The sequence below is a fragment of the Pelecanus crispus genome, chromosome 1 (genome assembly GCF_030463565.1).
Source record: "Pelecanus crispus isolate bPelCri1 chromosome 1, bPelCri1.pri, whole genome shotgun sequence".
NCBI lineage: Eukaryota > Metazoa > Chordata > Aves > Pelecaniformes > Pelecanidae > Pelecanus > Pelecanus crispus.
This window is the reverse complement of record NC_134643.1, coordinates 57,750,382-57,872,277: the sequence shown is the minus strand read 5'-3', so window position 1 is coordinate 57,872,277 and position 121,896 is coordinate 57,750,382. Positions and strand designations below refer to the sequence as shown.

Below are 121,896 nucleotides of genomic sequence, written 5' to 3'. Positions count from 1 at the left end.
TTCCCCCTCAGCATTTGGCAGATCCTCCCACGCACCACATACTTTCCCCCTGAGAACCCACTTGCCTCCTGTGCCCACCTGGTCCCACCACAGGGCAGCTGCCCCGGGGGACCTGTGTAAGGCAACTGCTAATGCACTCACTGCTCCCTGTGAGCACCAGGGCTGCACCAGGAGAAGTAAGGGAGGGCTCAGAGGGGTGAGGGAGCGTCCACCAGAGCCTGTTATCCTAATTTTTAGGACGACACTGTAGCTTGGAAAACAGAAGGCAGGCGGGGGGGAAGGGGGTATCCTCTCACTCCAACCCGGACATTGAGGGAGGCAGATAAGAGGCTCTGACTTACAACGGGCGGGGGGAGAGGGGAGAGAAGGGGGCGGAAAGGAAGGAAGCTGCCAGCAGGCTCCCCCTGCAAGTGATTAGGAAAGTGGCTCCCATGCAGTCAACAAGCAAATAGGGCTCAGGAAAGCAGGAGTTTCTCCCAGCTGCAAAACAGGCATGACCCCAACTGGCTGCCAGTTTAGTGGCTGATGGAGAGCACGTTGGGCAGGTCTGGCCTTCACCTGCCCCGCCACAGAGCAGAGGTACCCGCATCCCTGCAGCAAGGCCTCCCCCTAAGAAGAGTGCCAGGTGCCAAAAGGGCAGGGGAGCAGCATGTGCCCACCCGCGCCTATCCCTCTGCAGCAGGCAGCACTGCAGCCTGGCATGGGGGAAGGTGGGGACAGCATCCTCAAGGAGATACTGAAAGGATGGTGCTTTATCCTTCCACTGCCCGAGCAGGGTCAGCACCTCACTCCGCATGATTTCAAAAGCCACTGCCTCAGCCCGAGCAGCCCGGACCCAGCTCGGGGCCAAAGCAGGGACAGCTGTGCGGCGAGGTGGCCACATGGGGCACAGCTAGGCCATGTCTCACCCAGTAAATACAGCGGTGAGTTATTACTAACAAACACGGGAATTTAAAAGTGACAGGACGCACGAGAGAGCGCCACAGGCCTGGGCTTCCAACGCAAAGCCCTGCACAAGGAATAGCATCGTCATGGCTCGGGGGGTTTGGGGTACTCGCGCCCCCCCCCCCTCATCAGTCAGCAGCTGCCCTGAGGCACCAGCCCGCGGCCCGACCTGGCAGGAGCTGGCCGGACCCAGGACAGCAGCTCACAGTAAGCAGCCATTTGCTTTTGCCTTTTACCCCGTGGGCCTGGAGGGAAAGAAGAGCAGAGGTCAGCTGCCCATTACTTGCTTTCAGGCTCCCACTTCTCCCCAGAAAGGGTTCCTTACAGTCACACTACTGAGCTCACTACACTATCTGTGTTGTGCCACACAATGCCCGGTTTGCAGTGCCACTTCCCTTTCCCTGCCTGTTGGGTTTGACATCCTCAGCTGCCTCTTCGCACTGGAGCACCTGCTACAGGGAGACAACAGCACAGCTGAAGGCAGGAGAGAGATTGCACATGGCCCCTAACGATACATTGCTCATTGCTAGCTGCGCCCCTCACACGCCCCCCCCAGGACACACAGGTGCTTTCTTGTCCCTAACCCCCACCACGGGCTGACTGCCTCGCTCACCTGGGGGTGTCACAAGTGCTGTGGAAGCTGGGGCAAAGGGGGGGGTGTGCCTGAAGGCTAGACTCCAGGCACAGCCAGAGGTCTGGGGCAGCGAAGGACATATTTTAACATATAAGGACCTGGATTTTAGCACCTTAAAAATCTGTTTTGCAGCCTAAAGCGAGTGAAGCAAGCAGGCAGGCCTCTGCCAAGCTCAGCAATATTTGGGAAACCAGCTTAGACATTACCAGGTTGGTGGGGAACCCTGGTTCCCTTTGGCTACACTTGAAAAGGTGCCCGTTCTGCCCAGCTCCTCACAGCCCTGCGGCAGACCAGACCCTCCCCTGACAGACGGCAGCCCTTCCAGGCCCCCGGCCAGCACTCCTGCCTTTGCATCCTGCTCCAGAGGTAGAATCCCCTTCCGCAACCATTCACCCGACCGTGCCGGGGCAGCACAGCCCCCTTTATTTGCCAGTCCCAGTAAGGCGCGAGGTGCTGCTTCTGGAAACGGTTCAGGCCCAGTCATGCTATGTCCTGCTGCGAGGCGTGAGGGAACTCATGCCTGGCAGCATCGTGCCCCATTGCGCTGCCATCGCTGCTCCTGCCCGGAGGAAGAGGGGCTGCTGGCTCCGTTCTCACCGAGCTGGGTCAGGCTGCACTCAGGGGGCAGGAGGCCACCAGCCCCAGAGCTCCTGTAGCCTCTTCTTCCCCCCCAAGCAGCCGTCCTCCCTGCCCTGGCCTGGCCCGCTGCCCAGGCAGCAGTGACTCAGGCAGCAGGTCTGCCTTCGCCACCACTGCTGGCTTCGTGCAGGAAGGACACTGGTGGGGGAGGAGTACAAATACTAAGAGCTCGGGGGTTTTTTTTGTTTTCTGGGTTTTTTTTTGTTTTTTTGGTTGACTGGCCTCTTCCCCCTGCATGCCCGTGCCCTCCCATTCCCTTCAGTCTCTGCTCACAGAGTTACAAGCAAGAATCCCAGTGCAGCTGCAGATCGTGTCCATCAAGGAAGTCTGTGGAAAAGAGGCTGGGAGCTGCAGTGCTAAGGGGAGCCAGGCTCATGACAGGCGCCCCCGGCAGCTCCAGCCAGTCCATGCTGTCCAAGTTAGCCTCAGCCAGATCCAGGGCTATGCCCCCAGACGGCTCGTGAGCAAAGTGCAATTCCGAGGTGTCCATAGGTGAAGGCGGGTGGTCCAGGATGGCCGAGCTGCTCAGCATCTCACTGTGGAGGTCATCAATCAGGGACAGGGGCTCCGGCCCATCGTGGCCTGCCGTCAGCAGCGGGAGGCCGGTGCTGCTCTCCAGGAAGTCCTCCAGCCGGCCCACGGGCACCGGCTGCCCCAAGGACACTGGCACCGCCAGCTCTGAAGAATGTTGGCTGCTGGGCGGTGAGGAGCAGGCTGGGGCCACGGGTGGTTCCTTCCCAGCTGGGGACGACCGATCCTTGAAGTCAGCAGAAATCTCTGTATAGGGAACAACCGGGCAAGGCCAGGGTGAGGAAAAGCTTGGTGGAACATCCACCAGGTCAACAGGGACCCCCCCCAGAACACCCACCAGGTCAACAGGGACCCCCCCAGACTGAGCCATCACTGACCACCGATTGGGAAAAGGAAGCTCATGCTGTGCCCACGCTCGGCTTGCTATGGGGAGTTTTCAGCGCACCTCTGGGGAATTCAAGCCCTGTCCAGTATCGCGGAAGAGATGTGCCCAGATCTGATGCAGCAGAGCCACCAAGAAGCTTTGTATCATACTAATACCTGACTAACATCTCCCTTACTGCCTTAATGACTACTGTCTACACTAAAGGCACTGGCAAGGATGCAGGAGCAAAGACCTAGGCCATGACAGACTCTCCTCTTAGTGCTCTATAATCCCCGGGCTCAAACCCAAAGACTATGGGAAACACTGGCTTTGTCTCCTTACCTCCACTTTCGATGAGAATGTCAAACAGGTCATCCATCTGCTGGCTGGAACAGCCGTTCTCCTGGGGAAAGCAAGCGCAGGATTAGCTTCCTATTTATCAGGGGAGCTTCCATGTCCAGCAACACCCCTGGCTGCTGGCTTTCCTCCTCGCCCCAGCAATGGGGCTGTTACCTAGCGAGAATGCGCACACAGTGGCATGGCACCCAGAATCCTCCGTAACCCCAGGCTGGTACTGGATGGGAAGGTACACTCAGCAACTGCTGTACTAATGGTCACCAGGCAGTGAGCGGTTTGGGATCTCTGCCTGTGGTTTAGGGTCTGCCCCAACCCCTCCAGAAGGAATTCAGCTAGGAAGGCACAGTTAGAAAGGGACATTGGGTCTCCATTCTCTGTTACTGGCCCAGATCAGGAATCTAAGCAGATTTACAGTGGCAACTTATCACCTGCTCTCCAAGGAAACCAGGGAGAAGAATTGCTCTCACCTGGGCCTTTGGCTGTCGCTTCATGGCCTCTTCATAGCCCGGTGGCTCTTTCATCGGGACTGAGGGAACAGGGAGAGGAGGTGGAGGAGTTCCAAAAAGCGACGTGTGCTGTTGCTGCTCCAGGTCCATCTGGGCTGGGGAAGGGGCAGCAGGAGAGCTGGGCTGCGATGAGGGCTGTTTAGAACAAAGGCAGGAGGAGCGATCAGGGGAAAGGCCACATTAACTCCTGTCTCACAGCGGCTTTGAGAGACCATCACCCCCTCTCTTGGCGAGTGCTGCACAGAGGTCTGCACTGCTCTGCTCCCAGCAGCCTGGCTTCTTCCATGTACTCTGTGCACTATGCCCTGGCTGCAGGGGAGGAAGACAGATTTTCCCTCCAACTCACAGCTGGAAATCTTCTGCTGATTTTTCTAACGCTAAAGCAACCATGCCACAAACCACCACCGGGCTGCTCCTGGATGGGGAGAGCCTCATCTGTCCAAGTGGGGGATTCCTTTAGCACTTGGGAGAGAGAGAGAGGGGGCACTTCCCTTGTGGTGTTCAGCCTACTCTGCGCAGTATAGCCAGGACCTATCTTTTACCCATCTCCCTCTGCAGTGCCTGCTTTGGGGACACAATCAAGCTTCACTAGCAGAAAGTTTCACAGCCTGATGGTGGGCAAAGAGCACCAGACCACTCAGCAGCACCAGAGACATCCAAAGGAAACCCCAAGTGTTGCAGGAAGTGGTGCTTGTGACTCAGCTTTACCAGATGAATCAGCACACAACTGCCCAGAAGAAAAGTTAAAACATGGATCAGGTCTTTCCCTCTACAGCAGTTATGCATGATCTGCGCTGAAGCTTGTTCCCCTGGAGCAGTGATCCCCGGGCAGTAGCTGAATGCCAGTTCCAACACTTGTACATTCTGATGCTCTTCCCCGTCCTGTTTTCCCTGGAAAGCTGTTCATCTGTTAATGTGACCTGCAGGCAGAGGAGCAACCCCAGACTCCGGCCAGCAGAGATGCTCTGGGGTCCGCTCTCTTCCTGAGAGGGCTGGAAGCTGGTGTTGTGGCACAGGCCACCGGGAGGTGCTGGGAGGGTACCTTTTTTGACACACTGGGTGGGCCGGCTTTGCCAGGAGCACCAATTTTCAGGGACCGTTTCTGGAAACCGTTGGGGAAGAAGGGCTGCAGGTTTGGAGGTGCTGAGAAAGACAATATGGTGTGGGGCAGCTGCCCCGTGACCACCTGCAGACCTGGCTTCTGACCCTACAGGGAGGCAAAAGGATGAGGAAAGTCACTACAGATGCCTCCACAGCACATGAGCTACGGGAGTCTGAGGGAAAAGGTGCCTTCATTTACCTTCTGCATTTCCTCAAAGGTCTCAAAGCAAATGAAGGCACTGACCCTTTGCAAAGTCGTATCTCACTCTGACTACACTAGAAATTACTCTTGTCTTTATATCCTTTCCAGCATCGGACTCAGAAGTGATCCTCCAAGCTCTAAAAACTCTTCATAAGCTTATCTTAATTATGTGTTAGAGAGAGTGCTAAGTCATCCCTGATGTGGGCTAGAAAGGAGAAGATGCACAGCAGAGCCTCTTTACAGCCGTCACCTGGAGAAGGGGTAAAGTCAGAGGTTCTCTCTTTCCTGAACCTGCACTGCACTTCACAAAGGGATGATTAACAGGTATGCTCAAGGCACAGGAACGGAAATCACACATGTTCATCAGTACCAGAGAGTAAAAGGTCACATCCTTTTGCCCCTCTCAGAGCTCATACACCACCTTCAGTAGCAGCCACACTGCCCACACCACCCTCTCTCCACACAGTAGCCACCTTTTTTTCAGTTCAGCAGCACTCCTTCAAGAATCAGGGACACCACTGTGCACCAAGGCTGCCCACTCTGGCCTCTCATCATTTTTAATTGATAGACAGCACTTGTTTAGAACACCAGCTAGTATTCTGCCCAGATGTGGAGCCAAAGGGCAGAAGCTAGTAAACTGTCAGGGTTTAGCCCAGAGCTCTTTGCCATAAAGTCTCCACATCACTTCCAAGTGTGCCCATAGGGGAAGACCTCATGGATACTTAGTGCTCCCGAAACTTCATGCCTGATGGGCTCTCCATCACAGCTAGTTCAGGAGGAGGCAGGGGAATGGAGAAGCTATGCCAGGCACCCCTTCTGCTGCCACATTCAAGCTGAAAACCAAACAGTCCGTGCAGCTGCAAGCTGTGGCAGAAGCTGCTGTGAGATCTCACTTGCTGTGATGATGGTCTCTGACCAGGATTGTGCGTGTGTGTCCCCTTCCCACTGCTGCCACAAACCCCGGCAATAGGCAAAGATAAAAAAGGAAGAAAAGTGAGCAGGCAGCGAGCTACCTTTCTGACAGATTGGTTTAGTCCTCTGGGCGGCTGCTGCTGCTTCTGCTGCTGCGCGGGCTGCTGCTTCTGCTGCTGCGTGGGCTGCTGAGGGGTGCTTGCAGGTAGCTGACATGGTGGTTGGCTGGAAGTTTTAGCGGGCGATGATTGTACTCTCTGGAAGGAAAAGGGTATCCATGAGAAGCTGTTCACCAGACACAACATGGAGCAAGGCTTGTGTTTCTTAAAGGATTTATGAAGTTTGCTTTTCCCCGCTCTTCATTCTTTAGGAAATTTGGTCAATTGTTCTGTTTCACCAAGCAGAAAAATAAGACTGGGGTGGGATTCGGAGTCCTAAAAGAGGAGGTAGCACCACTCTAAATCCCTGGGCTGTCCATGACATCCTTCAAGGGCTGGCAGACCTGACACAGGACCTGCGCCCTTCTGGAGCAGTGGCTGGAGTTCAGGTGAGATACCCTGGGGTATCAAGGGTGACACCAGACACTGATATTTAGGCAGCTGACTTGCATCTCACCTGCTACGCAGCAAATGCAGCCTCCTCAGTGCCTGCCCCTGATGGTAGACACTGCCACTTGCTCTGGAGGAGGTGCAAGAAATGTGGCAGCAGAAAATTAAAATCTTCTCTGATGCCACAGAAGATTCTGGGGTTTGACTTCTGCCATAAAACCTGGGCATATTTATCCCTTCCTGGAAGAAACACTTGGAACACTTCTGTTAAGTGCTGAGCTCATACCAACAGGGGAATAGTAGATCATCTCTGATCAAAGTCTCTGTTAATGCTGAAATACTGACACGCATTAAAACAAAGAGCAGTCAAAAAGCAAAAAGTCTGCTCCCAGGGTCTGATTTCAGCTCTCGGTAGACAAAGTGACCTATCTATCACTCTGACTACAATCTTTCTAATAAAGGACAAGAGGTGAAATACACCCTGCTTTTTTTAATACCACAGACATAGTAGTTGTTCTTCCAAAAAGCAGTGAAATGTGGCAGCAAACCCTTGTCCTCCAAGCCTGAGATCCTGCTTGACAAAAGGCAGAACCATGTGTTTGGAAGAAGGCTGAACAGCCTGTGATGCACATAGTCAATCGTGCATTGCTGTACGCAATTCATCATTGTCAAATTCCAGCCTTTTTGCTGAAGATCTGCTTACACTGCTCTGTTTTACAAAGCCATGAACTACCAGCCATCATAGCAAGCAACTCAGCCATTTTAGTATTTACTGCACTGAATTTCCACTGTGTTAAAATCATGCTAGGGTAACCTGAACCATAGGAGCGGGAAGAGGGAGACAGGAACCCAACTGCCTGCAGCAGGGATGCAATCTAACCCTTGCCTACCTGCAAGGCCGGGCAGCTACTCCCCACCTTCCCGTGGGGCGAGAGGCCCTGCCTCTCGGCGCTCTGCTTGGTCACGGTAAGGACGATGTGGGTCCCTGTGGAGTCGGTGATGAGGGTGGGGGGAGGGGTGCCCTTGATGAGGTCGCTCAGGGCGCTCCCTTGCTGGCCAAGGAAAAGCCGCGGGCTGTGGGACTGGCACGGCGGCTCTGCTTCCACGGCTGGCACCTCCTGCTTCACCATCACGGCTTTCTTTGGCACTGGGCTTGGATTCGAAGTGTCCATTTGGCTAGCGGTTGGTGCAGGGCTGAATTGGTCTGTTTGGCCACTGGATTGCTTTGCAGACTGGCAACTCAGGAAACCGTTTTCACTCTTGACCTGGGTGCCAAATGCTACTGGGTTGGAGGCAAGGGCTGTTCCTTCTCCCGCAGCCACTGGGGCCGGTAGTGACTGCTGAGAGCGCTTCTCCTGCTCTAGCTGTAGTCTAAGCATCTCAACCAGCTGCTGCTTCTGCTTCAGCATGCGGGTGAGTTCCTCGATCTGCTTGTCCTTCTCCTGCAGCATCTGGTCTTTGTCCCTAACTTCTGCATCTCTGCTGTTAGCAGTGCTGCACCGCTCCGACCTGGGTGCCGCATTTACGCTGCAGGAGGCAGACTTGGAGCTTTCTTCCTTCACCAAGAACTGCACTGGAGACGCCTGCAAGGTGAGCTGGGTGAGGGGTGAAGTCACCATCTCTCCAAAGGTGTCTCCGGTGGCCGAGTTCTCATCCCCTGTGCTCATTTGCGAGCGCTCAGAAGGAGTTGGAGAAACAGGGGGAGTCGAGCCTGTGCTGCCAAACTTCATCACACCACCACCAGTGACTGTGGCCACAACTACTTCTGCTGGTGCAATGCCAGTGGTGACCAGGGCTGGCCCTGTGCTCAGCCTGGCAGCTGGGAAGGCTACCACCACTTCGGCAGCTTTCGGGAGGATGGCTGCTGTGCTGGGCTTGGGAGTGGGGGTTGTTTGGCTGGCTGCACCGTTCTGTTCTTGGTAAGCTTTGAGACGCTCAATCAGGTCTGTCTTTGTGCCTGAGACAGGCAAGGCCCTCAACTTCAGCTCTTGCTTCAGCTCTGCTACCTGATGGGGGGGGGGGGTGGGGAAAGAGGGCAACATTAAGACAACACACACTCTAACCAGAACAACTATTAACAGCTACCAGAGCCATGGGGCAAAGGACTAAACCGACCCTCGGCCAAGAAACCTGCACCTCAGGTACAGACTGCAGGGTAGCAACGCCAGCTGCTATCACTAACTCCTGTCAGGCCACCTCAGCCCTGCTCTGGGGCAGCAACATCGTTCAATACTGCCCTCTCCACTGACAACGGCAAAGAAAAAAAAAAGGGCTGTGCAGGACATTTACCTTCATCTCATCCAGGTTGGCAGGGAGAGGGCCAGGCTTGCCCACTGCAGCATTACTATTTTGTCGCATCAGCCCACTGGAACCAGAGGATACTGAAGACGCGCTGCTGACTGTGGCAGAGAGATTGCGTACAGCAGGGGCACTGGCACCACTCTGCTGCTCTCCTGGAGGCCTGCAGGGAAAAAAAAAACATGGGTATAAAAACCAAGGTGGAAAGGCACCGGAGGCCCTCAGTGTCAACAACCATATGTCTTCAGAACCATCCGGGTCACTAATGCCACCCTAGAAATTACACCAGTGCCTTTGACTATATCCATGCCCCTTTACCCGGCCATCCAACTCACTTTAGCTGCTTTTGTCTGATTCATTTGACACTGGCCCTTCTTGCAGCCCGCTGCAACTTAATGAGATCACGTGCGTTACACTCAACCTCCACACCTCACACCCAGAACACAATGTCTCTGATTAACAGTACTGGGGAAGCAAGTGCTTCCTAAGAGAGAGCTGCCACTTAAGACCCATACTTTGGTGGAGCTGGCAGGATGGTCTGATAGTTGTAGTGCTGCTGCTGCTGCTGGTTGAGGATCTGAAGCTGGAGAAAGAGCTGCTGCTGCTGCAGTATTTTGGCATAGGATGAATCCATGGGAGGAGCGCCCTTGTCCTGCTTTTGGTCCGGGGGAATATACTGATGATACTTAAGCTTCTTGACTTTCGGCTTCAACTCCTTGGCTTTTTTACTGCGCTGAGACTTCTCACTAGCAGACTTGGGCTGGCTTTGCTATTTAGAAGACAAGGAGGAAGCAAATAAGAATGGAAACACTGAAATAACGTAACACCCCATGTAAACCAGAACGCAAGCTGGGATTTTCATTTCAAAATTCTCCAGATTTGACCTCAGGGTCTTTCCATGCTTCTCTAACTCAGGCAACAGTATAGTCACAGCACCCGCAGCAGCTTACACTGCACCATAACACAGGTCATCTTTCCCAGCACACCAGATCACTTGCTCATCCAGTGCAGACTCACTGACTCTAATTATGGATAATGCTGATTGTTTCAAAACTTTTTGCATTCAGGACCCATTTCACAGAAGGTGAATATGTTACAGAACAGAAAAACCTATTAAATATGTTACAAACAGTGTCAGAGGAAGACGCTAGTGAGAAATAAGCTTTCCTTCCTTTCCATCTGTTAACACAATACTTCCAACTCCAAACTTTCTTCAGAGCAACCATCTTATCTTCCCTGAGACTACAACAATGAAGGAATCAGTCAAAATAGTACCTTAATGAGTGTTGGTGGGGGCTTGGCAGCAGTAAGAGCCGCTCCATTGGTAAGACTAGGAGGCAGAAGAGGTGGAGGTGGCAGAGGCGGGGGTGGCTGTTCAGGTAGGAAAAGTGTTTCACTGGAGTCTGTGCTAATCTGCAATTGGGATGTACCCTGCAGGGACAGAAAAATGTATAATGAATACACATACGAGGAGGAAAACAGTTTAAGAGAGTGCAGGAAGCATCCACTTACAGGGAAGCGGCACAGGTTTCAAGTCATTAATTAGACTCTTTTAACCCACTACTTCAGTTGTCCCTGAGAAGCAGCACAACTTCTTAGGGCAGAAAAGGAACCAAAATCCCACACCTGTATCTCCCAGCTTTGTCTGCCAGAATCAGTCGCACACCAGCACAGGCTGTATCACCAACTAATGACTGCCCCCATTCCCCACATGGCACCACTACAGGGGCTTCTGAATAACCAGAGGACTTCACCAACACCACACAGAGCTAAGACCCCTTGTGAAATCTCACAGACTATACCTTTTAAGGATCCCTTGGTCTCACTTTTTAGGATCCTCTGCCACAAATCAGCAGTAGCTGTGAAGCTCCAGGGCACTGCAGGAGGTCACTGCATTCTCACCTGAGCTAGTGATGTGCCAGTGGTGCTAGGGAGAGGCTCACAAATCCGTGAGTCCATCGGCGATGGGACAGACCCCTGGGACTCATGGCTGGCTGGCTGTTCTGGGGAGAGGGCATCACTGCTGTCCTCATCAAAGGAGGAATTGTCTGCAACCTTTGGGTAGTTCACCTGTCCAACTAGAAACACAAACATCAACTGTGGTCTTTGAAGTGGAATAAGAAATTACTTCACTTGACACTAGATGTTTCACACAGATAATGAAGGCATGGAGAGAGCTGTGTCTGAGTTGTGCTTAAAGCACCAACTCAAAATGAGACAACAGAGCCCAAACTGGATCAGTTTTAAGTGTTTACATTCACCTCTGCTATCAGTAGAACAAAATGATGCAGACTGAGGTGAACCATTTCCCTCGCTTCTTAGCCAGACAAAGTCAGGAAGTATAACAAGAGCTACTTAACTCTGCCCAAACCCAGATCTGTGGCATGGCTTATTTGATTATAATTTGGCACCAAAGAATTAGAAGGTTAGACAGTGCAAGGTTGAGTCATTGTTTCTTTGGTGTTCATTCTATGCGGTGGAAGGTAGAATCCCTCTTCAAGACAGAATCACAAATCGTCCTCTAGTCTTATAAGCAACAAGGGCTATGGATTAAGTGGTGGCCCTGACTGCTATTAGCATTTCTGTCTATCTACATGTCCTGTAGATAAATTCACTTGAGTGTACATTTGTAATGCACTAATGTTTTTTAGATTACATTATCTCAAATTAATCCTGGTAAGCAGGAAAATACTATCATTTGCACCTAACATAAAAGCAACAGAAATCCAGAGAGATGTCAACGTCAGAAGGAAGCCACATCTCTAATGCTCCAGTTCACAAGTTCACTTCTTCTCTTCCTCAACCACTTCTTGTGCAATAGTGAAGGCAGGCTCTCCCACAGGCCCTCCCACAACCCTCCTTTCCTTGTTCATGAAAAGTATTCCATCTTGCTCACAGTTGTGTCCCATTTGTCTTTAAAGAAGCTGTGCATGTTTGAGGGGATGAATAACCAGAGACGCACACAGACTGCTCAGTCTGGGGAGATGGGAAAGAGCACTGCTGAGGCAGTGGGAAGGCTATTCCTCAGCATTCCTTTCGGCCCTTGGAATGGCACTGGCATGATTTACATCTGTTCTGGTTTATTTTTAAAGGGGTTGAATCCTCTGAAGTTTTTAAGTTCACAGACAGCTTTTGTTTCATCACACCTGTTTATATTCTGTCTCCTCTCCCTGATCCGAGTAAGTCAGTGGGTTCTCCCTGACCAACGCTGCTGATATGTTACAATGAGAGTGGGATTTTTAAGGAGAGAATCTAGGGAATGCCATCTTCAACAGTCCTTCAAGTCTTTAGGGCATGCAATTGCTTTCACGTTATTCTGGGATGTCCATAAAGTTGGTTTAGTGGTGGACTTGGTAGTGTTAGATTCATGGTTGGACTGGGTGACATTAAAGGTCTTTTCCAACCTGAACGATTCTATGATTCTATACTCCCTATAATTTAATGTCTCTGTAGCACTGTCTGGGCCAGAAGGAATTCTGCTTTTCAGAATCCTTGGGGCTGAAAGGCTGTGATTCTGAGACAGGAAAACAAGACCAACCATGGGATTGCACTCCCTTGGACAGGCAGGTGAATTGATAGGAAATCACAGCCGCCTATGGGAAAGGGCCTCAATACAGATCCTCCTCTGGCCTTACCTATAATGGCTTCCTTCAGGCTTGATTCCACAGGCAAGATGTTCTTCTCCACCAGCTCCATGGGACCTGGCCTCTGCGCTATCTTCTCATTGAGGTCATCTGCTAGTCTGGCTCTCTTTAGCTTCAGCTGCTTTGCCTGCAAGGAGGGTTCAGCTGAGGTCTCTGTTCAGGGGAAAGTAAATAAAATGGCATCAATCCAGCAATGGTCAACCTATGCACTTCAGCAGTATTTTACTTCTGTTCAGAAAGGTAACTGTAGATAACAGTAGATAACTGTACAGAAAAACAGTTGCAGATAACAATAGATAACTATGCACTATAAAGATATTACAGATATTATGTATATTTAAGTTATAAAGATAACTAAAGTAGCCCTTGTGATTCCAGAATAGGACAAATTCACTATTCTCAAACTGACATCACCAATTCTTATTCATTTTTTCCTTTTCAATTGTGTCCAAAGATGTGGTACTCAACAGCAGCATAGTACTCCCTCTCTGAAACTGAGACGCTTACTAATTAGATCAAATCTGCCTCACTCCCTCTTGGATATTTTACAGTGTCTTCCCTTAGCAGAAGAGCAATCCACAGTCATTGCATTTCATTGTTGCTCAGCTACACAAAACTGCACAATTTTGAGTTCACACAACAGATTCTTCTGCGAATCTCCATGCAAGCAGAGTTGAATCCCTCCCAAGAAATCATGCAACAAGCATGATCTTCTGCCTGTTCCCATCTGAAAGAAAGACTCGGGGGTCAGAGGCAAAATAGAAAGCTGTTAAATAAGTTATTACGATAAAGTTTATTGTTGATGTTTTCCTGTTTAGCATGTGCCATACCTTCCAGAATGTGCATCCTAACCAGCTCTGATCTCTCTGGCCGGGATCGGATTTTCCGTTTCAGATAGTCCTCTGTCTACAGCAAAAATAGACAAGCAAGAACCAATTTCAGTTGATCAGACACAGGCACGAGGTAATCTTGGACAGCACAAACAAGAGAAACAACCATCTTTAGTTGTTACTGAGATCTAAATAAACACAGAACAGAGAAGGGGCATATCTTCTGTCCCAGAGCACCCAGAGAATGAGCTTATTCTAAAGATGACCTTCTACCGTACATAGCCTCAGTGTAGGAGTGCACTGATGCCCGGAAGAACAGAAACTGGAAAGGACTTCCTCAAGAGCTGAAGCCCTCTTTTCCCCTTTTATGCAACACCACTAACTTGTGTCAGGGTGCAATTCAAGACATTTCTTTTTACATTAAAGACAGATGCACTGGTTCCATTATTCACAGCAAATACTTTCATATACTGCCGGCATTCGGGGCTGACTTGTGGTTTGAACACAATCTTTTATTTGTCTAAAGATACGTTATTTGTTAAGCTAAAGACCCCATGCACTCCCTTGGCAGGCAGAATCTAAATGCTATGACAAGACCATTTAATTTCTAGAACTGCTTTTAGCTCTGTCTTTGGAGAATGCACTACAGAGCAATGTACAGAGATGACCCTGTCCAGGCTGAGCACGTCACCCTTTACATAGCCAGACAGGAATCTGGGAGCAGTGGGTAACAGACTGGTAAGTACTGGCCATCAAAATGGGCCTTCAGAGAAAATAAATATTAAAAGTCAATCAGAAAACTGCACCATACTTGCTCAGTTGCCAACACCAAAATACTAACTTAATAAGAAGGTTTTAGGAAAGAAGATGAGGAAGAAGCAAAAGCCTTTGGGACACTGGTCTTAATGCAAAGTCCACTGTTCCAATCCTTCCAGAGAGTTTGAAGTGCTAAAACTGCCTTACAGGTTTTAATCATAGCTGTTATTTTTTCACTTATGTTGCTTTCACTTTTAAAACAAAACTTAGCCCAGCAGTCATAACAGGTTTTATTCCCCTCTAGGCTAATCAGAAAAAAACAACTATCCCCAGAGGCCTTTTGAGGAACAGAAATCAACAAGAAACCCCCCAGCTAGCAAAGGTGCAGCATGAAGTGTGACGCCTGGCTTCCTCTTTCTACAGAGCCATAAGTCTGTGTGATTTCAGAGTTACAAAATTCAGGGGGGGATCCTCTCTACTAAATTTTCAGTTTCTAATGTCCTAGATAAACAAGTGCACGTGCAGGTAACAGAGAAACCATACACCTTCCTCAAAGGTGGAATTGAGTTCCACATGATAGGAGCATTTAAGGGCAAAACAGACACCATAAAAATAAAAATGTAAAGTATATGGCAGCGGGGAAGAAGACTATCAGTGACTTCCAGAAAGAAGACTCCAGGGGAAATCCAGGCACCATATTCAATGGGTTTTAGGCACAACTAGTTCACTCAGGGTTAACCACCACCACACAGAAGCTAAAGCACACCCCCATCCAACACATCTCTGGCTGCACAGCACTGTAATGCATCCAGAATATGAACAATTTCCTTCTGCATCTCATTAACATCTACAGGATGCCCAGAACAGAAGACGTACTACTCCTGACTTCCCCAAAACATTAAAGAGTGTATTGCACCTTACCCTGGCCCGCTCCAAACTCCTTCTTTGTTCATGAAATGCAGCTGGACTTTTCAGAGCTGTTGAGAGAAAAACATGTAGAGAATGAATTAGAATGATGGAAGTTCTCTCACTGCATGTCCCTTCAGGCCAACTAAGTTAACAAATACACTGCAGCAACTGCCTCCTGCATTTTTCAACACACTGGAGCAGATCTCCAGCTGGTATAAAGCGATGCGAATTGACATACTCCATTTGACAGAAGAGGAGCTACAGGAGCTGACCTGGACTTTTTGTGGGCTACTGAGGAAAACACTATGGGCTACACTTCTAGTTGAACTAACCATTGCTCACAAAGTTGGGTCCAAGAGCATGAGTCAAAACCAGCACCCCCAACAAATGCCTTTTACAAGCTTCAACATGGAATAAAGTGTCCAGGACCCTGAAGTAGGGGAATGGCACTGAAACATTGAAGAGATACATGAAGTGGTTGGAAGGATGGGGGAGGATCCTAATGAACTGTAAATCCTCTTCACCACCTTTGAATGTCAAAGGAAGCTGCAAGTCTTTCCTTAATCTGCACCTGTGTTTTGTGTACATGCAAGGGCTGGTTACAACTTCTGCAGGTCCACAGGACGTATATATTGCTCCATGTAAGAGAAACTATCATGAAAACAGGAACACTTGGACAGGAAAGTACATCTGTCTGTTGACAGAAAACCAAGACTTGAGGAATTAACAGCACCTCTCCATATAACAGACCTCCTCGCCCCCTTGGGCCCAGTATAAAACCAGAGCCAAAATGGATCATGTTTTAAGAAACTGATCCTCTGCTGTCCAGGACCACACTAACCCTGGAGGAATCTCTCACTCTGCCTGGCTCCTCTGGAGCACACAAAGCTCACGTCCCACAGTAAAACCAGAGAAAGAGGGTGACATTAGTTCTAACTCAGCAACGGTAAGTGTCACTAGCTCCTCACGGTTTTCCTGAATCCGCAAGTAGCTTGTTCTTTAAAACAATCACATTGTGGCTTGTATTCAGAACTAGCTGAAGGGAACACAGTAATTTCTTTTCATATTTCTGAAATACTCATATTTAAAACTGCCTGAAGTTTCTAATTTACCATCAAGCTAAACAGCAAAGTTAAAAAACTTCAGCTTTAAAGATAAGTTGCAAGTCTTTTGAAGACAGAAATCTAAATTTGTACAGTTAATAACTCCAAAGTATTGCCTCTAGGTCCTATGAAATATAGTCTACTCGTATTATTTTTCACTTAAGACCAATGATTAAATATTTCTCAAATGTAACTTCATAATGAAATCACAAAAGACTATTAAAAAATAAAAGCCCTTGCGTAAAAGCAATGTAAGAAACTACTTCTAATGCATGTGTAGACTTCTAAACTCCTTCCTACAGAATAAAACAGGGTAGCCAAAGACAAAGTGTTCAGAAAGACACACGTTCCTCAAAATATAGACAGAGTCCCTCTAGGTTCACATCAATGGGGTAAAAACTAGAATTTAGTCCATATGCCAGGAATTCTGAACACACCAGGGCATCATAGATGGGATTCAGACTACAGAAGTGAATGAAGAATAATTTGGAGAATAAATTAACAATAATTGAGAACTAACCATAGCAAGTCAGTATACATACCCCTACAACGATGGGACAAATAGTTCCTGTTCAGATTAAAGACAGTTTGGTACAATCTGCTATGGAGAGAAATCACCAGAGAAAGTTATGCAAGCTGTGAAACGGGAGTGCACTGATTGCACTTTGGGATAAACCAAAGTAAGGGTAGAATATGGTTTTGCAATAACTGCAAAAATACTACAAAAAACTTCACTGGCTAGCTGAGACACCTTCTGGGCAGCCTGACCACCACACTTCAATGAAGAGTAAGCAACAGATAATATTGTGAAATACTCTTTTCAAGCTGCATGAACCGCTTGTGAATAATCACGTGCTTGAACTTAAACACACATTTCTTTCATTGTATGCATATCACAAAAAAGTGAAATAAAAGTTCAGGTACTCTTGGGCAAAGATACCATGCAATATATAAATTGGTTAAAAAATCTACCCTGGAGACAAGCGAAGCAGACCTCATCTTGAGTCTTCAAAAGCTCTCTACCACCAGAATGTGAAGGCACGGCAGTAATTCTTTACTCTCCCCTTCCTGCCTACCTCTGCCATTAGTAAGAGGCAGCACATGAACTTTAAGTGACATTTCCCTGACCATAGCAAATGGTCAGGAAAGTCAACTGCAGACGTTCAGCTGATTTCACAGGTAGTCCAAGAAAACTCTTGCATAGAGAAGAAAAAAGCAAGAAGAAAAGAATCCCCAAGTAAAAAAAAAAAGAACCCTCCCCCAATTCACATACACATTAAATAGTCAGTAATGCAAAACTGCTACAGGAAGAATCTTGTAAAGAACAATTTCAGTCTCTCATGACTAGTCCTCTGGAAACAAGCACCGGGTTGTAGCTCTCTGGGCTGGCAACATGACAGAGGACTTCGTATTCAACCTCTGAAAATGTCAAGAGGGCACCAATCCTTCACTGCTTCCCTCAGCAATCTAGGATGGGGCTGACATGTCAGAAGAGGGTGTCTATTGTAAAATTATACTCCATTCAAAGTCAACTAAGCACATTTTTCTGGCTTTGAAGTGACTACATATCCCAGAGCTGTGGAGCAACTCTGTTAACTTTACTATAGCAAATGGAAAAAAAGAAAAATCCTATGAAGAACTCTGAAGCAGTAAGGCTCTGCGTTAAGCTCTACTGGAGACCCACAATGAAGATATGTCCCTCTTCCAGTTCCCACCACTGCCCTTCCCAGCCACTTGGCACTGATCCCTACAAAACTATTCCTGTCCTCTGTACCCTGCTGGTTAGCTCACCCGAGTGCTGCTTTACCCATTCCACTCAAAATTACCCATATTCACAAAGCTCTACTGTTCTTAGCCATATCAGCTGTTCTGGCTCATTCTGATGGTGTACGCAAATGAGTGGCTTAGCTGGCAAAGCAGAAGCAGTGGTAACCAGGTAGGCATGGGCCAAGACTTCTATCACTGACTCAGGATTCATGTCCACAGCCCTTGGTACCTGAAGCAGTGGATATAACCACAGAAAATAAGGATGAGAAAACTCCCATCACCTAATCCTTTCTGACTGCTCAGGCTGGACAAAATACACTAAACTATTCCTTACAGTAGTTTGTCTAACCTGTTCTTGAAGACCTACCATGAAAAAATGCAATATTATTGCAGAGAAATGATCCCAGTGCATAGATCTCCTTACTATTTAAAAACCTTTCCAAATGTCTAATTCGTATTTCCCTTCCTACAATTCATACTCATTATTCCTTGCCTTACCTGCAATTGTTACAGAGAACAATTTATTATTTTCCACTTTGCATCTATCCCTATATATTTTAAAACTTTGGTTTTCCTACAGTCTTCTGCTATATAAAATGACCAAAGCCAGTTGTTTCAATCTTCCATTATAGATAACATTTCCCAGACCTTTGCTTTTCTACTCTCTTTTGGACTCCTTCCATTTGATCTGCATTTTTCTTGAAGTATAGTGTCCAAAATTGGGTACATATTCCAGCCTAGGCTTTATCAGCTTTTATAGAGCTAAATGATTATTAAATTACATTTCTCAGTTATATGTCCCAGCCAGTTTGCCTTTTTTGTGTACCTAAAATGCATAACATGTTCACTTGTGCTTGGCTCACAAACCATGAAAGGTCTCCAATCCTCTTCCGCAGAACTGCAATATAGCCAGCCATTCTCCATCCTCAATTCATGCCACTGAGTACACATACCAAAATGTAGAAACTGCATTTTTCTTTGGTTTTGTCCCTATTTCTCAGCTTCTCCAAATATTGTGAGTCCAAATCCTGTCCTCCTCCCAACCTACTAACCTGCAAGCTTATAAATATGCACACTATTCCCTTGTTTACATCAAATTACTGAAAATACCAAATAGTATCAGACATGGACCTCCTCCCTCCTCCCTCCAAAGCCCTGCTCACACATTCTCCCAGTCTGACACCAAGCCTTTATTCCAAAACTGCTCTCTCACCAGTTGCACACGCAGCTTTGAGTTGTCCCAGCTTGCTTATAAAAACGTCAGGCAAGCCTGTGTCAAGCACATTACTAGACCCAGAAACTGCAAAAAGACATTTAACATCCTGACTTCCCCAGGAGGCAGTTCAACAAATGCTTAGTCTGGTGGTAGGTCCAGCTTAAGTAATGACTTCTTCTTCCCCCTCCCCCATGCCCCACTCATTTCTGCCTCACCATCGACAGTCCAACTGTACTCATGCCGCGCAGGGAGCTGTGCTAGGGAACTGTCACCATAAAGTACCTCCAGCACTTCCCCATGGCACTTGTCCCTCCCCAAAAAGAGGTACTAGTTAACTCGGTTTAAATCCTTCATCTGTCTAACTGCATGGCCAGCGTCACTAGCTTTGCTAGCAAAACTTTGGGTGAGCCCCTGATGAGAATAGAGTGCTGCCAGAATAAAAAAAAACTTGCCAAAACTACAACAGTAGTAGCTGTGGAGAGTTTTTGTTTTCTACTGTATGCAGAAAAAAATTCCTTGACACTTCTCTGCTACTGGGATATCTGAGAATGCAGAAGTAACTTGTGCAATGCCCAATTTCAGTTAGGTATACCTTTTGCTTGCCCTTCTGATTTTGTTTCTACATGATAACGTGCGTGGTATTTTCATCCTCGATAAATTGCAGTTACACTTTCTGCCCTTGTTTGTGTACCTAGGCCTGGGACAAAGCATGTTAGTCCTCACTTATGCTGACAGAACCGTTTGTGGACTCAGATCATAGTTGTTTTGAAAGAGTTATTTTAACCTGGACTGGTATGCTGGTTTACAGCACAGCTCCACAAATAATAGCGTCAGCAAAACTGAGCAAACACTGCCCTGCCAGACAAAGTCAGAAACGAGAGGCTGGGTTTAAAGCCAGCTCTGCAGCAGGAGCCCCCCATGCTGCTGAACCACAGCCCCCATGTCTGCAGACTGCCCCATCCACCTTAGGAAAACAGCCTGATGTTAAAAAGTGGCACTAAAAATGGTTTAATGAAAGAATAGAAGGGACAATAGCATCACCAAGAGGGTTGGGGCCAGCACAGTCCAGCAGGTGCCCCTCACTGAGTTGCAAACACTTTTGTCCCACTCAGACAACCACCTGGCAATTTGCAACATCTACTGTTATAAGGACAAGCTTGATACCCCTCACCTTTAGATGACTGACAGCAGGACATGATTTTCCTACCACAGATGGGTTGGCTAGCAAGGATTTCATTAAATTCCTACCACATACATCCTAGTTTTTTAGTCTCTCTGCTACTTATTGTGGAGCATTTTGATGCTTCATCACTAGAATTCCTGAAGCATTAGTATCTTTTGCGGTCACACCCTTAGCTACCGTGAGAAATCTCCCTGGAGATCAATGATGCAACTGTTTTGTGCCTCCACCCTGCTTCAAAAATGTTTGCAGCTGTACATTGCAACTACGGTCCTTCCATCTGACCTCCCAGAGTTAAGCAGCAGCAGCACAGAGGACCATCTATGATGATCCACACCTTTCCACACAAAGCACAGGGATGGAAGTTGCTAATCTTCACTTCAAAGCAATGTACTAATTCCTATGAAACAGGGTCCAAAACTGCAATGCATGAATTCAGTGGTCCCTCAGTCCAAAACATGTTTTGAAGATGACAATGCATGAATTAAGGGAGATACTGCTGCAAAGCATCAAACTGGTGCTGCTATAAACAGACGGAATCAAGGCTCAGGAATCAAACCCAAATCTTGAATGTAACAGCAGAGACAAAAAGCCAGACAAAATGCTTCAAACGTTTTCTGTTCAGGGTTCACCCTGCAGCATACAAAGGCAAATTTTAGCCTTGCAAAGCTTTCAAAGAGCGTCATATGCAGATCTTCAAGTTCCTGTTACCTAGTGTGAGAAATAAGTGGAATCAGAACCAAATTCAGTCACTCTAAGAACGAAACATAGCAGGGGAAGGGGACTGACCCAACTGCTGAGAAAAAGAGGTCAAAGTATTTGTACACCCTGCCTTTGCAGCCGACAGAAGACACCAAGGTTTGCAAGGAACCAAATAAAGGGAAGAATGGCAGGCAAAAGGGTCTTTACAGGCCCTCATAGCTTAAGCGCCTAGGGGGGAGGAGAGGATGCAAAACCTTCCGCAGTTGGTAAGATCACTACTGGAGGCTATCAGATGTGTAGGCTGACAGCGAAGAGACAGCACAATATCTACCTCATCACAGACAACAAGGTGATATTTGAACTGCAAATCGGTTCGTCAGACAACATGCAATGCTTGTAGAAAGACTACTGATTCAAGTATTTTGCTCTTCAGTTAGATCAGTTCCTGAGGGAAAGGTAAACTCTTCTATGACAAAAAGAGAAGCTCGTGTCACATCCAAACTCAACTTCAGACATGCTGACTTAATTCAGAAAGGCAGAAGGCCTTCTCCTGCAGCTATTCACCTCTGCTCTGAACCAAATTCTAGTTTCTCTTGTTTACTATGCTTCTGTAAGATAAAGTTCTGCAAATAGGTTCGATGACTTCCTTTGTCGGTTCAGGGTGGGGCTCCCACTCCATAGCATTCAGTGCGTAGCATCTGGTAAACGACACAAAACTTGAACCACAGATCAAGGCAGTTGGCACTTTCTTTCTCCCTTCATCTTCACCCCACTTCCAAAAAGCATTTCTCATAGCATAGAAGAAAACAGTATTAAAAAACTGGGTCACATGCACAGAAGGAGCCGTCATCCTGCTAGTGGGGCAGTATCAAAGAGCAGCATGCTGTAGAAATATGAAAAGGGGGTGGGGAATACACAGGTGATAGAAAAGAGATCTCCATCAGCACCCATTTCTCCTTATGCAGCTCCAGGGAGTTTCACATTCGGTACACAGACCTGATCATACTTGAGAATTCTTGCTGATTTCATACCCCTGGCATTGGTAAAACCCCTTGGATTAAGGCTAAGATCTCAGTATCAAATTAAGGATAAGAAAAGAAGCCACAACTGGTAAATTGTGATTATTCAAACCCCAAAACAGATAAACTCAGAAAATTCAAAATTACCTAAAAAAAACAATCCAAATATTTTTATGAAGGTGAGAAACACATCTCTGGCACCCAAACAAATGCAGCTTTGCCCTTCAGTGACACCCTTCAAGCACAATGTCATTGTTATTAAAGAATTACGAGTGTTTCTAGACTCGAACTGAAGAAAGGCTGGAGAAAGGTTCTTCCCCACTTTATTACTGTTGCCAGCACTGCCAAAGCATGCCATTACCGTTACAGTGCTATGGCTTTACAGAGTCTTCCCTATTACTGAGCTATTCCAATCAATAGAGATAGGGCACAGAAGACAGCAGCCAAATAAAGGCCATGTTAGCTGGATTGTTTGGTGAGGCTCAGGCTGCTGTGGAAGCCAGAGCTGAAGAAGTCAAGGGCAACAAAGGCGGTAAAGGGTCTAGAGAACAAGTCTTACAAGGAGTGGCTGAGGGAACTGGGGTTGTTTAGTCTGGAGAAGAAGAGGCTGAGGGGAGACCTTATTGCTCTCTACAACTACCTGAAAGGAGGTTGGAGCGAGGTGGATGCTGGTCTCTTCTCCCAAGTAGTTCGCGATAGGACGAGAGGAAATGGCCTCAAGTTGCATCAGGGGAGGTTTAGATTGGATATTAGGAAAAATTTGTTCACAGAAAGAGTGGTCAAGCATTGGAACAGGCTGCCCAGAGAGGTGGTGGAGTCACTGTCCCTGGAGGTGTTCCAAAAACGTGTAGACGTGGCACTTTGGGACATGGTTTAGTAGGCATGGTGGTGTTGGGTTGACAGTTGGACTGATGATCTTAGAGGTCCTTTCCAACCTTAATGATTCCAGCCACCAAGCCAGGAAACATGAAATTAATTATTACTCTACCCTTAATTGGTTTAGCAGTGGACTTGGTAGTGTTAGGTTAATGGTTGGACTGGATGATCTTAAAGGTCTTTTCCAACCTAAATGATTCTATGATTCTAAGTCCTGCCTCCCTGACACCCTACCTCATAGAGCAACCCCTTCTCCTGCATCACCACTCATGAGCCTGCACAGCATACTTGCTCATGGAGCTGTTGCTCCCCAGAAAAGCCACTTTCAAGCTCCCTGAACTGGGCCTGCCCTGGTTGCATGAGCATCCATACAGGTGGGATGCCTCAGCTCAGCTCACCATGGAGCCGCGCACCAGCTGAGCTACTTACAACGCCTGAATCAGGCACCTCTCCAGAGCCCACGTCCACAACTCAGCAAAACTGTCCATAACTTTATTACAGCAGTACCTCCTTTACCATACAGCTGAAGTGTAAGATTCTCATCCATTTCAACTGTGTGAAAAGCCTGAAGTGTAGGTTTGTCACAGCAAACATGCAAAATTATTGACAGAAAGGGCTAAGATTTTTGAAGGCCCAATACTGACTTATTTTAAACTCTAACAGATATGTGTAATTTCTCAGAAAGTTCACCCTCTTTAGGAGCAAAATGGAAATTACCGCCCATGGTAACAGTTATCAGATCTATGGGTGACTATGGCTACAGCTTTGTTGTCAAAGAACATTTACAGCAAATACAGATAGTATAACCTGCCGCGTCCATCCCCATTAACTCTTGGCATTCAAAAGACATTACCTAAATCCTGAACTGAAAAATAAAAAATGTAAAACAAAGCTTCATTACAATTAGGATTATGCCACCTCCAAACTGAAAAGGGAGATAAGGAACTTCTAGTGAGAAACCCTTGATCCATGCATTCCTAGACCAGACTTCATGCCTGCTTCCTGGATAATCACCCTGCGCAAACTCTTCTGACAACTTTACGGAGTACCCGGACTCGGGGAGGTGTGGGGCCATGAGAAGAAAAAGGAGAGACCATTCCCAGCCAACGAGTAAAAAAGAACCCACGACAACTGTGGGAACATGAAGGGGAAAAAGCTGTTATTACATAGCAGATTTTACTCCCCTGAATTATTATGTTTCTCTTGCAACCGGCAGAGTTAAATCTTTTATCATTGCAGGGATCAAGGACTAAACGCAGCCTATCAAACCTTGAGAATGGACTTTTCTTTCTACAGCTTCAGAAGGGGCAGGCAGCACATTTCCATTACTAACAAAATGAACTTTCCTACTCCAACCATGTCTCATTAATCACAGAAAAGATAAACACATGGAAAACAAACACAGAAAGCTATCTAAAAATATAAACAAACCAGGTACAGTTATTAGGCCCCTGAAAATGAGACTCTAGCTTAAATGCACGGATTCCTTCCCCACACAAAGCCTCAAGGCTTTGAAATTGTGCTTCAAGAGAAGAGATCAAAGTCAAAGAACCAGCAAATAATTCCTGGGAGACAAGTTACAGGTAGATGATCAAATTAAAATAAAACCAGTAACAGATTTCTGTGCTACACGCCACAAACAAAATACAGCTGCAAGTGCCCTCTACAGCTTTTGTTTGTTTTACGATACCTGCTTAGTGTTCCAGCCTTACTCTCAGAGCATGACATCGAGTATATCAAAAGTCTTGCTGCAGCCTCTCTTTTTGAGGTCCCATTCTGTACACAGTGAACCAGGAAAGAGCAAGGTTTCAGAGGTTAAATGGAGTACTACAAAAAAGTTGTTACTATTTTTAGATCTTAAAGACTTGACAGGTTTGGACATTTTATTAAACAAGTCTGGGAGTAATGATATTTACAGTCCATATGTTTGTTTTAACTCCTTATCCTAAATGAAAGTACAGTATCAGCTTGTTTTGTGGAAAAAAGGTGTGAAAGCAAAGCAGTCACCAATGGGCAGAACAGTAGACACTAGATGGCAGGGAAGTAAAAATGTGTATTTCTGTTTTGTTACTATAAATATATTCAAAAAACTATAGGGACTGTCACTACAAAGACCTGATAGGTAAAGCAGTGAGAGAACGATGAGAACACGTTACGCAGCAGATAGGTAAAGCAGGAAGAGCTCTTTCAGGGTGTTAAAGCAAATGGTTTATCTGCAGTTCAAATATAACACACAACAATCTCGAAATGTCGACTGCGTAGCCACACTGCAACACTTCCGAATCAGTAATAGTCCACGTAGGCACAGCAGTTCATCTTCTATCCTAGCCTTTACGTAGAAGATAGAATACTGTTGAGACATTAAGAATTGCACCTGAAGTCATCAGCATGACTGTAGAACACTTCCCACCATGAAGAATACTGCATATGTAGATAACTGTGCATGTTCCAACAGCTTACTGCCTCTCCTTTCTTTGACATATATCAAAAGATGCTCCTATTTCACAGTTAACAGTTAAACAATTAAAAAAGCTATGTTTTTTGCTTTCTGACAACATTTAATATGTTCTGCTGTAGCTATTGTTTGTGACAGGAACCAAAAGTTGACTGTATCTTCAAAGGAGAGGTCTCCTTCAACTACCACCCCATATACTGTATTGACAAGTTTCAGGTTTAAAACTGGCAGCTTAGTAAGAAAATATGAATACAAATAAACTGTTAAATACAGAGCTATGCAATTAAGTTGCAGTGCATGATTTTCATCAACAAAATTACTTTAAAATTGAGAAGTGGTTAGACTATCAGGTAAAGGCTGAAGCAGCAATATCATTTTTAGCAACCTTATATAAACACAATTGTGGATGTATGGCCAAATTTGAGGGTTGAGGTGTTAAAGTCTAGAGACATGGTTTAACTTCAGAAACTCACAGGTGGCAAGCACTTAGCTTCCTGAAATCAATATCTCAAAGATCCTTGTTTTCTTGTGATGGTGGCTGTGCTGGATGCAGAGACCAGTTATAAGCTTGGCCTAGACGTGATCAACACTATATGCCAAACCGTAACCTGTGTTCTGTATCCTCAAATCACTAAGTGTCCCCAGTAAATGGCAATTCCTTTAGAATTAATTCTCAGCATTGTATCACAGCCCCCCAAAAAAACAAATACTGTATTTTAGTTTTATAACAAATATTCAATTTTCTCCACTAACATTATGGCTACAAAAAAATGCAACTAGTGATCATGAGTGGCCTAATGAGATTATAATCATTAGACTGCCTGCTGTATTACAATCATTCCTAATCACGTGACATGTTGCAATTGAACTACAGCATACTCCCCTCATGTAGTCCGGAGATAAAATACACTCCCTTCAGCAGAGTCTGAAACCCAGCGGTACAAGATTCACAAATCTTGTATTCCAAAAATACGCTCAAACAACTAAGAGGCTGCATGTCCAAGCAGAAAACTGCATCAGAGTGTTGGTAACGCACACCTATATCATGGAAACACCTCAGCGCCTGTAAAAACAGTCACATTGGAAAAACAGCACAAACTCCATCCTGTTTGGATTCTACATGCATTCATGCATTCTGCATATACAGCATCCTGGAACGCAAACATACAGTCAGAGTAGTTGGATGTGGGCACAAAAACTGGCAAACATCCAACACACTGAAGCGAAAAAGAAGCTCCTGGAAATACTCTGCCTCTACTGCAGCCACCATTCTTCCAGTTTTCAGTCCAGATGATGCCCTTTTCAAAGGCTGCCTGTGTCATCTTTCAGACATTCACAAAGCAGTGCTATAGAGCAACACAAGGCACATTCCCAGAAATTATCTACTTCTGCTTAGCCTGCTTAAGTGAATCTGATGGTCACAACACCACCTTTCCTGCGTGATTCTGCCACATTACAACCTTGCATGCTTGCCTGTATTTTGTGTTTGCAGCTAGAAGTCAAAGATCCCGATGCCGATGGATAAAACAATGGGCATGCATTTAAACCTTGCAAAACAGAAAAACCGCAACATATTTTGCAAAAAAGTTTATTGCTACATTTGCCAAATGTCTTTCCCCTACAATTTTTTGCTGGTTTAGTTGAAGATATTTTCCACATGTCCTTCTACTCAGGTGCATGTTAGCTAATGTTTTAAACATTGTTTTCAAGGGTGAAAAACTGGGTGTTTAATACTCCTCCCCAAAACCTTATAATAGCTGTTACCTTTAAATTCAACACTGTAAAAACTGACAAATCACAGGTATGTCAGATGCAGATGAAGATTTGCTTCCCACCTCTTTTCTATGGGCAATTGAGATTTTTAATCTTCAACTAATGAATCCTGCTACCAGTAAAAGGTTACACAAAGTGATAATAGAAAAGCAAGAAGAATTAATGAAGCACAAAACCCAATTATTTTGAATCCTGTCACTGCTTATAAATGCTTTATTTCTTACTACAGTACACTAAACTTTTAGTGAAGCATAGCCCTACTGTAGGTGTCTGGTGGATTGGAAAGGTTATTCAAGCGAGATTAAGTGTACTTGGTAAAAAAATGTTGAAACATTTGCCTTTCCTCTCTACCATATAAACAAAATTCCACATGGGAACAAAGCAAGCAATTCCCAGCTCTGTTCTGAACAAGCAAAGCAGGAGTGGTGTGACTCTCACTTTAATGGGACACCAACGTGTCTTCTCCCACTCCTCAGGTTTAGTGTCCAAAAACCTTGTGTTGATGGAAGCCTGAAATACAATTTCTTGTTTAGGGCACCAAGCTGAATCTAAACACCACGTAAGACATTGCAGTCAGGAGAATGAAAGGTACCGAAGTGAGTTTGCACACTAGATAGCTTTTAATGTGTAAAACAAAAACTTTTACTTCTCCCATACTTGTTTCACAGATTTTTGTATGCCTGTTTGGCTACAAGATCCAGGAACTGATCTGTATTAAAGGCTAATCTAAATGAGCGTGTAGGAGAGCACAGTAAGACCAAATCTGCACAGAATAACAGTTGATCCTGAGGAACTGACATCCACACTCTATACGTGAATGTGAAATGGGAGGTGTGCCAGACAAGCTGTGTGGTCCCATGGACTGAATGCATATTAGCTGTAGGTAGAACATTTTCCAGTTTACTTTCATCCCAATTTAATCCAACTCTCCAACTTCATTTCATGGTGCAAAGCAAGGTGCAGTAGGCAGATGCAATCAGGAGCTTCACTTCAAAAGTACCTTCCTGATGCAAGCTATAATGCTCATGTAGGTACAACCGCAATTACCACAGTTTTTCAAGAGCGTTAAGGCTCTCCAGATGGAAAATAAAGGCTAGAAGCCAACCAGCATTTCACATGGAAAGAGTGCTCCAGCTCACTTCATTCAGCACCAAACCATCCTCTGGATTCCCACTTTTGTATTTTTGTTAAATCATCGCAAAGGGCTTAGTGGGGCTTGCTTCCTGACTAACAAACTCAAGAGGGAGACATGGGGCCCAGTATAGCCACATTTAGCAGTAGATGACAGAGGAACAAGATTAAGTATCTAAATGTTTTCACAGACGGGGGTACAGGGCAGAGAGATGAAAGAACACAGGATACCTGCACATTCCTAAGAAAAATGTCTATTCTGAACTGCTGAAAGTAGAAGCAAAGCTGTCATGGCTCTGATATGCCTTCAGGAGGAACACGGCCCCTAGTCATCCTCTGTACTTCTCAGGTTAAAAATGGGACTTTTGCTTTAAGTATCACAATTTATCTCACATCTGATCTTCTCATTAAAAATGGCCCAGGCAAATAATCTTTTAAACATTTTCCTATGTGTGGTTATTTCCAGCTGGCAAGTATGGGTAAATGATATCATGACTCGGAGGGACCCAATTTCAAACCATGTTTACAACAGATCTGCTAAAGTGTTTTTCCGCCATTGCAGAAAGGACCTTTTCATGTGTCGCCAATATTTTCACAATGATATTTCATTGAGCATTCTTCTTTGGTCTGTCACAAAACTCACATGTAAGAGACATAAATGAAGCAACAAAGGGCACAAGTCTGCAAAGACTAGTTATTTAGGCTATATTTTAAACAAATTTAAGACTGACTAATTACTCTGGGTACCTTACTTGAATTACTTGCAAGGGCCTCCTTTTCAAAGGGCCCGTAAAACAGACCCCTCTCAAGAATCACAAGTTTAGCCAGCCACACTTTGAAGAATGCCAGTACTGAACATAACTTAATACAGTATTTGCATACATATCCACCTAAAACAGGAGACCACAAAGAAGTCAGGAACATTCTCTTCTGGGAAGCACTAGTAAAAGGGCACAGTGACTGGGACACTAGTCTTTCATCCAAAATTCAAATAAGTGTATTCTGTAGAAGCACATACACAAGTTCCCCAGGTAAAAATAAGAAGACAGGCGTGATGTACTATATCTAGACAGGACAATCTTTCCTTTTTGACCTGGTAATAGAATAGAGGTAGGGGTCCCAAAAACATCTTGAGCATGTCACTACCTTCCCGAGAGCCACTGCAGCTGACAGAGCACTGCTGACAGGTTCTCTTCATTCAGAGGGAGAGCTGACAGCCTAACCTTACGCCTTTAGCAAAGTCTAAGTCACATCACTGTATCATATTACAGTGTGCACCCCAGAAATAGAAGGAATGAGCAACTTCTCATTACTACACTGTCTTCAAGTAAGGTTTGTGAAATGGGGGAGGAGGAAAGTTTTTGAAAGAAGAAACATATACCTGATCCACTGCCTTTTACTAAAGCTGTTAAGTGAAACTGAGATGACCTCATAAAAATAAAACACTTGTTCTTTGGTTTTGCTTCAGGTTGTTACCTATAAGTCATCTAGTTCAGAGGTACCAAAGCATGATGAAACTATTTGTCACATCTTTTTGCATTTTGGGGGGAAGGAGGGGAACAAAACAAAAAAATATCTTCTCCAACACTAACCTCACAGTGAATTTATTAAAGCTTGGTATTAGGGTATATCCTATGTGTCCACCCAGACAAGTAAAAGTTCTCTGGCTCTGCAGATTTTGCCTTCCCCTGCAGGAAGGGGACTGGCCCATAGGACTCTTTCTAGCTATGTTTCGTAGCTACAAACATAAAACATGGACCCTTGTTGGTTAACATCTTGTATGCACTGCCCGTTTTCACTCAGTTTATAGAATCTGTATGAACGAAGTTACAAGTGCCTCAGAGGTCTGGGGAGCTGACAAACAAGAACAGAAACTGCAAAGGCAGGAAGCCTGTTATAAAAGTGATTACCAGCATGGGTGAAGCATATAATGCACTTCTAACATAGCATGTTCTCCAGAAGACTACTCTCCACTGTGATCAAATATAAACATTGTCTTGGAGTACAGTTACACTTGGAGCCATTACCCTCTTTCTCAGTATCAGACGTGGCCCCATTACCTAGAGTACCAACGCTTCAGAAGGACCAAGTTGGGTGAGACAGGGTGGGGCTCTTATATATGATGTTTTTCATCCACAACAGAGGATCTGAACTTTCAAATAGTATGTGAAACCATTCTCCACTCAAAAACATGCATAAAAACACCAAGACAAAGTTTAAGTAATACTTACGCGGCATGATCCCTTGGCTCACCAGCTCCTCCCGTGTGCGTCGCTGCTGGAGCTTCAACTGCAGCACTGCACGACAGCAGAGAGAGGGAAGAGAAGGAAACCCATCAGTGTGAGAAACAACTGAAGAGACATTTTCAAACGCATCTTGTTTTCTTCTTTGGATGCCAAGGCGCTAGTGAGCAGCAGAACAAAAAGACCTCCCTCCCACCCTGCTCCCCTGCACCACTGCAATTGCAGAAGTGGCCTTCAGCAGTCAGGTTTCCGTATTCTGCTGCGGGCAACAGGGAGAGGAAGTTGCGCAGGGTCTTGGCAGGGTGATAAAAATCCGCAAGGCCAGGCTTGTTTCTCAATTCTTTCTAGAGCACCAACTTCTTTCCAGACCATAATATTAAAAAACAAACAAAGAGAAACACCGGCTGACAGTCCTCCAATAAACACAAAGTGACACCCCAGCTGCTAATGACTCCTGAAAACTCTTAATTACCATGTGTAGATTCAATTGATATGACAGAATTATTGGTCATTACTGTAAATTACAAGGCTGATTTCCTTCCTCAACTCAGAAATTCACCTTCAGAAACATCTCATGAAAGTGAAATATCATGGATATATCTAGAAGTGTCCTTGTTCCACAGCTAAAGGAATCCCTTATCACTAGAATTTTTCCTGTTTGTTTTAGAGTAATAGAACATATGCATTACCTGTATGAAGTGGGTTTTTTTTCCTAATGCAAATCTCTGGAATAGTCATAATTTCAACATTCAGTTTATAACGGCAGTTTCCCTTTAAACTACACCATCAAAGCAATATTCTAGAGATTGTTCTTAAAAAGTCAAAGACAGCTTCTATACAAAAGGAACCTTACAAAACCAAAGAAAAAAAATCACATGCGCATGTGCACACACATGTCCATATGCACACACACATCAATTTAGGACAACCTGAGTGAACATCAATAGATACTGAATCCTGTCTGCAATTAAGCCCAAGCTCCTAAGTATACACTCAACACAAAATATTATAGAATTAATGGCATGGCATCTTCCCTGCTTTCATTTCATTTTCTCTGTTAAGCTTATGTCCATTGTACTGTCCACATACGAGAAGTCCACACAAACATACTGGAAGCATCAGACAGCAAAACTACTCTACAGTCCAACTATACTATCTCATTATAACCCTTACGCTTCCTTTCTCGAGGACTTTTCTTGTCCAATACATTAATTTCACACATTATATCCAAATTTATACTGTACACTCCCTAAAGTAGGGATCAAAAAATTTAAGGAAAAGATACTACTTCATCTACTTACACACATTATCACATTTTACCTGTTTGTTTCAACCTCCTATTTGCAGTTTGCATTTGACCAAGACACATCTTCCAATAAGGGTTCTGGCCTTCATATGAAGTTAACAAGAGATCCATCTCTTCCTTGTTTGTTTGCACAGCGGCTAATCACCCTCACTTAAATGCACACTTAAATTTTCACTTGGATTTGTCTAGCTTCCACTTCCCTTGGCTCTTGATGTACCTTTCTTTGAAAGGTTTATGACAGTGAGAATATATTTCCTACCTGTGGAGGTACTTCTGTACATAGTGTGCAACCAAGTTACTTCTCTGTCTTAAGCCAAACTAGCATTTCTTAATATATGCATCCTGGGCAGGAAACTACTTTTTTTTAGGACGGGGAAGGGAGAGAGGGAGGGAGGGTGTACAGAGCACCATGCTAATTCTGTGTGGGATCAGCCAAGAGCCAGAGCGAGGAGGAGGGAACACAGAGGGGAAGGAACAGGCCCTTTGGCCATGAAACTGCAAACAGAAGTGGTAGTCCCAGACGATTCCTCCCACCCAGCGTGCGATCTCACTCCTACTTCTGTGCTAGCATGAGGGCTAATACAGTCTCATGGCTGGCCTGTTCACAGAGCTCTTCATTTGCTGGATTCGTTTTGAGGTGATCAAAACCCAAAACAGGTGATGACACATCTACACGAGCACTTGATCTAACAGCTTGCTGCGATGGAGTCAAATCTCTCACTCCCCACATCATCTCTCATGTTCCCCTGACGTGGCTGGACTCACTGACATGACAGAGACCACAGCCCAACCAAAACGGGGAACAGTTTTCTGTCTCATTAGTGAGTTGAAGAGGACAACTGTATAGCCAGGTATTTGCTAACACTAACATAAGGAGTGAGACTTCATCCTTCCAGCAGCAGTATGCCACTAAGTGATTTCAGCCCAGTTAGGTAACGGCACATTAAATCTCTATGTGGCGTTATTTCCACTAGTGAGCCATTTCAGGGACTCACTTCCACACCCTAAATTAGCACATCTCACTAAATGTATACAGGCAAGGCACAGACCTATAGCATCAGGTCTATCTCCACAGCTTTTAGTGCAGATACTCATTATTACTCATGTCTTGCCACTTCCACAGCTAGCAATGTACGTTAGCTCGTTTTGCCCCTTGCTATTTACTTGCTAGGACCATCTACTTTCCCTTCCATTTACAACTATACCTACTATTTACCTTTCACCTCCCAGAGTTAGGGATTTTCAGCAAAAAACGCCCCCACACAGGTGTGGCTGGCATTTTTTGTTCCTTGGGTGCCTAACTCTGCCCTCACATGCATAAAATGTATTTATGCACATTTTGCCCAACTGTCTCAATTTGCCTAAATGATCTAAACCATTTTTTAACGTCATTATTTATGCCTCCACTCATCTTTGTTCCATCCACACCGTTACCATCTTACATTTGTTTCCAAACCACACCAGGCTGATCCCAACTAGAAATGCTTTTCTACTTACTTTGATTACAGTCAGTTCTTAATCAACTTAAGCAGTACTTCATTAAATTCAAGGATACTTTTTAAAACCAAATATACCACACTACTAAGTTAAAGACCTTATAAAAGTCTATTACACTCAGACAAAACCTGTAGCAACCAAATTTCATGTATCCAAACAACAAAACTGCATTTCAACAGACCTGTTTTCACAAACTGAAAAGCTGAATAGCGTGATTATACTGCTATTCTTATACCATCTAATTCTTTATCAAATTTTCCATAGTTTTTTCCTGGAACTGATACCAGATCAGCCACTCTTTACTCACCCTTTTTCAGTAGTGATGCAAAACGTTACTGGTCTTTCACTCAAGAAGTCTCCCTGCTGTTCCCTGATGTATTAGAAATCAGTCTCAGCCAGACAACTAGAGACTTCATCAAAAGACTTAAAATTCCCATCCTGACTTCAGCTTCCCTTATGAATTTTCTAAATATATCTTATTTCTATATCAGTTACCATCCACTACCCTTTTTCTCTACCCATTATATGCACCTTTTATTTTTAAACACTATGTCCCTTCACAGCAAGAAACTAGCAACTGTCAAGAGGATTAAAGTGGAGAATAGGAAAAAGGTCATTTTCAGGATACTTTTAATAGGCACTAAGTAATTCCTGGGATTTATGAATGTATACACATGCATATTAAGCACAAGATATAATCAGCACATAATGCACTTTTTTTCCAATACAGCTTATTTTTGTGGCAGGGAGGAGGGCAGAAAGGATTACTTCAGTTCACCCCTGAATTCATTTTGGCTTAAATAAGTACTTGGAGTTCCCAACACCATTTCATATATTTAGGAGATCACCTGTTTACATGTGCAAGTGTGTGAATCCTATATATAGATTAACAGATGTCCCAAGAGCCAATCCAAGCCTGTTGTACATGGAGCTCAGCCAAAGGTCTAGAATGACCAGAGAAATTCAAAGTTACTCAAAGACAGACTGGAGTGTAAATCTTTCAATCACAAACCAAAAATCTTCTGTTTCCTTTATCCCTCTACTTAACCTTTAAATTAATTTTCAAATTAGGAATAAATCAGATTATATAAAGGAGAGAAATCTCTGTTGGCTAGAAAATAAGTTCCATACTGGTACTCTTCTACCCACCTCTTTTATTCAATTTGGCTATGCAGCAGTTTAAGAGGAGAGGTAGAGGAGAATTGGGGGGGGGGGGGTGTTCCAAGAGACAAATAACATTGCGATACAGGTATTATCAACAGAGTTACATTGTTAGTGAAATACAGCAAGTCATGAGTATTTTTTGTTCATCTTACCATAGAACTGCCTTAACAGGGAGCCCACAGGCATATTCCAAGACCAGAGCTTACTCCTGCCTACTCATGGCTGGTAGCAGCTCAGAGCAGTATACGCTTAATATACAGAGGCTGCACCCATATGGACACTTTCAGGACACAACTCTAGTCGTAGTACAGGGGTGCATTAGTAGTAAGCAGTAGCAAGAACAAATATTTATGATGAGCTAAGGCGGTTTTTTGCAGCTTGTCATCTAAACCTGCAACAGCGTGCCTGCCATTGCACATACATACCTGAAAGCCCTTCTAGTTCTAAACCACACTTCATCTTTCATAGTTTGACTGGAACTACTACAGACACCAGACTACAGCCTCTGCATCTCAGCATCTCAAGAGGAGGAAAAAAAAAAAAAAAAATTAATTTTCAAGACTGTGTCACGTACCGGGACAGGTTTACAACAACAAATTTAAAAAATATTCTGCATTTCCTGTTTGAGAACTAGTGAAGAGAAGCACACAGTTCTGCAGCTTGTGGTAATGCTCTGTGCACGTTATGTTGAATACCGACTTACTGCCAAGGGGAATCTGTGTTTACATTTCTACAAAACCTTTTCTTCTAAGGAATCCCAAATGATACTCAAGGTCGCCCAACCAAGGTAGTGATTAAGCACAGCCGTATGGTGGATTACAACAGACAGCACGAGCAGTAGCACTGAACAGGAAGGGAGAAGGCTGCTATAGCCAAATAACCCCATGTAGAGGGGCTGAAGGAGGCAGAACTCCCTGAAATTCAGGCTAGGATACCCGTGCAAAAAGGGAGAGTGCAAGACATAAACTGCATATTAACGAGATAGGCTGTATGTTCACAGATGTGATTTATCGATTTTGTAAATTCAGTGAAAGCAGTTTGCCCGATAGAAAAATTCATCCTTGCAACCCAATCAATAAGGCATATGATTAGAGAGAGAAACTACTGAAGAACAAGTGAAATTAGCCTAACTTCATTATCTAAGCTGAGAAAAGTGCACACGTAAGTAAAAGCAGTAAAAAGCAAACTATGCACTTTAATGCTCATAAGGGTTCACAGTCATTTATCTGTATACTGTTCAGCACCTCTGCACACCCCATTTGAAAGCCCTGTGCTACAGCATCCACTTAACTCGCAAGGAAGGATTAACACAGCATGAGCTGGGATGGAAACCTGCCAGTTAGTTCATCAACACCTCTACCTTTCAGTAACGACAAAGATTTTTTAGGTGAATTTTCACTGATCTAGCACTGAGTACGTCTGACTGGGTTTACTTTGTGAGGGTCGGAGACCACAGCCTAAGGAAACATGGCGCTAGGCCACCATTTGCAGCCCACGCATACTTTCCAATTTTTCAGTACAATGCGTACACCACTGTTAGATTAAACCAACAGCCTCTATGCAACCAACTTAATTATAATATGCAACCATAAAAGACTACTTTGACGACATGGGATATTTGCTGAACAAAATCATCACAGCTGTTTGTGCAGAACTGGGACCTCTAACTTAAATATCACAGTGCCGTCTTAACTACTGCTTTGAAGGGTGAAGCCACCTTTCCACTTACTACTCAGCCAGCAGCAGCCATTCTAATTACATTGAGAAGAGAAATTTTTTTTTCCTAGTTTCTGATTAAATAGTTACATTTGACCAGTAGCCAAACTCAGCTTTGGAATATGCAGCAAATCAGCCGTTGTTTTCAGTGGAGGTTATATCCTACATTTATGACTGAATTCAGTCCCTTGGAGATGTGGCAAGAAAACCTTTCCCTCACACAGAAAATGGTCTCTGAGCATTTTTCAGCTGTGCCTGCTTACAAAACAAATGTTGACTTGCATTAGCCCTTTCATGCTTCGACGGGAAACCAGATTAGATTCTGGTTCATACCCCAGCAAGAGCAGCATCTGCTAAACTCCAGTTGCAACACCTTTCTGTACAGAAGCAGCAAAGGGTGGTTAGTATTACCAAATTTTTTGTAGTGTCCACAAGAAGCTATAAGAAAAATTCAGCTATGATAGTCTGTGATCAATGAGTGAGTATAGGATGGTCAAAAATAATTTTGAAAATAAATTGCCAAGGTGGATGACTTTTTTTTTTCAGAGCTGTGTTTTTCTGGCACTGTCGACAACACTCCCCACACATCACACAGAATGTGCTAGAATAGGTGTTACCAACAAAGAAAAGCCAACTTTTCGGGCCTTTTTAAAGGCAATTTTCTGAGCCTAACAGCATTTTAATCCACTAACTGCTGATGGGGAACACACGCTGGCTTTGCATTTAAGCAGACTGTGCAGTTAACAGAGAAGCATTTAAGTCAAGCAGACTGTAAATGACACCCAAACTGCAGGGATTATATGACAGTTTGCTACCCTGGGAAGGCGATGCCAAAAATTCATGTCCCTCTGTGGGGTGAAGGAGAAGCAGCAGGTACACTGTTGATGATCACAATTTGCAAGCATTCCCTGTTGTTGGGAATAGCAGCCATACGGTTCTATTCATCTCAATGCATTTTAAAGAATAGCTTGGAGCAAGCCTGGGCAAAGGGACAGTTAAGGAGAAGTTTATTTCTTTACTATTTGAGACTGTCTCACATTCCACTACCTCTTTTCTCTACTGCAGCAACAACGGCTGCAGTAAATTAAAATGCAGGCAGTTTCCTCATCTCTTCCTTAGCAACCATACTACAGAGAAAATGGAGTTTGGGAGGGTAAAGAATAGAAAGATAATTTGTTTTGGTCTCTTAAACTGTTACTAGAACCTTTCACACTAGAGGCAAAAGCCACTTATTTATATTCATGCTGTGGTCTTCTCTTTGTGAGAAGTAGGATTGGGATCACTCTCCCTACACCCAAAGAGGAGGTCTGTGAAGCAGATCCTGAACAGGAAACAAAACCAGGATCAGGCGCAGTTCCCTATTGCAGGTGACATGAATGATGAAAGTGGATTTCTTAGCAGCACTGCAGAAGTCAGCATGTTCTGCCGCAATATGCTTAGATGGGCAGGTGTCTCATATCAGTTTGGGGAACACTGATAAACTCCTTACCCAGCTGTGCTTGTCCAACAGAAACGATTGTAGGCACAAAGCCAAACAGGAGGTTCCACCAAGAAAGCCATACAGCTGCATCAAAGGCAGACCTAGTACAGAGACTTGAAACTTTTTTCACGACCACCTTTTCTTTCTTATCCTCTTAGGAAGCTTTTGAGAGCATTAAAAATTTGTACAGGTGAGAACAGGAGTACAGTTCTGCCTGGTGTAGACCTAAAACCTGTATCAAGATTCCTAAAAAACAGAAAAGATCCTTCACCTCCAAAGCAACAACTTTCAGAATATTTCACAGTAGATGTGCTAGTAATAATCCAAGGATGTAATGTGGGTCACATAACACAAGGGTTGTTTTTTTCCCATCCAGCACTTCCAAAAGCCTTCAGGCTCTCAAATGCCCAGAAGCTTTTAAAAGCAGCTGAAAAGTACAGAAACAAGAGCAACTGGTCATTTAAGAAGACAAAAAGAGGCAGAAGAGAGACCATTAACTGACTCTCACCCTCAGAAGAAGGGCTTGTTTCTTGATAAAATCACACTCTTCAAAGCTTCTACATCTCAAAATGTTCTTGGGTCATATAAAATCATTGACATGACAGGCAGCTTACACATGCCTGCTGACATATTAGATGCATTGTCCATATGATCGTGTTCCAGAAGACTAGTTTTGGCTACTAGAAACAAAAAAACAGGTACAGTCCCTTTTTGTTGGGAGGATGCAGTTGGAAGAGAAATGTGAAATAGGAATAATTTTTTAAAATGTTTTCAAAGGATGATGAAATATTTGCATGTATGATCCTTTAATGAGTCAATGTTATGAGGCATTAAATAGCTCTCTTAGTGGAGACAGACAAATACGCATTCTTTGAAATGGTTAATTTAGCAGAATCAAAGGTCCCAACCTACAGAAGAAACTGGTCCACAAAGAATATGGAATCAGAAGCAAATACACAATCAAAAGCAAAAGGATCTATTTCCATCCTCACATATTACCACAAGGTAGCTGGCTCACACTGTGAGCACAACCTACCTCAGCAAGTCATTTTTGAGGCTTCATATCAAATTTGATACAACGTGGAAATCAAAGTAACGTTAATTAAAAACTGTATTTAGAAGATAAAGCCACCGTTCACAGCAATTTTAGTTTTGTCAGGACATATCATTACAAAACAAACAAAAGCAGTAGCATGGTCCAAGTATCACGACATGGTATGATCTAACCTCCAGACACGACAGAACAGTTACTCCTGTCAGTGGTTCTCAAAGGGTTAAGTCAGCATTGGTGTTCTGGGGTGGTAAAATGTGCAGATACAAAAGGAAGAACCAGTTCATAGTCTTAGAAGTTTACAATCTCAGTCCTCAATATTGCACACAATTGAACATGTTTATTTCTCGAGTGCTACTCATATATGACTCTAAATATATGCAAACTTGATTATTACTACAAAAGTTATGCTGAATTTTGTAGGGTTCTTTTTATGTTTATTTTAAAAAAGAAGCAGTTCCTGTGCATTTTACAGCATTTGCCTTTACATTCTTCCTTCATGATTTAACTCCTGCCATTTCCATTAAACATGTAAAGTTTAGGTGTAAAATTTAGGGGGGGTTAATGCCATTTTAATCATTGCTACTTTTTAATACAATGCCAGCTTTGTCTTCTTTAATACTAAAATTTTTAAATCAGATAAACATGTTACTATCAGTACATAAGTCTTTCTGTTGAACACAGAAGCCCACTCTTATTGTAAAATCTTCGTACACCTAATAGTCCATTTCAGCACTCCCCGAAACTGTTAAAATAGAATAGGACTTCAAGAAATTAACCTGAAATACATGTAACCTGGTATTTAGTAAGACAGTAGGCAACATCTAAAAATGCAACAAGCTTGTCAACAGGAAAAGTTGGTTTGCTTTCTATGCAGGGTACAGATTCTTATAAAATCGTTTTGTCTCAGTAATACTGGTTAGGTGAAAACTAAGTGTGTGAATAACTAGGCACATATCCATATCTATGGCATCTGGCTACCATGCATGATTCAACAAGATGACCTGTAACAAAATACCTAGGTAGAAAGGTCTACATAAAACTGACACACAAGACAGTAAATATCTGTAATCAGTGCTTGTTGATGCCTTCTATATATCCATTGTTACTATCTATAGCTGAAAGGGGAGCCTTGAGGGGCAAAAAACAGAGGGAATTTCCCCACTCCCCATGTAAACTTGAGTCACAGTCTATCCTGGTTTATATGTTTCCATGAAACAATGAACAAGGAGGAACTAACATTGCCCTTAACCACCTTGCAAAGAAGACCCTAGAAAGAAATTCTCCAGATAATTTAATATGACATGGCAGATGGGGACAAATGAAGGAAAAAGAAGGAAAGGGGAGATACATCCTGACAATCAGATCTACAGCTGACTACTAATGTGACAGTACAAAACGCAAGCTACACAGGGAAAAACAAGTTTGAACCCTTTTCTTTTTTTTTTTCCTGTAAAGATAGAGATCTGCCTGTATGAAGAAAGAGCTCCAACCTTTTTATTTTCCTTTAAAATGAGACATGAGAGTTGTTTATATTTTTTCTGAAAAATTAAACAGAAGAAAAAAGAAAAAAACGTGTTTGGAGATACATCAGAATCTGAGCAATTTTTCATTTTATTTAAAACTCTGGGTTCAAGGGATGTTTTTGTGTGTTTCTATTAAGCAGAAAAATATCAAGTCTTGAGACAGTGCCAAGACACATCCATAAAACACATGATTGATTAGACATGTTTATAATACTAACATTGATGAGGAAATCCTTCCATGCCTCTTTCAGTAATAAGAGACATGGTCTATTATTTTTCCTTCATAGCTGACCTCCCATACTGCAATTTCTGCTACAGCACAGCACTCCAGTGTGCTAACTGCCTCTCAGATCAAGGCCAAAAACTTCCTCAGACACTTCTCAGAGACTGTGGTGTTGGCCCAATGATTCAGCCTTCCTTCTGCCCCAGGGCACCCTCTACAGATAGAAGTTAAAAGCTCCCTTCACAGAAAGCATCTAATGGTCAAGATACCACAGAACTCCTGTGGCAACAGCTGGGACACCTCAACATATGAGCTGTACCTTTGGGTTTTCCACTTAAATGTGGAATAATTCTGTATTTCCAAGACGATTTCAGATTCTTAACCACCTAAAGATGTTTGATTTACTGAAACCAAATGCAAATGAGAGCAAATGTGTTTTTCCACAAGTGGTAGAAAAAAGGACTTAGAAGTATGCAAATTTAAATACAAAACCATCAGTTCTTTAGAAGAAGTAATTAACCAGTTATATAGGGAACTCGGAAATCTGGCCCTTATAATTGTAAATTAGCTAGCACAAGCATCTCCCAGCTTGGTTGACTGTGCCGACAGTTACTTCACGAGACATGGAACAAAAGTGGGTTTGCCCAACATGCATATTACATGCAAAATAAAGACTAAGAGCATTCCCTATCTGGTTAGCATTCCTGCCACCAGCTTTTGTCCAAGCCCCAGCATCCTCTCTTAGCAAGAACTTCAGGTGGATGCTACAAGGAATTGCCATATTGCTTCAGTTCATGGTAGTGAGAAACATCTTTGCTGTTTTCTCAAAGACTGCAAAGAACACATGCCACAGTCATAGCATCTGAGGTTCAAATAAAGATCCTGGCCTTTGTACTTGCAACAGTCTGACACCTTCTTTACAGTTTAAGTACAAATCCTATTACAATTCTGTTTCTACTTGTAAAAAAGTTACAAGATTCAGCTATGGCCATCATATCAATGATATCCATAGCAATGGATGTCATATATTTGGACTTCTGTAAAGCATTCGACACGGTCCCCCTGTCGTGGTTTAACCCCAGCCAGCAACTAAGCACCACGCAGCCGCTCGCTCACTCCACCTGCCCTGGTGGGATGGGGGAGAGAATCGGAGGAGTAAGAGTGAGAAACACTCCTGGCTTGAGATTAGAACAGTTTAATAATTGAAATAAAGTAAAATAGTAATGATAATAATAGCAATATAATAATGATAATAATAATATACAAAGCAAGTGATGCACAATGCAGTTGCTCACCACCTTCCGACCGATACCCAGACAGTTCCCGAGCAGCGATCGCTGCTCCCCGGCCAACCCCCCCCAGTTTCTATACTGAGCATGACATTATATGGTATGGAATAGCCCTTTGGTCAGTTTGGATCAACTGTTCTGGCTGTGCCCCCTCCCAGTTTCTTGTGCACCTGGCAGAGCATGGGAAGCTGAAAAGTCCTTGACTAGCATAAAAAATACTTAGCAACAACTAAAACATCAGTGTGTTATCAGCATTATTCACATCCTAAATCCAAAACACAGCACTATACCAGCTACTAGGAAGAAAATTAACTCTATCCCAGCCGAAACCAGGACACCCCCACAACATCCTTCTCTCTAAATTGGGGAGATATGGGTTTGATAGGTGGACTGTTCAGTGGATAAGGAATTGGCTGGATGGTCACATCCAGAGGGTCGTGGTCAACGGCTCGATGTGCAAATGGAGACCGGTGACAAGTGGAGTCCCTCAGGGGTCCGTACTGGGACCAGTGCTGTTTAATATCTTCATCAATGACATAGACAGTGGGATTGAGTGCACCCTCAGCAAGTTTGCAGACAACACCAAGCTGGGTGGTGCGGTTGACATGCCAGAAGGGCGAGACGTCATCCAAAGGGACCTGGACAAGCTGGAGAGGTGCGCCTGTGTGAACCTCATGAGGTTCAACAAGGCCAAGTGCAAGGTCCTGCACTTGGGACGGGGCAACACCTGATATCAATACAGGCTGGGGGATGAAGGGATTGAGAGCAGCCCTGCGGAGAAGGACTTGGGGGTACTGGTGGATGAAAAGTTGGACATGAGCTAACAATGTGCGCTTGCAGCCCAGAAGGCCAACCGAATCCTGGGCTGCATCAAAAGAAGCATGGCCAGCAGGTCGAGGGAGGTGATTCTGCCTCTCTACTCTGCTCTGGTGAGACCCCACCTGGAGTACTGCATCCAGCTCTGGGGCCCTCAGCACACGAAGGACATGGACATGTTGGAGCAGGTCCAGAGGAGGGCCACAAAAATGATCCGAGGGCTGGAGCACCTTTCCTACGAGGACAGGCTGAGCGTTGGGGTTGTTCAGCCTGGAGAAGAGAAGGCTGTGGGGAGACCTTATTGCGGCCTTTCAGTACCTAAAGGGGGGCTATAGGAAGGATAGGGACAATCTTTTTAGCAAGGCCTGTTGTGACAGGACAAGGAATAATGGATTTAAACTAAAGAAGAATAGATTTAGACTGGATATAAGGAAGAAATTTTTTACAATGAGGGTGGTGAAGCACTGGAACAGGTTGCCCAGAGAAGTAGTGGAGGCCCCATCCCTGGAAACATTCAAGGTCAGGTTGGATGGGGCTCTGAGCAACCTGATCTGGTTAAAGCTGTCCCTGCTTACTGCAGGGGGGTTGGGCTAGATGATCTCTAAAGGTCCCTTCCAACCCAAAGCATTCTATGATTCTATGATATCCCTCCACATTAGAAATCAGTTCCTTCACAGCAGCCCAGTATGAAAGCTGATCCCCAGAATTTGCATTACACATAAAAATCACACCAAATTCCCTCAAACTCTTTAAACTGTGATCATACAATATCTATCTACTACTGCTTACTTCCTTTCTCTTTGGATATTTACTTTCTTTCAAAACTCTGGACTACAGATCTCCAGGACTGACTTTCTCGGGTTTTTCCAGGAGGGAAGATCCACAGCACTGAAAAAAAATCGAGCTATGAGGCTTAATGTGGTTCTTAAGGGCTAGCATAAATATAAATATCTAAATAATATAATTCTGTGTAACAGGTAAATCAGCAAACTGAAAAATCCCAGCAGTCCAGAATGGCCTGCATGACCACTGACTTCAGACTGGTGGACAAATTCTGCAGATGTTTAAAATGTTACTGCTGGCTCAGTCCTCTACTGAAGGGCACAGAGGAGACTGTTGGCACCAGCAGGTATTCCCACACTCATTACACACAGTGGAAGATTCTCTCCAACTGCTAATAGAGGTGGGCTTTCACTAATACACTGAACAAAAGCAAGTGAAGGGCAGACACATTTCCTTTCTGTTGCTCCCTCCAGCAAAGAGGCAGGGGAGATAGCTACACGGTGACAGTGTTTGCAACCCTGTAGTTGGATTCACGGTCACATGTCAGTCCTGAAGACACAATCCTCGTTCTAAACTGCCTGCAATCAATGTGACAGCTATTATTAGCAGCAGTAAAACAGTCTCTCAGTGAGGCACAAAGGTACTACTAGTTTAGCACCTACTTCTCAAATGTTGTCTTCCACTACTGAAAAGGAAGAATTTGACATTGGAGCATGGAAAAGGGTGAGAGCTGCCAGCAGGCTTAGCAGGGCTTTCACACATAAGTATAATACAGAAAGAGGCATGAAAGCTTAGGAAAGTGAAAGTGAAGAAAAAGCATCAAAAGAGCATCACGAAGAGCATTCACCAAAATAAGAAAGAAAAACCCACAGCTATTTGCAGGGACAGGTTACATGCTGCTTGTAATACTGACCAAGTTATGCAAAGGGAGCTTGTATATCCTGGCCTCCAGCACTGCTGTGAAATTTGCAGAGATGAGTAACCAAAGAACATAGCTACTGCCACATTCAATTCCTACAAAAAACCACAGCTATAGTCTCCATGCATTTAATACTAGAGAAACAAGTAGCAGCATGAAGCTGGGGAAACTCCACGCAGAGAAAGTCAAAAGTGGATCTCTTCCTTCTGTCACCCAGAGGGCATCACTCAGTTCCCCCCCAACAATCCAGCTGGGCAGCACAATGTTTGTGCCCTGACAAGTGTTTCAGTGAGGAAGGTTACCAAAAAGATGTTAAATGTGTCAGCTGTAGGGTGCAGCAGAGACGTTATGGGAAATACCCTCAGAATGGTGAAAGGCCCTCAGACTCCAGCCTGTGCTTTGGCTCCGTGAGCTGCCTTTGAGGATGGAGACCACAAAATGAGGCCTTCATAAGCATGGCTGCAACAGATGATCCCTGTCCCTACCATGGAGAAAAATCCGTTATGGACACTTCTATTGAAAACTTTCAAATAGCTCTCTTACAAAAGATTTCCTTTACAGCTGCTTACTTCTGAAAGGCTGTATTAAAATGAGATCGTCTAGAAAGCCTGGATTTCACCAATTTCACTGTCAATTTTGGAAAGACTCCATGTCCCAAAGCAATATATCTTCTTCCTTTTTATTGACCTTCTTACACATTTCATCAGGCTTAGTCTAACTTTAGATGGCAGAACTGCAGACTAGGTAAAGTTCAGATCTTTGTTTTCTTGGAAGAATGCTTACTATATTATATACACAATAAACTTTGACAGTAGGTCACCTGCACAGTTCTCCTACCTACCTCACTGAACACCAGGAAAAATCCTGAATACACTGATAAACAAAAAACATTTTGTAGTTCTTATTAGTAATCACCATATTGCAACGTACTTCAGCTACTGCAGGTCTACTCTTAGTTTGGAGAGGTATCAGGTTAGTAAATTGTACATACCACCAGGGAAAAACATTATATCTACTTCCACTAGCCCAAATAAAAGAAAGAAAACCATGAGTTCTGCTCCATGTTAATGCCATTCAGCAGATTATGCATCCACTTACAGGCCTCCTGCAAGAAAAAGGAACACAGTTTGCCCCATAGGCTCACTGCATGTTTTCATTTGATAAACCTAAGCTATGTCAGGAGCCATATCCCATTTTCTACCATAGGCTGCAGAGGTTCTTGCCAAGAAATGTGCTGCTTTAACATTTTGGATCGAAATTTATTGATGCAGCAGGTGACAAGATCAGTAATTCAATGCTCAGAAAAGACTGGATAGATGGGAGTTGGGGCACGAAAGGAAAGATCTAAGCATGCACTTATTTTTGGTATAGATATTCGTTAAGTTGTTGATCAATGACTTGCAGGTGTGACAGAATGCTGAAAAATCTGAGGTGACTAGTGACAGATCTTAGAGATGATAAAAGTACCGAGATAAGATTTACACAGGCAGCCTGATGTGGATCCAGAAACACAAGCAGAAACCACAGCTGTCACTGGCCCTTATCTTCTTTGGGCAGGAGAGTCACAGTGACATCTGCCTGGCAAGGACTCTGAAGAAGCACGTTAACTGCAGAAGTTGTTTCTGGATGCAGAACAGGCAATCTGAGCTTAAGTATCATAGCTCTGTTTTCAAAAAAGCATTTGGTTCTCAAGAGCTCCCAGGAAGTCTAAGCATCAGACATTTGCTGTTTAAAAGTATAAATACAGATATTTTCTTAAAAAAACCACCAACAGATAATGAACAAATAATGAATAATTTGAAAGCCACACAAGTTTTTTCAAGCTTTATTAATGTGCTTCCCAGTTGCTGGTATTATCAATACCCCAGTACCACTGCTTTGAACATGAAGCTCAGTTTAACTGTGAAGAAAATTCAGTTGATAGGGCAGGAAAGTACTTACTGCAAATTTTACTTGGTATCATTACTAGTTCAAAGCATTGTCTGCATAAATGCTACTGACAGCTGCACTCATCGCACTCCACCCAGTTTCTATTCTTTTTGTTTTCTGCATGTCTTGAGTCCTTACATCTCCTTGCTCTTGCAGGTCCGAGTCTACAACTCTTTCCTTTTAGTATTACTTCGGGCTAAAGAAAGTATTATAATAGCCGGTTTTTGACAAATTAAGTAGGCCACAGTGTGGTAAACAAGCTAGCCTCTGTTCCTCTCCTCCTCCTCCTCCCATTCCCAGCATGAAAATAGCTAGGGCTAAAGCAACAGCTGGGGATCATTACACTGACAGGAATAGTTCAGTAAACTCCAAGAGGGGAAAACATGTCATATCCAAAAAAACCAAAAACACATTAGGGCAGCAGGACCAAAAAAATATGTGAATTCAACTCCAGGGATAATGCTATGACTCTCCTTCCACTGATAACCACTGACTTATAAAAACCCTGGTCCTTCAGCATAAACCCTTTCCCTAAGCTTCCCACTCAGGTTATAAAGTTAACAAATACCCTGAAACACCTCTAAGTTTTCACAGTGAAACAAGGCACGCTGGGAATTAAGCAAAAGTAAATTTAAATTGCCATCGTACTGCCAACTTGGAGCCACCTCACATTAATACATCATTATCTTATCTTCACTGCACCTCTTAATCACAGTCACTGTGCTACACATTTGCAAGGAGTGGTTGCAGCACGAGGCTACAGGGAGTCTAACTACATATGTTTGGTGTGCCTCTGGATTTGCCATAAGAAATGACAGCACGTTAGCTCCCCATAGGTTCGACACGTTTTCTATGTTTTTCTGTGTCAGAGCACTATTTGCATAAATAATTCTTAATTGTGGGACATATGGCCATAATTCAGAGATGTGCATGTTGCATTTTTTGACTGGTTTCTGATGTTCCTTACCCGTGCATCTGCATGAGGCACCGCTTTGACATCTCCCACAGCATCTTCAGGTCCACTCTGAACTAGGAAGATGCAGATCAACCTTTACAGAAAAACATCACCCTGCGTTCCTGTGAGATGCCTCAGACTCAGGGGCTGCCCTCTTGCTGGAGATCTCCTTGGTGTTGAGAGCTTCCAAGTCTACACGTGCAGGTGGTTCTGCCCTCTCCTGGATGAGGTATGGCCACCAACCAGCTTTACCTTCAGGTGCCCGGAGGCATTATGACAATACGGTCTAGATCACTCGTGAAGAAAGACATATGTTAACAGGCACTTGCATGACTCCTGATCTCTTCAAAGTACTGAACAGATATTAATAGTTAATCAAAGGCTAAGCTAACTCAAATTACCTCACATTTGCTGTGGACCAAGAATGTGCACACAGTTACCACAGATCAGATGGCATGCAGGAACTTGTTCGTGTGTCTGGGCCCTGAGACACAAATCTTGGAAAAAGACAGGTGAGTTTCACTGTCAGCCCGCGAGTCACATTGAACATTTTTGAAGGGAGGACTTGCCAAAAAAAGTGTTTTGTTTAAGAGCAACGAATGAAAGGTGTTGCACAGAGATGGAAAAGTTGGAATTTACTTTAGGAAGTACTTAATTCTAAGCTAGATTCACATGAATGCTAATTGGGTTTTGAGTAGCTTTCTGAAATTTTCTAAAGCTTGCAATTCCCTCTTCATATCTTTCCTGAGAGGCTACCATACTGTTGTGTTAACTGGTCTAGGAACTGCAAACTAGGCTCTGGTATTTGAACACTAAATCATTTCAAGGCATTCTTGAATAGAAAACATGTTTATGGATTCCTGAATTCTAGGAATTTTACAAATAACTGCTCCAGCACATACTTTGAAAAATACAAGCATACGTTCTTTGACTTCCCTCTGTCAAATCAATTTCTGTGTGGAAAGGATCAACAGTTCCCAAACTTCAATGTCAAGTCCCAATTAAAAAAAAAAAAAAAAAAAAAAATCAGATTTAGGAGACCATGTGTTTTCCAGAGGCAAGGAAACAAGATGAAGTCTATCCCAGGTAGCCGCTTCTCATGAGATTCATTAAGAGAATAGGTATGAGCATTGGCAGCACAATACAGACAGCCCTTATTTGCTCAGCTTTACAAAAAGGAGAAAGCAGACTGGCACCCATTCACCTGTGTGTGGTAAAGAATAAGGAAGAGAAGTGCATGAATTTTCTGTCCTGGGCAATAACAAAACTAAGCTGTCCCATTTTTAGGGTGACCATAACTAAAGTACAATAGTTGTTATAGTTTCAGCTCAATGCTAATTCTGGACTTCCAGAGCATCTGTAATGGTTTACACATGAGTGTATCTGCTTCTCCATTGCCTGTAAGATTTGGCTCTGCAAAATACAGTGCATGTTACAGCATAAATACAACAGGCATCTCAAGACTGCAGGAGACTTAAATGGAGCAGCAGCAAAGCTAAAGGGTTATTCTTTTCTAACATGAAAGAAGCTGGCAGCATCTATTTCTCTTCCCTACCCTTCCTGTTTGGTAGCTGGTAGAAAGTTGCTTTCCTCATCACATACAATATTGGAGTATCATGAATTAGACATGGGGCAGGCTGTTGATATTGCTAGACTCTGCAGAGTCAACACAGCTTTTTCAATAATCAGAATTATACAAGAATTCAATGACCTTAATTCATTTCAACTTGAGACAGCAGGAAACATTTTTATATTGATTAAAGTACTACAGAATTGGATTTTCCTCATTCTACATGTTATCCCTCTGTAGAGCTTGCGATATTTAGTGACTGGATGAAAGACGTTTCCTGGCACATCCAAATGCAAAGTGCTCACCTTCTGTGAAAATGAATGCCTTGCAAATACAAGACAGCTGCAAGTTCTGGCTTTTTTTATTTTAGTTTGTTTTTTCCCTCCGAAGATTGATGTGCTGCAGTTCTTTGCCTCCAGAGCAGACAAAGTAATCTGGGAATATTGCCTATACTAATGGATTTATGACTCCCTAACTTGAATTTGAGGACTGTGACTTCAGTTTTCTTTTCCTTTTCCATATTTGTTTGACAAAGAGCATTCCAATGAAAACAAGCAACAAAAATAGTAATATTTTTAAAATCTAATAACAAGCTAACTCTTGATATCTGTTAAAGAGGCATGGTAAGGGGAGTGACAATATGGGGTAGAAACTTAACAGTTTTGTTTGGTAGACTCAGCAGGCCTAGAGCTGCACACGAGAGAAAAATCCTCTAAATGCAACTGCTAAAATAGTCTCCACACACTGGCCATCTTTCCACAACAAATATGGCCTTATTCTATCTGGCTTTTTGTCCTCAACTCCTACCACCCTTTACTTTTCTGTCCAAAATGTCACTGAAAGTCATTTTCCGCTCCTCTCAGATCACATTACTCGCTCTCAAAATCAGTCATCACCTTATTTCTGAGGCCACTGTACTCAAGACTTTTGTTCACTCCCCCAAGTTCCTATTAAAATTTCACCTGTAGCTAGATGGATCCACTATCTCTGATAAAACATAAATCTTGTTATGTTTGCCATTGGCTTTTTGTTATGTTCTGCCATTCTTCCCTGTAATCTTTTTCTGGTTCCTGTTTGTTGCCATTTATTATGCTGCGCACTATGAATGGATCACTGTCTGTTTTCATCTTCTCAATCTTTTCTCAATCCCCCCAGATCTTCTTCTTTCCTCATAGATATCACTCCCTGAAATTTGACCTCTGTCTACATAACCTTTCAGAATTGTCAAACCCCCATAAAAAATCAGATATATTTGCAGAATATCGTTATCGAAAACAGAATCACATTTAGATATACAGATCCCACTCCTTCCACACTCTCCAAACAGCAACATACTGAAACTTAAAACATGATACTCTATCTCCTTCAAAGCAGAGTTGCCACTCCAGAACAAACCTTTACACATTTAATAAAACAGCCTTAAAACATTGCTCACAAGAGCCCTATAGACCTAGAGGAGAGGAAGAAATTTAAATTCTGAAATTAAAACTTCCAAATGCAAGTGAAATTGTCCCAAGGTCCAGGCACTGCAAGTCACTACATACAGGGTTCCAACCTTGTCCTACGACATGCTTATGAGCGCCCTCAGGGACAACAGGTCACAGGAGTCAGTGGGAAACCCAAAATCTGGACTACTGCCCAGAAAAGAAAAAGCAGGCAGATTCAATATGCAAGAGAAAAAAAAAAAAAGGAAAAAAAAAAACCCAACCCACAAACGAATTGCACAGTGCCTACAACAAAGAAAGCAGAGCCTGCTAACCTTCTCGTAAGCTGTGGTATGAATCCTGATATGTGCTTGAACAGCTCTTCCCTTGCTTTGACACAGTCTCTGCAAGCGGCAAAATCCCGACATAGGCAGGCTGGAGTGTCTTGGCTTTATCCAACATATTAGAGGAAATCCCTGGACCTGAAGGCAGATTCTGTAACACAGGAGGCGTCCCAGGCTAGTGGAAGGGGTGCTTAATCCTCACAAGAGACCCAGCCACAATCCCTCTCTACCAGGTTTCAGTCACTGCACCAAGCGGGACAGTGGAAAAAAAAATTAGTTTAGTGCTAGATTCCAAGGCTGTGCTTGCATAGGAACAGAGAGGAACTCGAGGTACAGACAAATCCTGACAGCCAACATCTAAAGATTAAAATCAGCAAGGCTCTTGGCAAAACTTTTCTTCCTACTATCTCAAAGCTCAGACAGAAACTTCACTGTTTCAGCAAGCGGCTATAAGCATTCAGGATCCCAGTGTGCAGAGCAGTGCTTATCAACAGATGCGTGGACTTCTTCGTGGGGCCACTTGCAGTAACAGCCAACCTCATTCACCCAAAATAGTGAACAGTTGGTTTCTCTACTCACACTACAGACACCTGCCAGACAGGCAATATCATGTGATTGAGCACTGCCCTCTCTCCCCCTGCACCTCCCGACTGTAAGCACGCCGTGCACACAGCTAGGAGAACACCACCACGCTGAGTGCAGAAGCCACGCTGCCTTTTGTCCCTTCCTGTTTAAACTACTAGAAATGAAATTTTAGTTGCGGAGAAAGCTAAAATGATAATCCAGCAAACAAAGTTCTTACATGCATTTGCGCTGAGACCACATGTAAGTAACAGCAGGCGACTTCTGTACAAGCACACCTTCTCGCCTCTTCTTCCCTCAAATCCTTTCTCCTAACCTAGTAGAAAGACCTACCTGAAGATAATCGGCAGCCCCCAATCAATAACCGTCTACTGAAAGCACTGAAACTTCAGAATCTGTGCTTGTATGGAGGCAGTCACCTCACCTGGAGCTTATTTAATGTGCATCATGAACAGATGCCATATGGTTGACAAACTTTGGTTATACATACTACCCAGCATGGTACTGGAATTGGAAATGGCCAGGGAAAAGCACACTCCACCAGCCAGGAGGTAGTCTCACCAGTACAGCTAGTGGCTTTGTTGGTTTTTAATCTCGCTAAGTATGCATCATAAAAGGTGCAATGAAGTTTGAGAAAAAATAAGAAAAAGGAAAAAAAAAAGAAGAGTTGTCCAATGAATACACATACCTGAAAAAAAGTATTCTGGTATCTTTCCAGAAAAAAAAAAGATGAATAATAATCTGTGTCATCCTACAAGCCTGAAGCAAAGATAGCCACATGGACATTACAAAAATAAGAAGGTGAATACTCTAAACACTATTGGAACAGTCTCCCTTTCATATTCTACCCCCCATTCAAGACAAAAATTTCTCATCTCCAAATAGTTTGAGAGGCATCCAAGCCATTTTATAAAGCAAGGCTGGAATAACAATCACAGGGGGAAAAAGAAAGTCTCTAATAATGAAGCTACTATCTAAGAAAAGTGGTGTTCAACCAAATTTAAAATCATTACTTTAACTCTGCCATAAGCTGTACTAGAGGAACAAAACAATCTTAACATATTTTTAAGTTAGAAACTAAAAACTAATATACAGAATTGTACATGTTTACTACATAATGATGCTAGATGGCATTAGTGACATTTCTGAGTACCTTCAGCAGTTCTCTTCTTACTTTGAAATGTTCAACCTTCACTCAGAAAAGAATCCAAACTCTAACGTTCCTGTGGGTAAAAAAAATACCTTTGGTGATAATATAAAGCTCCATAATTGCATTATTCCTAAATTACCAATGTATACTCAACACAAACTCTCATCTTAAATTTAGGATTTCTAAAAGTCAGATAAAGGTTCTGTTTCACAATGAACTTTGGCCAATAAGGTCAAATTACTGCATAAATAGATGAGCCTGCTTTTGCGTGAGCATTAGCAGTCATGACGCTGCAGAGAGCTGCCTCGGGAAGCTGACCTGGCAGACCACAAGAGTGCTAAAGCCAGGACGAAGGAGGGGAGAAAGAAACACGCTGTCCAGATCTCCCCTTTCAGCAGCAACACACAACTGCACATTGAATTAGGCCTGATACTCTGTGCAGACAGGGCCCATAATTACTGCAATAACTAAAGAACAACTACCCCGTGCCAGACTGAGTCCTACTTCTTCTGGCAAGCAACACATCATCTGGATGGTGGAAATGACAAGATTCAGCTACAGAGGTCAAAGACTGCTATTACTTTGCCAACCAGGGGCTCTGACCTAGCAGCTCACTACAGCGTACAAGGCCTGGGAAATGTGAGCCGGTTGCTCTATCCATCCGACTCGCCAATACCCAGGTATTGCCAAAACAGCCCGAGTTCTGATGATGAAAACTTTGAGAACTGAAAGAAGAGAGGCACCAAACAGCTAATAATACATGAAATACATGGCCAGTTTTGGCAATCTGACGATACAACTAATCCTCTGCTGCTATAATTGACAACTCCAACTTGATGAAGATTTGATCCTCTCAATGTATTACTGCAGAGCTGCAGATAGGTATGCAGACGTACCTTTCTTCCTGTGTAGAAAACAGCTTGGTAAGAAAAATACCAGATTGGCTCAATGGTAGGTAGGTAAACCTTTTCTTTGCTGAGCAAGATATTCTAAAATTTTGTCCTACAGCATGAAATTTGTCCTGCACAGTTATTTGGTGTTCTGAAAGAAGGAGCAATTATCCAAAACAGAAAAACATGGGCCAGAACACTCCAAAAAGGACTTGGATAATGCCCTACATGCTGTAAGAAGACAAACTCCAAGGGACCCAGGTTGGAGGATATCTTCAACACACAAGCAAGTACTTGTGGAGTACCTCCTTGCAAAAAAGGGGTCTGATAGACAAGTAAAGACTAAGAGCAGCCAGTCTTGTATGAAACACTGACACTACTGCCAGATGTTGATAAACATCAAAAAGTTAAACAAAAGTTTAATTTGTTTTATTGGATGTACTGGTAAGAGATCTGAAAGTCTGATCAATGGTCACATGGACAGAAATGTCAATGCACTGTAAGAACAAGTAAGGGCTGATGAGTAACGTTCAGTTACTTTGGAAACCAGCAGGATAGAAGTGAAGCTCCATTTCATGGCAAAGGTAGGATTTTCAACAACGGTTTCAGTTTCTTAACCACTCCAGAAAAGTAGGATCAGCCCACAGCAATGCATGTCCAACATGCAGTGTCTTGCACAGCCTTTACCCTGCAATTGGAAGCAGTGCTGTGGGCAGAAAGATCACCTTTATCAACAGGACCTAGGTATTTGCCACACATTTCTGGTTTTGAAAACATCAGGCCAAATTTTCATAATCTGTCCATGAGACACCTATTACATCCTTTGACTTTCAAGTGTGAAATGAGATACAGACTGTGGGAATGTATTCTTCCTCAAGATGCTGCATTACTATTTATATCCTCACACAGAAGTAAAAAGTAACATCAGGTGCACATACGGCTTGCACAGATACAGCCACACATGCTCTTAGCCTCCTTAAAACCACTTCTGACATTCAGCTGGTATCTTAATGACCAATTCAACCTGCTAAACAGTGTTACCAACGCATGGGATGAACACCAGAGCTCGTGGCTGGTGAATGCAGCTGGGAAGAGAGAGACTACACCAGTCTTCACAGAGACTAAACTTTGGATCAGCTTGACTGTAACACAAAACTGCATCATTAGTTTCATCCCCCAAAATGAATGTATTCTTTGAATTCAAATTAATGAGCAGATAGAAAATTTGCTGACAACCTACTCACACCAACTTAAAATGTGCTTTTTTTCTTCCTTTCACCTGCAGTCCTCCCTGCAGCAGGTTCTCCATCTTCCTTCCCCCAGTAATAATGTTCTGAGACAACACAATGCCTGCAAGGATCTGCATGCACACAATTTAGTGATGAAATCCAAACAACGCACTGCTAAAAACTGGCAAACAGCTGCAATATATGCACACTCAGGCAACATGAGAAAGACCTCATTCAAGGTCTAAGCCAGATGAACCCTTAGAAAGAAGTATGAGCCCACTATATTTGAAGAACGTCTGATATTTCTAGCAAGCCAACAAAAGCTGGAAAAATAGAATGCTGCACCTACATCACTGTAAAGCTTTGATGTCTTATGACTCTATTCATTTTATACTTCAAAATAAATACAGACTTCACATTGACACTTGTGTCGCTTACTTTTTCTCAGCTAAGGATCACATTTATGTAATGTGAGTTTGCTTTGGATATTCCCAGGATCCTGCCTCCCACCAACAGTGACCTTCAGGAAGAAGTAGAAACATCAAGCCGGGAGCACTGTACATTCTTGCTTCTCCAGTTCTCAGGAAGAGCCTGAAGTTTACATACTCTGATCTTTTCAACTAGCTGGTGACAGCTAGTGCTGCCAGTCAGCATTCAGAAAACTACTAGACATGATAGGTAGCCAAAGGTAAACCACCATGCAGATGTAAAAAAAGGCACCAGCAGCAGGCATGCCTGGGAACCTGGACCTTTGCCGTAGCTTTTGAGCGGCTCTTCAGTCCCCCAACCCACTCTGGGATATACCACCACCCCCACTTTTGGCAAGTTGGCTGTCATTGAGCTGTAAATACTGTGAGTTGAAAGCATAAAAATAGCTGCTGCACAGGCTGGAAAACCTATCAGATGATGTCAAGGCGTGTTTTGAGCCCTCTTCCCCCATCCCCCCCCACTTCCTTTCCTATGTCACTTTCTCATTACCTCACTGTCTCTAATTCTGAAAGTGCTTCTCTCTGCATCTTTCAGCTGCCAAAGTGAACTTTACACAGCAGCTAGAGCCAAATCAACCCCCAGCACATATATAAACTCTGCCACCCACCCCATTCCTTGGGATTCAGCCAAGATGTCAGTTTGCCTTCCCCTGAAAATACACACATGAAATCCACAATCCCAATCTGCAAAACACAGGTGGAGAAGAATCAGTTCAGCCCAAGGAATGCAATGCTGATCTGCATTTGATTAATTCCATAGATAAGCAGTTTCCAACCAGCAAGGCAAGTCAACATTGTAAGTGAGGTGTGGAGAGACAGCAGCAGCGATGCCCCATCCCCCTCTCCCTAACACCCGAGTCACTCAGCCATGCCTCTCCTACGCTCTGCAGACCTGAGGAGGGAGAGGCAGAAGGAAGCCAAAACCTTTGCTTTTCCCACCTCTCCCCTCCACAAACCAAGAACTCACTTGCTCAGTGTTGCTGACCAAAGGTCATCTGCAAAGAGACTGCAGCAATATCGCTACAAGGGCAGAAAAGAGGGGAAGGAGAGAGAGGAAGGGAAGCAGAGATGTTGGTTCACTTATGGTCCATGCTCTCCTCTTTCCTCCTTCCCTCCCTCCCTCCCTCCCTCCAAGCCTGTTGTACTGAGGATGCCAGGGGGTGATGAAGAGAAGGAAACTGTTCAGAAGTCTACCCTACTCTAGATCATATCAAAACAAAACCATTAGGCAGCACATGCTCCTAATATTACTAAATGGAAGTGTTACACCCGCTCAGCCTGTGTCATCCATACTGCCAAAGAAAGCAGTGCAACTTTTAAAGACAAGTCAGTTAAATCACCTTCTTTTTATTTTTGAGTTTGGTTTTATTTTCTTTTGAACACCACCGGCAGCAGTTCTGTCAGGGCTGTCCTCCAGAAAGCTGCACCTACACTCCTTGACTACAAAACGGTGTTGCCTACGTAGAGATTTTTATCCAAGAGAAGAAATGCAATTAGTAGGTGGATTTCTCTGACTAATGTAGTGGAAGGACTCTGTCCACAACAGAAAACTTCAGAGTAGAAGGAAGGAGGAAAGCAGAGGGATTAAAAGAAGTTTTATAGCTAGTTCCCAAACAACTGCAGTCCACTGTGCATATAAGCCTAACAAAAACAAGAAAGTAAATTAAAAACACATATCCAAACACATTTTATTTGTTATTTTTACCATTTTGGTTGATAAATTCTGGTTAGATGCAAACACTGTTGCATACCTCTTTATAGTTCAAAGTTACTAGCCCTTCTTCAGGTTACCACCCCGTGCTGAGCCCCCAGAACTGGTAGTATGAATGCTCTCACTCTGTTCCAGTGCAAAGTTAGAAAGATTAGCTCAAATTACCTTTGTGAAGCCAACAAGCTTCACAGTGAGAGCTCGCACATCAAGTATGGCATCTCAAATGTGGGGCGGGTAGCTCCAGTGGAGGGGCTTAACTGAGAGCTGCTCCAGCTGGAATTGCAACAGAATTCCCACATATTCCTTTAGTTCAGCTATTACCCATCTTGCTCTAAAACAACTACTTAGACCAAAGGAAGTAAGAGTAGTAGTTCTCTGCTCTTACCTAACAGCAATAGTTTACCTGTTATAAAAGAGTCAAAGGTTTCAAGCCAGAGACAGTCACACAAGATTCAATGAAGTTAAAGTTGTTCTTATCAGCCTTCCCACCTACAATTAGGTCTGCTAATTCACCCACGTGCACCCCAAATAACTTTAACCTCTCCAGGGGTAGGCAGATGTGCACGCACACACATGCAGATGTGCATTTCCGCACTACCACCACTGCACACAGGCAGGAACATCCAGAGGTTGCAGGAAGACTACTGACATGTCAGTAAGCATATACTGTGCCCAGTGAAGAACACTGAGCACAAGAGACCAGACTTTTCAAAGCATTTCCTCATGCAGATATTCCAGGCTTTAATTTAAACCACTATGAACAAGTGAAAACAGGAAAATCCAAGACATTTGGTTTTGCTCTTGAGAGCAGAAAAAAAGAGGAAGTTCTGGCTGCCAGACCAAGAGGGTAGTGAGCAGGACAGAGTGGAAAAGGAGGCAATTTGAATTTGTCTTAAAACAGCAATTTCTTTTTAGGAGGGAATAACTGGGAAAGGACAGGAGAAATATCCTTCCCCTCATGTTAAGGCATGTCTAAGAGTTTGAGAAGTTATGTCACTAATTCCTGTGGTTGTTGAGCAGAAGATATCCTGCACTTCTCCCTCCCACATCCTTTCAGCTTCTGGCAATAAAAGGTTTCTTCTCTATCAAACCCTCCTGCTGCACAAAGGGGCTACCTGCAAACACTTGGAAAATGCAGTCTATTTTTAAACTACCTAAGTAAGAAAGGAAGCAGCCAGGCTGCACTCGATGTTCATGCACTACTTGTGAAAAGATTAACAAACCTTCATTTGTTTCGCAGTTTATACTAGCAGAATAGCTACTAGGTAAACTCTTGCTACAGGATTGTGACTGTTGCCCAGAAAGCTACTGTTCCTTCTCCAAACACATCAGTTACATGGGAAATAACAACATTGTTGAGGCTCAATATGACAATTATTTTTTGTTAATCTGATACAGAATTGCAATCCTAGTATCTAGATTTTTATTAAAATGTCTAGTTGCCTTTTATGGTTGCAGAAGACTGCTTCCCAGCTTGAAACAACTATGCACTACTGGAGGTATAAGTCTAAAAAACCATAAACCATCCCATTCATTTAATATGTTAGTAGCCAATGTTAATAATTTTAGATGTGGGGGTTTTTCAACTGTTAACTTTTTCTCCAGAAATGGTTCAAGTGCTTTGTCGCAGACATGTAGTAGTGGAGGCTCCAATGCGGTAAAGCAGGAGAAGAAGTTTTGCGATACTGCTAAGCCACTTTCAGTGGCAGCTAACCACTGAATTAGTGGTTCCCTTTTCCATTGTCATGGATGTTCATCTCACCCCATGGTAAAAAATAGGTATTGTCAGGATTTTTTGAGACAGGAAATAATTTCATCCCTAGAATGTAAAATTCAGTTCTTGCATTGCCAAAGATCTGTAAATCACCTCCAACGTAAAATGCTCAAACTCCTCCTTTAGTGCTGAAATTCTTCAGCTATCCCCTGGATAGATGCCAATCTCAAGCTTTCATGGTGGCTTCGACAACTGAATTTATGTTTCTAATATAAAAATGTATAGCATATTTGAGTTTTAATCTCTAGCTACAACATAAAATAAGCCTGAGACAATGTCAAGGTGCGGAACCATTTAACTTCATGGAATGGACTGCACTGATACAGAAGGAAAGGGCTTCCAGGATCTAGTATGGACTTATCCCCCCTCCACATGTACAGACATTTTGGACTTTTAACTGCAACATAAAGCATGAATCTCAAGAGGGAAACAGGAGACTGGATTTGGGATGTTTTTTACCTGCATGCCACTAAATTATTCAGCTTTTGATTAGCAGGGAAAATATCCTGGTTATGCTACAGTGGAAGGAGTCCTTTAACGTCTTCATGGCATTCACTTGCCTGTGACTTCAGGAAGATGTGGTTTTGACAGTACTACCATTCATTCTCCATACACTACATTTTTAAGTAAACTGTATTTTGCATTAATCAAACCAAAGGTTTATTTTCCTTGAAGCTCTCCAAGGCTATAACAGAAGACAGACACTTGGTATGAAATGTACAACTTCTCCCAGTTCATACATCATTTGTACCTCTCCCCAATGATTTGGTCACAATACCCACAGGTACCAGACCAAAACATAGTATTTTCCCCAACCAACCTGAATTGACCTAAAATATTCATGCGGTTCATGATAAATCCCATTTTCCAAGCATCTGAAAAGAACCATTTCTGGACGGGAAAAAAGCTCACCAAAAACCAGGCTCAAGCAAGAAACAGTAATTTTGCACACACAGAGCCATAAAGACAGAGCTCCCTTCAGTGAAAGCCAGGGGGAGCTACCTTGCTTTTACTGCTTGGTACCTCAGTGTATGTTCACATGTACAGGGAATTGCCACAAAACTAACACCATAGCTTTGCATCCTAAACTTAGCCTGCAGGTATTCATGTTCCAAACCTCTGCTCCAAAGACCCTTCCACGTACATGAGACTGCAATTTTTTAAGCACCTATGATACTACCATCGCTGGCAAAAGTTTAAGGCAGAAAAGATTTTGGAGAAGTAGGGAAAGTACAATAAAATACTGCACATGGTTTGATCTGACCTATGTGGTTGCCCAAAAGAAAGGGGGAGGAAGCGGGGGGAAGCAAAGACACAGGCCTCCTTTGCAAGGAGCACAAATTTTATCTCATATCCAAGAGTTCTGGTAAATCCCAGCCATGAAAGCAAAGAGAAAAGGAAAGTAACTGGGAGGGTGTATCTTCTTCTGTTGCCCCAGCAAAACCTGCCAAATCTTAGGAGTTGTAATCCCCAACTGGCTTAAAAGCATTGAAAGGCATGTAGCCTGAGTGCTCAGAGCATAAAGATAACTGTGCTTGGAACATTACGTTCTGATTCAGGCCTCAGCTTTCTGTTCTGCTTCCCTCCACCTAAATCTGTGAGCTCACCTGAAACAATCTTAAAGGTCTTTTCCAACCTAGACGATTCTATGATTCTATGAATATGCAGCGAAGCGTCTTCAGTCACTATCTTTCATCAGCTGTCTGGCATCCCTGTAAGATCTTCTTTTGTCACTTTGGTATGAGTTACCAGAACTCATCAGTCAGAACCTCGCATTTATGGATTCTAAAAAATTCAATTTATTAAAACCCCTTTGGTTTGATAAACTGGGTTAAAACAAGTAGAGAAATTTACAGGTAACACAGAGTCTCTGTGTCACAACTGGAATTAGAAATCCTAGCATCCTTCCTTGACTACTGAATCTATTTTATGAATCCAGACACAAGAGAGGGACAATTAAAGTGGGACCGCATAAAAGCAAATAGGTTGATGATCTAACTGAATACACAAACATGCAACTGAAAAAGATATGGTTTTTATATGCCTGACAGTTCTTAGGATCTGACAAGACTTGAATACTCACTCCCAATACATCTAACAGCTGGCTTAACACAAGTGACTTACAAACAAACTCTTTATAACAAAACCAATTTTAACAGTATAGACATTGCCATATGCTTACTTTTGGCAACTGTGCTATAGTAAGTGCAGAATTTACTAAAAACTCACAATTCTCTCCTATCAGAAAATATTTTTGCCTGAGCAAGACAGCTATTGGGCAAAACTATCTTTAGGTTTGAGCTACAATCTGGAGATACAGATGTGGTAGAAGAGGGGAGAGCAGTGGGTATTGTGTACCCTGACTTAGGCTTTTGATGCTGTCTCCTGTAAGATCCTCATAGAGAAGCTGATGGAAGTATGGGCTGGATGAGGAGACAGTGAGATGGATTGAAAACTGTCTGAATGGCTGGGTCCAGAGGATGTACCAGCACATGCTAGGGGCCGAGAGGCTGGAAAGCAGCTTGGCAGAAAAGGGCCTGGAGGTCCTGGTAGACACCAAGTTGAACATGAGCCAGCAACGTGCCCTTGGGACAAAGAAGGCTAATGGTATCCTTGGCTGCATTAGGAGGAAAGTTCCCAGCAGATCAGGGCAGGTGATCCTTCCCCTCCACTCAGCACTGGTGAGGCCACACATTTGACCTCAAATGTGTATAAATATTTGAAGGAAGGGTACAAAGAGGACAGAGCCAGGCTCTTCTCAGTGGTGCCCAGTGACAGGACTGGAGGCAATGGGTACAAACTGAAACACAGGAGGTTCCCTCTGAACATCAGGAAACTTTTTTACTGTGAGGGTGACTGAGCACTGGCACAGTTTGCCCAGGGAGGTTGCGGAGTCGCCATCCATGGAGATATTCAAAAGCTGTCTGGACATGGTCCTAGGCAACCGGCTCTACGTGGCCCTGCTTGAGCAGGGGTGTTGGACAAAATGACCTCCAGAGGTCCCTTCCAACTTCAACCATTCCATGATAGACGTGTAACCACCCTTTTTCCAGCAGCTTGCTTGTCCATTCATATATGCATAATGACCTCAGAGTAAAAAACAAACAAAAAAATTCTAACATGACAAACTTCATACTGGTGAAATGTACATATTTTTAATATTCTCCAAAGTGATATGTACTCTGGACCCTAAAAAATTATCCACTTCTGATTTCATACATTTCTTGATTATTTGAGTCTATCACACACTGTACATTCTTCCTTGCTGCCTGATCTTTTCTCTCTCTTAGACTTACTGCCCAGTCACTGCCACTCTTTACTGGTTCTATGATCTAGCATTCAGCAGTTTTCTCATCCTACTGATGACTTCAGAAACGAAATTGGTTGTCTTCTACCTTATTCACTTTCACTATTCAGTACTGTAATAGTAGTAATGCTATTGAGTGATGTTACCCAAGCCAGATGAAATAATCTAGTATGTTGCTCCACTTCTCATCATTCCTTCTTTTTAATGGCTCTAAGTTTCGTAAGAAAGTTCAGTGAGTTAATTCAGCTCACTGATACAGGAGAAAACTTTTTTTTTAATGTTTTTTTTTTTTCAAAAGTGAATTAGACTACTCACAAAAATGTCCAACTGTGCAATTCATATCCAAGCTAGCTTGGGCTAAGCAGCAGGTGCACTGAGCTACTAATGGTGAAAAACAGAGGGCGTGACGAAAAGTACAGCCCCTTCCCTTCACTTCCATTGGTCATGACAAATCATTGGGACAGTTCAGACTGTTTCCTGTTATTTCACCCTTGAGTCAAGCTTCTTCATTTTAGTTTCAATGTCTTTACCATAAAGAGGTTGGACCCCAAGAGACAGAGCTGCCACATCTTTGTTTGGAATATCCTGAAGATAAACATACAAGCATGTGCTGTGTAGATTGCCAGAGCATGTACAATAAATCCAACACTCTGTGGACACGCCAGGATTACTCTCTGTACTGCAAGCACACTGTATACTTAATTTGCAAAAGCACAACATTTCCAAGATACGTCAGATTTCTTATGATTATGCTGCAGAAATGTCTGGCATTTCTGAATGTCTTCTGCCCTCTCAGTTAATGGGGTGTAGTTCCAGCAGGACAGCCAGACATCTGGAATTCTGCACAAGTCTTAGAAGAACCCCCGTCGTCCAGATGAGGGGGCGGGGGGGGGAGGGACGGAAGGAAAAAAAAGTGGACAGTCTGGGAAAATCAGACATATAGTAGTCATACCAAAGTTTACAGGCAGAGGCAGTATCTGTTATTAGCTCAAACCTCTGGAAATAAGAGCTCCCACCACAATTTGGGCCCCTAGCTCTCTCCACCACCAACTCATGCTTCAAAGTTAAGTCTGAAAACTCCTATTCCACAATGCTTTTTCAGGATATGCTTCTGCTATCAGCATCTTGAAACCATCGTATTAGATGAATAAAATTATGCACAGCCAGCCTCCTTACACAAATCGGAGAGAACTACTTAAGCATTTGACAATGCCAGAATTATGATCTTACAACAGCCTTTCCCCACGCAGTCCTCCCACACTCTTCCGTCTTCTGCCCCCAACTCTTCTCTCCTCCTCCCCTAAACCAGTTACTCACCATTCTTCACTAAAGAACTAATTTTTCCCTCCTGCTCACTTTCCAAATTATTAGCTACTTAAAACTCTAAATGAAGCTCTGCAATCTCCTGTACTAATTAAATCAAAGGAAAGAGAGTAGTTCGCATAAATAACATTTTCAAGATCTACTTTTAGCTTCTAGATTTTGCAGCAAAGTTTCCAGTCCCGCTTCAGGGCCAGAAGGTTAAACATTTCTCAATGACGCAGACTCCCTTAGCGAGAGAGTGACAAGGAAGTGGTCCAAAAAAACCTCATTCTTCCCAGGCACTAAATCAACAACCACAGCAAACAGTGAGTGCCTCTCTCTGAGGAAAACTGGGAGGAGTGGAGCAGTCTCTTATTACAAGCAGTCACTTAGTCTGCCACCATAATGCAAAAGCCCAGTACAAGGAGGAGAAGGAAACAAAGCGTAACAAAAGACCAAAAAAACCCACCCCAACCATCCCCACACCCGAAAAAAACCCCAGAAATAAGATTTAAAGTTTATTAACATTTAAAAATTTATTAACATTTAAAGTTATATGGAAATCAAAATCTAACAAACAAACAAACAAAACCCAACACACAAAAAAAAAAAACCCAAACACCAACTTAAACTTCCATAGAACACTGCATTTCTGTTTAAGATTGGTATTCTTTTCTGGTCCATTTAGGTTGCCAGTAACTGTCTAGCTTAAACTTAAAGATGCTTTGACCTTTAAATGGGCTGAAATTTTCCTGCCTGGGAGACCACTTTTCATACACTGCACTGTTCCAGACACTCACATGTTCGTCTCTGGATTTTCAAGATAAGATTAGCCATAGAGGTTTCTCCATAAGGAGCCTACTAATCTGGATCTTGTTCTTGCTTAGTTTGAGGTAACAAGGGGTCAGCAAATATACTGCAAAGTGGTTTTTGTTTATTTCAGCTTTTAGTGAAAGAACATTGAGGGCTCTAAGCCTTGGCAGTGTTTTGCAGTAAGTCAAGCTCAAGGTACGTTCTGAGGAGCTTAACCAGAACGTTTGGAAGTTGTAATTTTCAACTGGTGGTACCTCAGTGTCAGATAGTAACTTTAATAAATCAAAACTACTCAATTTATTTTTTAAAGGCATATATTTAATTTGAGTTGACATCAGTGAGCACAAAATCCAAATCTCAAATATTGAAAGACGTAGACAAGGAAAACCAGCTTCAATCAGAGTATCTCCAGCAGGAGGGGAAAAAAAAAAAAAAGCTGCAACTTCTTTATTTGGGATACACTCATTTCTGAGAAAAAACAATCAGGGCAAAGAAAATGGAAAAGACTACAAAGAACCATAAATACATTTCTCAACCTACTTCTCACACTGGATAATTATATAGGTTCCTAACCTGTTGGGATTCCAATGCATAATGCCTAGGATGTATCATTAACATTACTTAGAGGATCTGATTTAAAATAAGCATCACGATAGAAAGATACAAAAAAGTATTCAGCAGGTCACATTAGCAGACGCTACTTTAGCAATTGCCTACTTAAGGATGTTGTCAGTGGATGCAGCTTCTTCTTGTGAAAATATTTTGCCTGCATTAAGGTTTTCATGAGTTTAACTACAAAAAGCTGTTTGGACTAAAAGATACTGACACACGTGCTCATTTAATATTGAAAACTAGAAGATTTTTAACCAAAGAGAGAAAATCTAGGACAGCTTTCCAGTACGAGTTGCTGGCGAGTGAGAAATCTAACACTTTTTTAAATGGTGCTTGATGAAATTATGAAGGGGAGTACATGACCTGATTACTTGCAACAGCAGAGGGAGTGGGCTCCGTGACCCTGAAGGGTAATTCTGGTTCTGTTTCTTTATGACTCCTTACCTACTTAAACTATTGCTAAGTTATACAACATTCTTAAACCACACTAAGGTTGGCACAACTCCCTTTTGTGATTAATGTAATTAAATTACTTTCCTATATTGATTCTGTTAGTAAAATTCCCTTGATAAAGAAATTGAGGTGAGAGGGGGGCAGTTCTTCTTCCATTAAGATAAAGATTCCAGTTTCACCTCCATAAAGGAGGGGTCGTGTTTCCTTAGTCACAAATGAAAAAAAAGTTCAGACCACCTCAAGATAACCAGCTGAGGTTTCTCTATTTGAAAAGACAATTTGAAACAAGTGTCAGTCTCTTCTTGGAAGAACCCTAAGATCAGAACAGCAGAGGGTGCTGTAAGTCTGAACTGAGGTGCATCAGCTCAGGAACAAGGAGCATCCAGATGCAACAGGAAGCTGTAGGTTACCTCAGGTTTGGGGGTTTGGTTTTTCGTGGGATTTTTTGGGTTTTGTTTGGTTTGGGCAGGGGGGGTTGTGCTGCAGGAGTTATTTGAGACTGGTAAAAGCAGATGGCAAACAGTTAAATATTAAAATTTATCTATGTCAGTTTCCACATAACATCAAACAACAGCATCGGAGACATTCCCAAACTTCAACAGTTACCTATAATCCCCACCACTGATCTATGCAGCTCTGGGCATACATTACAGACCGAGTCATACTAAAGCTTAGATATAAAAAAATTCATATTTTAATGTCTATGATCAAAATGTAGACTGGACATGAATCCCATTACTACAAACAAAAAAAAAACAACCCTGAATCTAAACCCTAATGTAAATTTCTGCTGTCACACAGGAATGGAAACTTGAGTGCTTTGTTAAACATTAGTCATCTCTTAAATCTGGCAAACACTGGATAGCAAGGAGTAACCAGGTAACTGGAAGACAGAACGGATGTGTGTCTGTACTGTATCCCTTTAGGCAAAGCATGCATGGTGTAATCACCATACCAGTTTAGAGAGACTCAGTGTAACACATGTTCAGATATTAATCCAGAACCTAAATTAGTAGCAGGCCACAAAGATGACTATGATCAGTCTGAGCCACCAAGATAACAATGATCAGTCTGAGCCTATTTAAATAATCATTAAGTAATTTTTATACAATCATGCCTAAAGACCCCAAATAAGAAGCTGATTCAAATAATTCTTTTTTACTTCATTTTGCTCATGCACTTGAACTATGTTCCTAAAGAAAGGTTGATTCATATTCATCATGCAAATGAACAGGTAACTTACAGAATATGATGAGAGCAATTAAATAGGGCCCATTATACATAATGAATTAATTTCACAGCAAGGCAGACTCTGCTTTGATTAAAGTTACAGCATATAAACCTGACATGAGTTTACATGCATTTTAAACTTTCATTTCATTTTTAATAGCAATTCGTGAGTGATACAAAAAAACACAGTTCAATGATGACAATCTTAGTATGTAGACTGAAGACTGGTTAAAATGCACACGCACCCCCCTCCCTTAAAGTTATTTCTCAATAGTTACATTTTAAAGTAAGCTGAAGCCATAAGAAAGGTTAGGAGACAAAGCAGCTGGTGAATAATTGTTTTGTGTCTACCATATCTTTGCTGTTTTAGAACAAATGCAGCCTGTGTGTGCCCTTGCAAGTTCATCTTAGTTCACAGAATGGATAAAGACAAAAAGCTGCCTGGGTGTTTTTTTCCTACTCCCTCCTTCTCAACCTGTAGTGTAACACTCACTGCATAAAATGAATGAACAGAGTAGTTTCAAAGCAGATAGAGAAAAAAATTACTATTTTTAAAGGGTAATTTAACACTTCAACAAATACTTACTTCAGGATTTAATAGATTTCCAGCAGTTTCTTGTTTAAATTTAAAGTTGTCAGTAGAAATAGGTACGGCTCAACTAAGTGATTCTAATGAGTAGTCTTTATTGTAGGCTTTCATTCTTGACCAAAAAAAAAAAAAAAAAGCATCCTTTATATATTCAGTTTCAATACAATCCTTTAACTCTAGTTTGGCTAACACAACAACACGGTGATTTGATTACTCAATAGTTAATCACAGGGATAAAAGGCAGCAAAAGGTTATGTTCAAATCTTTCATGAATGGAATAACTCAGTAATGTGCAGCTTACAGTTGTGCACTCCTCACTCCATGTCTTATAACAGCCAACTCAGAACTTCAAGCAGTTAGTAGCTCTGGCATAAAAATTTCCATATTTAAAGCTGACTTCAGGAACGTCCCATTTGCTGCTTCGGAAAGAATTCCCACTGCATGATGACGATGAAGCTCACATAACTTTGTTCAGTCTTTGGATTACATGCAGGATTCTGGTTAAAAGCCAGTGAAGAGTCATTTTATCACTACTCAGAATATACACATCTCGGGGAACTGTACCAGCAACCAGGGAACTCTTTACACTCCCCAGGAACTTGCTACCTAGATACAAAATGTTACATTTCCAAATGCCATAGATTCCAAACTGAAATCAAAAGTTCTATTTTTAAAGTGGTGATGATACAAACTACAAAGCTAGGAATGTTTTCCCCTCACCTCCACTCTCCAACCAAAACCAAAATCCTGATTGTGTTGAGTCAAGAACTCATTGCAATCTTGAAATTCCAAGCTTGGGGGAGGAGGGGAGGAGGGGAGAAGGGGAGAAGAAGAAAAAATAATCGGTATTTGAAGTTCTACTATTCAAACAAAATGAAATGCCAAAAAACAGAGGAAAAAACTCACAACTAGAAAAAACTCTTACTAGGAACTGAAAACAACAGTAAGGAAAAAATCCTACTAACAGGTGCTTGAAAAAGACAAGATGAAGTTAGAAAGCATTTTAGTGCATGAATGAGAGGTTATTCTTATGAGTAGCAAAAGCCAGCACCGAATTTAAACTTTATTTAAAACAAGAAAAAAAGAAAACCAACCACAAAAACTGCAGCTCTGACATTTTTCACTCCTGAAAGAACCGAGGAGGTGGACATCTCCCTTCTACGAATACACAGACATGCTGTCCACTTTCTTCCCAGTAAAAGTAGTTTAGCAGCTGACATCCCCAAAGCACTTCAACTTAAATCCTTTTAAGAGGGAAGAGAAAGAGCCTGGAAGTTGTGTTTTGAAAGAAAGAATGAATGGGATCAGCATCGTTTTGTCCTAAACTGAGTTTAATATATCCCTAATCTTCTAAAGTAGCTCAAAACCACAACTTTTCCCCTGAAAATGAGTGAAGTTTTACATTTGATTCAAGATGACACTAATTTTCAGCTGAAACGATTGTTCCTTTTTCAGAACCAGTTGGACACAAAGCAAATTAGACCAGAGAAGTCAAATTTTATCCACTATAGAGAACTGAATTATTTCTATGCTCATTTACAGTGCTGACTTCAAAACAAGAATTCTTTTGTTCTCCAAGTATGCATGGGAGAAAACCTTCTTGTTCATTTAAACCACACTACTAACAGTTTAGAACAACCTGATTCCTTCTGGTTTGCATGCCTGGCTTGATCTCTAATAGATTCTAAGATTTTTTTCAGCAGGTCAATGGAACAACATATCAAAACCCAAAGATGCTATCCAATAGATCACTCTATGCTGAAAAGATTTTCATTTTTTTTCAGTATAAATTAAGTTTACACAGAGACAATTATTAATGTGCAATATATACCAAGACAGTGCAAACAGAAATAAACCAATGCTACCCAGAACAGTAAATGAAGGTTTTAAGTAGAGAAAAATTTAGGGGAAACAGAATTCATTAACAAAAGTAGCCATCTGGCCAAGTGCTAACATCCATTAATTCTGGCAATGCCCTGTTAGACTCCAAGTGACCCTAAGTGGCCATAACTCTTACCCATCCATGCAAAACATCTGCAAAAAATGATCTGAAATTTAGGGTTTATCTATCTGGCTGATGACACCTCTGTATGTGTACTGCACACACATTTCCTCCCAGCCACCTGCTAGAAGTCATAAAAAGAAACTTGTGAAGAATAATAAAAAGAAAGTGAAATTTTCTTTGAAAGTTTGTATTTGCCATTTAAGCACAAAATTTGCATACAGAGGCCAGTAGCACACCCAAGACTCCTGAGATTTCCCTAAGTTGCATGAGCCCCTCATATGGCTGTTCAAAAACAGTTTCTTAAGTGTTACTGGATTGTATATTGTGTCAAGAAAAGTATTCTTCTAGCACTCTTCCCTCTTCATGAAAGAAAAAAAAAAAAATTCATGACTCATTCTTTCAGTGGGCCAAACAGTCCGCTACAGAACAAAGCCAGGTCATATCAACAAACTATTAAGTCCGTATCTTGACTGAACAGTGACCAACAGCAAAAGAATTTGCAAGATCTCCATATGGGATAATTAGGTAGTGACATGAATAACACAAAGGCTTCAGGGGAACACAAAAAGGGGCTACATAGGGAGATTAGGTTGAAGTAGATAATGGGAAGGAAACAGCAAGCTTTTGGGATCAGCAAATAAATGTAAAGAAAACAAATGAGTCAGATGTTGAGAGAGTCAAGGCAGCAAAAAGGACCAAGTGACTCTTGCGGAAAAACACTAATGAGGGAGCTCCCACTGCTAAGAGCTTGGTACAGACCTGCACATCAGCTTCATTTTCAACAGAATGAAAACACGCAAACTGGCTGTTTCCAAAACTGTATTCTTGAATATGAATGTAAAATTTTGCCTCACTGTGTATGACCGCTTTTTGAATGACTGGGTCAGTAATACTATATTTCTTCAAAACTAAGTTCAGTAGTCCAATGAGATGTCAAATACAGCAGTTAAGTTTCTGCTCTTATTTTCGCATTTTTTTCTGGTCTACTGTCTTTTTGGAATGTATTTTCAGCCTGATTTTCACTTTTACTTTTTCTTCCTCAGCTGTCATCACTTGTATTGATTTTTTACTCTTCCCTTTTTTGGTTTGACAAGTGTGTTTAATTTTTTCTGGTTAATACAACATGCACCTCACTAGTCATATTGTTCCTGCTTCACTTAGGTTTTGTTCTGAAGAAACAGTCCCTCCCTGCTTAAGCTATTCTGCTCCCAGAATAGTAAAGTTGTATTCTCCCCCTCAGTTCTTTCTCTAAAATATTAAGAATGTTTTCTCATCTTTAGTATCAAAGGTGTTGGCTTTTTATGTGCCCACCAACATGGAATACAAACATTATTTTTTATGTCAACTATGGCTTCAGATACTGCTACTTCTTGAGTGGACTCCCATTAATACCCAAACATTAAATAAGCACAGTCTTATGACCTGCATGATTTAAGAACATTTGGTCTATGGAGTGCAAGCTGCGTAAGATCTACCAGAATAATTTATTTACCCAGCTTAGGCCTACTTCCTACTTCTTCAATGGCTGTTCAGAAACCTTGATGAGTTGACTGGGACAACTGTTTCCAGCTTCCACCCTTCCAGTAGGGCTTCTGGAGGTGAACATCAGGACCAAGATGCTTTGACAAGTTAAGTCTTTCCTCATTAGATGATTCTAGCTCTCAACAGAACGGAGATCCATTCTCAGTCTCTAAAAAGTCTCAAGTAGTTTGCCCGCAGACAACTTAATTACCTCACTAAGCCAAGTAACAGTAGCAACCAGCAGCAGCTGAAGTCACCAAATATTAATTTTTTTAGAAAAAAAAAAGTTGAACAATTTGGCCTCAGCATCCAGTAGCCATTTTCCTTATCTAGAAGCTTGTAATACACTTCCATTATTCAAGACTGATCTTGAAAATTTACTATGCACATGGTTCCATCCTGTTGTCCTACTTAATTTCCCCACCAATCTTGTGAATCCATTTACGTAAACATTTGCCTGCTTCTTGCTTAATATTTTTCCAGCAGTGGTTGATCCAGGAGAAAAGAGAGCTGCCACTGATGGAAGAGGTGCAATAAATCTGTATCCCTCATTAGGTAAGATAAGCTTGCCAGGAAATTGCTTCAACATTGCAGAATGCCACTGCATAATCTAGGACTAGGGTTAGCTGACTTAAGCAAAAGCTATACACAAGTACTCTTTAGTGGGAGAAACTCTCACCCTAAGAATTAAATGCAAGCCTCAGGAGTTTTCATAATTTGGAAGAAATGAGAAACGCAGCCGCAAATAAAGCTTTGAAAAAAGTAATACTAATATGAAGGCTGTTTCCCTAATTTTAACAAGTCTTACTTTATTCTGTGAGTTTCCCCAGAATATCATACACAAATTCAGCTACAAGAACCCTGGAACATAAATTCCATGGCTCTTCCTTGTCTGTAAAAAAAATTAACATGATTAGAAAACCTATTAGAAACAAAACACATCGAGGTAAACAACTTTTTCGGGCCTTTATGTAACAACTGTCATATCAAGAAAAAAAAAATTTCTTTAGAGCAAAGACAAATTAGATACTGTCTTGCTGTACATATCCTGTTCAATACCAAACACCTTGTTAATGTCTAAATCCTACCTCCAAAATTCACAGACTGCAAGAGTACAACTAGAAGAATGATGTGTTGTGTCCAAACACCCTTCTGAATTGAGACAGAAACTGTGTAATCAATGTAAGATGTAGCCCTGCCATAACACCTCTCTTGCCTTTCCTATCTACAACAGGAGGTGAAAAAACATACTTTGGTTCTCAAAACAAAGAATACAACCATATGTCAGAACTATAAAATAAGTGTCATACGGGATTTTTATAGACATACACAACCTTCACAGATATTTTACAAAACATAAGACTCTAAGTTAGGGAAATCAACACCGCAAATTCAGGAAAAAAACTGCAGCAATTTCTGGAAAAAAAATGTGTATTACACTATGAAGTTATTGGTTTACTTGTCGCTTTCTGAGTCACTACTTAAGGAAAAGAAAAAGCATTTAACTTTAAGAAACAAGTCTGTGTTGACACTTTTGGCATTACATATGTGCTGATTTTCAGGCAACACCGTACAAGAGATTAAGAGTACACAAATGCAAACCCAAACTACTAGGCTACTACTAGTTTGTGGTCGGATCTTACCAAGGTTACAGTCAGTCTCTGTTCCCATACATAGAACAGAGGACATTCATATCTATACATATTTGTTAAGTTTCATGACTACAGAATGTTCTAAAGCCTCAAATAAAAATGCTCTACAGAAGTATATCATACTGTCTTTAATAGATAATTGTCACTCTAGCATGTTTTACACATCAGAAATGCAACTCTGGACATATTTAACAGGTAAGCACAGTATCACAAAAAGACCATAGTACTTAGGACAAAATCATATAAACACAATACCATTTCCATTCTCAAGGAAAGAGTATTTCAAGATATAGAACAAGTATTGGGAAGTTTCAAAGCAGAAGTGTTTTTCCCAAAATACACAATTTAAAATCTCTCCAAAGTATCAAGAACATGTTTCATCAAAAAATAATTAACAATAAAACTGCATAAACTAGCTAAAAGCTAAACAGAGGAAGTTTCTTTAGAACAAGTCCTAGATTTGACTAGGATTTTCTGATCTTTGTAAGGCACTTGGATTTAACATTGGGGACCAACAAATGAAGAACAGAAAGATAATTTTATCTCTGACGAAGCTCTAAAGTGATCAGTATTTAACATCCAACTAGTATGCATCTGCAACTTGCACATGAAGTTACCACAGCTCTCTAATTTGTCTTTACTCAAAGTCACATAACCTCCTGGCACTCCCTATACAGCTCAGCGACCATGATTCCGTAGCAAAATTTACCCATGAGATAAGTTTGGGGTGATACCTGATTGGAGTGTTGTCATCTGCATTTCTGGTTCCAGCAGTGTCATGTTGATCCTTTTCTCAACAGTTTCAATCCCTTAAAGGCCTCTCTTTATATATAGATAGATACAGATATGTTTAAAAAAGAAAAAAACAAAACCACCCCCAAGAGGACTTCTCAACGTTAATCGCATTCAAAACTTGCAAGAAATTCTCAACCTTATATGATGAAAACTGTGCCTACTGAGAAAACTCAGTCTTTCAACATGCAGTTCTCTGCTTATTCACTACAGGCAAGTTGGAACAGCACAGAATCAAATTACTGCTAGGAGAAAAATGAATACTCAAAGGGGAAGGCAAAATGTGTAGTTTGCAGAAGTAAGGTCCGCCCTTTGATGCTCTCTAAGTAAAAGGGAGGGGGGAGGAAGGGGTCAGAGACACTAGAACTGGCAGTTTTTTCCCCTTTTAAAAGAGAAGGATGACGTCTTGGGTAGACTTTCAATCCCCTCAGGGGCTCTGCTGATGAGGCAATTTCATTCCAAGGACAAGGAGACCCAGTGTTAACATAAACATGCAGACATCCTCAGCTTCGAAACAACATGGCCAAGAACATATACATCCTGCTGACAGATCAGTCACTTTTCTCCAGTGTCTACCAGTCCTTTTTCTTAATAATTGCGCTATTCCCCTATCCCTATCAAATCCCCTTGCTGATCACTAAACCTGAGCTACTGTAACAAAGGACTGGAACTTATTCCAAATCTGTAGTATCTGTTTCTTAAAAACAAACAAAATGCCTTTTCTCCTTCAGGCTTTTGCATTGTGGATCACACCCTCCATCCAAACTGTCTAGACGTTATAAAAAAATTAAGCTATGTTTCTCACATCCCGATGATTAGTCTCAAATTATTTGGGATAGTGGACAAAAGTTAAATTTCAGAGTCAAATATTTCTTGAGTAAAAGATAAAAATAGAATTAAGTCTTTCCTCACTAGATGATTCTAGCTCCCAACAGAAAGGAAATTCAATTTCAGTCTCTAAAGAGTCTCAAGTAATTTGCCCAACAGATAATTTAATTATCTTAACAAACTAATTCCAACGCTTCTGTCCCCAGAGCAGCTTTCCCTTATTCTCCATCTTTCCCCAAGGCTCATCATCATTTCTCATTAGGTCATCTAAGTAAGTAACTGCATATATTTGCACCAAGCCCAAAAATATTTTGAGCTCTGCATCAAAGATACAGACCAATTTTTAGACTTAAAATCCCTTTGTAGCAAGTCAGAAACCCTCTCCTGCCACAATAGTATTCATGAAGATGAGTAACTGGGTGCGCAAAACTGCTTTAGCACTATTTTCTGACCCCTCCAATCTTAAATAACTTCAGGGCTTCTCTAGCACTCAGATGCAAGAACTCCCCAACAGCTGCTCGACAGCTGAGAGAAGAGCATGGCAGGTTTTAGCAACTGATCTTCCTTCCCCCACACAAACACATCTGGAGCTTCAAAGGAAGCAGCAGAAACTCATTTGGCAGCTTTAAACAATACAGGAAAATCCCTTACAGTGATGATATTGTAGTATTTAACTGATTTCCATACTGCTTACATCAGTAGTGTGTTGTAAAAGGACAAGAATCAGCTCATTTGGGTTTCTCCCATAGTCAAACACCACCTATGCAGTCCTAGATTTGCAGCCAGACTAGGCAAAAATTGCAGGTCTAAACGTTCCTTCTTGCTGTGCAATCCTTATGGAAAGGAACTGCAGTGGTGCACTGTATCCTGAGAATTTAGAGACACTAGTGACAGAAATAAGTCAGCTTTAACACCTACCCTGAATATCCATATTCATCATAAATAAAGGAAACCATCAGTTTTCAGCAGAATGTATGCTTATTTTGTGGTGATACATGGAAATATAAGGGGAAGGAGTATGAGCAGAGAGGGAAGGAAACCTTTCCTACAGTGCCCAAGAACATCACTTAACTTCCTGAAGTAAGTACATGTGCACTGTTAGTGACCATGAACAGATAGATGAAATTTAAGGCATTAACCTGGATGTTGCTTATTTGACCAGCAAGGAAGATGAAAATTGCAGTACCGAATGTCTTCAGACAGAGATTCCTTCATTATACTTTGTGGCAATATATTGATTGTGGTGGAGAGTTACAGCCTACAGAAGTGGCTGACAGTATCCCAATATAAATGAATTATAGAAAACTTGAAATTTTCATGAGGAAAGACACACGTTACAGAAACAGGCTGTAAAGGCACCCAAAGCCACAATTCAGTTTGCTAAGTACTACCAGCAAGTGACTATTGTGAAATGGTGCAATTTTTCTTGAAGTAGCCGCTCACTGTTTAAGTAGAACAGACTGAGAATCCTGCTGAATGGCATTCTCCCTTTAAAGAACCAGACTTCCTTTCCCCAGTACTACCTTTAATATTTAAAACAGCAAAACGAGCAGCAGAAGTCCTTACTCACACAGACAAAACAGCTGCCCAGATCTGGGCCTGACTTGTTTAGCAAGCAGTTTAAATTGATGAAAAAGGAGTGTTTTTTAAATAGCTATCAAATTATATATCTGATGTTCATCCATCAGCCCTGAACCTTGAAATCTCAAAGGCAAACTGAAATAAGAGAGAAACTGGAAAGAAGAAACAGAAGGGAGAAGAATATTACAAACCAGTGATTGGAGAAGGGCATTATAATCTTGTTAATTTGATCAGGAGCAAACAAAAACTGTGCTGAGAGCTAACTTGTTAAAAGCCACCACATTAAAGCTGTCTTTGGCATTACTCCTTCCAGTTAAACTATTCCCCCATCACTATTTAAAAGTTTGTTTTAAATATTTCAAGAGATTACCACTTCTCAGCTGTTTAGTAGCTCCCATCAGTAACAGGCCAGTCATTTCTGTCATGCTCTGAATCTCACAGCTCTATCAGAAACTTTCAGACAGCATGCTAAATTTATAGTCTCCTGGGACATAAAGTCTCTTAACACAAATCTGTCCAAGATAGACTGTTTGTTTTTATTCTAACAATCATTCCCCCTACTCACACACAAGAGAAAACAGCAAGCCTCATTGGAATGTGTGTGAAGGACAGATCAGAGAAAGCTATATATTTCCCATCTTGGTCCTTTTGTTACAATACAGACTTAATCTTCTTCACATGTAAGCTCTGGATGAGGCAGTAACCACCACTTGGTAATTAAATGTAACTAAGTCACACTATCCTAGAAGTCAGATATACACTAGAACCAAAAAAACAAAACAACAACAACAAAAAAAAAAAAAAAAAACCCAAACAAACAAAAAAAAAACACACCAAAAAACCCCCCACCAAAAAAAAGAGAAAATAAATAAATAATTTCAGAATACTCCTGTCTCTTCAAAACCCTTTCTCGGGAACAAAATACCACCCTTGTTGATAAGCAAACATGCCTAAATTCTTAAATGAGTTCACAAGTCACAACATTCACTTTTTAAAAGGACAGTTTATGACATCAATTTAAGAAACCATTATCAATGTTTTTAAAGTCATGGTAGCAAGAAGACAGCTATAAAATCTGCAAAACCACCATAATAAGTTGTATTTGAAATAAATCCTGAATCTGACTGCATTCAATGTAATGACAATCCCAGATGGGAAAGGGAAAGAAGGGGAGGGAGACAGGAACATATAACCTAATAAAAGAATTATAGGAGCAATCACCTACACAATTCTTTAAAATAAAACCAGGTGCCCAAATAAGCATTTAAAATATTACTCCTGTCTTTTAACATTAAATGGGCATAGGCATATAGGCACTAAATTAGCTCCTTAGAACCATTTAAAAAGTTCAACTCCATAATTTGTAAGTGAGTATAATCACCAACAGCTTATGTGGCAACAATTAATCCCATGCTTTGTACAGCAGCCGGTCTTTACAGTAACAGGAATACCTTCTGATACCTAAAGCACACGCCTGTTATATGACTATTCATACTGAAATTCCATGCATTCCAACTAGTCTCTTTCCCCCCAGCACATATGGTACTTTGTAGAAGGCAAGCATCCTAGATCAAGTAAATGCCAAAAATTGACAAGCTGGTACAAGTTTTGTCCAAACCCGTAATCATAAAATGCAACAGTTCATTTGAAAGAATGTTACCTCACCTTAAAGAAGCCTACAGTGAGAAGAAACCAGGACTGTCATAGGCTTCTAACACGTTTTTCATGACCTCTGGACAAAGATAACTATGAATTCATCTGGGGAAAATGGGTCAAGAGAGAGGCTCAATAAGCTAGTGGAGCAATTATCATAATTTCAAATTAAGGTTAAATAGAAGGACAATTTTGATCAGAAATTATCACACTGCACAAGATTTGTATATTCACTGCTTGTTTTTTCTCTTTTTTGCAACCACATTCATCAGGGCCTTGCTCTAACCCTGCCCTAAGGGTTGGGAAAAGTTATCTTGGCATCTTAGTACAGGTGACTGAAAAAATCAAGATACACTTAGGAGCTTCAGATGACTCTGTAATGACCTTTTTTTGGCTTGTGTGGAAACAAATGAGTCAGTCACAGGTAATCTCTCATAGTTAAAGGAAGTTGAGGCCTTGGTGAACATGGGTAAAGAAGAAGGAATGAGAATTTTGGGTAGAAAATTCACTGTGAAGTACAAAGACAAATTAAATAACTACACCTTAAATGTTCCATTAAGCTTGATGTCTGAATAGAACTTAATAATTGTGTCCAAAAAAAATTATATTTTACTAACACCTTACCACATAAGGTTTCCTTCCACTGAAGTGCCAAGAAATTGCTTCCTATCTACCTGGTATGTTCTAATACTTCACACATATCTTTAATAGCTTTTATTGCATTTTCAATTAGTGTAACTTAATAACAACTATTCAGCCAAGATGTTTAAGATCTTTAGACCCATCTATCTAGGTGGACCTACCCTTGCAGGTACATACACCTACAAGGATAATGTGTAGCTGTGATAAGAGCTGTGATAAGAATATGAAGAGGAGTCTGGGTCTGAAACAAAACAAAACCGACAAGAAACCCCCAGAAACTGTCTCTTGCTGCTCTTCAGTTCTCTAAGAGCAGGGAAAAAAAGGAATCTGCTGTCCTAGGACATATGGCAGCATGTGCATATAGGACTGCATTCCCAGTTCTCCCATGGGATACATAATTCCATGATGCTTCACATGCCAAAGAAATTTCTGTTTTACCTCATCTAATAGTTCATGTTCCAGAACCACTGTCTGAAGTAACAAATTCAGTACAAATCCATGTAATATTTTTCTACAGACATCTACAGATAAGCAAAGTCTTCTGTAAGCAAAAGTCACCCAAAGGGTTAACCCATTAGAAGTGCTCAGCATAAGTAGTTAGTCCAGCTGTGAGTCAGCAATGCCTGTCTAGAACTGGGAGACCCTTTGACACAGATAGGCAGTTTCCAGCAAGTCTCTTTCTAACCATCTCCTCCCCTCCCACTGCCACTCAGCTTGAATCTTCCTCATACCTGGAATTTGGCAAGTTGTCACAGAAGCAGTTTCACTGCACAAGATATGCTTCTACAACCACTTTGGATTGCTCAAATGTTTAAGCAGATTGCCATCTCACCTGGCAGATCATCTCTAAAGGTTTTTTAACATGTTTGAAGCCAAAGGCACAACAACAAAGATATACCGTATCTAAAAAAGGAGCTTTAACAAGCTCAACAGATTTCAGCAGCTGTGCAACCTCTACCCTAAGATAACTGAAAAGTTCCCGTTTGAGGGAACAAGTTTATTAATTCAAAATGCATCAGCTACGTTTCTCAACAGCTCACTAAGCCAAGTCTCCTTTCATGCTGTGACAGTTTGCAGATAAACATATTTCAACAGCACTTCTCAGTCCCATAATACTTTAATGAATGTACACACAAACAACACATAATGACATACTGCAGCCTTGGAGAAAAGAGCATTGTATGCCTCTGAAGAGAAGGAATATTCAAGTAGTCTAGATCAGGGACTTTGGACTTTATGCCTTGTCTGAAAAGCTGCACCTCCAGCAGTAAAATTCCCACTACTCTGCTGAGCCCTGATAAAGAATCAGCTCTGAAGAGACCCACCTAATGAGTCATTTCCGGGAATATCCTAATTTTATTTGACAAAAGGTATGGGCAGAGGTGTTCCTTTTCAGATACTTTTTAAATGCAACTCTATTTTACCTGTTCCAGTCAAGCAGATTTGCAGCCCACAATGATACAGCTTCAAGGTTGAGTCCATAAAAATAACATTATTCCAACAGAAGAAAACCATCTGTTTCTGTAAAATATTCCCAAGATACCAATTTTTAAACCTATCCAAACAACTGAACCATATAAAGACTCTTTCATTTATCTAAAAGAATATCCTTTCCTCTGACGATAACAAATGCTGTTGTATCCTGCTTGTATCCATTCAGAGTGCTGCTACAAGTTTCACTTTCCTAAAAAGGTACTCTTAGCCGTTCCCAACACTACTATCCCTTTCCCTGGCATCAAGAATAAACTGCTTCTTCAGGACCCTTAATCATGTCTGATTCACTAAGAAGAAAAGAACCCTGCCTCCAGTAAATTCACAATGTCACCTTCAGGTGGCCAGCTGTCAGGTTTTGGAAACAAAGGCTCGTATGCTCTTCCCATGCTGCCTTCAAGCCCTCTACCAGTTTCAAAACTACCTCAGTTAAATTTCATTTGAAATCTCTCCTTGCCTTCATAACTATAAAACGCCCAAGTCTGCCACTAGTTGAGATGTGTCGAGATCACAGTCTACCATGCTGACTAATATTCCAATTTCTTCTTTTTAATTTACCACCACCACATTTATCTCCATCTGTTGTCTCTTATCTTATACTTAGAGGACTACTAACATTAAGGATTAGAAGCTTTTTGTTCTGCTTTTGCAGTTTCTAGCTTCTCCGTTTTTAAGGCCTGTAAACACGACTGTAATTACATAATGATGGTATAATATATATGGATGAAGAAACTCTTTTTATCCTCTTAAAAAAATATTTTGGGTTAAAGTTAGTTAATGCTTCCAACTAGCAAACCACTGACACGCTGTTCAGAGAATGGCATGCTCAGTTTCTGGAGGTAAAGAACCAGGCATTTCAAGTGAGGTACCCCTCCAGTTCAAATTATTTTCCTACAGTTCACATATTCTACATCACTTTACCATAAGCATTATGTTCTGGCTATAACGCTACTCCAAAGATCCTCATCGTTTCCAATATACTGTGCCATGCAACTCTATGTCATGCACATAATGCAACATAGAATGCCCAACACTATAAGGTGCCCAGGACTCAACCATGCTCAAATCCATAGTATCTTGCAGGTAAAGTTGATAGCAAGAATTCAGACTCTAGCAAGACCTTCATACTGCCAAGAGCCACCAACATATACCCCAGAGGGTGAAGGGAGATCACCAAGGGGAATTCACAAACAGAAGCCACCAGTTATCAAATGGTTTCATCAGCCTGTCACAGGATGGGGCTGAACGCGCAAAGGCTTTCATGGCAGCGTGGTGATCTTGAGCTTCAGACAGTTCACATTCTTCCAAAACCACGAATTCTGGTCACCAAGTGACCCTGCATTCTGCCACTCCACTGTCACCCACCAAACAGTTAGAGGGATTCATACAATAGTTGTCCGTAAGCTACCCACAACTTGAGAAACATAGGCAGGTCATTTTCACTCTAGGATTAGAAGGCCTACTGAGATACTACATTTTTAACTCTAGGTCTTGGTTCCTCCTTCTAACAAGTCTGACAGAGCCTTTCAGACATTTGCAGTGAGAAAGTTACTCACCCTTGGTAAGTGCAGACCAAGGTGGCAAGGAAAAAAATCTATGGATGGCTATAGTCTGAAGATGAGCTAACACTTCCTTTGACTGACTGTCTCAGCTTTGCACAACTTTTAGTCACCACAAAGCACAAGGAAGTTGTTTCTGGTATTCACCTAAAACAGTAATTTAAAGCATTTATCACTGGACCTTTCTGGAACTTCCACAGCCAGTAACATCAATCCTTCCCATCGAACAATGTAAATCAGTTTTGTCAACTCTAGATTATTAGTTCTTCATACAAATAAAACATTGTGAGAAGCAATCAGAAGCAGCCCTGTCCTCAGAACACGTACCACGACAACACAACAGTACTTCCTTGGTGAGGACATACTAACTACGTAAGACATGAGTGCACCATACCACTTACCATTCTTCCTTTCACTGAGTGGAGGAAGGTTGGGGTTTCGGCCATGATGGAGGTTGAGGGTCAGCTCGGGCTGCAAGGAGAGCTCCTGCAGCTCATTGGCAACAGCTTCGCTCTGAGGGCTGGGGGCCGCCGAAAGTGACACCAGCACCGGCTCATCATCATTTTCGCCAGCCCCTCCTCCGTCCAGCCCATTTCCAGCAATGACGGAAGGGGGCAGGCACACCACACCGGAGAAATCCACTTTGGCTTTCGTGATGGCAACCTGCAAACAAACAAACAAACAAGTAAATCTCACATGAGTCTTAACCCATATGTCCAGTTCATCATGGTGTCTCCATATTCTAGAGAAACATGTTCTTTAGCACAGTGTTTGTGTTATCATCATCAGTTCAAATCCAACTAGTTATTGAAACTTGCTAAACTGAGCGGTTTATAAACTTGCATAAACCTCCAACAGTGTCACCACAGAAACTACTGATGAAACTACAGATTATTATAATTTTCTTAAAAAGTATGAGAACATTCTCAACTTTTGGTACTTTAGGAACCCAATCTTGAGAACACACAGATTGAATTGTTCCAGTGAAGTCAGCCTATCTAGAACCTTGCTGTACTCTTGATTACTCTCCTTTTATACCAACAATGGTGTTTTAATAGGACAACCGTCAATTTGAAACCCAGTCAGGCAAACTAATCCTTCATAATAAACCTGGAAGGACAGCTGAGTACAACAAATGAGGATTTTCAAATAAAGTAATTTGCACTTCAAAAAATAGTTCTCTTGCCCCAGTCTCTCTTCCCGATTCACTCCCAGTGAAAATGAATGCAAGAAAAATATTTCACATAAAGTAAACAAAAAAGCTTTCCTGTTTAAAACCTCAGCTACAGTAACTAAAATGTGCAATATATAAAGGGCTTTAATGAAATAAGCAATTTTAAATGTTTCATGATATTTCCGTAATTCTTTAAATAAGTATTTAGAAGCTGCCACTATGTCAAAATTAAAATTATTTTATGCTCAGTACTTTAAACAGAAACAAACCAGCTGGAAGTCTCCAGTGAAATGGTTATTATGTCAACATTTAAACAGTAACGGACATTATACAAGGGCAATCATATTTGGTTTGATTAATGAAGATGGAAGTCTCCTGCTTTTTAGTATGCTGCTGTTTCAACCAGTCTAAACTCAGAAGACTACCACTACATAACTCTGCTGCACTGTAGTCATTTATCAAGCACAAGGTATTTCCAGAGGCTAACCTTCAGCTTCAAACAGATGCAGGTAAAGCAAGCTGCAAAGAAGCAAAGTAAAACCCATCAGGATAATCCTCTAGAAATCAATCAGAAAGTGTAAGCTTGGAGCAATGTTTTTAACAAAACAATTTTTATTAAGTATTCCTCACTTAACACTCATAATTAACCTGAATGAGTGTGACAACATTCAACACATTAATAGCTGATAAAGTAGCTCAAATAGTCATTTTCCCCACTTGCATTTCAGTTTCGTACTTCAGTTGATTAGTAATGTTTGCTCTGTAATACCCAGGACAAAGTTATAAGTGGTAGTACATTTGTTTCGAGAATTTGTTCAATGTATATTCAAGGCAACAATAAGAATTACTGGTAATGAATACATGCTATTTCATCCATGTTGTCATACATTCATTCCCAGAACCGTATGTCCTAATCTGAAGAGAAGCAAGGAAAAGAAGGGTGGAGGAAAAAAGAAAACAACAAAAACCACCAACCGAAGCTGGTGCTTGTTATAACAAAACAAATGAGACTGAGCCAAACCTTACTGCTGTATGAAGTATTTGCTTTTACTTCAGTTACAATCTGGCTGTAAAGGGCCTACCCCCTCCTTGATATATTTCCTGTCCAAAGCAAACATCGCTCATATCCGTTTGAGAGCAAATTGTAACGGTAATCTGCAAAGAGAAAAAAAATGGGATTGTGCCCTTCTTCTCTTTACAATGTATACAGAAAGCCTGAAAACACACACCCTTAAACCACAGACTTAGAGTAATGCTATAACAATCTTTGCGCAGGCTGGAAAGAGCTAAATCATGACCAATATAATTGGCCTCAGGCCCTGTCCCTGTAGCATGGGAGGCCTGTGGAAAGGGGCTAAAAGGAAGAGTAATTGCTCAGTTAGGAGGCTGGCTGGTAAGGACTGCTGCCACCATCTTAGAGGAGCCCAAGCCAATTTGCTTTATCAAAGGAGATGTACTGGAGACATTACACTTTGCCTAGTACCAGATGATGGTTAGGTCAGACCACTTGGGAGGACAAGCACAGCCAGGCCTGAATCCACAAGCGGTGACAGACATATCTAACACCCACCCAGCAAGGATTTGGAATGGCAGAAGACTCAACCTTCCCCTCTCAATCCCTCCTAGAAGAGGAAAAGAGTTTCTTCCACTTCCCACAAGGGGAAAAAAAACTTGACATGTCTCAAAAAGTCAGATTTGTTTCAACTAGGAAACCAGCAAATGTACTTAGGAACTTCTGACATACTGGATTTTCTTTTGAACAGGAGTTTGTAACCTGAAATCACATTTCAAACACCATTTTAACAGTGTTGTAAAACAGAATCTATTTTCCTAATCTAGGTATATTCACATTAGCCAATGTACTGAAACTATATCCTTTATGTAAAAGCACAGTACCAAGCTACAGTAAAAGCAGTCTAGCCTAGCCAGCCACAACGCAGAGCAGATCAGATCAGTGCTCACACACCATTTAGCTGTATAACCCTGAGCGACACCATACCACATGGTGTTAATTGGTACTGGGATTATAAACTAGTTTCTCCAGTAAATTGTCCAATGGAACTTCAGCACAGGGGCTGGACTATCACTAGAGTTGTACCTGGATCTGCAGGTTTCTGAACTCATGCAGAAGATGACACAGATGGACGGTATCTTCTTCTTAATCCTAGCTGGTATGTCATTTGATGTTTGTCCCACATCAAAGGTAACACAGCTTAAGCAAACCTTGCCTTGCCATTCATTCTTGCCCTGCCACTATGTCCTGTGTTGTGCCAGCAGTGCTGCCTGTATAGCCACACTGCAAACCGGACCAGAAAGCTGATTCAGCTGAAATGCAATTTTTCTTAGGTTATTTTCAGCTGGATTGATTCCTCCATACAAGCCACAGTCGAACCAGCACAGTACAGGGGAACACTGCCACAAAATGCAAAAAATCACAGTCTGACTGTGCATCTCAAACATCCTGGACAACAATTCTATTACTCCAAGTAGCATTGCAGCTTCAATGAAACTGAACTGGGATGAACCATTAAATGCATTAGGAAATCCTGCCTTGTCCTTCCTCCACATCCTCTCCCATGCCAGGCCAGCACAAGAATCTGCAGTGACACAGGATAAACCAATGAGAAAACTGACCCCGGTGTAAAAGCTAGCCTTCAAGTTCACACTCCAGCTAAATCAGGACCCTGGTGCAGTTTGCCGTGCAGCCACACGAACGCTTGTGCCGGCACAGCACAGGGGAGAGAACCTGCTTACACCATTAGTACATCCAAACATCTAGCCACTACCTAATGGAAAGAGAACTTTTTTCAGGGCAATGCCAGGTCTTAGTATGCAATGTATCCCCACTTAAAAAAGAAAAAGCATTCAGTCCACAAGACTACAGTAAAAGCTATAATTGGATGAGTTTGATTTTAATGTTTTCAATTAAAAGTCTGATGAGGACATAGAGGGATTTGGAAGATGCTTTGAGAATTTATAATCATCCATGCTGCATTATTTGGAAGTCCTGTGAAAGGCATGGAATCCTTTTCTGTAACCAACAGTCAGGCTGTTTTTAGACTTCCCAGACAGTTATACCAGTCTATAACTGTCATGGTAGAATGATCAATCAGTTCATTACACACATTAAGATTTAGAACCTAATTAAAATTTTAAAATGTTTGTTTTCCTGTCATTTCTGAACAGACTAGAAACTTTCCCATAAAGAAATGTGCCATACCATGATTTTTAAGTGAGTCATCCAGAAGCTGATGGACTGTCTTAAGAGCAAGTATTTCTTATCCTCAACAAGGGTTTCAGGGTGAGTGCCCTCAACGATTTGTATCTGTTGCCTAACCAGACAAAAAGCTTTCTATAATGGCATTTTCCTACTTTTGGGCCAGCTGCTTCCAGGACAAGACTGGCTATGATCCCACAGACGTTCTACAGCAGCAACACCAGCTTAAGCAACCCTCAAGTCCTCTCCACTGTCCAGCTGCTCATTTCTGTCCCTACACTGCCCCTTCTTCAACTGGGGAATCAATTTAGCTGCAAACCAGCCATTTTTTATCTGGGTATTCAGCAAAATAAGTTCCCCAAACTAGTCCATTGCCAACTACACACACAGCTGTGTCACTGTAATGCAGGGGCAACAGTGAGCTCTCAGTAGCCAGGAGTGCTCAAATTATGTTGCTATAAAGCACAAAACCACTGCCTCAACAATACAAGCACAGACCACAGCACTAGGGAGAAGATGGAGCTGCTCAAAAGAAACATTACACACTAATCCTAAATATAAAAATAATCTTTATCCCTTTCTGATTTCTGGAGGCATCTAACAAACTTCAAGTTCAGGTAGACAAACATGGCAGAGTCAATTTTGTGCAAGTGGTAAGATTAAGAACCATCGCCAGTAAGAATTTTTGGAAAAGATGATCTTTATCAAACCTGCAAACCACAAAGACTAAATTGCTCTGCAACTTCTACATGGTAGCTTTTTAGGTGCATCTTCTTGCCATCCCAACACCGTATCACAGTAAATACACAGTAAACCTGATTAGCTTACTCCTTGGTGAAAAAAAGTATTCTACTTTGCATTTACCATATAACAAAATTACTTATAGAAACTTCTCGTAAAGCTGCTCATCCAGAATCACTGAAGGATAGCTCAAAGCCCAAGAGGTGAATGGGAAACAAAATAGACAGGCATGCAGAACTGAAACCTGTCTGACCCACAGTAAACCAGTTCACGGAGCTAAGTGAAAAGAAAACTGGGAGGGGGAGAAGGGATTAGGATTACTTTCCTGCCATTTTATCTCCATTAATCATCCCATCATAAGGCCAGGCAAGCACCAATGTTGGCACAAGGAAGCAACAAAGGCATGCATCCAAGACCGCCCCTTTTGGCAAGAGCTGGCTTAGATCAACTTAGCTGTATCATAAGACCACATCCTCTGGTTAGACGCTCAACTGGCATTGCCAACTAAAGGAACAGTCCAGCCTACTCATTCCTCACCTCCTGTGGGCCAGCACAGGCTGAACCAGATCAAGGAACAGATCTGTGTTAAATTTGACCTGGCCACACACACAAACTACTAGTTTTAATCTGCATCAGATCCTGATCTGGCTTGCCATCCAGCCACACAAAAACTTGGGCTAGCATGAGGGAGAATGAGGCACATGGAAATAAAAAAGAAATCAGGATGGCTACTTTTGGTAGCAGTGTCACCTTAAGGTGTTGTTACACAGTTTAACCTGCCCAACATTCATGTTGGACTTGAACACATGCACTAGGTCTTTATGCATTAGACTTCTCTCGATTTTGGCAATATTCATATACTCATAGCATAATCAAGATCTTGACAGTCAGTATTTGAAGAAACCAAAGACCAGTACCATCTTCCCTAATGTGAAACTTCAATAGCCAGAGTAAAACATATGAAACAAAAGGAATTTTTAAATAAGTAAGTAAAAATCAGACAGGCCCAGTAAAAAAGACCGCAATTCCCAAATCAAGCAAGGACACCTCTATAAACAGCCTTCCCTTGTTTGCATTTTGGGGCTGAGTTGCCTGGGTAATAGCAATTTCCTACCAATTTAAGAATTGCTAAGCAACCTCCAGCACCTAACAGCAACAGCACATGTGTGCAGTTGGGCTATTTTGAGAAGACAGGTTTTTTTATTTTAAACTTAAGAGTAGCCTTCCATTAAAAGATTATGCCAGCTGAGATCATCCAGCCAAGAGAAGAGGCAATCTTGGGGCAAAGTGGCTTTGAGTGGACAAATCTTTGAAATGAGTGAGAAGAGAGGAAGAGAATGCCATGACATGCCCAAAGGCAACTATACCCCCCAGGTCATCACAAATCAAAAGAATAACCCAGGAGAAGTGAAGTTTGCAGCAGATGGAAGCCTAATCATTACACATCACATCAGCTTGAGAAGCTATAACGATCAGAGCAAGAGATATTCCTTTTATCTTTAGATATCAAAGAAAAGTCACCAACAGGAAGACCTCCAAGGTTGTATTAAAAAAAAAAATCATTTGGTTTCCTGTCAGTCAGCTTAACCCAGGCACACAACTGTTGGCAGAATAACTTCTCCAGTTAATTGAGAATTAAACTGATGACACTGTCCATACAGTATATACAATACAGTAAGCAACAACACAAGCATCATAAAGACCGTACCCTGACAATGTAATAGCTTGTTGTTGAGGAACCACCTTAAGTTAAGAAACCAAACTATGCAGACCACTAAAGAGAGACCTTCTTAGATTATGGAATTTTATTTTAACACACATATTCCACACGCATTTGTCTTCTGCAAAATGAACCAATCATCAACTTCCTTCACTTTCACAGTAACTGGCGGGAAAAAAAAGGCAAAAGCAGTCAAAAAGTAACCAAATTCATTCTGGATTAGAACCAGGGATTTGAAGGTGTAAACTGTCCATCTCACCATGATCACAAGCCTCACAAGCCACTACCCTACAAAGCCCCTATTAATAATGCAAAGATTGAAACACATATGAACAAACATGCTGGTAAAACCTAGATAAGCACAACTTTCTATCTGAGCTAAAGAATCTGAATCTGTATGCATACTATGCCAGTAACATTACAGTAAGAGAGGACATCTTTGAATCATCACAAGAAGTCTCTCCACTACCACCTCCAGCAAATCTATCAGTACAAGAGTCAAAAAACATGCTCAGACCAGTAAGAAAATGGCAAGAAATGTTATCAGACAAAAGGCACGAAATAGCTGTATAGAGATGTTAGGACTTGAGGGGAAAAAGATGCAAAGAACACATCTAGTGCAAAGCAATCAACTGCATCATTTCTGCTGTAGACAAACACAGCCTCACACATGATTTTAACAACCACTCATCAAGAACCGTATTTCTCAAGCCCCAAGTACTTCCTTCATAAAACACTAGCATTTGTTTCACTCAGTCCAGCAGTGATAGAAAGTCTTTAAGAGGTCTTGAAAAATCATCATCAAACATCCATTTCTTAAAACCACAAATAGCAGGCTAAGAAATGTAGTTTGGCATTCCAGATGGTTTTTAAGAAATACTTTTCATGATTCAATATGTATTTGGAGGAACTTTGTGGCTTTCAAGCTCATGGAACTCTGGGTACACAGAAGAGCTGATAATACCAAAGCTAGTTTTGAGAATCACAATGATATTTATAATAAACATCCTTGCTCAAAAAGAATGCGCTCCCCACCAATTTCTGAAGTTCTTATTTGAGCTCAAGGCATGAACGAGGAAGACATCCTTCTAATTTCAGAGGACGCTGAGCCTTAAACTGGTGAAGCAGTTTATAGACACATAATTCTATCATACCTCTCAGTGTGTTGAATTAGTCATCTAGTTTGTGAGACTAAAAATGATAGCTACTGAAGAAATATCAATTTCTACTGAAGTTCAAAGAACAAAAGAGAGCAAAAAAGATGCGATGTTCAGGTCTCCTGTGTCAATGGGTACACTTGTATATTTTAGGCCTTGGTCATGAAATAGCTCAACATCATAATTAAAAGAGGAATGCAGCCTTCTGCTACCGAGCTATTGGTTCCTGCTGCTTCTCTTTTGTCTGATCTAATGAGTGTGCACCCACGGGGTGACTCAGGTCAGCTGAACCAGCAGACAATTAACTCTGCAAAAGATTAGAAACCATTTTCTACAGGATCAGTCAGCTAGCTGGACATGCCCTGTGGCTGCACAATCACTAGCTCTGATGCAAAGGAAGAAGCAGAAGTGCACAGCCGTGTAGAGGTTTGACCAGCCTTTACAACAGCAGCTCACTCAAAGATCAACTTAACTGTAATGTCAAAGAGCACACTTAAACATCTAGCAGCAGTGCCAACTTAAGCAGTCTGCTACACATTCCCACTCTCATACCTTCCTCATTGTGAAACTAGCATAAATCTTACGGAGACAACATGTACTGGACCAGATGAAAAATAGTCTAGGAAAAAACACTTCTTTCCAGGAGGATCTGTTCCCCAGAGTGGCTCACCATGGCCACAAAAACAGCTATGCCAGCAAAACAGAGGGAGCCGTGAAAGGGAGCAAGCTGTTTAAGCCTGCGCTGGTGCCAAAGAAACGCATGATGAACTGCAGTGTGTTTAGAACAGGATTGCCTGTTTTCCACCACCTTCTGACTGACTTCCTTGCAATTGCTGTCTGATGCATTTTTTAAAATTTCCTTCGTGTCGGAGGCAAAGCATTCCTCCCTGCCCCATAGGGGCAAGCAGATGAAGCAATGGATTCAGCCAGCAGCAAAGGCATGTAGCAACAGATGCCAACAACCAAAGGAAGCAGGGAGGCTGCAGCAAACTAGAAAAGGGAATGCTGACGATCTGCAGCCAGATGTGAGCTTTGACTTGGAAATTCATGGCAGGAAAACTGAGGGGCTGAGAAAGTATGAAGGAACTCATGTTGAATGCGGATTTAGGGCAGATTGGGACAAAAAAGTCACTGGACAAGAGGAGAGTGGAAATAAGACCTCACAAGAAACAATACACTTTCAAACACAGAAGATATGAACTTTGGGACAAGACGGATGAGCTAGGGCATAACAAAGTGCTGACTTGGGCAAAGAAGGAAAGATAGCTCAGGGAACCAATCTAGACTAAAATAAAATAAAATAAATTTTAAAAAGGAAAAAAAGGAAATAAAGCAAAGGTAGTTAGATTTCAGTCAGTTCAGTTCCTGGCACAAGCATTCATGTCAGCACAAAGCAGCAGGCAAAACTGCAGAACTTAAGAATCTTAAGGAGTTTATGGCAAGGTTTTATGGCAACTTACTTCTGTGTGTCTGAGGAAGTAGTTTTACATTTTATCTAATTCTGTCTCATCATGGGCTGTGACTGAGTGTAGGTCCATACTGTATCGCCTCACCTCAGTTTCAAATTCTCACTTTCTCTCCTTCAAATCTGGTGGCTCTGCAGACACAGAGCAAGTCAATTCAGCTTGCCATTCCGATGGAACGCTACACCTTGAAACATGCTTGTTTTCCCATTGTGCTAGCAATCTGAACCCTGCAACCACAGGTTCATTAGATCTCATCCAAAAAAAACCAGAGGAGCAGGGCCCACTGCAAAGTGACAGTTTTCAGTTACCTCATGTCAGGTACAGTGTGAAACCAAAGCCTGAAACAGAGTCTGCAAGAAGTTTTCTGACCCCAGTCACATTCTTTAGTCATGACGTTATGAAACTGTCTACAGAAATTAAACCAATCTGAATTGACCTTGCCTCTCCTCCCCATCAATGGACACTAGCTGTGGAATCCAAATTTCTTTGAATTTATTAGCATCTCCTAATGCAGCTATCCAGCATGACATTCATTTAAGTGGAAAGTCCAGCAATTGAGACTGAGTTACCAGATCTGCTGTTCCCTTTTTCCCCCCTATGAGAGCTGACTTTCCACCCTTGGATTTCCCCACTACTGAAAAACAGGTAAGAATTTTCTTCAGTGATTCATAGAGAAGCACGTATCAATATTCCTGTCTTGTCTAAGCTAACCAGTTTACTGAAAAGTAGTAGTAAGTACTCAAGAGGTACTCCCTAACATGGAAATCTAATGAATGTGGGTAAAGGACATGGTGGAAGGGTGGGGGAATTGGTACTGCTGCTGTTCTTTGCTAATTCAAAGGATACCAAATTCAACCTTCACTCCTCCTTTCTTTGAAGCAACAATACTAATAGCCAGGACATGAAGGACATCTAAACCAAGGCTTTTGTTCTGGTGCCAGAATAGATTAAAACATTTTCTATTCTTTACTACAAGACTCAGCCCGGGACCACAGATGCCTGAATATTTCCTCTCTTTTGAGTGCTACTGTATCATGCTAAGCTCAGTTACACCTTTGCAGACATTACAATTTTACTGTATAGATACAATTGTCTACCTTTATACACTTGAATAAATCAGTCTAGCAAGCCAAGTATCAGTAACACTGAAAAAAGTTTGCGACACACAACCAGCTAACTTGTGACAAGTCCGACTAATTCCTAGGCAGCAGTGAAAAGGGGACAAGTGTGCCATTTATACTCTTACACAATAAAGTCCTTGCTGGACAGCTGTCACACCTGATGCTAGTGCAAATTCAAAATATTCCATGTCTAGCACACTACTATCCCTCATGTTTAGTGACCACAATCAATTTTCAATTCAGCACATAAGAATAAAAGGTGCAGGTTAAAGACAGCAAAGAGAACACAATACATACCTTACTCACAGTTCCCACGGACAAACCCAGCTCACTTCCATGCCAGCAGCTCTCTCCCCAGTCACTAAAAGGGAAAACAGGACACAAATATTCAGAGATCTTAAAAAAACCCCAAAAAAACCCCAAAAACACCACAATCCATTTTCTCCTTTAAGAGTAAGGAGTGAAGTCCTTCATCTAGGATTCTTTTTTCATATAATCTTTAATTAATTTGGCATACACAACAGGTTGCATTGAAATACCATAAAGACTGCTGCACTTCTATACACATACCCATGCTACTTGCAGAGCAGAACTTTTACTTTAGGACTATTGGTTTGTCAGTTCTGAAGAATGCATTGTTTGAGATTTACTAAGCCAGAATATTCACCAAATGATACACTCGATCTTCCCGTCCTTGTACTGAAATCATTCTTAAACACTGGATAGTAGAAGTTGGAGACTGTTATGACTAGTTTATTACACCATGTTATCCATTCAAATAAAACCAGGGAAAGGTAAAAAAAAAAAAGTACATTTCAGACTTGTCAAGACTGCAATGAGAATCCCATTGGGGGGTGGGGGGAAAAGAGGGAACCATCCTGTGCACCTTAAAAACTCATAAATGTACTGAAGTAACGCCCACTTTGGCCATACAGTTTTAACAGGTATGCACAGCAGGACTTGACTAGAAAATAATTACTTCAGAAGCTCTGGAAGACTATTGTCTGAAACAGCAGTAAAAAGGGTCAGAAGTTGATTTGTAGTTGCCATACTTTCACTCCTACTTCCTCAGCCACCTTAAAAAAAATACAAATCATCATATGAAGGTTTTAACAAAGTTTCCATTCCATTTCCTCCTCTGAGCTTTTCAGACTTCAGGGCTTCCTAGACACCAGAAGCACAGAACTGCAGTTGAGATGCCATGATATTCTGTCAATAAAAGAAAATAAAAGAAACCCAGGCACCTCCCTGAATACAAACTTCAGACCAGATGGACTGAGGACACAAGCATTAACATAGCTGGAGTGGAAAAGAGAAGAGAAGAGAGAAGAGAGAAGAGAGAAGAGAGAAGAGAGAAGAGAGAGAAGAGAGAAGAGAGAAGAGAGAAGAGAGAAGAGAGAAGAGAGAAGAGAGAGAAGTAGAGAAGAGAGAAGAGAGAAGAGAGAAGAGAGAAGAGAGAAGAGAGAAGAGAGAAGAGAGAAGAGAGAAGAGAGAAGCAGAGGAAGAGAGAAAGAAGAGAGAGAGAGAAGAGAGAAGAGAAGAGAGAAGAGAAGAGAGAAGAGAAGAGAAGGAGAAGAGAAGAGAAGAGAAGAAGAGGAAGAGAAGAGAAGAGAAGAGAAGAGAAGAGAAGAGAAGAGAAGAGAAGAGAAGAGGAGAAGAGAAGGAGAAGAGAAGGAAGAAGAGAAGAAAAAAGAGCTGTCTACTACTTTAACATCAGACAGAATAAGACCAATTAGACTGGTTAGTCTCTTCTGAAGAAAGAATGCCCACAGCTAGACACTTGGATAATCAGCATATTGCAAAATTTGAAAGAGTTTCCCTGATCCCCAACAAATAAAAGAAGAAAGCTGTTTAGAACCAGCTACAGGTGATGAATTGCACATCTGCTTGGTCAACTCTCCTCCAGTTAACAATTTGCAGGAGAAGGGATTTACAATACTGACACAAATAAAAAAAGTAAGGACCCTACTACTTTAGAAGCTTCCCTTACAATCCCTTTCAGAGAATGTTTCAATTTTTCTTTGAATAAAATGTTGTCAGCACGCATTAATCATGGTTCTGCCACAGAATCAAGAAGTCATTCTGCCACCTCTTACAGTATTTGTCATCAAGTCAATATTTAGAATTACTCACAACCACTTAAACAATTAATTTAATGTGAGAACCCATAACAAGTAATTATTTTTTCTTTAATAAAGCCAAACTGATACAACTGTAGTTAAAATATGATAATGATGCAAAGCTACAAAACCAAGTATATACTTACAATGTACTTTTTACAGAATCGAGGATCCTAGATTTCCTAAAGGCAAGGCAAAAAGGCCTCAAGAAGTCAAGGAAAGTCTTCCACAAAGATAGTAAACAATTAACCATGGCTAAGAGTTCAATATTCCAATCTGATGAACAAAGTGCCTGATTATATAGTCTGATAAAATAATCTTGCTGGAGCATTCTTCTGACAGCATCAAGCACATAACATCAAAATTTAGGTATGGAATATTTGCTTGTGACGGTGCTGGTTTTTTAAATCACAAATTGTAAGTGAGTGAAATTATCCATATATTAAAGCTTTACTCCAGTGCAAGTTTTTGGCATCATTTGGTTTTGAGTGGGTTGGGGGGGGGGGGGGGGGGGGGGTTTGGGGTTTTTGGGTTTGGTTTTTTTTTTTTTGAGACACAGGTACTCCTGAAACTGCTTTTGACACATGGAAGTGTGGAGAAGTTAGAGTTAGAAGTTAGTGTGGAGAAGTTAGAGACGCATTTCATTTGAAGATTTCTGCTGGCCAATCCCTAACTTCCAGTAATCTTGGTTCAATGGATATTCTCTTCCAATTTAAGACTGCAACAGCACAGATAAAACTGGACAATCACCATGCTGCTGCATTTCATTTCCAGCACTTAAGATCCATGTTCTCCTGAATCTCATCTGAGTCAAGACAGCTCCAACACTGAGTCTTTTTTTGGTCTGCCTGTCCTACCACCGGGGTACAGGGCAATCTGCTAGTCTTTTACAGAAGTGGGACCCCATAACCAGTCAGAAAATCTCTGTATTTTCTTCAGTGTGTTTTTTCTCTGCAAAACTTCAGACTGCTGAGTTTTCCAGTCCTGAAGAATATACCAGGCTATCCCTAATCAGCTGGCAGGGTGAGGCAGAAGAGGGAAGAATCTCTGTGTACATCCCCAGTTCTACATCCCTTCCAAGGCACTCATTACCAACAACTGGTCAACAGAAGACACCAGGCTGGATAGACATCTCACCTGGCACAATACAGAAGACCTTGAGGTCTTACCTCTTAAGGTATGCATGAAGATTAAAAATATATATATATATATAAATACATAAATACACTCAGTGATTTTTGGCATCTTTGCAAAAACTTAGCACTATTCCTCAGAAAAGAACATGCATGTGTGTGTATGTGTACATGCAAACACACAGGCAGAAAACCGGGTCAAATTATTTCAATAACTTCCTACTTCAGTTTATTTACCTCTTCTGAGTTCCCAGCACTTCCATTAGCCTTCTCAGGTGTCCAGAGATCCTTGTTCTCCCACATGTAACTCATCCTCCAGGACAGCATATATTTATCTTTCTTTCTCTACTAAGAACTAAAGTTTTATTCCAGGTACTCTGGCCAATAAAGGGCCAACTTTAAACTTTCAGTCCTATTTGTCAAGGAAGTTCCTGCTCAATCTTAGCAGATGGTTGAAGTATTGCATCCTGCGATTTACTGCTTAGTCATCTGAACCCCAAGTAGGAGATAAACTGGCTTGCAATGGGCATGGACGGTCATCAACTTTTTTTCTAATATGTGTGCCATTAAGCTAAGAGATGCTGCAGGTATACTGTGTTTCTATTGTTATCCTTATTCAGTCACCCCACAGAATTTCAATCCAGCTTGAAGAAGGAAAAACAGAAAACACAGAAACACCCCACCTTCAAAATAACAAGTCAGACTTCACAAAAATTTAGCAGAACAGCCTTGGAACTGTAATGAGAGATGAGCTCTTTACTTGTCCTTCTATATTGCAGTGAGTGAGCAAAGATTAATCTGATAACTGAAACATTTTCTGGCAAAATTCCACAGCTAAACTGCTTTTGTTATTCTTTGCTTACAGCACACCAAAACATTCCTCCAACCCTCCTTTTTCCTCTCACTATACAGTCAATGCAGGCAAAATTCCACTGTCCTAGATTTTCTGAAGAAAAAATAGTGTCATCTCTAAGAAATGCAGAAGCCTCATCTTGCTGATAAACTTCTCCATCCAATGGAAATGTTTATATGTCAGTGTTTACATGTTCAAGCCAAATGGCTGCTATTCCAGTGATTACAATGACTTATTGCCTTCGCTGGTGACTTGGAGTTTGAGCACGTCTGAACAACTCAAAACTCACTGACATGATTCACAAGTCCGATCTGAACACGGCAATGCCAAATTCATATCCCATCTTTCTAACAGACATACTACCTCTTAGATGCAGGCTTTGAAAAGATTCAGACTCCAGGCAATCTGTTGCTGTCAAGCATGCCTGACAGGACGTATGAGAGCGAATTTAGAGACACAGTTATATTAGGCCTAACATTAACTTGGCCCTACCAATCACAGAGAAATCTCTCAACAAGGTTTGGGTCCATCTCACACAATGGAATAGAAACTAAGTTACAACGCAGACTGTAATCACTTTCTGTTGGGAAATTCCTATATTTCTATAAAAAAATCATAAGAGAGGGCAAAAATAATTTAAAAAAAAAAAAATCACCCAAGTAGAGTCTTTCAATGCTTTTCCAAAAGTTTCTTCCTGAAGGAGGAAATATTTCCCTGTAATTGACAGAAAGTGAACCTTGTCTCATCTTTGCTCAGAGCTGTACCTTCACACACATAAACAGCTGCAGAAAGAATGACTTCATCATAACATGGGTATGGCTGTGTGTAAAGGATGATCTCATTTGGGTAAGCCTAAACAGGGTGTCGACCGTATGGATCAATCGTGCAGCGAAGACATATCCTCAGTGTCTGCTAAACCACAGAAAGGGCAGAACTCAAGGAACCACAGTACACACACACCCCCTCCCTAGTGCGGCTAGAACTTGTCATAATTGCCATATATTACAGGAAGCATTAATTTGAGGTTGAAACAATCTATGATGTAGACTCCTGCCCCAAAACAAAATTAATTTCACAAAACTAGACGTATCATTTCAGTCTCCTCTTCCCCTAATGTGAAGGTACTCTGAAAATGATGCGCAGTCCACATTTATTTGCCTCACTGGAAGATGGCAAAATAGGGACTTTTCTGCGTTGCTTTATGCCAGAGGCTCCTGCATTGTGGAACACTTCAATATGTGCCCATGGCAAGCAGAGATGACAGCAGCAGCAGCAGCTCCTTACCATGTCCAGGGGAAAATTTTTATTTCAGTGAATTAGGAACTTCCACAGAGGCAGCCCCCAGTGATCACCTGTTAACAAATAACATCCTGGCACATGCAGCAGCAGCTACCATGCTGCTTCTGCTCTGCTCCGCAAAAACCCTGCTTTTCTGGATCAGGAGGGCCAAAACAAGCTGAAATAGGGAGCACAAGTTAATTAAGAAGGATAAGTAGAAGTAGTTGATGTGCTAGTTTGTGGTAGGAGAGCAAAAGCAGATGGATGGCGTGAGGTTAAGGTGCAAAAGAAAATCCCCAATTAAAAGCTCAGCCTTTAGCTTTCAAGATTTAAAAAGACTTGTGACTGTGTGTTAAATTTCACCTTCTTACAGAGATGTTATCAATATGGCTGTGTGCCTAAATCCAAAATATTTCTTCACACAAGAATAATGATGCTGCACACACAAGAAAATGGGGGAGGGAAGGGGAAAGGAATGCTGCACAAACTAAATTCATTACTTCAATTTCTGAAATATAAACCAATCTAATTTAAACAATTACAGTACCTTGCTCAGTGACAATCTCTCAAATTTATCTGTGTGGAAAATAAGTGTCTCATATCAGAAATAGAAAAGGATCTAAGAAAGTGAGCTACTGTTACTGGCATTGTTTCTTAACATCTGAAAACACAGTATCAGACTGATGGCAGATTCCTGTGTAAGCTGCACACACCATTTGCCCTCCACAAGGACAACCTGCATTTAAAAATCTAAAGGCATTGACTGACCACTATGGCATACCTAAGCCCAGTAATGTAAACTGTCCTCACCCCAATGCCATTCATTTCCCTTGAAGAAGCCACTTAACAGTGTTTGCACTCCATAAAGCACTCAAAGGAGGGAAGGTAAAATATACACATTAACCACACGCATTATGTCCCTGAAGGACTGAACACAGTATTTGACAAAGGAATGAGTTTCTGAATTCAGACAAACCCATCCATTCAATCTGTTTGACAGGCATAAAAGAAGAATCACAGGAACAGTTTTAAACTATGGTTCCAAAAATGTTCCCTTTAGCTGTAGCTCTTACTAATCCACTTCTGTGCGCCCTCCACTCTAGCTTTTCATTCCTTTGGCCCTCCTCCACCTTTTATTTTGGGGGCTGAGCGGGGAGAGGAACAGAACATGCACAAACTAAAAATCAGGTCTCTAACCTGGCTCAGCATGCAGCCCCACAGACATACCATCACTACTGAGGTGACAGCACACGGTGGGGAGGGGAAAAAAAAGGCAGACGGGAATATGAGCTGTTTAAGACAGCCCCACCACTAAAAGAAACGTCTGTGTAACCACATCCTCTGTTTTCAGTCTCAGTTCAGCAATGTGTCCAGCAGGAAATAATTAGATTTGGCTTTCCCAGAGTAGGTGTTTGACGGTTTCAGACCGCTGAACAGTTGCTTTTTCTGCTTCCTCTTCAACAGTTTCTCAGGAAAAGACATTGACCCTCAGGACACAGTTAATTTAAAAAAATACCCAAAACTTTAAAGGAAGAGCATTGTGTAACTATAAGACGATTTAGTAATTGTTACGTCTTTTTACAGAGAGGAAATCAACTGTACCCTTCAAAAGGGTTCTTAATCATAATACTGAGTTATCAGTATGTAAACAGACATTGAGACAGTCCGATTATATCATCCACAAGACAGGAAGGACAGCTGATTATAGAGAGTAAAGACAGAAGATTCTCGGAAGTGCTATAAATTGTGCTTTTGAGGTAAAAAGCATATATGGAGACACCTCACACATTCCAAATGAGCGTAGCAATTAATCTTGTGATAACGTTTTGACACATCCTAAGAATTTATCTGCTTTCTGCTCTAACATCCAAACCCTTTTTGCTCTGATCCTTCTCTATATCTAGTACAGCTGCCCTTTCCCCCCACAAAATACCACACAGTAATGGAATCATGGCTCAACAGTGAAGGAAATCCAGTAGGGCTTTTATTATTATTATTACTACTACTAAATTAAGGGGTATTTTGATTGCCTGAATGTAGATTTCACCTGGAGGTTCAAGGATGAAAGGGTCTGTGGAAAATGCTGCTGCTTTACCATGCCAGCAGGAGCCAGAGTTATAAAAAACAGTCACAAGCAAGCACCCCTCCCCAAAACCAAGAGTTTCCTATTATTTCACATTCAAGGGGAGGAAAATTTAAAGACTGCTTTTGGAAGACACCCATATTCTCTTAGCCCTCTGTCAAAATGTATTCTGTACTCCCTCTCTTTGTGTTTTGTTTCCTGATCTGCTTGTTGCCTGAAGATTTGGGGGTCTTCTCCCACATGATGTTAGAGTGGATGGCCTTAATTAAATAGAAATCAAAGCTGCTTCCACAACTGTTGGAACCAGCAAACACAGCACTACTTACATTTTGTACAGAACAATACGATGCCCAAGGAGTTATAACTAGCAGTATTTCACTCTCTTCCTGAAATCACATTCGGTATCTAAATTATAAGCAAGGGAGGACTGAAAAGGGCTCAGTAAGTTAATATCCGGTAATTAAGAAGGGCAAATTCGCCTACTTGTGAAAAGCTTATAGCATTTGCTTTCAGCCCTGAGTCTCCTTCTCCTTTCAGCAGAAAGCACGAATCTCAAGAACAGCAAAGGAGTTCACAGTCAGCTTCAGATCATACACTTATTTTAAAATCTATTATTAGATTCTGTTTAATCATAACTGTTAGATCACTCATTTAATCACTGCAGCAAACGGGAACAAATGGGTGTCCCTCTCATTTCATATTCAGAAATTACTGAAGTATTTTTGGCAATACTTATGAAGACCTAAAGGCATTACACTTCTAGCACTTCTACCGTATGAATTTTAACAGTGTCTTTACAAAAGCCTACTGATGGGTTTTGTGCAAGCAGCAAGATATACTTTGAAATCAGTGCTGAAAGTTTGTTTGTATATTTACCTGAAAGTAAAACCAACATACAATTAGAAAACACACTTTCAATAAGTTAGCTATGCCATGGCTAACTAGCACTGATGTCAAATGCAAATTTAAAATAAAGACAGAATTGCATACTGAATTGTCTCAGTGCCCATGCTGGAAATGCTGCGGTAGACACATTCAGTCCAGAATAGCTACGTTTTATATTTTCCAAATATTCAGAGCTGTGTCTTCAAATCCTACCAGCAAATAAAAAGCACATTTTGGTTTTCACAACCCAGCAAAGAAGCTACAGACTTAAAAAGAAACATTTTTGATGCCTTCAGAATGTATTTTCACTTGATGGTAGACTAAGATGCAGTTTCATGGCAGAGGCCCTGATACTGTCTGGACAAACATGATACAAGAAAGGAAGTACTATAAGCAGCAGCAAACCTTAAGCCCCTTATTCAGCCCACTCAAGGTTCATCTTGTAAAACAGAACCACGCAGAACCATGTTAGCACACCATTTGCATGATGCAGTATAAGGATACACAGAGGCAGATCATAAAGGTCTCGGGAGGGTATTTCCACCTACACACAAGGCAAAAGGTCCGAGTTTTCATCCTTGATCCCCCGATATATGAAATTACAGTCCTCTCCGATACGAGATTTTACAGTCACAGAGAGGGAGACCTAGTCCCCACTGGACAGACGCCTGGGTCACATGGATGTTACCTTAAATATGCATCCAGCCATAGCATAGACGAGCATCTTTTCAGTGGGGAAAATTAACCCCGCTTAATACAATCTGGTGTGTGCACGGAGCGGTGAGGACGGCAGGAGATTGCTGCTGCACAAATCCTTGTAAACTACTGCCACCACTACCGGGCCTGTAAAATCGGTAAGAGAGCACCCAAAAAGCAACCACCGCCGACCTACTAAGGGCGAGGCGCCCGGGACAAGAGAGGGGAAACGCTGCGCCGAGCCCCTCTCAGGGGGAGGAGACGGGGAGAGGCCGGAGGGAGGCAAAAGCGAGCCCGGGGCCGAGGGGAAACAGGCGCGGGGGCTTCGGAGGGGGCGAAGCCGGCCGAGGGCTGGAGGCAGCGGCGGTGCCCCGGCGAGGGGAGGCCCCTCGGGGCGGGCCGGGGCCCCGCGGAGCGGAGCTGTCCAGCCGCGCCGGGCGCCCGCCTCGCCCCCAGGACGGCCGGTGGGGCGGGGGCCGGGGGGGGGGGGGGGGGGGGGGCGGCATCAGGGGGCACGCGCTGCCCCCTCCCGCCCGCACCAACGGCCGCCGCTGAGGAGAGGTCCGGGCGGCGGCGCGAGACCCGCGCCGGGGCGGCTCCCCGCAGGCGGGCCCGCGCCCACCCACCCCCCCCGCCCCCCTTTCTTTGCCCCCCGGCGGCAGAGGTCGCCTCGCAGCTGCCGGCCGAGCCGGTGCTCGGTACTCACCTGGTCACGGCTCCATCTCGCTCCGACCCCACCCGTCCCTGGCGGAGCCGCCGCCGCCCGCCGAGACCCGCGCTTCCCCCGAGCGTGCAACCCGGCCTCGCCACCGCCGACCGGCGCCTCGCAACCGCGGAAGCGCCCGCCCCGCGCCTCCCTGCCGCGGCGACACGCGCCGGGCTCCGCCAATCAGGGCGGAGAGGCGCGGGTGAGCGCCACCGGCGCTGGCCAATGGGCCGCGAGCACCTGGGGAAGCTAACGGGCTCGAGGCAGAGCGAGGGGGCGGGGGCGGGGCGGGCGTCGCGTTCCTGGCGGGGCGGACAGCCAATCGGAAAGCAGGGATGATGTCATCGGTGGAGGGGCGGGGGCGGGGCGGGACTCCCCTGGGAGGGCGGGGGAGGGGGAGGGGCGGGGTCTTCGCCCTTAAAGGGACAGCGATGCCCTTGTGGCCTTTGGGGGGCGGCAGCGGGCATGCTGAGGGGCAGGCAGATGTTTAACTTTTATTGCGTTTATGGGGGGTTTTTTGTTTGCTTTGTAAGGGGATGTTTTCCAAAAGGCGCTGTGGGAACGGTGCGGCGAAGGCCTGGCTGGTGCCAGCGGGTGAGCGGGGCCCCCTTGGCCCCGAGGTGGCTCCATGGGGCCAGGTGAGGCCCAGCGGGGTGGCCCTGAGGGCAAGGGAAGCGCCATGCAAGCCTGGCTGCCCCCTTCACCCTGCCTCCCCCAGCCCCACGACTTTTGCCTTCCCGATGCCATCACCCCTAATCCTTGGGGTGGGCCTGGGGGGGTGCCCAGCCATGGAGGAGCAGGAGGCCTGCACCAGAGGTGGTGGGGAGAGGCTGGATGCCATGTTGGCATCGCTGCCTGACCTGTGACTGAGTTGGAGGTTTCAGCTGATTTGGAGGTTTCAGCTGCCCCTCCGGTGGCTGAAGCCTCCAAATATCTGGCTTCTCCAGGAGAAGCACGTTGTTTCTTGGTTTAGTATGAAGGTGGGAGAAGAAATTCCAAATGGGTGAAATGTCCATAATGAAAACTTCAGTTAACTGGGGTGAGACTGTTGAGAAAATAGAGGAATGATGCCATACCTAAAGAGCAGAACACAGGATCGTGGTTAGACTATTACAGTATTGTTATAAATAGTTGGTGAACGTCTACCTGCAACATTGTTCTCACACCTGCTTATTCTATCTTAAAAGGATGTTATGGACATGAATCATGACAGAGGCTGTAACAATGCTCAGGGAAGGATTGTCTCACACTGCAAAGCTGAAAAAATCAGGATTGCCCTTCAAAACAGAAGGGGACATGAGGAAGGTATAAAATAATAAATGGTACAAAGAAAGCAAGATTGGCCTTTCCTTATACTCTCATGTAGTCAAAGAACTAGAGGACATGATATAACTGCAAAGCAATGTATATGAAGTAGTTAGGAAAAAATGTTTGTGCCATGTACAATTAACCTATGAAATTCATTATAAGAAGCTTGATGATACAAGAATGTTAGGAAGAACCAAACAGCCAGTTTCTGCCAGTCAGCCACTATGTTGCCCTAGTTTCTAATCCTGACATTTACAGCTCTTTGCTTTTCATTCCTGGGGATCCAGTTCAGCTCTGGCTAAGCACATAAATCTTGATGTAACGTAATTCTTCTCCATGCTCTTTGACAGGGTTAGCCCTCCAGAGGTAGTTTAGTGAAAGAGTAAAGTCAAAAACATGAAATGTTCCCATGGATGATGGTAATTCTAGGAGGTTTAGGTTTAATGACAAGTCAGGAATATTTACCTTCCTTTTCTCCCGTACTTTCTAAAAGTAGCTCTTTAGGGATCCGAGAGAAATGCTCCAAGTAGATGAGAAAGCATGGATGTCTTTCTGTTTTACATTGCTGGTTTAAGCAAGAATGGTGCATGGCTTGTTGTTGAAATAATTTGCTTAGGAGACTTGTTAATCGATCTGTTTGCAGTGTGGGGGGAGAGATGATGTGTCCAAGGATGTACCACAAACTGATGGCAAAGCTCACAGCTATGCCCATATTTTCAATTCACAAGCCAGAGTCCTACTAACCAGGCTATATCTTCCTTCAAACAGATGAACAGTTAAGAGATGAAAGCCTTTGCCTTCATTTCTGTGCCTAGGTTTCATTGGTTTGCTAATGTCTCTACTGATTTACATACTCTACCTATTACTGATTGTTTTCAGTATCTACTACTACATTCTTCTAAAGTTCCAAAGGTATTTACAGACCTTGATAAAGATACCGTAGGGGAAAAACAGAAAGCAAGAAATCTGCTTGCTCATAAAAGCTCTCTGTCTTCACCAGGAATAATGAAAAGCGAAGAACACGCATTACATGCAAGCTATGTCTTTTGTTTTAGTTTTGAAGGCCTCTTTGTTATTTTTGGTAGCTTTCAGTTTCATTAAAACTTATAATGAATGAACTAAATTCACATTTTATTAACAGCTACATAAGAACAGTCTGCAGTATTGGTAAAGGCAGCAGATCAAGTGTATTAAATTACTTCCATTTGATTTTATGTTAGTTGAAGGTTTACAATGAACAAAGAGAACACCAGTGAGGTATAACAGAATACAGCAGAATTCAATCTAGCTACAGTGGGACTAGTTCTAAGTGCAGTTCTGAACTCAATTGCATAATTAGAAAATCAATTTATGTTTGGGTGCCTACCATGAGCAACTAAGCTTGGAATCTTGCACAGAAATATTTGATTTTCCCAACCTGATGTCTTAGTCATGACTGAGTTAGCATTACATTCAGTTTTGCATTTGGATTTCCTCTTTAAAGAAAAGGAGGAAGAATGGGGAAAAAACACCAAAAGAGAACAAAGCTAAAAGGTCTCCTTAAGAGTGTTTCTAAAGATAAAGTTCTTAAAATGGCTCAATACTAAGCTTAACCTTAAAGGCTGGATGGCCTTCAGCCATCTAAAGATGACTCTGCTTAAAACCATAAGCTATTAAAGAAATGTAAATGGCCCAACAACTCAGAACATGCCTAATAATGTTTGTTGTCTTGGCATTAGGCTGATGGACAAATCGTCTCCTGATGGAGAAAGAACCTGGTTGGCACAGCTAACTATTCCAGCTTATTTTTTCTGAAAGTAATGAATCCTGCTAACTTGGCTTCTGACTAGTTATACACACCTTAGCAGCTCAGCAAGATCCCAAGTTTTCCAGTGGTTTGCATGTGCCACAGCAGCAGATGCTCACGTGTGTGTGTGTGTGCACAAGAGAGTGGGCAGGGGCTTTCCAGGGCCCTGGGGAAACTCCTCCCAGAGGCACTTGGCCAAGCAGGGGTGATTGCCAGCCCTGGGCTCAGGCAAGGCCCCTACACCAGCTGCTGTGGCCAGTCTCCTGCAAGACGCTGACCTGGGCTGTGAGGCAAGCCACCTCTGTGGCACCTTTTCCCCAGCAGCTCTGGCAGGCACTCGCATGTAGGTGGTTTCTGCTGGGACGTAATTGCCTGCATCAAGGCTGGATGAGCTCTTCCACCAGACTGCGCGCTGTCAGTCGCTTGATCAGCTCGGCTTCTGTGTATGGCCTTAAGCCAGAGCCTACACTTCCCTCTCAGGCTGCGGGGCAGAGGTTGACAAGGAGGGTGTGCCTGACAGGGATGGGCCGGGAAAGGAATAGGAGGGTGCAGAAGGTACTGGAGTTCAGGCATGTGTATTTGAATACACAAGAGGAGGAGTGGGCTGTAGAGGCTGAAGACTGGGCTCCTAATGGAGCGTGGTGTGAAGATACCCTTCTGCACATGGTCTGGCTCTGAGCAGGCAGCTGCTGCAACCGCCCGGGGTGGTGCCACAGTCATGCTACGTTAGGAGCCCCTGCGGGAGCTTTAAAGGCAGCGATTGAGTTTGGGGTTGTGTTGTAAAACTACGAGGAGATCGTATGTTTTCAGCCTTGTTTAATCAAGTCCTGACAAGCAAGAATAAGAGACGACCAGAGGAAGTGCCTGACATAATTCCCTGCCTTCAGAGAGGCCAATCACTTGCACTTTTTTAATTGAATCGTGTTCTTTACATGGTTTCATTCTTCTTTTCCATGTCCTGCACATCAGCGGCTGGTTGCTGTCCTATAATCCCCACAGTACAAGTGCCTCTTGAGAAAGGAGTTGGGAGAAGACGTGAACACCTTACAGAGGTAGTTTAATGGCTGTGTTCAAAGCATTAGAGAGAACTGGTTTTCCTATCTTACTAAGGATTTTCTGTTTTGAAGTGGGTCAACACTTTCCGCTTGGTAAACACCAACATATTTCCATAAATGTAAGCAATCTACCTTCCTATCTGCCCTTTTCAAGAAAAGAGGATTTGGCGTGCTCAGCTGCTCAAAGAAAGAGTAGCATGGAGGAAAAGGAGAGCAAAAGCAGCTGAAATCTTTTAAAAAGTATGTCCTTTTGGCAAACACCAAGCACAAGAACTTCCGATAAAGAAATTGTTTGGGGAAGTGGTAAGTGCATGTAAAAAGTGCACAACCTAGTATCAGAGTTCAGGCTTAATAATTACAATGTCTTCTATCAAAGAATACATAAATTATTAACTTAAGGCTGTGGCTTCCAAGTGGCAATCCACATGGGTAGAAAAGTGTTTACCATAGTAAACAACGCAGTTTACAAACTCATCGGTTCAAAAGTGCAGTGATAAAGACACATTGTGGTTTATGAGAAAAGTTGAAGGTTGGCCATAATGTTTTTGTCTAAAAGGACTGGAACGGATACCAGTTCTTTTCTGGGGTTATTGTAGTATTTTACTGCTTCCCATAGATGGAGCCAAACTCACATCGTCCAGCTGCATCTGACTCACCGGCAATGAATGCAGCTTCCCCAAAATCAGAGGAGAACTGTAGTAGGAGAGTTTGTCATGTATCCCCAAGCCCCATTTCCTGCCCATTCCCCTAGGCTGACTCCCTAATACTGTTTCACTGTCTCCCAGGTCTGTTCCCACAGTGGAGCGGCAACAGGCAATGACACACGAAAGCGCTAATCCCATGCTGACTTTCCCATACAGCTTGAGGGGAAATGTTTTTCAGATGTTGCAAATACGACCTTTCTAACTACATGTTATATCACAGCTTTGGCTAGTGGTCTATTCTTCTGCGTATTGAATGGATAAGGCATTAGAGAGGGTCTTAGGAAGCATGTTTTGGATGCTTCTTCCTTCCACTGCCACACTGTGATCTTGGGCAAAATTCTGATCTACTATATCTTATGACTCTGGACTTCCACTGCAAAATGTTTGGGATCTATGGATGCAATGCAATGACTTGTAAGAGAAAGTAGGAGCTTTGGAGAACAGAGAGGAGGACTCTACTATCTCTGCCAAGAGATAGCTAAATTGCAGTGATTTGATCAAAAAATTGTGTAAGGAAGACAGACACAACTGTCAGCCAAACAAGGCTAAGAGCATTACAGGGTAAGGAGTGAGCTTTTCCAGCCTTCGAGAGTAAGAAATCATAGCTACCCTCCTGACAGCAACTCAAAGTTCTTTGCTTACTTCAAGAGCCAAGGAAGGCGTCTCAACGTATGTGTTCAGAACAGTGCAAAGCTGCTCATGTCCCAGTGAGGGGCAAGAGTAAATATTTCCACGCTGATTTTACTTACCTGGCAACAGATTTCATTATGTTGGACTTTAAAGTGTTATGGAAACATCTGAGGCCACTTACTGTATAGACAGAGTGCCCTTTTGCTAGACTTTTATTTTTAAGCAAGACAGCAAAGCTGATAATTTTCTGAAAACCCCTTTGTATTCAGCGGGCCAGTCTTGCTATCCTCCTATTTAGTGTTCAGACTGAATCACAAAAGATGAACTGAAACATGGAGACTATGTGTCAGTAATACCCCAGTGATACAAATGTGTGAATACCTGGAGAAGAGGTCTGCATCTGTTTTTATGTCCCTGTGGTTTTATGGTTTTTACAGTTGCATTTGCAGTGGTCACTATAGTTTATCCCTTTTGCAGAGGCATGTGGTGTGCAGCAAGAGCTTGTGACCAACAGTTGAGGAAACTGGGAAGGGTTTTCTGGTGCCAGACCAGTCTTTTGGATGGAGCCTCCTCTTCCTTCTTGCTGTGAAGAAGGAAGAGGTGCTGGAGCCCACTCTGGTTTAGCACATCCTCATCAGGACTGTATTATTTCCCAGCTGCCGTTCTGACTCCAAAGTCTGCTCTTGAAGGAGTCGTATCTCCAACTTTCCCTCCAATTTTCTTTTCTTGCTAGAGAAGGTACAGCTGGAGGATTTGGAAAGAGGAGATTTGATCCCCACACAACCCTGGGGCTCCCCAGAGAGGTGAGTAATCAGCATGGGGAGAGGAAGTGTGTGACACTCACATCTTTACTTTGTTTAGATGTTTCCCGTGGAGCAAGTGAGTACAAGAGGATCTCTGGATTTCTCTTTGCAAAGCCTGGGTCTGATTTCAGCTGCGATGTCCTCCCAAAAGAGCTGACTCATCCAGCAGGGCTGCAGCTCCAAGGAACACATGCAGAGGCTGGGAAAGTTCAGAGCTATTTTCAGAGCTCGGGGGAGTTGCACTGTGGGGTCCCACTCTCTGGAAGAGGTGCTAGACAGAGAGCATGCTGTCCCAGAGCGTCCGAGAGGCTCAGTAAAAACTGGACGCTGCCATGACCCCACAAACTTCAAAGCAAACAGACCGCAAAGGCAGAAATTAGTAGAGGAAAATAATCACCATCCACTGGGAAAATGTTTCTTTGGTGTTTTGATCTTGCCAATCACCGTTCACATAGCTTAGCTGCATTAAATAGTCCCTAGAGCAGGAATTTGGCAGTGCCCAGATGAAGATGGTCCACAGGGAAATTGTGCAGCACAACAGCAGAGCATGCTGATATTCACCAACCTGACTGCAGGCTCCTCTTCTGCCTCAGTTTATCTGTTTACCTCAAACCAACTACCATGTCTGGTATTTCCAAAACTCTCCTTACTCTGGGTAGGGCTTGTTAACATAACATTCAGCCTTCCAGCCTTAATAACAAGATTTACAATTGTGATAATAAACATTTTTAAATGTGATTTAAAATATATATTAAAAGCAGTGGAGGGAAAGCTCTGGAGGGAAATTAGAGTATTCTGATTTATGTCTGAGAAAAGAGGGATCAAATGAAAGGAAAAAAAGAAGAGTGCTTAATGCTGCCTGGGGAACACAGCAGCAGCCTCTCTCAGACAGGCCTGATGTTCCTACAAAATAACCAACCCAGGAATGAGCGTCCCAGAAAAAAAAAAAGAGAGGCGTGAACAAAGGAAGTAGGTATGAAATTCAAGTGGAGCTGCTTTCCACTTTCCCCTGCCCCTGCTGCAGCACAACATTGAAACTGAGCAGACGAATTTTCTCCCAAAGAAAGATATCCTTGTGTGGCAGAGTTACCCGGCAGACACCAAAGACTTCCAGCTGCTGGCAAAGTAGCAAGAGTGACGGGCTCCTGGCCAGGGCTCTCCTGATGGAGCCCGTGTAAACCAGACAAGTGCCTGTGGGCGGTTTGTTAGCACTGGGGACTGCTCAGCATCTTGGATGCCAACACTCCGTAACTCCTTCTGCTTGTAGAGAGCCATTTGTCAGAGTCAGGGTTAAACGTCTGGTTAAAGGGCCTGATGATAAAGCGCTGTCTGCAGAGCAGATTTCTCCAGAAATGTGCGTGGTGCCAGTATGTAATGTCAGGAGGCAGCTTTGCCTGAAATATCTGGGAGATCTCATTTCAAAAAAATGGGTGCTGGAGAAAGGGGGTAGGTTGGGAATTGGGCAGGTATGAGTAAAGGGAGGGAGAGACTGCTATGCTGAAGCCCCCTCTGATTATTTAGTTTACAGGGAGGCGTTCAGAAAAGAGAGCATAATAGAAAAGCAGAAAATACTGAAGACTATAAAGGTGCTCTATTGGGTGCTGCTTACTCCTATACTGAATGAGGACTCGGTGAAACTTAAAGGTGATGCATTTTAAAATGGGTAACAGGAGATGTGTTTATTACAGAATAATGTTACGTGTGTCCAGGAAATGTATTTACTACAGAATAATGTTATTTGTGAGAGTTTCACAGACCATCATTGAGAACAACAGTCAGCTTAAGTCTTACATAGGATTAGAGGAGGGGGAGGAAGGATAATTAGAGGTTGCTACTTTTATTCTCTCTTTCATGTTCGAAGGATAAAAATCCCACTAGCTTCAGGGCATAGAGCAACCTCAGAAAGCCCATGACTAGAATTAACTTCTTGTGCAGGCAAATTATCCTGTTCTTCTCTTGAACTTTTCTGGGAGTAATCTTCTGCTGGTTTCTGTCATAGATAGGATAGTAGCCTCCAGGGGTACTTATTTTGGTATGTTTGTTACAGCTGGGGTGTGTTAGTAAAGGTATGAGCTGGAATTTCAAAGACAGCTTCCAGGCCACTTTCATTGGCAGAAAAAATGTGTGACAGACGTTTGTGATAGACAAAGGTATACTGACACGTTTTTTCCACCACTCTATACTACCCCAAACATAAGAAAAAAGAAAATAAATTTGTATTTTGTGACCATGTTTCTTTTTTCACAGCAGCCCAGTCTTCAGAGCATCTCCTAGGTTAATATCGTCCAACCTTGTATCTTGGGCATCATCTAACTACTGGACATTTTCTGCATCTCTATTGCTGTTTCTTCTCTAGTGAAGAAATCCAACCTTCTCTGGTGCCACCATGTTCCAGACATCTTCAGTCTTTCCACAGTGGATCTTCTTTGGGATCTGTCAGCGTATGGGCAGCGTGGTCTGGCACACTGGGACACCCCACATTCACTCCCTCTGATATGGATGTCAGCAGTTCCCCAGCACCCCTATTCTCACCGCTGTGTCCACAGACTGATATTTAGCCAGTGTTCACCAATCTTCTCCCTAAGATGTTGGAAGTCCCCTCTTGCGGACTTGATCATTTGCCTCCTATGGGCACGTCCTCATCAGCATTACCCTGGTTTGGCTCCATGGCAGGTTTATCCTGGCCCTGATGGTGCCAGAGGTTCTGGCATTCACTGTCCCTACTCTGGCTGTGTCCTGTAGTGACCTTCACTCCTCACATGGTGCTGCCTGCATGCAGATACTCCGACAGGTTAAGCCTCTTCTGGCCCAGCTGTCCAGCAAAGAGCCCAGCTGAGGGTGAAGTGAGTCACACAAATTGCCATTGCCCTATGTCTGGTCTTCTCTACCTGCTGGGCACAGTGTCACTTGCTGCCGTAGATACATACACCCTCCGATCCTCATCTGCTCTTGCACCTGAAACGTGCCTGTCATCCTGGGCTGTGCACCAAGCTGGCTCGTCCCCCCGTGTACTTGGTGGGTCGTGAGAGCTGTCACTAGATCTCTCTGTCAGGTCAGTGGCCCAGGACTGGCAGGGACTGACTGCGCTTTTGCCAGGAGGCAGATAGCAAGCCTAAGATTAAAAGTATTCAATCTAAAGGGTAAATCAAGTATCGTGTACAGCTGCCTCGAGTCCAGAAAGACTTTAAAAGGGTGTTAAATTTTCCCTGGTGAATCCGTGCTTTAAAATGTTTAAACAAATCAGATGTATAATTTGGTTGAATGACAACTCTAGAAGAGAATGTGATGATAATTCATGAAACTTTGGAGGATATAAATGTCAAGGAAGGAGGAGTGGTTATGGTGGTACTAGTGTGATAGCCAGGAGTAAATTTCTCAAGTAAATTTGAGAAAAGGAAAATTTTGGCTCAGTACAAGGAACAAAAATATAAACTAAATAAAGCAACCTAAAATAAGTAACTGTACAAAGCCTAAGAAACCAAACACAACCTTTCCTCCAAGTAGTTATTTTGAAAGAGGAAAAGTACCAGATACTACACTGAGTTCTCTGCGAGCATTGCTCTTGTTATGAGTTGTTATATGGGAGCCACTCAAAAAATTATGGTGATGGTGGCTGCCTAAAATGGAAAGAGCCAACAATAATCTCTGCTTGATTTGAATAATCCCCGAAAGGGAGAGGCTGAAACCCCTCAGAAGCAGTAAATTAAAATTGAACAGAAACCTGGCACGTACAGTAAATGACGCATGTAGTGAATGGCACAATCTTCTGTTGGGCATTGCGCATAGAGGACAGACACATCATGATTTTCCGTGTCTAAAATAAAAAGCCTATAAAAAGTACTTCTTCCAGTTATGGAGGCAAATAAATTTGACAAGAGTGATTTGTCTTATTATTAGAGAATTTATCCGGTTTTTCCCTCTTTTTTTTTTTTTTTTTTTTGGTTTCCTTCTTTCCCTGGTGAGTTTTAAGTGCAGAGAAAAAAAAGTGTCTGATCTGGGTAAGAGTCCAATGCAGATGAGGGGTCTGAAACTGAGAAAATATCGCTACTTTTCACATCAGCAGTGTTCTCTCTTCACTGGAGTGTCCCTGAGGTTTAGAGGATGTGATAAAGTATGTTCAGTCCAAGTGGAGGGAATGTTAAAACTTCAGACAAGAACAGAAATAGTCTTTAAATTTACACACTGTATTAGAAAATTGTAACAATAGCTAAGCCAAACGTTTAAAGACGTGGAAATTTAAAGTCGGGTTAATGGTCAAAAACAGAGATCAAAGTTGAGCTTCCCAGGTGAACTTTTTCTATTTTCCAGTGAAGGTTTTTTAAAATGAAGGCTAGAAATATCTGTATACTGATGGCTGTGCTTTGGTGGATGAGTGTGTAAAGCAAGGCTGGTGACTGGATCAGCAAGACAGAAGCTGCGAAGGAGAGCATCCTCTTCAGCTTTATGAAGCACTGACTCCTGCGCGAGCGGGGAGGCACGGAGCTGCTGCACCATGTTCACAGTACATTAACCGCTGGTATTTTCAGTACATACCAAACCCCAGATCGAATAACTCCGCTGTTAGATCATGCTAAAGTGCTCTGCTGCTTATTTCTCTCTGTCACATACAAGTTACCGGGCTGCAGAGGCACCGGGGGAAGTGGTACATGGAAGTTTTAAACTGTATAAACTTTGGGTCTTCAAACAAACAAATGTGCAATCAATGAGCACTCCTTGCTCCGTGTTTATGCTTTGGTGAAGAAGGCCTGGGGTTCCTGCTGGAAAGCGGCACGACAATTTTAAAAGGGCACAGCTCAGTGCTGGGCAGCAAGTCCTCGCACCGCCCCACTCTGCCTGGCCCAGGCATGGCCAGGCCGTGCAGAGCCGTCGCTCCGCTCCTTCCCGCTGCCCTGGTTTCCGCATGGAAGGCAGCTGGCTCAGCGCTCGCCTCTCTGCAGGGCTTTGGGGCCGGGGCAGGACAGCGGCTGCGGGCAGGGAGGAGGCAGGTGATAGGAACGTGCCGTGTCACAGCACTCTCTGTTCTCCTCTGTTTGTGTTTTTGAGCTTTCAGGCATTTTGCTTCAAGGGCAGCGCTCCCAAGATGTTTTCATTCACATGTACTTGCAGATGTGACTGTCTGCCAAGTGATGCACCTGTTTTTTTTATCTGGGAAAATCCTCAGTGTGTTCTATGAGACAGACGTACGTGGCCCAGGAGCTACCAGCATGCACCAGCACCTGCAATCTTTCTTCGGACAAAGCCCGCGGGTCCAAAACTCGCCATCCCGTCCGAGAGAGCACAAATTGGTGCTCAAAGCAGCGCCTGGGCATTGCTCGCAGGAGAGGCTCCCCAGCTGGCGCCAGGCCAGAGCCTGCAGCCTCGTCCCAGCCCTCGGCGGCGGGGGAGACGTGCCGTGCCGGCAGTGCTCTGCTCTTTCTCTGCTCGGCACAGCAGCCCCGGGGTGACAGCGCTGCTGATACGCTGGAGAAGGGTCTGGACTGCTTCAGCCGACGCAGGGTGGGGAGATGAACTGCAGTGCCCCGTCAATTGGCAAAGCACATGGAGATGGGATTAAATCCTCTCTCTTGTTTTGCCACCGAGCCCTGCACCGTCCTCTCCCTCCCAAGCCCCATCCTTCCCTCTTTTCGGATCCTGTTTATTATCCTCTACTCCCCAAATTTCTACCACTGATTTTTTCCCCCACACCTCCTGATTTTTGTTTTAACCCCTCTATCCCCGCTACTAAGACACACCCAGCTCCTACACTTGAACACAAATACTGGGAGCTCTGAACGTACCAGGGCCAGTCTCTCTCAATAGTATCACTATTATTATTATTAATATAACACCATGTAATTACAATAATATCTAAAACAGGTAAAATAATGCCAGTAGTGTAACAGTATCCTACAGCTGGGAGGAACAATTCCCAGGAAAGCTCTGCTCCATCCAAGGATGGCACATGCTTTGGGGACATCACCTGCCCATGCTGAGTGAGATACAGGAGTCAAGACGGCAGTGCTCTGTGTTGTTATTTAAAGGCTTATAATCTCAACAGGTGTGGAGCAGAGGGTAGGAGACAGACTAGCCTCACAGCTGAAGTCCCTGCTTCAGAGCGGGGCTGAGTTAGAAAAATCTTCATGAAAGAGGATGTGGTTTTGTTTTTACACTAATGAAATTTGTTTCCCTTAGTCAGGTTTGAAGAAATGGCTGAGTTGTTTTAGCTGAATTTTTCCTGAGACAACACAGACCACGGACAGACACATAGAAACTTTCTGCCCATACCACTGGTCAATGTTATCAGCAACTTTAAACAAGACTTGATAAGAGGAAGGGTCAGGTAAACTCAGCTATTAGTACTCCTCCCTGTGCCTCTCATTATGAGATCTAGCCTTGTTCGTCTTGCCAGGTCAGCAGTTTTATAGCGAGGTGAGACACTGGAGGAGCCACATGTACCTTCAGAAAGCTGTAATATTCAGCTATCCTTTTGTTTTGTGGCAGAGGCAGCAATTGAAAAGGACAGCGGATATCCAGCAGGATGGCTGTGGAGTGGAGGAAGAACACCTACATCCTCTCTGAGCACCCACCTCTCTTATTGCTGCTAGTGATGGATCTGTAACATCAGTGAATCAGCAATGGGACTTGTGCTTGCCACTGTAAATGTGACCATGGAAGTAGCTGGACAAAGACAGAATCAGCAGGAACAAATGTGGCGGCGTGTCTTTTCATGCAGTTCGGACAACCATATCCTGAGAAAATCAAGCACTGTCCAAAATAGGCAAAGTGTTCTTATATTTGCCAGCTAAAGAGCTGTTTCATTAGTGGTATCAAGAGGGAAAACACAGATGTCAGTGAGGTCAGGCTGTCTCAGTCCATGCTTATTTGTGTTTTGGATTTGCTGTGAGCGGGGCTCTGTGACCCAGCAGCATAAGCTCCAGCACCTCGCTCTGCAGCGGCGGCGTCCCCAGCAGCAGAGCCACCCGAGGGGGTGTTGGGGAAGGGCTTGGCAACAGGGGTCTTTGGGGAAAAAGATCTACCTCTGTGGTGTTATTTCGATAGCCTGTGCAGTAGATCTCTGGGCAGAAGTCTGAGACCATCATCTCCTGATTCAAGGTCCTCACTAGCAATGCTGATGCTCATGGAGTCATTGCTCCCTGTCACATCTCCAACCACTCCTTCCTTCAGCTGCATCTCAGCACGCTGGCACCTCTGCAGCACCAGCACGATGGCTTATAGAGCCAAGTGTTGAACCCCATGAGGGAACTGAGCAAGGCTGAAAAAATGATATGGTAGGGAGAGAAGAGGGCTAGATCTCTTCAAACGGGTGCTGCCACAAAAAGCCCTTCAGGAAAATGCAGCCCAAGGGGTTCAGGTGGCCAGCCATGAACATGACCAGTCCTGCCTGGATGTGTGAGCATGGGTCTCCCCTGGTCCTGTCTGCCTTTCCCCAGCAGCGCAGGTGGGCACCAGGCACCATACAGTCTGTGGCCACGCTGGTGCTTCCAGACATCCTGAAGCCTGCTTAGGGCTGGAAGCCCCAGACAAATGCCCACAGGCTGTCCAGATGACTGTTTGAGGTGGGAAAAGCAAGTGTGCCAAAGGAAACCAGTCTGCGTGGTTGCCATGCTTTGTTCCACCAACGGGGTCTGTTTCTGTGTTCAGAGATAATCTTCACGTGCTAAAAAAGAAGGGAGGTGCCTTTCTGCCTCCATTTTTTTCACTACTCGATGATTAAAAAAAGTGGTTGGGAAAGTGCCCTTCCTCACCTTCAATTTTTTCCTCTGTGTCAGAAATTCAGGTCTCAGCAAGCTGTTTCCCTTGAAAGCTTCTGGTGATAAAGAAGGAGCAGCTGTGTGAGCCACCAGCTGCCGCAACAGTCAGAGGAAATCTGAGGGAGGGAAATGAGTTCATCGAGATCACCTGGAGCTCTGTGTGCCATGGAGGGGACTGATGAGCAACAGGCAGAAAGAAGTGATGAAAGGTAAAGTTTCCAAGAGCAATAGGGAAGAGTCATTGCACAGGATTTCACTGGTAAATTTGCTTTGCAAATACAAAAACTCCCAGAAGTGGACGGCACCCGCAGTGTTATGCCCTAATAAAACCTCTCCCTCAAATCACAGCCACGGATCCCAATTCTACTTGTGGTTCAGCTTCCTTTTACATGGCTTTTGGGCTTCCCACTACCGCCATAGCTGATGGCTAGCCCCGCTTCAGGGCTTCCTGCAGCCAGACCTCTGCTTACTCAGTTGGTGAAACGGGTTGTTGCATGTGGTTGTCCTTTTGAAGTTCACCATTTGCTTCAACCACTGTCCTGAAAGAGCTGCCCACACATGGACATGGGCTGAACCCCAGGCAGATATTACTGCTAAATAGCCGGTGATAGTCAGAGCTTAGTTAAAAAACAGGGGGCATAGTAAAAGCATGAGTGTGAGCTTTCATGGTGAAAAGAAACAGTAAATTGAGCCTTAAGCACAACATGTCTCTCTTACACTTAATTTAACACTCATTCTGACAGCTCCTGGTGATGCAGACCTTTTATCTGCTGGCTGCAGCCTCTCCCGCAGCCACGACCCAGCCGGCCCTTGCCTACATGCCTTCTTTGAGCAGGAACCTCTCCAAGAGGCCGTAATAAAGCTCAGTCTCTATGGCCCCAGCCGTTTCGGACTTCTCTAGGCATGATTGCATCAAGCAAAGCCCAGGAAGAACCGGTCCCAGCCACTCGTCGTTTGGGAAGGGGAGAAGCACTGCTTCAGGCCTAAGCTCACTTGTGGCCAGGAAAACACCTCCAGGCCGTTGTCTGTCTTCTCTGTTCTGTGTCCCCTGCCCTTGCATTTGACGACCTGCATGTTTTATTACATTAGCACCACTCGAGGAATTGCATTTACTAGTCCATTTCTGTTGGATGGAGGCAGGGGAAAACAAAGCTGCAAAGGCTTGATGGTGCTGCCAACCATTGGTCTGCAGGTAGGAAGTTTGGTTGGTGGTGAAAATTCGTAAACTGTCTTCCACCCGGTGTTATGGTGCCCCAGCCTCTCCCTCTTGGCAGCAGAGCTCTGCCACTGAGAGAAGCCACCCCACTGACCACCCTTGTACCACCCATGGCAACATTGCTGTCTGATCCCATGGAGAATCAGTCTGAGTAGCTAGAATTTAGAAAAATATAAAATAGAATTAAGCAGAGCTTTAAAAGAACAAACAGGAAAGCTTTTTTGTCAGGTCTGCTCCCTGCACTGGCTCATGAAAGGCTTCAGTGAGGATTATACCGGGGTGAGGGTAGCCCCACTTGCTCCCCTCCTTGCATCGCCCCTGCCCTGGCCCTGCCTGGCTGCTGGCCAGGTGACACAAAGCACTCGAGCAGGGGACGCTGGCTGCACCATAAACCAGGTGAAATCTGGGAGGCAGGATGTCATGAGCTTGTTTGACATTGTGAATGCTTGGGACAGCTCAAAGTGGGGAATGAACAACCGGAGAAAAGGGGATGATGCTGGGCTCAGTTCCCCAAGACCTGCCAAAGAAGTTCCCTGGGATGTTTGGGGGATTTCTCATGTGCTGCAGGACAAACATTGCTGCCTGCAGCCCCGGGGTTGGAGATCTGAGAGCTTGTTTGCCCTGTTTTCCTGAAATGCTGAGAGTTAGTGTTATAAAAGGTACAACTTCTCTCCAACCCCTTGCCTATATCCCTCTGCGGGCTGAAGCCATTCATCTCAGCCTGAAGTTTCTCCAGGGGGGAAACAGATACGATTGTAGTGGTTTGGCCACCATGCCCTGCCTCCTCCAGCCATCAATGTCCCCTCGTACAGCTAAAAGACTGCCAGCGAGGAGAGCTCCTGCGGATGATGCAGCTCCGTCACGGCATCGCCCGCACCAGCGCTCACTGTGCATGGTGACACACACAGCCAGGATGTGTAAGAGCCAGCAGGGCTAAGGCCTCTCCAAAAGGAGCAGTCTGAAATTTGGTTGCTTGCAAAGCCAGCAAACATCCCCACTGGCCGAGGCTCCGGCTGCAGCAGCCGGTGCCTTCCCAGGAGCCAGCAAGAGGCTGGAGGGTCCCCGAGATGCCAGGCCTGCACCACACTGGGGACCGGGCAAAACTTGTGGTCTGTCAGGGAGATGAGGGGGCTTTACTGGAAAAATTGAGATGCACAAGGGCTCAAAGGGAGAAAAGGACTCCGGAGGGCTGGTTGGAAGTGGTGTTCACAGGGCTGGCCGGCTGCTGGCAGTGGGTGCAGCTACACAGAGCTTTCCAGGTTTAAGAGGTCAAGGAAAAACTGGCGAAAGACAGGGAGCATAAGAGGAGGGATGGCCACTGAATGTGCAAAGTCCTGTCTGAAGAGCATAGATAGGTGAATTTAGGAGTGGAGGGAACTGAGGCCACAGTCTGCAGCCACCCTGTGCTGCCCACCCACCACCTTCACCCCGAGCAGGCACCCAGAGGCAGTTTTAGTCCTGACTTGGCCACTTTGCTCCAAGCAGAAAACTAAGAACTGTGTTTATTTCTTCCTCAAGAGGAAAACAAAACAAAAACAGAGCAAAAGCCTTCACTGGGGATTACAGGAATGAAAGATGGGCAACGGGAAACACTATTTCCAGTGCTGGGAAATGCAGTTGTCATGTCAACCAGCTGCCGGTCCCGCACGGCATGATAAATGGGATCAGGCTTGGCGGGGAAGCCTGCTGGCCGGCACCAGCCAAATCCTTATGGGAAGAGAAGAGAGCTTGAGGACAAGTTTGTCCATACCCAAACGTGGGTGGCTTTGGAGAGCATCAGCTACCGGTGTCCCCAGCGGTACCTGGTGACACTGGTCCTGGTGGAGCACCGCAGCTAGCAGCATGCTGCAGGGTGCATGCTGTGAGCACCGGGTGCCACCAGCACCCCAAACCCGCCCGCACAATTTGCCTTTGAGGGCAGCAAGAGATTTCAAGGGAAAAGCCTTCATGGTGACCTTCTCCTTTCACACGCTGCAAAGGCGACATCCTCTTCAGCTCAGTCTGAGATATGGATCAAGGAGCAAAAAAAGGAAGCAAATGGGCTGAAATAGGTGAGTGTCCCAAAAGCCCTGGGTGTGCACTTGTTCCTGCCTGGAGTTTCCCTTCACCTGATGCAGGTGAAGAAAAGCCACTGAGAAACCACGCACGCCCCTTCAACAGCATCCACACAGGCTCCACGCCTGCTGGAGCCACCACCTCATTGACCTCTGCCGGTGACTGAGGGCTGAAAACCCCAGTGGGCAGCTTTGCTCAAGAATAAATATCGTAAACATGATGGCTGTGACATCTTTGTAGCCTAGAGAATATATAGATGGGGACTCCCCTGCTACAGTGCCAGCAGCTCTGGAGGATAATATGCTGATTTCTGTATCCCAGAGAAGCTGGGGTGCTGATTCCCCTCCTTTGAAGAAGCCAAAATTGCAATTTTTGTTGAAAAAGTAACCTTAAATAGTAAGACCCTTGCAGCAGCTGTCCTAGGGGAGACCTTACATGCTTGTTTCGAAAAAGCAGTGTTTTCAGACAGGTGAACAACCACCTTTGCCTTCAGTTTTATATAGATTTCCTTAATGAAATAATGAGTTTGTACCTATTTGGGGGGCTAGTTGGATCATTTGATAGCTTACGCATCAGGTGTGAAGGACTCTTCAATGCATTGAAAGCAAATACGTGAAGCGGAGTGGCTTGAGAGCAGAAATAGCAACTTAGCCCCTTTCTAATGGCTGGTGAATGTATCTAATGCCGTGGTGATGGTGTGCTTTTAAAATACAGAGGACAATTATTGTGTCCTTCTGCCCATATAAAATACAGAGGACTATTGTTGTGCCCTTCTGCCCACACCTATGTTTGCGAGCCTTGCAACCCAGCCCTTCCCAGGAGGCAGGGGAAGGGCAAAGCCCACAGCAGTTGATTTTCTTGGCTTCACTGGTGTGTATTTTTATCCTCTGCTGTACAGCTTGCATTTTGTTTTCATACTGCTGTAAGAATCAATGCAAATTAATTATGTTTAAAAGGGACAGGAATGTTGCTCTCAGATGTAATAGATCTTGGCCCTCCCTGCAAACTCCAATTTCCACAGATTAAGTTGTTTAGAAAACTGTGGATGTTGTTAATAACAGCCAAAGGGCGTTTTAAGCAAGAGTATTTAAGCAAAGAACAAAAGGGAAATTCTGTGGGAAATAAGCTTCACTTTTATTGTTAAAAAGATGATTTAAACTAAAGTATTCAACTTCATTGGTGATGTCATGGCTAAAATTACCAATAAATAAAATAAAAAAGCCTGACAAACTCGCTCTGCTATTGTCTAGCTGCTCTGAGGAGCTTTTGCTGTCCCGTGGCTGCTGCCCCGGTACAGCAGAAGAGAAGAGAAACTGCTTTTGGCCAGCAGCTCCCCTCCGGTGACCCAGCCTATAGCTGCTGCCAGAGGAGCGGGGGCCTGGCCGAGGGGGCAGGCGGGGATGCTGAGGAGCAGCAGCTCGGCTCCTGGAGCGCCTCGGCCACCCAAGCACTGCATTCGAGCAGGCAGGATTTCATCCCCACACCTCCAGGCTTCATGCCAGCTGCCTCTGTGGTGGTTGCACCAGCAGCTCCCAAGGTGTTTGGGTGGGCGCCCCTTTTCCATGGTCTCAGGAACGGAGGTGCGCAACATCATCCCACTCACATGGATGTCCCCACACATCCCCTGTCCCCTCCTGGCGTCTGGGGAGTGATGAACGGGGCGATGTGCACAGGTCTCTCATAAGCTGCAGACAGGAGAAGGGAGAGAGCTTGTGGGACATGGCTTTGGCGCCCACCATGGTGCCCCCACCATGCACCTGGTACAAGATCGTCAGAAGGAGAGGAAAAACAGAGTTTTGGGAACTCACAGCCACCCATAGAGAAATCAAGGTGACGGTCCTCCCTTCCCATAGGGTCCCCCAAGGCGGGAATGGATCCCAACATGGGGGCAGGCACAGCTGGCACTGCAAGGCATGGAGCAAGGTCAGGAGTCCCTTCAGCTGCAGCAAACCCCCTGCACCCAAGCCATGCCTCGGTCCTGACCTCCACATCGTCGCCAGCATGGGGCTGGGACCGCAGCCAGAGCCTGCGCAAGGCTCCCCGTTCCCAAATCCCCCGGCACTGCTGAAGGCCTCTCCTGAACCATCTCTCATTGACTGAATTTGCCTTTGCTGAAGTATCAACAGGTCCCAGCAGCCACCATTGGGCCAGGAGATGACCAGAGCTGTGACCTGTCACCAAAAAGATGGGTTTTCTGTTGCCAGTAAGTGGGTATGGTTGGGCAAGTTGATCTGAGAAGAGGGAAAAGGGGAAAACCAAGAGAAAAGACCAGTGTGTTTCCCTGCCAGCACTAGCGGGTCCTGCTAAAACTGCAGCCTGAGCTCCTGTCAAGAAGAGCTGAATCGGCACAAAATTAACTGAGGGAGAGGAAACGAGAGAGGGAGTGGGAAAACAGAGGCAGGATGAACAGGAAAAGCAGGAGAGCAGCAATCCCTGCCACCGGTCCCCACAGCACCTCCTCTGAAGGGCTTCACAGGCTCTCGCCCACCCGCCCTCACACGTGTACTCACAATGAAAAGTGATATGTTGTACAAAAAGCATGACGACTTTGCTGTCACTAACTCTTGGCACGGTGCCTCCCTCACTAGCAGCCTTTGTGCACACAGCGTGTCTGACACCTGCTAAAATGGTGCCGGCCTTTTCTCTGAGCGCATCCCTCTTGCTGGTTGCAGGGCGGCTGGCACGCTGAGAGGGTGAAGCTGCCAATTGCCCGAGAGAAATATTTCGGCACAAAGCAGAATTAGTAGGAGGGTGGGTTGGGATGGAGGCAGGGGGAAGCAAAGCCAAATGGGTGTGAAATGCCAGGAGCACCAAATGATGGCTAGAATGGGTGAAGAAGGGCTTTTATTATTAAGAACAGCTAAGAGAGAGGGGGGCACCTGTCCCTTAACTTCAGAGCCCGGAAGAAGGAGCCCATCCATTTGTACTCGTAACCCATGTTACATGCACGTCCGTGGTGTCAGATTCCAAACTTGAAAATAACCAGTGCTCCTCGGGTTGGCTGTCACCTCTGGAAGGGCCAGCAAACTCACCCAGGGCACTGAGGGAGCAGCCAGACAGTGAAAAACGTGGTGGGTGCGGGGCAGGAGGCTGTTGAGCACAGAGGAGCGGGGAATTGGTGGCAACTGAGCAGGCACGAAGTGGGCGGAAAGTCTGCCGGGAGCAAGGGCAGGAAGGGAAGGATGCTCACGCAGGATCCTTCCTCATCACAGCTTCCCAACAGCTCCCGGGGAATCCACCTACGCCTGCTCCTCCACAAACATCACCGGAGTTGTGTAGGCACGGCATGGGGGATATGCCGTGGCCTGGCGCTGGGTCCCGGCCGCCCTGCGCTGCGCAGTCAGGACGTCGTGGAGGGAGGCAGGGGGAACCTCAGGCAGACGATGCCCCCGTACCCACGCAGCGGGTTTTCTCTTTCAGCCAGGTTTGCCTCGGCACAAGCGCACGGGGACGCTGCAATCCCAGACGTGTGGAGGACCAGACAAGCTGGTTTTGGCCTGTGAAGTGTTACGTGGCTTCGGGCCTGTTCTCCATAGGTTTTGCCGCGTTTTTGAAGCACGGCAGAGCCAGCAACGCTGGGGGTCCCTCCAAGCGCAAAGGAACAGATGCCTTAATGGTTTTCATGAGAAACGGCCTTTGGCAGAAACCTTGGAGCCCCTGTTGGTCCCCAGTGACTCAAATATACTGCTTTTCGGGGCAGATCGCAAAGCTGCTGTAGGAGGAAGGGATGCTAACAGACCAGGTGCAAGGG

The 121,896-nt window shown here is 43.3% G+C and overlaps 1 protein-coding gene across 1 annotated transcript; it reads right to left on the bottom strand.

The window, feature by feature from the left end:
• Positions 1–2,403: 2,403 nt before the first annotated feature.
• On the bottom strand, positions 2,404–100,150 carry MRTFA (myocardin related transcription factor A). The gene is made up of 16 exons (XM_075727990.1): positions 100,124–100,150; positions 91,381–91,444; positions 80,889–81,150; positions 30,630–30,695; positions 15,189–15,244; positions 13,512–13,587; positions 12,673–12,834; positions 10,940–11,115; positions 10,313–10,468; positions 9,553–9,806; positions 9,029–9,200; positions 7,630–8,745; positions 6,293–6,448; positions 3,938–4,111; positions 3,456–3,516; positions 2,404–2,995 (listed from the first exon to the last, which is right to left on the bottom strand). The coding sequence occupies exons 1-16, from the start codon at positions 100,147–100,149 to the stop codon at positions 2,496–2,498; spliced, it is 3,477 nt and encodes a 1,158-aa protein (XP_075584105.1). The 5' UTR covers position 100,150; the 3' UTR covers positions 2,404–2,495.
• Positions 100,151–121,896: the final 21,746 nt, after the last annotated feature.

Coding starts and splice junctions, on each gene's coding strand:
- MRTFA (XM_075727990.1), bottom strand. CDS start 100,149: ATGCTATGGCTGGATGCATATTTAAG. Junction 91,445..100,123: donor TGGCTGGATGCATATTTAAG/GTAACATCCATG, acceptor TTTCCCTTTTAG/TGACTGGGGAGAGAGCTGCT. Junction 3,517..3,937: donor AGCGACAGCCAAAGGCCCAG/GTGAGAGCAATT, acceptor TGCTTTCCCCAG/GAGAACGGCTGTTCCAGCCA.